General features: G+C 39.9%; 1 protein-coding gene and 1 non-coding gene across 2 annotated transcripts; one reads left to right on the forward strand and one right to left on the reverse strand.

Annotated features, from left to right (window-relative positions):
• Positions 1–13053: 13053 nt before the first annotated feature.
• On the forward strand, positions 13054–121321 carry MEGF9 (multiple EGF like domains 9). Its single transcript, XM_066367307.1, has 6 exons — positions 13054–13773; positions 66090–66291; positions 96764–96903; positions 113823–113966; positions 114500–114769; positions 116532–121321. The coding sequence occupies exons 1-6, from the start codon at positions 13215–13217 to the stop codon at positions 116981–116983; spliced, it is 1767 nt and encodes a 588-aa protein (XP_066223404.1). The 5' UTR covers positions 13054–13214; the 3' UTR covers positions 116984–121321.
• On the reverse strand, positions 77361–77436 carry TRNAA-CGC (transfer RNA alanine (anticodon CGC)). Its single transcript has one exon. It is a non-coding gene; the product is annotated as a tRNA-Ala (tRNA).
• Positions 121322–133637: the final 12316 nt, after the last annotated feature.

A 133637-nucleotide genomic window follows, 5' to 3' on the forward strand; every position in this document is an offset into this window, starting at 1 on the left:
ATCTCCCACAAAGTCTCAAGAGTTAAGTGCCTCTGGTGGGTGGGAGTAACCGTTTTACCTGAACCAGGTCAGACAGCCTGGTGGAGGGAGCCCTGCACCAACCCCGGATTTAGAAAACCTGGCCCCTAGGCAGAGCCCTGCCATCAACCTGACGACTCACCAGGCGCTCCCTGCCACCCTCACCTGGGTGGCCGTTACTGAATTTCACAATTCCAGATGCATGTCTTTGACTTGGGACTTTGACTTGCTACAATGTAGGACGCCTGGGAGACGACCCAGTGCCATTCACTCAGGGTGAATATGTTGTTGTTGCTGACTCTGGGACCAGGCCCGCTTGGGGAAGGAAGTGAAGAGCCCCCTCCCCCCTGAAGACTGAATACAGGGAAGGAGCCCCAAGAAAAGGGTGTGGCTCAGACTTAACACCTAGGCGTCCTTCTCCAGTCTCCTCTGACCCTTGGGGCTCTCGCAGAAGTGCAGATTGCCTGCGGTTAGGGGGCTGATAAGCCTTCCTGAGGTTGTTTGGCCTGGACAGAAACCTGGGATGGATGTTTTCTGTTAGCTTTGAGAACTGGGCCACAGATTCCAGGGGAGCAGCCCAGTGACCACACCCTAGCCACACTGTGTGAGCCACTGGCCTGCATAACTCACATCACACCATCAGGCTGTGACAAGTGGAATCATCGCCATGATTTAATCTTCCTCCAAGCCCAGTGTGGTGGGCTGTGGCTCAGACCACAACCTCCTCGCAGATTTAACCTCCTTCCCCTCTTCCCCTTCTTCACTATTTTCTACCCATTCTGGCTTTTCTCTTCCTCAGACACCCTAAGCTGGTTCCTGCCTAAGAGACTTGCCATGTGTGGGTCCCTCTCCTTGGACCGTGCATGCTGCCTCCTGGTCCTCATTCAGGCCTCAGCTCAATGGGCACCTTTTCCCAAGGGGGCATTCTGCCCCTCAGTCATTTTCTATCCCATTATTAACCTGTGTTTTCTTCTTAGCACTGTCATTTCCAAAAGTGATCTTGTCTACTTATTTACCCAGATATTGCCTGACTCCTTATCTAGAATGTAAGTTCCAGGAGGGCAGCAACAAAGGCTGTTCTGTTCTCTTAGAGCCCAGAACAACGCCAGCACCTGCAGGGGATCATCCAGGAATTCCAGGCAGAGCCGCCCTGCCCTTGCTTGTCTCATAGGGTTTCCCATTTTGCTCCTCGGTGGGAAATGCATATCAGCTTGGCAGCAGAGGGAGCCCTAGCTGGGCTGCATGCAGGTTGGGCTTCCCGCCCAACTTGTCACTTTCACGTGTGTTGTGACCTGGACCACCTCCTGTCCAAGTCTGCAGATGGAGCGACTGGACCTAGTGGGCAGAAGGTCATAGACACAGACTTTGATTTGAGAAGAACTTTTGAACAGAGCTGACAGGAGACAGAAGGGTAATACTGTTGCTTACCTGCGCCAGGTCCACACCTGTCCACCCCTCCATGGCCTGCTCACCACCACCCTCTGCCTCCAGGGGGCCTGCCCACTTGCCAGCTCAGGAGCTCGCTGGCCCCTGGGACTATTTTCCAGCGGGGAACTAGATCAGATGATTTTTGTGGGCCATTTCCTCTCCAATTTCAGACGTTTGGCCGAGAGCAGGTTATTTCTAATCCGCAGCCTGTGGACTGCAGGGCCTCTCGGGAGTCAAGGGTGACAGATTGGGTTAAGATGCTAAGGGCAGGCCAGAGTTTAAACTCGGTGACCCACAGCACCAGCGCACTGGTTAGTGACCACGTCTGGCCCCTTCACTGTTTGCTTTGAACTGAGAGCTGATGGCCTGTATCAGGAATGCAGCGCCTAGGGGAAGTACGCGCTCCACGCCTACCTCTGCTGCCCAGTTACTGTGTGAGCTTGACTAGTCCTTCCCTTCTCTGATAGTCCTTCCCTTCTCTGAGCCGTGCGTGCGTGCGTGTGTGCGTGCGTGCGTGCGTGCGTGTGTGTGTGTGCGTGCGTGCGTGCGTGTGTGTGTGTGTGTGTGTGTTTCTGGAAGAGCAGGGATGTTTGGATTAGACCTAGATGCTTTGTAAGGCCCTCTCTTCTAAACTTAACATTCTAGGATTCATTCTCATACCAGTGAGCCTCAGATGTGACAATCCTAGTGCTCATGCCCAAGCTCCAATTCTTCAGCAGATCATCACTCTTAGTTGACAGCCTGGCTAGGAACCAAGACCCTTGACCTCCCGCAGCAGCAGCCCAAGTCTTCTAGAGCGTCGGTGGTTACTCGCAGCTCTGGCGGGGCAGTTGACATCAGCGTGGGATCTGTCAATGGATGGAGCCTGAGACGTCCATCATGAGAGATACGAGCAGAATCTGGTCCAGAGGCACGTGGAGGCTGTCTTACCCGTGCTCTGACTGGTCTGCTTGTCCAGAGGGGACAGAAGGAACTTTGCACCCCTGCCTTTGACTATTGAAGGCACACCATGGGCAGCATCTTTGCCAAGACCTTCCTGGATATGGCAGCCCTTGGCAGGCCTTCTTGTGGTCCTGAGCCCGGAGCAGGAAGGAAGTACAATGAAAAGGAGCCTTTCCATGATGCCCTGTGATAATTTCACATTGTTCTATGGTTTCACGCTTCTTTCTGAAACTCACCTGAATCAATCTGAGGCAGGACGCATAGGAAAAACAGAGAAGCCTAACACTGAGTTTCTGGAGTCATTCTCTGTCCTGAGCTAGCTCCTCTCTCAGCTGTAGGGTTTCTGTAGGAATGAGAGACTCAGAAAACCTGATCACTGAATAAACGTTTCCCAAACATCATTGGGAATCAGGAATTAAAAATGAGTCATTAACTTTTTAATGCTCTGTGCATATATATAGACCTACACAAACACAGGGTATGGATTCTCAGGAGAATAGGCTTTTCATGGAACATAAATCCTTTAGCTCACCACTGAAAGGACTGGTACACTGCCTTTCAGGGAATTTACTTTTCGTTTAAAAATAAGTAAATACTAAAATAAAATAAAAAGTGAATCAGACATAGTCCCTGCTCTCAAGACAGTTTGGATAAATCTTTCACTTTCTGAGCCCTAGTTCTGTAAAATGGAATTAGTGTTTCCTGTCTAGTGTTGCCAGATGTAGCAAATAAAAGTACAGAATACTTAAATTTGAATCTCAGATACACAGTGTGTAATATTTTGAGTATAAGTACATCCTATGAAATATTTGGGATGTGCTTATCCCAGAAAATAGGTAAATTTATACATTTAAATAAGTGCAGTCAATGTTGAAGACATCTAACTCTGTTGAGGGAAAAGGATCAAAGAAGTCTTTTGAGGGGAGGGGAATTTGAGCTGAGTCTTGTGTGTGTGTGTGTGTCAGAGACAGAGAGAGTCAGAGAGAGGGACAGATAGACAGGAAAGGAGAGAGATGAGAAACATCAATTATTCGTTGCGGTTCCTTGGTTGTTCATTGATTGATTTCTCATATGTGCCTTGACTGGGTGGCTACAGCAGAGTGAGTGACCCCTTGCTTGAGCCAGCAACCTTGGGCTCAAGCTGGTGAGCCTTGCTCAAACCCGATGAGCCCGCGTTCAAGCTGGCGACCTCGGGGTCCTGAACCTGGGTCCTCCATGTCCCAGCCCAACGCTCTATCCACCGTGCCACCCCCTGGTCAGGCTGAGCTGAGTCTTGAAGGAGGAACAGGAGATAGGTCACAGATAAATACAGGAACTTTATCCTCACGTCTGTCTGCAAGATATGTGCTTAGTTGATGTTTGTTGAATGAGTGCACATTGATTCTCCAATCTAGGAATCATTCTTGATTACTTTCCTTCCCTCACATCCAATCCCTGCGTCCTCACTCCATGTTCAATCCAACAGCAAGTCTCGACAATTCTACATGAAAATAAATCCTCATTCTGCCTCTAGGCCAGCCTAGGCCACCATCTTCTCACACCTGAACAACTTCGCCTTCTCACTGGTTCCCATGCTCCTGCCCTTGCTGCCCTATGATCCACCTTCATCTTCTCCCTAAAACCCTCCCTTGACTTCTCATTGCTCCTAGAAGAAAACCCAGCCTACTTACATGGCTGCGGCTGTGGAGCTCTGCATAACTAGCTCCTAGGGCACTTCGCTCCGCTCTCTCCTTCGCCGATGAGCTTCCTCTGCTCTGGCCTCCCTTCCGGTTCCTTTCCCGCCTCATAGTCCTGCACTAGCTGTGCCTTCTGGTCTTTGCAGAGCCAGCTTCTTCTTCTGATTTCAAGTTTAATGTTACATCCCCAAGGAGGCTTCCCCGGATCACCTGAAAGGAATGTCCCCCAGTTATTCTGCATCACAACACCCTTTTTAGCTTGTTTGTCACATGTATCATAATCTGTCAATACCTTGCTTGTTTACCCACTTATTTCTAAATTGATTATCCCACTCATCACATTGTAAGCACAAGTTCAGGGTACACTTTATTTTTTGTCTTGTTCACCAAGGTATCTCTAGGTCAGTGCTTAATACGTTTCTGATGAATGAATGACTGACTCCTCCTAGCACAAAATGAGTAGACCAGATACGTATGTCCACTTTACAGATGACAAAACTGAAGTGTATAGAGGTTGATTGCTGCCCAAGGTCACATAGGCTGGAAGTAGGGCATCAGACCCACTAGATCATAGACTTTTCCCATGAGACCATTTCACCTTGAAGGGAGACTTTGGGTTGGGAGCCCCGCTTGGCTGATTCATAGACCAATTCTCCAGCACGTAACCGGATGGCAGACATCCCAAGGTTCCTGTTTCTAAGGAAGTAGTGCTGCCAGTATGTGGCTAAGGATTACATCCAATTCCTAATTCCGGGCTGCACTTGAGGCGTTGCACACACTCAGTAAACACCCAACGGTTGTAAGAAAAGTACGGTGATTGTGTAAGAAAGGAAATCAGACCAACAGGTGTGAGTGCAGGGCTGATCTCTCAGAGCCCCCGTCGGAGCTGCTCTAATTTAGGCCTGATGGAACGGGCAAGATGTTTCTAGTTCCCTTACACTCATATGGCCTATTTTGGAAGATTCCACTATTCCCAAGTTCCTGACTGATGCCCAAGAGCAGATCCTGATAATTGTCATCATTGAAAAATACTGCCTGAGCCATTGATGATAAGCTGGCAGCACCATTTCTGTGATTTCAGGAGGAAGGAAAGTTCTTGGAGACGGAGCTGGGTGACATAAAGAGAAGCCTGGACTAGAAGTCAGAGGGCAGTGCTGTGGGGGGGAAGGAAGGCCCTTGGGTTTCCAGCCAGCTGACTGTAGCACCTTGTGGACCCTCAGCTGCCTCCTCCGTAAGGATTTGGGTCTGACGGTGGCCCAGGAGTCAGAGGGTTTGGCTCTGACTCTAATGTGTGGTGATGGACCTTGTCTAGGCCCCTTTCTCTTTTGGGTCTTGGTTTATCATCTGCACACGGACAGGTTTGACTCTAGGTCTGACATTTTCTCTTTCTGTGGCCTTTCCAGGGAAACATTTTCTCCTCTAGGACTGGGTTTCCATATCCTTCAGCCCTCAGAGGCCAGCATGAACTCAACATGGCCCCCTGAAAAATAGTATAATAAAGAGCATCTTAGTCCTAATGACCTGGATTTCTTAGGGGCACTGTAGGAGTCAAGTGTCCACTCCTGTCACTCTCCCAGCCCTTGATGCTAGGTACACATTCCAGTGACAGGTACCTACTCCAGTGAAGGAGGCTCTTCAAGAGGGCAAGGCCATGGAAGTAAGTTGGGGAGTATGATTTATCTGAGAGCCTGGAAGTTCTGGGTATTGAACCCCAAGGACATAATACTTTTCTGGCCTTGACCCACTATGTGAGAAGATGAGGTTTAGGAAAATCAGATATGTTTCAATGTCTTTGGAGTATTTACTAGGGGGTAGCTTTGGCCTAACACTTTACATACATTGTTTTGTTTGACCTTGAGTCCTATGAGATAGATACTATGATCTTCATTCTGCAGAGGAGAAAGTCAAAACACAGAGCTGAAGTGACTTGTCCAAGGCTGTACAGTTAGAAAGACCAGGATTGAAGCCAGTGCTCTTTACTGCTAAACTACTGTCTCTCCTAATAACAACAGCAATAAAAATGATCAAGGTTAGAAGTTCAGGAAGCAGTTGTGGAAACTGCTCTGGACTTGAGGTCTAAATAAACGGCTCTGAATTCTAGTTCTCTCATTCATGAGCTTGGTGACCTTGGGCAAATCATTGGACTAATTTGAGTGACAGTGATAGTGTATTAACATATAAAATGGAGGCAATTCACTCCTTCTACGTCATGGTATGAATTTAAAAGGGGAAAAGGAACATAAATTGTTTAGCATTGATGCCTGGCGTATAATAAGTGCTCAGTAAATGTCACTCACAGTTATTGTTATTACTAGTACAACCTTCCCTCCGAGTGGTTGCAAAGCTTAGCTGGGATAATAATTGGGAAAGCGCCGTGTCTCCTGCACCTGTCAGTAAATCCCTTTATTACAATTTTAGCAACCTAAGGGAAAGAGTTATTTGTGAACTCTGGCTCCATTCCTCCCCCAAATGGTTCAAATTCTTTACTTTGCAGCCAACACTGATGACGAGCAAGGGTTTGACTTGGTGCCCACTCTGAATGACGTCCTGGAGCAGATCTCTAGCAACTGCAGCAAATGCTTTTTTGAACTTATTTTTAGCACCAGAAGTTCTCTGAAACGGGATTTCAGCATTTAGCTTCATTGTTTGGGGAAGGTGCTTTGCAGTTAATGTAAACTTATGACTTAAATACTTTCTTCTCTTCATCATCTTGAAAAGATACCATGGAGGCAGATCAAGGATGAGGTTGGCAGACAGATCTCCAGACCCAAATAAGTTTTATTGGTTATTCCTCATTATTGAAACAATATATATGCATTGTAAAAAAAAAAAAGAAAAATGCAAAAAAGTATGAATGAGAAACAAACTTAAATACCCATAAATGCAACCATTCAGAGAGAAAAATTATTGATATTTTGGTGTGTTTTCTTTCGGTCTTTTATCTTACATATATTCATACATTGTTTTACATAATTGGGGTGATAGTATAAGTAGTCATGTAACATATTTTTTTTTAATTTTTAATTTTATTTTTTTACAGAGATAGAGAGCCAGAGAGAGAGGGATAGATAGGGACAGACAGGAACAGAGACAGATGAGAAGCATCAATTATCAGTTTTTCGTTGCGACACCTTAGTTGTTCATTGATTGCTTTCTCATATGTGCCTTGACCATGGGCCTTCAGAAGACCGAGTAACCCCTTGCTTGAGCCAGCGACCTTGGGTCCAAGCTGGTGAGCTTTTGCTCAAACCACATGAGCCTGTGCTCAAGCTGGCGACCTCGGGGTCTCGAACCTGTGTCTTCCGCATCCCAGTCCGACGCTCCATCCACTGCGCCACTGCCTGGTCAGGCCATGTAACATATATATATATATATATATATATATATATATATATATATATATATATATATATTTTTTTTTTTTTTTTTTTTTTTTTTTTTGAGAGGAGAGAGAGAGACAGAGAGAGAGAAGGGGGAGGAGCTGGAAGCATCAACTCCATATATGCCTTGACCAGGCAAGCCCAGGGTTTCGAACCAGCGACCTCAGCATTTCCAGGTTGACGCTTTATCTACTGCGCCACCACAGGTCAGGCCATGTAACATATTTTTAAGTGAAAATTTATATTTAGAGCAGTTTTAGGTTCATAAAAATAATTTAGAGGAAGGTACAGAAATTTCCTGTATACCCTGCAGCCCCACACATGCATGGCCTCACTCATCATCAACATCCCCACCAGAGCAGTACATTTGTTACAATTGATGAACCTACATTGAAACATTGTATTCACCCAAAGTCGATAGTGTACATTATGGTTCACTCTTGATGTTGTATACTATGTGGGTTTGGACAAATGTATAATGACATGTGTCCATCGGTATAATATCATTCAGAGTATTTTTCACTGCCCTAGAATTTTTCTGTGTTCCACCTGTTCATACCTCCCTTCCCCTTCCCGCAAAACCTGGCAACCGCTGACTTTTTTTACTGTTTCCATAGCTTTACCTTTCTTGGAATGTCATATAATTGGAATTGTACAGTATGTAGCCTTTTCAAATTGACTTCTTTCACTCAGTAAAATACATTTAAGATTCCTTCATGTCTTTTCATGGCTTGGTAGCTAATTATTTTTAGTGTTGAATAATATTCTGTTATTTGGATGTACCACAGTTTATTTATCCCTTCACCTACTAATGGACATCTTGGCTACTTCCACATTTTGGCAATTATGAAAAAAGTTGCTATAAACCTCTGCAGGTTCTGTTGTGCACAGCACATAGGTTTTCAACTCCTTTGGACAAGTGCCAAGGGGCACAATTAATGGATCATATGTTAAGTATGTTTAATTTGATAAGAAACCACAGTCTTCCAAAGTATCTGTGACATTTTGCCTTTCCACTTGTTATAAGTGAAAGTTCGTGTTGCTCTACATCCTGGTTTGCATTTGGTGTTATGTGTCCATATTTTGGCTATTCTAAAAAGTTATATGTATCGTGGTAACCCATTTTTTCACGAAGAATTCCCTTCATGAGTATCAGTTTTAATAGATATATAGTATTCCAACACAGAGAAGTCATAGTGCACAAAGTATTTCACCTATCCCTTATTACTAAGTTCAGATTTTTTCTAATGTTTCTATTATCAATAGCACTTTGATGAACAGTTTTGTACATAAATCTTTACTTGTACCTGGTTATTTATTTCCCTTGGATATATTCTTAAAAGTGAAAACGAGTCAAAAAAGAGTACAAACACTTTTTCGGGCTTCCTGGAAAGGTTCTATCACTTTACATTCCTATCAACAGGGTGAGGCACTCCCTGGCCAGCAACAAGTATTACCAGTTGTTTTTACGTAAATCTTTGCCGAATCAATAGGTTAAATAATTATAACTCTTTGTCTCAATCTGCAGATCTTTGATTACTTAAGTTTAATGTACAGTACAGGTATTTCATGCTTCTTAGCCACTTGAATTTTCCAGTGAGTTGTCTGTTAGTGCCCTTTGCCTGGCAGACTTTGTTAACAGTGGCCCTAATAATCCTAACGTTGTCTGCAGAGGATGCCAAATCTTGCATTTAGCCACATCTGATATGATGCTAGTCTCTGGCAGGATTAGAAATAGTCCATGCCAGCACTGCTGTTTCAATGAAACCAGAAAGGGGCAAGTTTTCATGTTTTATTGGAACCTGGGAAATGAAGTTATTTTGCTGAGCAACATCTATTATATTATTATTATTATACTTCTTTTCTTACTCCCAAAGCTTCTCTTTCCTTCCATTCTGCTCTAGGAGGAGGGTCAAATTTGGTGTGTGTGTGTGTACTTTCAGTATGTGTTCATCAACCTCCTACTGTGTGCTGCAGTGGCCACACTAAAGGACTGTGGGGTCTAGAGAAGAGCCTGGGTTTTGAAGTTGGGCAGATCTTGGGCAAGTCCCTTAACCTCTCAGAGTCTCAATTTCCTCTTCTGTCAACTTTGGGTGATAGCCCTACTATTGGGGAATAAATGTGTTATGAATGCAAAACTAGAACATTGTCTGCCCCATAAGATTCCATTTAGCTCAATAAACAATTTTTATGCCACTTTTGTGTATTTGACACTGTGCTAGGTGATAAGTATACAAAGAGGAATCAGAGGGGGCCCTTTATAGTGGCTGCATTGCCTACAGGGGAAAGGTCAGGTTGCTGATGGACTACAACAAGGCCCTCTCTGACCCCTGCTGTTCTGCGGCCCCCTCATTAGATCCTGAGCCCCAGATGTCTTGGGTGGGTTGACAGCTCTCTTTAGAGCCCTGGGCCTTAGCTGCAATTCTGGAGCAACAGGAAAAGTGCCAGTCAACATTCTGTTACACAGAGAATCATGGCTATAATTTTTTTTTCTCTGTTCTTCTTAACGTTATATCATAAGCATTTTCCCTGTATAGTGCAATTGTTACGGGAAACACTAGAGCCAGCCATCCTTAGTAAGTGACCTTGGATGAGTGGCTTAACCTCTCTGTGCCCTAGTTTCCTTATTTGTGCAATAGCGATACTAATAATACCTGCTTCCTGGGGTCCTGAGGCTTAAACAAAATATTTCATGTGTAGCTCTTAGTATAATGTCTAGCACATAGTAAGAGGTCAATGATCTAGTATTACTACTTGTTATACTCTCTTCTTAGCCACCCTTACAATGACTTTATATGGTTAATTGGAATAAGTATAATACTTTCCTCTGATGTTGGGTATTTAAGATGTTTCTGATTTTTAAACACAAAGTAAAATATTATCCCTAAGATATTTTTAAAAAGTCATCTTGTGGTTCAGAGATAAAGGCAGAAAAGAAATCTAAGAATTAAATGTTGAATAAATAACATTAATACATTTAAGATGCCTTTCAAAAAAATTCAACATTTCCATACCTATTACAGGGTACTTAACCCACCTAAGAAGCGTGGGTGACCCCTGAGGCACAGAGCTGGCCTGGATCACTACTGCAAGGGCTTCTAGTCTTTCTCTAGGCAAAGAAGCTGCATCAGCTCTTCTCTCCTACTGCCAGGGAATCTCTGATATAGCACAGCTGAAGGTCAGCCCAGCATTTTCAGCGATCACATGGGGATAGCTGGTAGGGCAACTGTCAAGCCATGTCCCGTGATGGGGAAGTTATGGAACAGAGGTTTCTGCTGTGGTCCTTCAGCCGACAAAGCTCAAGTTAGCACTGGTATCAATGAAAGGTGAACCTACATGGATCTAGCACCTTCCACGTGCCAGGCTCTGTAAAAACACTCTCTACCACCCTTAGCTCAACTAAGAATTTATTGGCCCCCTTTTATAGATGAGAAAACTGAGAGGTAGAGAGGTGCAGAGTTTCTTCAAGGTTACACAGCTGGCAGAGACATGACCCAGATCTGTCTGGCTCTAAAGGTAGAAGCTATTCTCATGTCACAGTGGATTTCTTTTCAGTTTAATTCAACTTAACCAGCATAGATTAGCACTCACATGTATTACCCCAGCAGGCTGAGAATAGAGAGAACAGCCTAACGAGACAGACGTAAGTGCAGGCTCTGGTAGTTGAGGTAGATGCATGCCTATGAGAAGTAATAAAGCCACGTGGGCAGTTCAGTTTATCCTGTTGTGTGTATTTCTGAAAGCCATTCTTAATCCTTTTAGGAAGAGGCAGGGGGAGAGGTAGATTGAAAGACCGGGGTTGTAATCAATGAATAAACAAAGGGCAGTGGGAAAATGGGGATAGAGAGATTAATTCCAACTCAGAGACCTGGGAAATCCTTAGAGGATACGGTATTTTGGTTGGGGTTTGAAGGCCAGAAGAATCAGCAAGAGAATACTGGGATGGGGCATGACCTGTTTACCAGCCAAGAAAAGTAAAAAGAATCTTGATTTGTATTTCCTAATTATTGGTTGGAAACCCATGACACCCCTTCACACCTCTATTTTGCCCTCCTCCATCCATACATAGACCTACCAAGATACACCCACAGATATTCACAAATGCAAAAAACAAACAGAATAGAAAATACACATTAAACTCATAATACACATAAACAGAGTCTAGCTCCCATAGCACAAGCTCTCACAAATATTCATAATACTCATACATACAGACCCACAAAGATGTTTATGTTTCATACACAAGCACGTACACATCCTCTCCCCACCCACTACTCATGCAGGCAAATAAATGCATTTTTTTCAATACATATACACAGGTTCACACGCAAGTATCCTGCCCTGCTGGCTGGAGGCCAGTGACTAATGGGAAGGCATGCACAAAGGCAAGCATCGCGTCGCGGGGGCCAGGAATGGGTGGGCGTTGGGGCTGGGATTAAGCCCTGTCAGATGACAAGCCCGCCCGGCGTGGCGGCCTGGCTCCCGCGGAGGCTGGAGCGCCCGAGCAAGCTCGGGATCCCGGGCGGATGGCGTGAGGCTGCGTGCCAGAATTCCGACCTCGTACAGGGTTCCGTGTCACCTAGGGTCAAGCTCTGCTATCAGACCCACTCCAATAGCTGCAATAGGCCGGCGGCTCTCGGGACAACCGGGCTGTGGCGTGGGGCTCGTCTTAGCCTAGAACACTGAGAGTAGTCAGCGTTAATAAGGGTTTACAGGAGGCCAGGCGCTAGGGTAAGCCCTTTCCCAACCTAATTCTCACAACAGCTCCGTGTGCGGAGGGTGGGGTGAGGTGGGGGGTGGGTGGGCTGTGTAACATCCTCACTTTAGAGGTGTAAAAACTGCGCTCAGGCCACAGAAACTACTCGGCAGCAAAAAAGAAGCAGAGGTTCACCCGTTCGTTCTATTTTCCTCGGGGTTTCGTGCAAGGTGCATGGAGCCTGTCTCCCCAACGCAGAAAGCTCGCACCTTGCGCTTCCGACGGGTCCCTAGAGTCCTCGTCCTGCCTGGCCCAGAGCCTGGCCCACAGCAGGTGCCTGGGGAGGGCGTGGGTCTCAGTTCAATAAAGCCCTCAGCAAGGGTCTCAGTTTGCCCATCTTTGAAATGGGAATGGCAGCGCAGACCTCGGAGGGCAGCAGAGGCAATGCTTAATTCTACATCCTTGCTGCTGTCGCCCTCGCCCATCGCGGGGTTCCAGCCCAGTCCCCCCCCGGGTGCGGCGCCGGCGTCCCATTGTTCAAGAGGGCGGGGAAGCTCCCGAGAGCCGACTCCCCACCGCACAGGTCGAGCCCGACGCCCAATGAAGCAGATGACTTGGCCCGGCGTCTGCCACGCGGGGCGCGTCCTTTGTCTGCTCCGCGGCGCCCGGGGCCGGAGGCCCGCGCCCCGCTCCTTGAGCAGACAAAGCCGGGGCTGCCGCGAGCCGGATCCGCTGGAGCGGGGCTCGCACCACCCTCCTCCCGCATTAGCACCGCCCCCTCCTCTTGATGCCTTTTGATTGGCCCGCGAGGCTACAAAGAGGCCGGGAGATGCTGGGTCACGTGAGCTAGCGTGGAACCCAATTGGTCAGACGTGGCTGCCAATCGGGGAGGGCGGGTTGTCCGCGCTCGGCCGGGTCGCTCCCTCCGCGCTGGGGCCCGCCCGCGGGGCCGGCCGCCTGTCAGAGGGAGGTGGCGATGGTGCGCCCAGTGGCTGTGGCGGTGGCGGCTGCGGCGGCTTCCCTGGTCCGAGTGCAGGGAGGAGAAGATGACTGACCGGCCGACCGACTGAATGAATGAATGGCGGAGCCGAGCGCGCCATGAGGAGCCTGCCGAGCCTGGGCGGCCTCGCCCTGTTGTGCTGCGCCGCCGCCGCCGCCGCCGCCGCCTCAGCAACCTCGGCGGGGAATGTCACCGGTGGCAGCGGGGCCGCGGGGCAGGTGGACGCGTCGCCGAGCCCGGGGCTGGAGGGCGAGCTCACTCACCCTTTCTCTGAGGCGACGGCTCCCACGGCCCAGACATCGAGGACCGGACCATCGCGCGCGCCCGTCCACCGACCCCTGACTGCGTCCTCTTCATCCTGGTCCCCGGAGACCACCGCTCCGCGGGCGCCGCTCGGCCCCTCGCCGACCACCTCTCCGGCGGCGGACCGCACTCCGACCGCCCCCCGGGCGCCCACCAGCCCCGCGCCCACCGCCCTCGCCACGACCGCCGGCCGGGCGCCGACCACCCCCGCGGCCACCACCGGCCCGGCGCCCGCTACTCCGCCAACCCCGACCTCGCTCGTCCCCCGCAGCCGCGGCAGCGTCCCGCCCACCCCACCTGCCACCCAGGCCCCCTCGCCGCCTCCGCCAGGTGAGTCCCCGCGCTCCCTCGCCCCAGCCCCGGCCTCTGGGGTCAGGCTCCCGGCTGGAGAGGGTCACCTCCTGGGCCGGAGGTCCCCCAGATTTCGACTCCCCAGGGGGGGTCCCGGCTGCAGCTGGCCTGCTTCCCACCCCCAACCTGGAGGGTCTTTTGTCCCCCCCTGGGCTGCGCTGCCTCGGGAGGGGGCGGCCGGCGGCGGCGTCCTGGCCTTTGCCGGACACCGGGATGGGCGCAAACTTTTGGGTTTGGTTCGCGCAACCTGCCGGTCCGCCCGGGTCGTTTGGGGAAGTCGGGAAGCCGGCACAGTCCCTCCTTCAGCCAGTGGGTCCGGAGCTGAGCGGGAGGGATTCCTCCCCGAGCTCCAGTTTCCTGTCCGTCTCTCCCGGTGTAGAGAAATATCAGATGTGCGTGTGACAGGTGGAAGGGAGATGGGGAGGATTTTGTTTACAAACAGAAGTACAGACCGGGGGAGGCCCCGGGAGAACAAAAAGAGACATTGTAATCCATGTTTACCCTCCGGCCGTGAGTGGATTCCGGGGGTCATTTGGGACAGGTGTGTATCTAGGTTAAGTACATTTATAAATTAGGTTAAATTCCCGTCCTTACGCCATCTCCCCCCCTCCCTCAATTACAAGGTCAATATGTTTAGACAAATATACAATTTAAGCAGGGATTCCCCCCCCCCCCCCCCCCCCCGCCTTAAGCTAGAATGTTAAATTTTGCTGATGCTGATAAATGCCAATTTCCGTTTGAGTCCACATAGAAAATGAGGCTCTTCTTCTCGCTGGTTGGTCTTCAAGCAACTGTTTTCTCCCTTTTTTGATCAAAAAAGGGCTTGGAACCAAACAAATAAAACCTACCTTGTCCAAACCATTTGTCTAGATGTACTTAAGCATTAATGGGTCTCTGACCTAATTCTTAGGCTCAATGATTTACTGTGGAGTAAGATATGGACTTTGAACTGTAATTGAATTTGTAGAGGGTTTCCCCACATGATTGTTAGTCTTAATACAGCTTTGACTCTTGGGTTCAGGCTTGGCATTGACATTAGTAGGAATGCAGATTATTCACTTATAAAAAGCTAAGTTTGCATCTCTTCTAGCTTCAGAGAGTGTGTCAACTAGCTAGATTTTGACTGTAACCATTTTTGGCCTTCTTATGGAGAGACTGACATATTATTGAGAGACAAGAAGCATAGTGTTTGAGAGTATGACCTCTGGAGCCTGTTCTTAGGTTTGAATCCTAGCTCTGCCCCTTATTAACTGTATAATCTTAGGCAGGTCATTTAACCTTTCTTCATCTGGTAAATGAAAATAATAATAGTACTTACCTCTTAGGACTGCTGTGAAGAGTAAATAAGTTAGTACCTTTATAGTGCTTAGAATAGTTCCTGGTGCAGAGCTAAGTACCATGTGTATTACTTACTCTTATGACTAGGCTGTGTGTGTGTGTGTGTGTGTGTGTGTGTGTGTGTGTGTGTATAACAGACTAATAGACAGCATTTAAGGAACCTAGTAGGGACTTGTGATTTTTATTTGTTTTAGTAAAGTATAATAGAAAAAGGATGAATTAGGTTATCTGGAATTTGAAGCATATAGTAGCATTTAAATAAGTAAGATCACTTATTTCGAATGGTTAGTATATGATAAATGTTTGTATTTGATACTATTTTGCTTTTATTATTTTTGTGTTATTTTAAAATTACAAAGTAACTATTACTTGCAAAAAAAAAATTACAAACAGAAGTCTTCAAAGGAACAAGTGGAAGTCTCTCCTTTACTGACTCCCGGTTCCAGTCAGTCTGTAGAGGTTAATGCTGTTAACAGTGCAATCTCTTTTTAGACATTTTTCTGGGCATATAAGAACATACAGGGTTTTTAAAAATAGTTTTTAAGAACTCTAAATAAAATAACTATATATATATATACATGCATATATACATATACTGTTTTGCCACTTGCTATATTCATTTTAAACTATGTGTCATTTTTTTTTTTTATGTTTACCTAAGGTTTACTTTTTTTTTTTTTTTTAACAGCTGTGTTTTTTGTTGTAGCAATTCATCACATTTAAAAAAAAATCAATCTTTTATTATGAATTGCTTAGATTGCTTCTGGGTTTCACTTTAAAAAATACAGAGAAGAATGTGTTCTTGTTGAGTCCCTTATGTATATATTATATTCTCTAATACTTTGGCTAGAGTTTCATAGACTCCAAGTCATCTTAGATGCAGTAAAGCTGGACTGATTATATTTGCCATCTGAACTGTTCAAGGTTTTTTTCATGGACTAACCTATACCAATGTCTGTGGTGGTTTTGGGGTCACAAAAGTTTTAAGGAGGATGCCCAATTTTGGTAACTCTGTGTTTTAAATTTTCCATAGTTTGTACTTCTCTGTGAATTCCCTGTGGATTGCTTGCGCCTGAATTTACTGGGCATATTAATAAACAGTTTTAGCTTTACAGTGATATAATCAGGTGCAGCCTTTCTTCCTGAGCGTGGAGTCTAGTTGACTTCAAATAGTAAACACATCTCTCTGACACAAGAAAAGCTTCTACCTGAATTTGAGATACTTAGTTTGGCTTGCAAAATTGGATTCTCTGGCATTTGGGAATATGGTTGTACAGGGTGTTTTATTTTAATGTTTCTCTAAGGACCAAGTGCCTTTGATAATGTATTATGTGATAGGATGGGTCTTCTAGCTGCTCTTTGAATTAATAAAAATTTCTTTCATGGAGGTCTAACTGAGAACTCTTCCCTACCCGTCAATTAGGGCCCTCTTTTATTTACAGGGACACTGATTGCAAACTGAAACTAATTGCCCAGCAAGCAGGCACTTTCCTCCCACAGACCTGGGAAAACATTTGGCTGATTGGTTGGCTGGGTAGGACATTTTAAGAAGGATGAAGGGAGAGGCTATGATACTAAATAATAATAGTTATATCAGCAGTAAGAGACTGAAGTGATGAGAAATGTTTGATTTGTAAAGTAATGGGCCTTTAATACATCTATTTAGGAGACCTGGAGCGGTTACTTTCTCCTGCTGAGGTTCTAGTGCAGATGCAAGAAAAAAGGGTCCATGTGTTTTCTCTCTGATTGTGGCAGCCAGGATTGAATGGGAGACCACAGAAGAAAAAAATATGGACCTTTAGGGCCAGATAGAGCATTACCACTATCTCCTGTAGTGGCTCTACATTTTAGGAACTACTTCTGAAGACTTACTTGAAATACTTCTCCCTGTTGTTAATGCGGACTGGTTCTGGTTCTGCCCTTTGGGACCACACAGAATAAGTCTGCTCTCTCTTTGCCATGACAGTTCTTGAGGGATTTGGGGACAGTGATCATGTTCCCTCTGAGTCTGGGCTTAATACCTTCCAACTCCTCAACTGTACTTTATGTGATATGGTTTCAGATTCCCTCACTATCTTGGGCACCCCTCTTCTGTACTTTTTCAATCTTTCTGTGTCTCTCCCAAAGTGTGGAACACAGAACTGAATGTGATACTCCAGATGTGCTCTAACTCAGTGGTCCCCAACCTTTTTTGGACCATGGACCGGTTTAATGTCAGAAAATATTTTCATGGACCGGCCTTTAGGGTGGGATGGATAAATGTATCATGTGACCGAGACAAGCGTCAAGAGTGAGTCTTAGATGGATGTAACAGAGGGAATCTGGTCATTTTTTAAAAATAAAACATCATTCAGACTTAAATATAAGTAAAACGGCCCAGGGGTTGGGGACCACTGCTCTAACTAGCTGTCATGGAGGGGGAGTTACCTCGCTCTTTCTGGATTCTGTGTTACTGTTGATGGAGTTATTTCTAATCAGAGTTGCTTTTTGGCAGCCACACTATGTGTTGACTCATTGAGTCCATTAAGATAGTTAAGTCTTTATATTTTATTTTATTTTTGAACATGTGCTAGATGAGTCTTCCTTCATTCTGGTCTTGGAAATTCTTGTTATTTTTTAAAGTATAAGCTGAGACATTTGCCAAACATGTAAGATTTATTATGCTAGGTTAAAGTCATCCTTTTAGATCCGAGGTCTGTCGGTGTACCCCACCCAGTTTATTCATATTCACCTACAGGGTGTTCCTATAGACAGAGTCTAAGGACAAGTTAGAGCAGGCTATTCTTACCTCATAGGGGAGAATAAATTTATGGATGTTAAACAGTTTGGAAGGAAAGGAGTAATAGTTTAGATTAGTTCTCAAGGGTCTTTTCCAGCTCTAAGGTTCTGTAATGATTTGGTGTGCATAATTCAGGACACATTAATGCCCCCTCCCCCCCAAAAAAGCCTTAATCATTTATTTCTGATCTAAGTTAAGAGAACAGGCTTTGTTTAAGCAAGCCCTAGAATTTAGAGTTTGAAAAATCCGATTACTGTGACATGTCCATAAAATATTATGAATGGTTTTTTTTTGAAAGGAACACCCTGGGAATGCAGGACCCACTTAAAGATACTGAGAAATGTCTTCTTAATTCTAAAATTCTCTTCTGCTAGGTTTGGGGTCTTACTTGCTTATAGTTATTTTAAAAGATGCCATTCATTTTAAGGAAATAGAAATTATTCAGGCTCCAAAGGTAATGTAGGTTCATAATCTTATCCAAAACCCGTGGGCTGTATGTGTTTCACAATTTAGAATTTTTTAGGTTTTAGGAAGGTAATAAAATATGCCCCAGTGAAGTCTGGGGCAGCATCTTATAATCAAACATATGAAAATATTTGCAGCAGAATGCATGTATATTCACACTGAGTGAAATAAATAAAGACTATAAATAGCCTTGCATTTGTTCAGCTCAGGTTTTGCTGCCAAATGAGTTACAGAAAAAATTCTGGTTTTTGTAGCTTCTGGTATTAAGCATCAGGTCTGAGGGATTGTGGACCACTGTAATAGTAATAACAAATACATATAGTACTTACTGTGTTCCAGGCAACATTCTAAGTGCTTTACATACATGGGTTTTTAATCTTTACAAAAATTAGATATAATCAAGTTATTATTATCCTTATTTTGTAGATAAGGGAATTAAAACTCAGAGAAGCCCAGTTGTGGGAGAGCCTGGATTCAAACCCAGTTATTCTGGTTCCAGAATTTGTATTATTGACATTCAGAGAAGTAGCTACATAGTAGCGAAGAGAAGGAAACTGTTTTGCTAAAAAATATGGTTCTTGGATGGTAATTTGAAAAAATTTCTACTGTCTTTGGCATTTATTCCCTTCATTCCTTTGTGCATTATTCATTCACCTTCTCAAATTTTGTTCTACAGTATTTTACAACTGTAATTTTATTTTTTTTATTTAAAAAAATTTTTTTTTAAAGATTTTATTTATTCATTATAGAGAGGGGGGAGAGAGAGAGAGAGAGAGAAGGGGGAAGGAGCAGGAAGCATCAACTCCCATATGTGCCTTGACCAGGCAAGCCCAGGGTTTTGAACCGGCAATCTCAGTGTTTCCAGGTTGACGCTTTATCCACTGCGCCACCACAGGTCAGGCAACAACTGTAATTTTAAGTTACAGGTCTAATTCTTCTTTTGATTTGGTTCTAATACGGTCTGTGACAGAGAAAAGTTGCACTGTATTCTTTTTAGGGCCAGGCCCATGGACTTCTCAAACTCACTATATCTTATTCCTGGGCTTAGTGTTTAGCTTTCTATAGAAATTCCTTAGTCTGATTAGTTTCTGGAACAGAATAGTTAAGCTCCAGAATATTAGTTTCAATTCTTCTGAATTATGTCCTCAGGAAGCCTAAGCCTTCTGGCTAGTTGAAAATATACACATTGATATAATCTGACTAGGTCTTTTATCTTGATTTTTTAAAGACCCATAAAATTAAAGTGTGCATTACTTTCATCTCAGCATTTCTAAACATGTATATATTAACTTCCAGACGTCCTGGCACCCTTATAAAAAGATTGGAAAAAAAGTATCATGGTACTGTTTTTACTGATGGGTAAATTATGGGTAGAGAGATAACTGCTCCAGGGCACTTAATAGATCAGAAGAGAATAGAAATGTAAGATTGTGTTTGGCTGAAAGACAGTGTTAGATGATATTTTTAATTATAAATAGCTTTAATTTATGTGATTTTTGCCTTGATCTTTGTTTTGTTTTGTTTTCTTTAGATATGATATAAAAAGTTTTATTACTAATGTTGAGATTATGTTACAGACACCTCTTCTGTGTTCACTTAGTCTTTTTTTAAGAACACATTTTTTTGGTTTATCTATTTTTCAATAGAAACAACTACCCTAATTGTATTGGTAAATTTGAAGGGACATTTTACAAAATTGTGATGAAAAAGATAAAGATTATATTTGGATACACATGTGTTTGGATCACAGTAAAGGTACACATGATAAATTTGTGTCAAAATAATTCTTCTAGTAATGCCGCTATTCCATAGATCATTATTATTGTCAGGAGAAATCTTTCCCTATTACTTTTTCTTCATTAAAAATATCTTTCTTTTGTTCCCCTTGCTCATTTTTTTCATTTTAAACTCCTATATGTTTTTCTCACTCTTGTCTCTTATTCTTAGCCTCATCCATTCTTTCATGTCTTTAAGGAACCAAACTATCCTCTCTATTTAACAATTTACCACTTTGTCCTCCTTCAGTGCCTCAAAGCCCAATTCTTCCAAGAAGTCTTTCTAGAGGAACAAAAGGTCCTTGAAGATGTCCTGGTAACAGGGTACACAGGGTTGAACACTTTGCTCTCAGAACAAAACCTTGTCTTTCTTTCTCTGTGACTTTGACTTTTTTCCTTTGAATTTGCTTTTAGTCTATTTAACTTAGATTATTAAGCCCAATTGATAAGAAAATGTCATCATTTATACAATATGCTGGACATGGTATTAATTCTTTTTGAAAAATTGAGAGAAAAACAATAGAAAATATTTTATTTTTGCTCTGGGGTCTTCTTTTTTGCCCAGCTCACCCCTCTATCCCCATTCTCCTGAGGAACAAATAACAAAAAAGAACTGTCATAATCGAAGTTATTTGTCTCAATAACAAATAGTTATTTGTGTCAAAAAAAAATCAAGTCCTTTTAATAAGGAGCGAATTTCTTTCTCTATGAATAATATGAGCTGGATTTTTTTTTGGGGGGGTAGGTAGGTTGAGGCTGCAAAACGGGTTTAATTTGATTGAGAAACAAATGTTGGTTCTTTTGAATGACAGAATTTCCCCTGTAGAAATCTTACTAAAGTTAATAGTGAACAGAGTGCTTCTAATAATGAACAAGTGTGGAGTGTTTTACAGTTTACAGGGTGCTCTTAGAATCTCTAACACTTTGACATTAATATTTTGTTAATTTCTGGGTATTATATGAATGAATCAAGGCTTAACTTCTTTCCTTTGTTGGTACTTTTATTGGTGAATACTGACAAAATCTTTACAGGTTTTTGGTGGCTTTCACATTTGATACTTTATATTTCAAACAGTTATATTTTAAGTTTATTTAATTGAATGTAAATTTTTTTTTTTTCTTTTCTGAAGCTGGAAATGGGGAGAGAGAGTCAGACAGACTCCCGCATGCGCCCGACCGGGATCCACCCGGCATGCCCACCAGGGGGCGATGCTCTGCCCACCAGGGGGCGATGCTCTGCCCCTCTGGGGCATCGCTCTGCTGACCAGAGCCACTCTAGCGCCTGGGGCAGAGGCCAAGGAGCCATCCCCAGCACCCGGGCCATCTTTTGCTCCAATGGAGCCTTGGCTGCGGGAGGGGAAGAGAGAGACAGAGAGGAAGGAGGGGGGGTTGGAGAAGCAAATGGGCGCTTCTCCTATGTGCCCTGGCCGGGAATCGAACCCGGGTCCCCCACACGCCAGGCTGACGCTCTACTGCTGAGCCAACCGGCCAGGGCCTGAATATACATTTTTGACTGGTTTAGCTACCCATATTTACAGGATGGAAAATGGTATTTGGAAAAAAAGGATTCCTTACTTTATATTTTCTTGCCTAGGCGCTATATGGGGCTGAATGTTATGGAAAGAGCCCAGTATTCATTGAAAGTAAATAGTGAGGGTGATAACAGAGGTGAACTACAGAACTTGATTGGGAGGGCTCATGTAAATCTTACGTCTTCAGATTGAAATATGATTTACTCCTTTCTTATTGTAGGAAACTCTCAACATTATTTTAGTTGTATTTCCTCAAATCAGTCTGTCAGTAACAGAGATGTGGTACTCTCTCACCTCCCATTTCTTTTTTTCTTTTTTTATGCTTATTTTTATTTATTCATTTTAGAGAAGAGAGAGAGAGAGAGAGAGAGAGAGAGAAGGGGGGAGGAGCAGGAAGCATCAACTCCCATATGTGCCTTGATCAGGCAAGCCCAGGGTTTTGGTTTTTGTTGTTGTTGTTGTTGTTGTTGTTTTTGGTTCTTTTTTTCAGGGACAGAGAGAGAGTCAGAGAGAGGGATAGACAGGGACAGACAGACAGGAACGGAGAGAGATGAGAAGCATCAATCATCAGTTTTTCTTTGCGAGACCTCAGTTGTTCATTGATTGCTTTCTCATATGTGCCTTGACCGCGGGCCTTCAGCAGACTTAGTAACCCCTTGCTCGAGCCAGCGAGCTTGGTTCCAAGCTAGTGAGCTTTTTGCTCAAACCAGATGAGCCCACGCTCAAGCTGGTGACCTCGGGGTCTCGAACCTGGGTCTTCTGCATCCCAGTCCGACGCTCTATCCACTGCACCACCGCCTGGTCAGGCAAGCCCAGAGTTTTGAACCGGCGACCTCAGCGTTCCAGGTCGTTGCTTGATCCATTGCGCCACCACAGGTCAGGCTCGCCTCTCATTTCTAATCTAATTAACACTTTGGCAGGAAAGGTAATTAATATTAATTGAGCACATAGTATACGCCTAGTTACTTACCAGGATTAATTTTACATACATTATGTTATTTAATTCTTAAACAATGTAGTAGTTAAATATTATTATCCTGGCCTGACCTGTGATGGCGCAGTGGACAAAGTGTCAATGTAGAACACTGAGGTTGCTGGTTCAAAACCCCAGGCTTGCCTGGTCAAGGCACATATGAGAGTTGATGCTTCCGGCTCCTCCCCCCTTCCTCTCTCTTCCTCTCTAAAATGAATAAATAAAATCTTTAAAAAAAAAGAAAAGAAAAATTTTTTTAAATAAATAATAAATAAATATTATTATCTTTACTTTCTGGATGACAAATGCTCAGATTTAGAAATGTAGAGTATCTTACTTCAACCTATCAGGTTTATAAAGTCTACCAGAGCAGGGACTTCTGTTTGTTTTGTTCATAATTATATCTCCAGTGTTCAGTCTACAATAGATTCTCAATAAATATTTATAATTGAATAAGTGAAAAAGAAGGAATGGTTTATAGATACACTACAGTTGCAGTATATTTTTAAGGAAGATAATGTAATCTCATGGCTTTTCCCCTTAGTTTAGAAATGAATGTTTCTCCTTTTCCCCTTTACTACTTACAGCAAATGGAGTTCCTGGAAATCTAGCAAATTATATTATTTATTTTTTTGTTACATAATTTTGTCCTTCTATTTTTTTTTTAGTTAAAGGAAGAACGGAATAGACAAACACCTGATGACTTTTGTAGGAAACGTCACGAGGTTGGAAAAGCTGAGCTCTTGTCTTTAAGACATAAGACCCTAAGTTATTTCTCAGTTCTTTCACCAGTTCTGTGATCTTGGGCAGATAATTTCATCTGTAGAATGAGAGAGTTAGACTAGATTTGCAGTTTTTAAACTGTATTATTTTGGGACATAGGGTTTCTTAGATGTGTTTCGGAAGCAATCTAGGGTTATGGAACCAAGTGGGTTTACTTCTGGGCCCTCCACCCCTACGCCCTCACCCCTACATCACCACCTATACTTTAATCAGCTCTCTTCTCATCTGGTTTATATGCTGGGTTTCATTCAGTAAAGCTTTTTGAAATAGGAATTTTTCTACTCTACATTTCTATGATTGAGAAATAATAGTAATCTATGAACTATTATGTAGGCATTAAAATACTTACATTATGTTTAGTAGCAATATACATAGGAAGAAAGAAATATACCAAAATGTTAAATGATTAAAACTAAATAATGAGATTATGGGTCATTTTAATTACCTTCTTTGTGTTTTTCTGAAAGTTCCAATGAATATATTCAATTTTAATTTTATAATCATAAAAGTAAATAAAATGTAAAGTTGTGGTTAGCTTGATAAACCTTTTCTTACATGAGATCAAGTTGGACGATATTACTCAGAGCCACTTAACTATTATATAATTGTTGTCAGTGACTTAGCAGTTTTTATTTGTATCAGAGATATTTGCTTGGTCTCAGTGAGTTGTGGTTCTGAAAAAAGGAGATTGCTGAAGACAATACCCAAGAAAGTAATCTTTCCCGAGGCCTGACAAATCTTAACTATATGGTACTTATGACACATCTAAGATTTGATACATTAGTGGAAGTTTAAATTTTTAATTGACTTTTTATTTTTTAGAGAGAGAGAAAGAGAGAGAGAGAGAGAGAAAAACATTGATCTGTTGTTTCACTTATTTGTGTATTCCTTGGTTGATTCTTGTGTGTGCCTTGACCGAGATTGAACCTGCAACCTTGGTGTATTGGGACAATGCTCTAACCAACTGAGCTACCTGGCCAGGGTTGGGGAGGGTTAACAAAGATTTTAGAAGAAAGTGAAAACAGAGCTGGTTCTTTATCTACTTCATTCTGTCTGGGGAATTTATTCTTTTTTTTAAATTTTTATTTTTTACTGATTTTAGTGAGAGAGGAAGGAAGAGAGAGAGAGAGAAAGACAGGAACATCGATCTGTTCCTGTTTGTACCTTGACTGGGGATTGAACTGATAACTTCTGTGCTTCAGGCGATGTTCTAACCAACCTAGCCATCTGGCCAGGACATGTCTAGGGAATTTAAAGCATGCACTTAAATATGAATTAAAATAGTTTATAGAAATAGTTTTTGATTAAATTGTGCAAAATTTGTATTTATGGCATTGTTCACAGCCTTTACTAATAGATCTTTGATTAGATCTTCCTTTAAAGATATAGAACTCTCAGAAGTTTGGTTTCAGTTTGTCCATATGTTTTGCAATTAGATCAGATGGGATTGCTTTTATTCTGGTAATACACCAGCTGTTCTATATGATATCCTTGCCAGGGAGACAGCTAAGCTCTGAAGGGGAAAGGAAATTTATTCAGTTGGAAAAGGAATGTATTCTGCTTAGTCACAAGGAAAATGATAAGGAGTAGGAATGTTTTCAACCTGGCTAGAGAATGTTAAGTAACCTTTAGTAAGTTTTAGACTGATTTTGGAAACTTTTGTTTCAGTCTTGCATGCTTCCTAGAAACTTGCATATTACCAGGGATCTTATGCAATTTTTGTTATTTATTTTTTGAAATCTAGTGCTTTTTCTTGATGTATGTGAGCAAAAAGGAGAAGGTAGGAGTAGCATTATTAACTGTAAAGAGAGCATCATATTCTCTATGACCATTTTTAATTTTGGAAATGATCTTTAAAGGTGAAATCCCTTAAAAATATTCTAGGGAAAGTTTATATTTTGGCCTCTCTGAAGGAAATTGTATAAACTGAATAGCTTTTAGATTCTCTGTAGCCCTATTTATCACTTATAGGATGTAATGGTAGTTTGGGAAGGGCTAATGGAAATAATGGGAATGAAAGGGGATGCTTGGTATTCCAATATATTTACTGTGTTTTATTGTTTATTGAGGCTTGATTAGAGGAAGGCATTGGGCTTTTTCTGCTATAGATTTCTCATTTGACTTCATATACATTATAATTCTGCAGTGTGTTTTGATTTATCCATTTTATATGAACAGCCTTAACAATATGGCCCCAACATCCATTGATGTTGTGTGGGTTAATGAATAATTATAAAGTGTACCAAAAACACAAAGCAATCTAGCTGTTGGGTATTATTATATTGAATTGTTGGTATATTGCCTGCAAACCTATCCTGTTCAACTGGTTTTAGTTTTTAAGTTAGTTTTGCTTCAACTTGTCTGTGAAGGCAGGGTTGAATAGTCCAGCTAATCAGTGGAATAGCAGTCAGAAGAACTAAATTCCAGTTTTTATTTCCATTCAGTTTGTGAGTTCTTGAGCACATTTTTTAATGGCTATGTGACTTAGTTTCTCTGACTATAAAATGAAGCCTATTACTTCCAGTCTCCCAAGGTTTTAGAAAAGTTACACATATAAATTATGGTGGGCTTTTCTCAAACACAAAGGCTTTATAGACTACAAACTGTTTTCTGGCATGGTTTATATAGCTTACAATGTCATGTGAACAAGATAGGTTTGGATTAAACACAACAAAGAAGTAAACATATGCATTTATAGGTGGATTCTTTATGCAAAAATATTTTAATGCTATTTGGTAGTTCATATATTTTTATAGTTTATAGACAATTATATTATGGCATTTTCCAAAGATTTGGGATCCTTCAGTATTATTTTTCTTCCTGTGTCTACCTTGGGAAAATAAATAATTCTTATCTCATATTAAATTTACAAATAAGTTGTGCTTTTATAGGTCTTTTATTAAATTTAATTTTATATTTATTTATTTATTTATTTTAAGAGAGAAGAGGGGAGATAGACTCCTGCATGTGTCCTGACCGGGATCCACCTGGCAACTCCATCAGGGGCCAGTGTTCCAGTATTGAGCTATGTTTAGCACCTGGGGCTGATGCACTCCAGTGGAGCTATTCTCAGCACCTAGGGCTATGCTCAAACCAAGCCAAGTGGCTGTAGAAGGGGAAGAGGGAGAGAAAGGGCGGGAAAAGCAGATGGTCGCTTCTCCTGTGTGCCCTGACTAGAAATTAAACCTGGGATGTCCATACACTGGGCCAACACTGTGTCCACTGAGCCATTGGCCAGGGCCTATTTTTATAGGTCTTTAATATTATTTTTAGTTGATCTCTTTAGAATAGGTTCTACTTAATCTTTTCTAATGATTCAAATATATATATATATTCATTTTAAAAAATACAAGGAAATATAAAGACAAAAATGAACCCAGATATAACTAAAGTTAACATTTTAGTGCTAACTACAGAATTTTTTAACTCAATACTTATTTTATTCCTCTCCCTACCATTGAGGTAATTTTGTATGGGTACTGCTTTGAAATTGCTATGTAATGTAATATATTTCAAATATTTTAACACTGTAAAATGGGACACTTTTCAAATAAAATTGAAAGTAGTAATATTGGTGCTATTACTATAATTTAAATGATCAAACTTGAGTGCTTACTGTGTTCAAGTTACTATATTAGGTGCCTCCTAATAGTTACAGAAAAAAAACTATACCATAAAACTTTTTAATCATTGAGTTTAATATTTTTTATTACTGCATACATTGCTTCATTTCTCACAGCAATAAATGAGATCACTTATTTGTTATGAAAACAGAGGTGTAGGTTGGATTTAGCACTCTTTTGAGATCAAGTACTTGGTAGATCAAAATGGGAAAAATTCACCACATGTAAATTGTCATATCACCAAAAAGAACATAAATCAATTTTGAATAGAGATCTCAGACTCCATATGATGCTTTACTTGAGACTTGGTACTCCTTGACAGAACCAAACTATTTTTCTTGTGTCTGTTCCAGCACAAGTATGATTTTTCTTGGGTTCACGTGGGGCCTGAAAGCCCAAAGCAGTCTGGAACCAAGCCAGGCATTTAGCATTTTCAATTCTGTGATGAGAGAAGTCAAGGTGCCCATCTGCCTAGCTCATACATTGCCAAAAATGGCCTAGGTGCTAGGATAAAGAATATGCTAAAGTATGGCTCTGGCCTTTAGGAAACTGATAGCTGTTTTACACAATGATGTCTATTCTCTGAAATTTTTGAAGAAAAGACTATTACTTTCAAGTCAAAGCAATAATGAACTATAGTGTTATTGAGAGAGGCTTAAAGTATTAATGCATGTGAAATAACTCAGAAGTCCTTAATAATCAGCACATTGATTAGTAACCAGTACATAGTAAACACTCATAGAGTTAGCTATTAATAGTTTTTATTACCTTTTCACAGTGTTTAAAAAACAGCATTGAAGACTTTGTCAATTCAAGGTTAATATATTTACCAGCTTTCTTGACACAGTTTATATACAACACATTGGTAATCAGGAATACTTGCACACTGTCACAGGTCAACCATTCTAACAGGCAGTTAGTTCTAAGATGTAGAGTAGGACCAATACACTTGACCACATCCTATCCTGTCAGAGTGGCCCAGGTCAAGCCAGAATTATCCTGTGACATGTTACAGATACAACAGTAATGGTACTGCTCAGAAAAGGACTAAATGGAAGCTGTTTTTAAAAAGCAAATGCAAAGCTACGACTCCCTGAAACAGCCATTGTTCAGTTCTGGCAGATGTATATTCCTCTGGGATCTTTTATAGGTATCAAGACCCTAGCCACAAATGACCCAGTAAAGTGAAAATAAGACTGGCCTATAGAAAGACATGACCACTCAATTTTATATTGGTTTCACATTGATATTTTTGAAAACCTGCCAAATACAACATGCACATACACAGTGCAAGTCACATAATCTCCCTGGGCTTCTATACCATTATCTGTAACTTGAGTATAACAGTACCAACCTAATAGGGTTCTTGAGTGTTGACCTAGAATTGAAACCCAGCTCTGTCTGACTTAAAAGTCTGTGCTCTTTTTTTCTTTTGACTAAACTGTGCTGCATTGCCAAAGCAGATGGGAGTAGCTGAAAATGAAATAAAGCAGTCAGGGGTACAGAGCACATTTAGAGTTTTGTTTTTATTGCCTTCCCTAGCCGCCCCCAGCAAGCCCATACATTGTCCTTCTCAGCTCTCATTCTGAATTACACAGTGGCTCAGGTTTGATTTCAGTAGCTACTGTGAAAATCAAAATTAGATCAAAGAGTGTGTTTCTCAGAGGTAGATGTGGGTGTGGAGTAGAGATGGGGAGAAGAGATAATAGTGGAAATTAGTTGAGTGTAAATAGGTAAATAACCATGATAAATGTAAAGCAGAACTGAACAGTAACTATGATGTCTACTTAGCGCCAAAAGGATTGGTGCTAATAGAGACTGTAATGCTTATTAGCATTTGGCAAGAAATACCACTCACTGCGAAATAGTAGTATTGATTGTTCTTGACTTGACAGTAAAACCTTTTATATTTAACTTAATAGGGACTGTATATCAAGATGCTGATGTAAGACAATATGTAAAAGACAAAAAGCAGGTGATATTTGATTTTTATAAAAGTCAGAAGAGGCACTGGTTGGGTAGCTCAGCTGGTTAGAGCATTGTCCTGACATGCCGAAGTTGTGGATCGATCCCTGGTCAGGGCACATGTGTGAAACAACCAATGATGGCATGAATAAATGGAACAAGTCAAGATTTTTCTTTCTTTCCCTCCCTCCCTTCCTTCCTTCTCTCTTTCTTTCTTTCTTTTTTTTTTTCCCCTGAAGCTGGAAACGGGGAGAGACAGTCAGACAGACTCCCGCATGCGCCCAACCAGGATCCACCCGGCACGCCCACCAGGGGGTGATGCTCTACCACTCCGGGGCGTCGCCCTGTTGCGACCAGAGCCACTCTAGCACCTGAGGCAGAGGCCAAGGAGCCATCCCCAGCGCCCGGGCCATCTTTGCTCCAATGGAGCCTCGGCTGCGGGAGGGGAAGAGAGAGACAGAGAGGAAGGAGAGGGGGAGGGGTGGAGAAGCAGATGGGCGCTTCTCCTGTGTGCCCTGGCCGGGAATCGAACCCGGGACCTCTGCACGCCAGGCCGACGCTCTGCCACCGAGCCAACCAGCCAGGGACCTTCCTTCTCTCTTTCTAAAACACACACTCAAGTCATAGAAGCAACTCAGACTTGCAAGTGTAATTTATAGTTCTGTTAGTTACCTTAGGATACATTCCCCTCCCCATTTTATGAACTTCTCTCATTACTCAAAGATCAGACAAAGGAGAAAATATTAATTATAGACCCTGCTACTTTTGATCCAGTTGCAAAATATACTGACTGATGATATACACAATTTTGGAGGATTTGTGTTTATTAGAATTAAATAGCTTCGGTTTGTATGGCATCAGGACTCAGTAATAACCTCCTGCAAGTGTATAAGGGCAGTGGTCAGGTAAAACTATACAACTGTAGCTGTGGAAAAAATATATACAGTGTAAAACCTGGTCATATCATTCCCCTTTGTAATACTTTAATATGATAATTATACTTCAATATAATTATCTTATTTAATCACATAAGTGGTAGGACGTCAGTAAATATTTATTGAATAAATGAATACTACTAGAGAGTAAATTATTTATCTCCAAGAATGACATGGTCAGGAATATTTGTGATTGTGAATGGCAGATTTAACAAACCATATGATGATTTCCAACTAGACCGCATACTACAATATTAGGCCAGAAACTGCCTTGTTTATATCTCTGGTTACCTCTCCCTCCTATCCAGAAGCATAACCAGAAAAGGGCAATTTGAAAATTTGGAATCCTTTCCAAGACCTTTCACGGTAATCTCTAACCACAAAAATGGCCTAAAATACCATACCTGCTTGACATAAAACCTGTTTTGCTTTTTTTTTTTTTGGGGGGGGTCTCCTTTTGTATAGCCAGCTATTTGAGATTGCATCTATTCCTGGAAGAAAAGGCTGTTGGGCAAAACTGTCTTGTATCTTGTTTTAAAAAGTATAATAACCTAGGGCAGTAGCATTTTACTTTGAAGAAATGAGGAAATGAAGGCCCATATTGTGTAATTATTTGTACAAAGGCAGTAGAGTAGCAGAGATGTACTGTAGATATGAGTTCTGTAGCTTTTAGAGGTTAGTTTTTTGGAGGGAATACAAGCAAATTATGTCAATCTGAAAGAGTACTATTTTTTGTTCAAGCTAATTAAAGAATTATTATTATTATTATTATTATTATTATTTTAAGTGAAAGGAGGGAAATAGTGAGACAGACTCTTGCACATGCCCTGACCCAGATCCACCCAGCAACCCCATCTGGGTCCGATGCTCAAATCAACCAAGCTATTTTTATTGCCTGAGGCTGATGCTCAGACCAGTGGAGCCACTGGCTGTGAGATGGGGAGAGAGAGAGAGAGAGAAAGAGAGAAGGGTGAGAGGGAGGAGAAGAGAAGCAGAGGGTTGCTTCTCTTGTGTGCCCTGACTGGAATTAAACCCAGGACATCCATATGCCAGGCCAACGATCTATCCACTAAGCCAGCTGGCCAGGGTCAAGAATTATAATTATCAATGATAATTACCATCTCTGGAAGCCATATTGCCTAGATTTGAATCATTTCCTCTACCATTTACTAGCTGAGTGACCTTGGGCTGTGCTTCAATTTTTTCACCTGTAAAATGGCATTAATAATAACATCTATGCTACAGGGTAAAGAATAAAATGAAAACATACAAAGTACTTAGAATGCCTGGGATAAGTAGGCCTTCTAAATGTTAGCTGTTCTTTGTAGTATTATATTTTGAATATCTGTTTACTTTGACTACCTCCAATCTTTCTGATTCTTCGTTACTTCTAATCTTTTTTCAATTCTGAATTAGTAGCGTTACCCTATTTTACAGAGAACCTGCGTCTGAGATGAAGTAAGTTGTTTGCCAATAGTCACATAGTTGGAAAGTTCTAGTTAGTTGGATTCAAACCCAAATCTGTCTTATTTTTGAAGCTCTTTCTATCATGGTAAATTAATGTGCTAAAAATAGATTGAGTTTAATGTGTTCTATTATATCCTTCTAACCACTGTTGTTAATTTTAATGCATCTTCTTCCTTCTGCCACCTTCTCTCTCTTTTCTGATTTGTAGTCATTTTTTTTCTGTCATCATAGATTTGTTTACCACCCTTGTTGGTTTTCCTTTAATTCTTTGGATTTGTAGTAGAAAGTATGCAATTTACCTGAAAGATCAAAGCATATCTTCACATAGTACTTTCATTTTTTGGTATGCCTAATTGATTTTACTTTTACTTTCATTTTTTGGTATGCCTAATTGATCTATATAGTGGATTGGTTATGAGTCAGGTAAGTAATTTTATACTTAGATAGGATTTCATTTAAGGGTAAATTGTATAATTCAAAAAACTTAGAACCATTTCAGTCAGTGTAAAGGATGATACACAAGTTTGTCAAAAATACTGTAGAGACAATATCAAATAATGATATTTAGTTACTACAAAAATTTAGCAATTTAGTAAAGTACTTTTGTATGTATTAATTATTGTTTAACTCATACATAAAATTTTTTTTTTAATAATTTTATTTTATTTATTTATTTATTTTTTCTGTATTTTTCTGAAGCTGGAAACGGGGAGAGACAGTCAGACAGACTCCCACATGTGCCCGACCGGGATCCACCCGGCACGCCCACCAGGGGGTGATGCTCTGCCCCTCCGGGGCGTCACTCTGTTGCGACCAGAGCCACTCTAGTGTTTGGGGCAGAGGCCGAGGAGCCATCCCCAGCGCCCGGGCCATCTTTGCTCCAATGGAGCCTCGCTGTGGGAGGGGAAGAGAGAGACAGAGAGGAAGGAGAGGGGGAGGGGTGGAGAAGCAGATGGGCGCTTCTCCTGTGTGCCCTGGCCGGGAATCGAACCCAGGACTTCTGCACGCCAGGCCGACGCTCTACCACTGAGCCTACGTGCCAGGGCCTAATTTTATTTTATTTTATTTATTTATTTATTTTTGTTGTTGTTTTTTAAATTTTATTCACTTTTAGAGAGGAGAGAGAGAGGGAGAGAGAGAGAGAGAGACAGAGAGAGAAGGGGGAGGAGCTGGAAGCATCAACTCCCATATGTGCCTTGACCAGGCAAGCTCAGGGTTTCAAACCGGCGACCTCAGCATTTCCAGGTCGACGCTTTACCCACTGCGCCACCACAGGTCAGGCCTAATTTTATTTTTTTAATGGGGCGACATCAATAAATCAGGATACATATATTGAAAGATAACAAGTCCAGGTTATCTTGTCGTTCAATTATGTTGCATACCCATCACCCAAAGTCAGATTGCCCTCTGTCACCTTCTATCTAGTTTTCTTTGTGCTCCTCCCCCTCCCCCTTTCCCTCTTCCTCTCCCCCCTCCCCCCGTAACCACCACACTCTTATCAATGTCTCTTAGTTTCACTTTATGTCCCACCTACGTATGGAATAATGCAGTTCCTGTTTTTTTCTGATTTACTTATTTCACTTCGTATAATGTTATCAAGATCCCACCATTTTGCTGTAAATGATCCGATGTCATCATTTCTTATGGCTGAGTAGTATTCCATAGTGTATATGTGCCACATCTTCTTTATCCAGTCATCTATTGACGGGCTTTTTGGTTGTTTCCATGTCCTGGCCATTGTGAACAATGCTGCAGTGAACATGGGGCTGCATGTGTTTTTACCTATCAATGTTTCTGAGTTTTTGGGGTATATACCCAGTAGAGGGATTGCTGGGTCATAAGGTAGTGCAATTTTCAGTTTTTTGAGGAACCACCATACTTTCTTCCATAATGGTTGTACTACTTTACATTCCCACCAACAGTGTATGAGGGTTCCTTTTTCTCCACAGCCTCTCCAACATTTGCTATTACCTGTCTTGTTAATAATAGCTAATCTAACAGGTGTGAGGTGGTATCTCATGCAGTTTTGATTTGCATTTCTCTAATAACTAATGAAGATGAGCATCTTTTCATATATCTGTTGGCCATTTGTATTTCTTCCTGGGAGAAGTGTCTGTTCATGTCCTCTTCCCATTTTTTATTGGATTGTTTGTTTGTTGTTGAGTTTTATGAGTTCTTTGTATATTTTGCATTTTAGGCCCTTATCTGAGCTGTTGTTTGAAAATATCATTTCCCCTTTAGTTGGCTGTCTGTTTATTTTGTTGTCAGTTTCTCTTGCTGAGCAAAAACTTCTTAGTCTGATGTAGTCCCATTCATTAATTTTTGCCTTCACTTCTCTTGCCTTTGGAGTCAAATTCATAAAGTGCTCTTTAAAACTCAGGTCCATGAGTTTAGTACCTATGTCTTCTTCTATGTACTTTATTGTTTCAGGTCTTATGTTTAGATCTTTGATCCATTTTGAGTGAATTTTAGTACAGGGGGACAAACTGTAGTCCAGTTTCATTCTTTTGCATGTGGCTTTCCAGTTTTCCCAGCACCATTTATTGAAGAGGCTTTCTTTTCTCCATTGTGTGTTGTTGGCCCCTTTATCAAAAATTATTTGACTATATATATGTGGTTTTATTTCTGGGTTTTCTATTCTGTTCCCTTGGTCTGAGTGTCTATTTTTCTGCCAATACCATGCTGTTTTGATTGTCATGGCCCTATAATATAGTTTGAAGTCAGGTATTGTAATGCCCCCAGCTTCATTCCTTTTCTTTAGGATTGCTTTGGCTAATTGGGGTTTTTTATAGTTCCATATAAATCTGATGATTTTTTGCTCCATTTCTTTAAAAAATGTCATTGGAATTTTGTTGGGAATTGCATTAAATTTGTATATTGCTTTGGGTAATATGGCCATCTTGATTATATTTATTCTTCCTAACCAAGAACAAGGAATATTCTTCCATCTCATTATATCTTTTTCGATTTCCCTTAACAATGGTTTATTGATTTCATTATATAAGTCCTTTACATTCTTTATTAAGTATTTTATTTTTTTTGTTGCAATCGTGAAGGGGATTATTCTTTTGAGTTCGTTCTCAAATGTTTCATTGTTGGCATATAGAAAGGCTATTGACTTCTGTATGTTAATTTTGTATCCTGCGACCTTACTGTATTGGCTTATTGTTTCTAGTAGACTTTTTGTGGATTCTTTGGGGTTTTCGATGTATAGGATCATATCATCTGCAAAAAGTGATACCTTTACTTCTTCTTTTCCAATATGGATGCCTTTTATTTCTTTGTCTTGTCTGATTGCTCTGGCTAGAACCTCTAGTACCACATTAAATAAGAGTGGAGAGAGTGGACAACCCTGTCTTGTTCCTGATTTAAGGGGGAAAGCCTTCAGTTTTGTGCCATTTAATATGATGTTGGTTGATGGTTTATCATATATGGCCTTTATCATGTTGAGATATTTTCCTTCTATAGTCATTTTGTTGAGAGTCTTAAACATAAAATTGTGTTGTATTTTATTGAAAGCCTTTTCTGCATCTATTGATAAGATCATGTGGTTTTTGTTCTTTGTTTTGTTGATATGGTGTATCACGTTAACCATTTTATGTATGTTGAACCACCCTTGAGATTATGGGATGAATCCCACTTGATCATGATGTATTATTTTTTCAATATGTTGTTTTATTCAATTTGCTAGTATTTTGTTTAGTATTTTAGCATCTGTATTCATTAGAGATATTGGTCTGTAGTTTTCTTTTTTTGTGCCATCCTTGCCTGGTTTTGGTATGAGGGTTATGTTGGCCTCATAAAATGTGTTTGGAAGTATTGCTTCTTCTTCAATTTTTTGGAAGACTTTCAGTAGAATAGGAACCAAGTCTTCTTTGAATGTTTGATAAAATTCGCTGGTATAGCCGTCAGGGCCTGGACTTCATACATAAAATTTCTGTTGAGAAATTTCAGATGGATTAGATATTTGTTGCAAATATATGTTTACTTAAGCATTGTTTTGATAATTATTTCTTTTAGCATAAATAATCTTGTTGACAACAGGACTATTAACAGTTTATTAGAAAGTGAGGATTTAACTTTGCTATATTTCTTTTAATTGACAATCTCATATAATGGATCACTCAATTGGAAGTACACACACTAAAAATCAGTGATTAAGTAGTCTTTAAGGACTAAAGCCACAAGTATAAGGAAGTTATTACTTTCTATTTCCTTATTGTTTAACCAATCTTTTTCTTCTTCTTTTTTTCAACCAGACAAGATTTCAGATCCTCTTTTCACTTGATATTTTTTTTTATCTTGCCATGTTCAAACTGGCCTTAAGCTGTGTTTCAGTAAGATGGTTCAGCTTAAGATTTTCCATGCATTTTTACTTAAGTAATAAAGAAAAGGGTATGTCAGGAAGTTTACAGTGGGCTTTCCATGCAAAGTAAGGTTCCTTTACTTGCTTATCAAATCTTTGTTAATCTCTTACTGTGTACTTAGTGTTGGGGTAGGGAGATGTTGCAGAGACAAATAAGATGGTTTCTGTCCTTGAGAACATTGTGGAAGACACAGAAAATCAGACTACAGCATAAGTTCTATCACAGTGGTATGCACATATTACAAGAACAAATGGACTCCTCACCAAGACTTTTTAGGGGGGAGGAGAATGTACAAGATAATGTCAGAGAAGTCTTTTTGAAGGAAGTTTTCTCCTAGCTGAGTCTTGAGATGGACGAGGGGGAGGTATTCTAGGAAAGGGAGCAGCAGCATGTGAAACAGTATGGAGGTAAGAAAGAACATGCACAAGCTTGTTCAGGAAACTGAAGACCCGAGTGGCTCAGTAGGGGGAGGAGAGGATATGTGAGGGTAAAACAGAGAAGGGTGAAATTTGAAGCTGGAATTTTCAGCAGTTGTGAAATAATGAGGTAGTATATGTTATGCTCAGAAATTTATTCTAAAAGCAATGAACAAGCATAAGCCCCAAAGTGGCAGAGCAAGGTTTGTGTTTTAGATGAGTCTGGAAACTACATTGTACTCCTGAAAGATTAAATGATCCCTGGCAAAGATAATTAGAGGCCACTGACTCTCTGTCTAAATTTTTTCCTGCATTAATTTTGAATTAAAGGGTTTACATGCTAAGATAATATAATAATAGGAGGGGGACATGAATTAATTTTCTGTCCTCTCTTATTAAGCAAACATTTGAAACCTGTTTTGTTAGTATAATACAAAGAGTTGACAAATAAAGCTAACAGTTAATGCTGGACCTCTTTTTTTTTTTTTTTTTTCCTGAAGCTGGAAACGGGGAGAAACAGTCAGACAGACTCCCGCATGCGCGCGACCGGGATCCACCCGGCACGCCCACCAGGGGCGAAGCTCTGCCCACCAGGGGCGAAGCTCTGCCCACCAGGGGGCGATGCTCTGCCCCTCCGGGGGGTTGCTCTGTCGCCACCAGAGCCACTCTAGCGCCTGGGGCAGAGGCCAAGGAGCCATCCCCAGCGCCCGGGCCATCTTTGCTCCAATGGAGCCTCGGCTGCAGGAGGGGAAGAGAGAGACAGAGAGGAAGGAGAGGGGGAGGAGTGGAGAAGCAGATGGGCGCCTCTCCTGTGTGCCCTGGCCGGGAATCGAACCCGGGACTTCTGCACGCCAGGCCGACACTCTACCACTGAGCCAACCGGCCAGGGCCAATGCTGGACCTCTTAATGGATCTGCCATTAGACTGAACAAACCTAAGTGCCTCCTGTGTGCCAGGTACTGTACTAGGAGCTGAGGATAGAATGATGAATGACTTAGGCATTTATAGTCTGATGGAAGAATAGACTTGTATGTAAATGCTTTAGGATACTTATGTATTAGATTACATTTTCACTTTCCACCCTTACCTCAAACCTTCAAAGTGTGGGTGAGGAAACCAAGAATAAGACATTTTTTCTTTCTTTCTTTCTTTCTTTCTTTCTTTCTTTCTTTCTTTTTTTTTGTATTTTTCTGAAGCTAGAAACGGGGAGAGACAGTCAGACAGACTCCCGCATGTGCCTGACCGGGATCCACCTGGCACGCCAACCAGGGGGCGACGCTGTGCCCACCAGGGGGTGATCCTCTACCCCTCCCGGGCGTTGCTCTGTTGCGACCAGAGCCACTCTAGTGCCTGGGGCAGAGGTCAAGGAGCCATCCCCAGCGCCCGGGCCATCTTTGCTCCAGTGGATCCTCGGCTGCAGGAGGGGAAGAGAGAGACAGAGAGGAAGGAGAGGGGGAGGGGTGGAGAAGCAGATGGGCACTTCTCCTGTGTGCCCTGGCCGGGAATCGAACCCGGGACTTCTGCACGCCAGGCCGACGCTCTACCACTGAGCCAACCGGCCAGGGCTAAGACATTTTTTCATCCAGCTTTATTGTCATATAATTGACCTGTAACATTGTATAAGTTTAAGATGTACAGTGTGATGATATGATACACATGTATATTGTGAAATATTTACCTGAATTTAGGTTAGTTAACATATTCTTCACCTCACATAATAACCATTTTGTTATTCTTGTTGCTGTGGTGAGAATATTAAAGCTGTACTAAGAAAGGTGTTTAATTTAGTCAAGGTCGTGTAGTAATGAATGGTAACTAGCTATAATTCAATATTTGATCTGCCTAATTTAAAATATTTTCTATTCCCTCCCCACCATATATGTATATGTATATGTATATGTATATGTATATGTATATGTATATGTATATGTATATGTATATATGTATGTGTGTGTATATATATGTCTTCCCGTGACAAGGCAATGCATATACATTTTCAAGCCTAAAGTAATTTTGTTCCTTTCTTCTCTTAATTGTTTCCAACACTACCCAAACCAGTATTGTTGAGCCTTGAAGCATCCAGCCATTGGTGAGTAAAAGTGTAGGCTCTAGGCCCTGATCAGGTAGCTCAGCTGGTTAGAGCATTATTTCGACATGCCAAGTTTGCCAGTTTAATCCCCCAGTCAGGGCACATACACATCAACCAATGACAGCATGAATGAGTGGAGCAACAAAATCAATATTTCTCTGTTTGTCTCTCTCCCTTCCTTTCTCTCTCTCTAAAAAAAGTGTAGGCTGGACAGTCATATTGTCTGGATTCAAATCCCAGCTCCATCTCTTACCTTTCTGTCAGTCCATTTCATAGTGTCATGAGTACTGTTAGGAGATAATATTGCTAAACCACTTAAAATAGTGAAAACATAGGGAAAGAATTTAATAAATATTAGTTGTTAAAATCGTCTTTGAAATAGCAATTCAACTGTTTTCCAAACATTCAGGAAATTTTGTTAAAATGCATGTTTTTAAATTGAATCTTATTGGAGTGACACTGGCTAACTTAATCATACAGGTTTTAGGTGCTTTTAAATGGATTTAAACCAACCGACTGTATTCAAAATAATGTTGGTGAAGAGCTTTTGCCAGCATACATATTTAAAATCTTACCTCTTGTTCAGGGGATTAATGAATGACCTTGCTATCATGAAGAAAAACGTGAGAAAATATACCTGTGAAAGTAGCATAAAGGCATGTTGAAAACTTTTTTATTATGGAAAAAATTGAAAATATACAAACGTTAACAGAATAGTGTAATGACCTCTCTCATATCACCAATCTCGACAACCAATCCTGTCTCATCCATAACCTTATCCATTTATCTGATCCTATATTATTTTGAAATAAATTCCAGAGATCTTATTGTTTTGTCTATGAATATTTCAGAATATATTTCTAAAATACAAGGCTTCTCTTTTTCATTCTTATTTATTTATTTTTTTGTTTTTAGATTTTTATTTATTCATTTTAGAGAGAGGGGAGAGAGAGAGAGGGAGGGGCAGAGAGAGAGAGAAGGGGGGGGAGGAGCAGAAAGCCTCAACTCCCATATATGCCTTGACCAAGCAAGCCCAGGGTTTCGAACTGGCAACCTCAGTGTTCTAGGTCAATGCTTTACCCACTGAGCCACCGCAGGTTTAGGCTACTCTTTTTCTTAAATAGCCACAATGCTGTTATCATACCTAAACAACAACCAAAAAATCGAACAATTTCTTATTATCATCAAACAGAGTTAGCAAAATGCTTTCATTATTATTGGAAAAAATAGTTTTTTAAACTAAATCTAGGAGTTGATTGAGTACATTTTGGGAGAGTTAGTGAAAATTGGTAGCTTTCTTGTTTCTGACTTTGCTAAATACTTTGTATAGCCTAAATGAGGATGAAAATTAGCAATATAAGGACTCCTTGAATTGTTTGGGTAGGATTTGTTATAGATTATTATCCAATTTTTACATGTGAGTAAACTGACTCGGAGAAATAATCTAGCAATGATCATATACACTGCAAATAACTTGTGCTGAAAATTTTCATTTGAAACATGCTCATTCCATAAATATTTATTGAGTTCAAGAAACTTACTATTTATATTTCTTTTTAAATGTCTGTGGCCCACATTATTTTTATAACAAGGACATTCTTCTCTTTGATCACCTAATTTCTTCCATCTTTTGTTGTCTTAGAATTTTAAAGTACTTTCCCTTTCTCTGTCCTACCATAATTTTAAGCTAGTGTACTGACTGTAAGGCTAATACAGAGGAAATTTTGGTCTCCGGCAGAAGGTCATTTTCAACTATGAAAACAAGTCAGGCAAATGGTCTATTGATAGTGGAACTTTTCATTATAAAATGTTCTTTTCAAATTCCAGGATATTGGTTGCTTGGTCACTGAAGAGTCTGTGCTGCCATTCCTTAGCACCCTGGCTGTCTGAGCAGACCTGGTTAGGAATGTACTGTTCATACTGAATGAGAAAAAAGGATATAGAAGCTGCTTCTATCATTGCATCACACAAGTCAAACATTGTACATCTGTTATAGAGTTAATACAAAACATTAGTCTTTTAGAATATACCCTAAAAACAAATAATTTTCATTTTGAGTGGTTCTGTCTTTGACTACAATCACATATTTATTTATTTATTTATTTATTTATTTTTTGTATTTTTCTGAAGCTGGAAACGGGGAGAGACAGACAGACTCCCGCATGTGCCCGACCCGGATCCACCCGGCACGCCCACCAGGGGGCGATGCTCTGCCCACCAGGGGGCGATGCTCTGCCCATCAGGGGGCGATGCTCTGCCCCTCCGGGCGTTGCTCTGCTGCGACCAGAGCCACTCTAGTGCCTGGGGCTGAGGCCAAGGAGCCATCCCCAGCGCCCGGGCCATCTTTGCTCCAATGGAGCCTCGCGCGGGAGGGGAAGAGAGAGACTGAGAGGAAGGAGAGGGGGAGAGGTGGAGAAGCAGATGGGCGCTTCTCCTGTGTGCCCTGGCCGGGAATCAAACCCGGGACTCCTGCACGCCAGGCCGACGCTCTACCACTGAGCCAACCGGCCAGGGCCTACAATCACATATTTATTAATATATACTTGATATATACAATATTAGTTATAGAGGGCATTGATGAAAGTTCATTGCTTTTCTGGTCTCTTTCAGTGAGTGAAATTGTTTTAATATGTTAGGTCTGGTGTTGTCAACAAAATGCCCCAGTAGTATACCTACCATTTTCATTATCATTAAAAAAATTTTAAGCCCTTGCACTTCATAATTTCGCCAAAGTTTTGTATACTCTACTGAACAATAGCAGAAATGATAGTGCTGATAAAATATGTCTTTGATATTAGTTTAGTTATATAGCTGGAGTGTTTATTCCCTTGGGCTTTCCAACTGAGGGAGCTGGGCATGAACTCCTACTTTGGAAAATATCTGAGTGGGCAGACTCATTTTACTACATTGCCCTCATTGTCTGTCTGTGTTTATTCAGCTGAAAAGCTGTACTTGTCTCTTACCCATGGATCTCAAGGTCTCAGAAGCTGTTAAAATGAGTAGAAAAATTGGGGAAGGGAAAGAATGAAAATTGTTATCAGATATTGACATAATGTATAATGAAGGCGTTCTCTTAGGGAACAACATAATGACTTTAGATGGTTATAAAGCTCTAATAACATTTTTTATGGGCTGGTTTTATTAGGGTCTTTGATTTTACACAATTTTCCTACCTTCCAGATAAGAGGCATTAATATTTCATTGGCATATATGATTTGTTTTTGCTACAATAGAAAAACAAGTTTTAAGGACATCAGCATACCGCCTTGCTTAGGTAACAATAAATCTCCTGTTATCTTAGTAACATAAACATGCTCTTGGCAGGGTCCTCAAAGGTCTCCTTGCCTTTATTTCCCAGTCCATTCTTTACACTGCAGTCAGTTATCTTTCTAAAATGTAGGTGTGATCATGTCACTTTCTCTTGTGTGAAATTCCTCCATAGCTACCCAGTTGCCTTCAAGAAAGTCCTTCACGGCCCTGGCCGGTTGGCTCAGTGGTAGAGCGTCAGCCTGGCATGCAGGAGTCCTGGGTTCGATTCCCGGCAGGGCACACAGGAGAAGCGCCCATCTGCTTCTCCACCCTCCCCCTCTCCTTCCTCTCTGTCTCTCTCTTCCCCTCCCGCAGCCAAGGCTCCATTGGAGCAAAGTTGGCCCGGGCACTGAGGATGGCTCTATGGCCTCTGCCTCAGGCGCTAGAATGGCTCTGGTTGCAACAGAGCGACACCCCGGATGGGCAAAGCATCGCCCCGTGGTGGGTGTGCCGAGTGGATCCCGGTCAGGCGCATGCGGGAGTCTGTCTGACTGCCTCCCGGTTTCCAGCTTCGGAAAAATACAAAAAAAAAAAAAAAGAAAGTCCTTCACCTGTCACCACCCCTGCCTTCTATTCTAGGCCGGAGCAAAAATGAACTTGACTCCGTTTTCTGTGGTACTATGCTCTGTCTTATCTCCATGTCATTCCACATACTATCCCCTGCATTTGAGATATTCTTTTCCTCTACTCTTAGCTTGGCTAAACTTCATCATTCTTTGTGTCCCAGTTTAAATTTCTTCCTCTGGAAAGTCTTACTTGTTTCTCCCTGTGCAAACACATGCACCATGTTTCCCCAAAACATTGTGTGCATATTTCCGTTTTAGTACTTATCACTTTACAGGGTGGGGCAAAAGTAGGTTTACAGTTGTTTGTATGGAAAATAACACAATAATTAATAAATAGTAATACAAAAATAAACTTTTGTGTACTCACAACTGTAAACCTACTTTTGTCCCACCCTGTATATTGCTTCTTTGTTTTTCTCTCTGCTATCATACTAATTTGTTGAACGGCTCAATTAATAATCATGTGTTACACCAATAATTTTTTTCTCCAATAACTTAAGAAAAAGTAGGATTCTCTGTTTTCATGTTCCTGATATTTTCCTCTCCATCTTCTAGTCATATTCATTCACTTATTTATTTTATTCAGTTATTAAACAGAATGTTGCTTTAAGTCTTTTAAACCTCTATACCTTGTCCAGAAGCTTGTGTTCAGAACATGTAAAAGGAAAATTCTTATATATACTTACCATAGGCTTCTGTTGTCCATCCTATCTAAAATTATACTCCCAACACACACACATTTTCTCCTTCTCCCCACCCCATGTTTTTCTTCCCTGCATTGCTTTTGTCTACCATTTAACTTTAACTTAAGTCACTTATTCTATGTCTCCCCCATGCTGAGGTTTAAAGGGGCATGAGAGCATGAATTTTGGTGTATGATATTTACTGCTGTATCGTTAGCATGTAGTAAGCCAATATGTATTTGCTGAGTGGATGAATAAATTCATGCATGCCCTTAGATGTGCATTTTTTTAAAAATTAAGTGAGAGGTGCGGTGGTATAGAGACAGACTCCTGAATGTGCCCCAACCAGGATCCATTTGGCAAGCCCCTTATGGGGCAATGCTCAGCCCATTTTGGGCATTGCTCTGTTGTTGGCAACCAAGCGATTTTTTTAGCACCTGAGTCAGAGGCCACAGAACCATCCTCAACACCGGGGACTAACTCACTCCAGCCAAGCTAATCAAGCCATGGCTGTGAGAGGGGGAAGAGAGAGAAAGAGGGGAAGGGGATGGGTGGAGAAGCAGATGGTTACTTCTCCTATGTGTCCTGGATGGACATGGAACCCGGGACATACATATGCAGGGCCAACACTCTACCATTGAGCAAACCAGCCAGGACATCTTTTTGTTTTTAAACCTTTCAGTACTCCTGATTCAGTTCCACTTCCAATACTGTGCTGCTTCTCTTTTCTGTCTTTCTTTCATTTTTCAGACTTTACTTGTAGTCCTGTTTTGAGGCCATAATCTTGGATACTCCAGACAAAGATTCTATTTATCCATTTTATTGTTTAAGGTACTATCACTCAAGTCTGACCTCTATATTGTCTACCCTCCCAAAGAGCCATGTATGTGTATTTTGGGCAGGGGTAAGGATGCATTCAGAAATAAGTCAGATAGATGTAAAACCTGTTCTTCTAGAACCCAGGTAATACAGGTAGATAAATAACACTAGTACAAGGTTGAGTAAGATAAAATTTACTAATGAGAAATGTTAATTGGGAGAAACTTTTATGTCTTGTAAAAAAATTATGAAATATATCAAGCTTCCAAAAGAGCATTGAAAGTAATACAGTGGACATTCATTGTATAACTACCTCTCAGCTTTGTAATATCTGAATTTCTCCCACATTCGTTTTGGATTTTTTTTTCATTTTGAAATAAAATGCTAGATATGATTAAAGCCTCAAATGCTCCTCCTTTATCCATTTTTCTTCCTTCCCTATTCAGTTGTAAACACTATTCTGAAGTTGATCTTTGGTCCTATGCCTTTAAAAATGTTCCAATTTAACAAAACTCCTTTTTACCTCCCCACCTCAGTCCCGGGTAATTACTGTTCTACTCTCTGTTTTTCTGAATTTGACTAATTTTTATACTTCATAGAAGTAGAATCATGTAGTATTTGTCTTTTGGTCATTGGCTTATTTGGTTTAACATGACTTCAAGGTTCATCCATGTTGTATATATGGCAGAATTTCCTTGCTTTTTAAGGCTGAATAATGTTCCATTGTATGTATATCCCACATTTTGTGTATTCATTTATCTGTTGACGGGTATTTGGGTTGCTTCTACATCTTGACTGTTATGAATAATGCTACCCTGAACAGGGGTGTACAAATTTCTCTTCAGGAATCTGCTTTCAATCCAGAAGTTGCATCATATGGTAGTTGTATTGTTAACTTTTTGAGGAACCTCTAAACTGTTTTCCACACCAGTTGCGCCATTTTACAGTCCCACCAACAGTGTAGTGATAGCTTTTAATGGAACAGAAAGTGGTGACTGGGATACATGAAATCAGAAGTGAAACAGGGCCTGAACTGTGGTGAGTGGATAAAGCATCGACCTGGAACGCTGAGGTTGCTGGTTTGAAACTGTAAGCTTGCTGGGTCAAGTCACATATGGGAGTTGATGCTTCCTGTTCCTACCCTCCTTCTCTAAAAATGAGTAAATAAAATTTAAAAAAAATGAAGTGAAGTAAGAAGAACAGGTAAATTCCACTAGTGTGGAGATAAATGGCAGTTAGCCAGAGTGTGTTTCTGGTAGGTATTTTATTTTATTTTTTTTCTGTTAGATATTTTTAGCTAACATTGCTTGCTTCTCTAATACTGACAAGAAAAAAAATTCTGTGATGCCCTATATTAAATTACAGCAGGAAGGGGGGTGAAAGGAAGAGACCAGAAGGTTAATCAGTTAACAACTGCAGGGCAAAACCAACAAAAGACTGCTTACATTCCTGAATATATGTTGAAATTTCAAATTAACTTCCAGGTGGCTATTTTCCATCATTATCTAAATAAAAGAGAATAGCCAGGCAACTCTGCCTCTTGCTTATACATGAACTTTCTGGACTGCTGCCCACAACCCATCCTGAAGAACAAACACTTCTTCCTTACAGACTTTGTACCTATCGCACTTCACCTTCTCCCACCCCCTTTAACTACAGCCAGTGTAAATCCTTCATAACAACTTACATCTTTCTTCCTCACGCTGTTTGCATGAAAGAGCCTCGTCAACTCCATGACAGTGGCCATGTTTGTCTTTTCCACCTACCCCTGTTGCCTATGGTTCAGTCTGCATGCTCCAGTGCCTGGTCCTTTTCTGGCTAGCATTGAGCTCAGTAAATCCTTTCTTTCGGAAAAGCTTTTGGTCATGAAATTATTTTAACAGACTATTACTTCAAGAGTGTAGGAAGGAGTCAAATTATTTATTTGTTTGTTTGCTTATTTATTTATTTATTTATTTTTTGCATTTTTCTGAAGCTAGAAACAGGGAGAGACAGTCAGACAGACTCCCGCATGCGCCCGACCGGGATCCACCCGGCACGCCCACCAGGGGCGATGCTCTGTCCACCAGGGGGCGATGCTCTGCCCATCCTGGGCGTCGCCATGTTGCGACCCTCCTGGGCGTCGCCATGTTGCGACCAGAGCCACTCTAGCGCCTGGGGCAGAGGCCACAGAGCCATCCCCAGCGCCCGGGCAATCTTTGCTCCAATGGAGCCTCGGCTGCGGGAGGGGAAGAGAGAGACAGAGAGGAAGGCGCGGCGGAGGGGTGGAGAAGCAAATGGGCGCTTCTCCTATGTGCCCTGGCCGGGAATCGAACCCGGGTCCTCCGCACGCTAGGCCGACGCTCTACCGCTGAGCCAACCGGCCAGGGCTGTTTGCTTATTTATTTATGACAGAGGAACACAGGGACAGACAGGAAGGGAAAGAGGTAAGAGGCATCAATTCTTCATTATGGCAACTTAGTTGTTCATTGATTGCTTTCCCATATGTGACTTGACCGGGGGGCTACAGCAGACCAAGTGATCCCTTGCTCAAGCCAGCAACCTTGGGTTCAAGTTGGTGAGCTGTGCTCAAACCAGATGAGCCCATGCTCAAAGTGGCAACCTCGGGGTTTTTTTTTTTTTCTGAAGCTGGAAACGGGGAGAGACAGTCAGACAGACTCCCACATGCGCCAGACCAGGATCCACCCGGCACGCCCACCAGGGGCAACGCTCTGCTCACCAGGGGGCGATGCTCTGCCCCTCCGGGGCGTCGCTATGCTGCGACCAGAGCCACTCTAGCGCCTGGGGCAGAGGCCAAGGAGCCATCCCCATGCCCGGGCCTCTTTGCTCCAATGGAGCCTTGGCTGCGGGAGGGGAAGAGAGAGACAGAGAAGAAGGAGGGGGTGGGGGTGGAGAAGCAGATGGGCGCTTCTCCTGTGTGCCCTGGCCGGGAATCGAACCCGGGTCCCCTGCACGCCAGGCCGACGCTCTACCACTGAGCCAACCGGCCAGGGCCAACCTCGGGGTTTTTAACCTGGGTCCTCTGGGTCCCAGTCTGACGCTCTATCCACTGTGCCACCACCCGGTCAGGCCAAATTATTTATTTTTTGATTTATTAAAATGTAAAAAAAAATTTTGTGGGTACTTAATGTAATATATGTATTAAATTGAGGTAATATTGATTTGTTATATTATGTAAGCTTCAAGTATACAACATTATAATTTAATATCTCTATCCACTATAGTGTGCTCATCACCAAAGTTCTAGTGTCTGTCCATCACCATACCTTTGACCCCTTTTACCTGTTTGGCCCTTCCCTCACCCATCTTTCCCTCTGGTAACTACTGATCTGTTATCTGTATCTATAACTTTGTTTTTGTTTTGTTTGCTCTTCTGTTTCTTTTTGTCTATTTTGCTTTGTTTTATATTCCACAGTTGAGTGAAATCATATAATTTTTATCCTTCTCTGATTTACCTCACTTAATAATAATACACTCCAGGTCCATCCATGTTGTCGCAGATGGCAGTATTTTATCTTTTTTATGGCTGAGTAATATTCCATTGTATATATACCACATCTTCTTTATCCATCTATCTGCAGACAGACACTTAGATTGTTTCCATATCTTGGCTATTGTGAATAATGCTGCAGTGAACATAGGGATGCATATGTCTTTTTGAATTAGTGTTTTTATATTCTTCAGATAAATACCCAGTGGAATAGCTGGATCATATTTTGGTTCTAAATTTGTTCAGAAACTTCTATACTGTTTTGCATAATGGTTGCACCATTTCACAATCCCACTGACACTGTGGTGATAGCTTTTAATGATACAGAAAGTGATGAGTGGGATATGTGAAATCAGAAGTGAAGTAGGAAGAACAAGTAAATTCCACTAGTGTGGAGATAAATTTCACTTAGCCAGAGTGTGTTTCTCATAGGTATTTTAGCTGACATTGCTTGCTTCTTCAAGACTATTACTTCAGGAGTAGAGGAGGGAGACAAATTATTTCTTTTGTTATTGACCACTGGTCCTTGAGAATTTCTGAGATTGTTAACTTCTAGTAGTGCCCTAGTAATTATTAGGGGAAGTTTAAAGATAGTATCTTGTGTTGTTTGCAAACTTGAACAAGGTCTTTAACATCTTGGTGCTTCCAAGTTATTATTTAAAAAATGCAGCCTCCCAATTATGTTTAGACCACTTATAACCATTTCAGTTTTCTTTTAAGGATTGTGTGAGCATAAGGAGGGGTAATTAAGTTCCTTAAATAGTGTGTACAAGAGCAGGAGTGAACAGTGGAGTTGGAAGAGGGGTTTCTTCTTCTTATGCCCTTATTTTTGAATTTGAGGTATTACCCAAATGCTTAGTCATGATGATAAAGCAAAGAACTTCACAGCTTGCTGTGTAGAACAATGTTTATATTGTATAAGTGTTTTGATAATAGTGAAAAATGGCAGGAGAGTGGGAAGAATTTGTCAACATGTTTTGAGGAATAAGAGGATTAGATAGGGAACACAAAGTAAGATAGCCCACTTCTAGTTTCATAAGAAGAAAGTACTTGTAAGTGTCCTTTAGAATAAAGGAAGGCTCAACTATTTTACTTGGCTCTAACTCTAAATCTGTTAAACTTTTAGCACTGCAGACAATTGCAGACAGGTATATTTTCCACCATACCATGTTTATTTATTCAAAAAACAAACAGACTTAAATTCACTGTATAACATACAGACAAGTATCTGTATGTTTGCAGAAGCAATTTTTACTAATGACACTGCCCACATACAGATTTTCCTGTTAGACTGCTACAATAGTTTAACAACAGATCTATCACCTCCAGTTTCCCCTTGAGTCCTCCTTCATGATGCTGCTAAAGGGAAATCTAATCCCAAATGGATGCTTTGTGGCCATATGACTTCAGGGAAATTACTTATTTCTCTTTGCCTTCATTTTCTTATTTTTTCTCCTTTATCACTTGTACCTACCTTATTGGTTCCTTGAAAGTTTTTAATGTTGTTGCATGTAAGTTTGTCAAATAGTGCCTGCATGAAATAAGTAAATAAATAAGTAAACAAATAATAAATAGTAGTAGAGATAAATACTGTTGGCATTACTATTGTTGCTATTTTTGTTTTTACTTCTGAAGCCCAGCTCTAGCCACATCATTACTCTGCTCAAGAATCTTTCATGCCTGACCTGTGGTGGCACAGTGGATAAAACGTCGACCTGGAAATACTGAGGTCGCTGGTTCGAAACCCTGGGCTTGCCTGGTCAAGGCACATATGGGAGTTGATGCTTCCAGCTCCTCCCCCCTGTCTCTCTCTCCTCTCTGTCTCTCTCTGTCTCTCTGTCTCTCCTCTCTAAAATGAATAAATAAAAATTTAAAAAAATAATAAAAATTGATTTAAAATAAAAATTAAAGAAGAATCTTTCATATTGACCTTTTGATACAGCAAACTATTTGGGTACATCAGTATCACATTTGAAGCTTGTAAAAAAATGTACATTCCTGAGTAACCCCACTAGAAATTTCTATTCTATAGGTGTAGGGTATGACCCAGGAATCAGTGTTTTGCTATAATCCCTAGGTGATTGTTTTTAAGGTGAGAGGAAGCGGAGACAGTGAGGCAAACTCCTGCTTGTACCCTGACTGGGATCCACCTGGCAACCCTATCTTGGGCCAGTGCTTGAGTACTGAACTATTCTTAGCACCTGAGGCTGTCGAGCTCCAGTAGAGCTATTCTCAATGCCTAGGGCCATGCTTGAACCAATTGAGCCACTGGCTGCGGGTGGGGAAGAGGGAGAGAGAAGGGTGATTGAGGGGAGAAGCAGATGGTCACTTCTCCTGTGTACCTTGACTGGGAATCAGAGCTGGGATGTCCATATGCTGGACTGATGCACTATCCACTGAGCCACAAGCCAGGGCCTCCCTAGGTTATTTTGAAGCAGATGGTACTTATTTGGAAAATTATTCCATGTAGGATGAAATGTGAACACCTTACATGAATTCAGAGCCCCAGTATAACTTTCTAATATGTATTTTCTTCTCTTACTCTCTGCCAGTCTTTGTTGCAACTGTAGTAAGTAGATTTCTTTTTTTGTATTTTTCTGAAGTGAGAAGCGGGGAGACAGTTAGACTCCCACATGTGCCCAACCAGGATCCAGCTGACATGCCCACCAGGGGGTGATGCTCTGCCCATCTTGGGCGTCGCTTTGTTGTGGCCGGAGCCATTCTAGTGCCTGTGGTGGAGGCCATGGAGCTGTCCTCAGCACCCGGGGCAACTTTGCTCCAGCGGAGCCTTGGCTGTGGGAGGGGAAGAGAGAGATAGAGAGAAAGGAGAGGGGGAAGGGTAGAGAAGCAGATGGGCACTTCTCCTGTGTGCCCTGGCTGGGAATCGAACCTGGAACTTACACACGCAGGGCCAATGCTCTACCGCTGAGCCAACCGGCCAGGGCCAGTAGATTTTTTTCTCTACTCATTCTTCCCTATATACCCCATGTATTTCCCCAGGATGTTATAGCATAATTTTGTGATCAAATACATATTTATTCATAATAATCCACAAACCACCCACTTAATAACTTGTTTAAGAATTGGCTAGGATGAATGTAAAATGATAATATGTGGGACCAACTTTACCTTTTTTAAAAATTTGGAAACAATTTCTAGGTTATAACACTGGGCACCTGAGTATAATATTTTTAAATTGACCTTTCCTCTTGTTCTCTATGCACTCCTTTTCTCTGAATTAATATTCTAGGTATTACAATGAACAAATACATAGTTCTAGCCTTTAAGTTGCTCCCCTGTGCTCTGTAAGCAGACACTAAAACAAATCTAGTGCCAATCTCAAAAGCAACTGGTCTTCTCTTTTTCTTACATTTTCTCTTCAATTACTACAAAATTAAGGCATTGATCAATTTATTTAAGGTAAATTTTTTTAGTGCATTCAGAAATCTCTGATAATCAAATTTTGTAATCTGTAGTAACATTTAAGGATGCTACTTTCTAAAATGATTGCTTATAAGAAAAAGTTAGGGTGAAGTAAAGGTCCTGTCCTAGGTATTTTCTGCTTTGTCTCCTCTAATTCTTAGAGCACCCTCTTAAGTTAGGTTTCATTATCCCAGTTATATGAAGCTAGACATTCTATATTTTAGGATATTATAATGGCTAAAATTCATTGAACACATGTGATTTTTAGAGAGAGAGAGAAGATTGACTTGTTGTTCTACTTATTTATGCATTCACTGGTTGATACTTGTATGTTCCATGACTGGGGATTGAACCTGCAACCTTCACATATCAGGATGATGCTCCAACCAGCTGCTCTGCCCAGCAAGGGCCTAGCTTGCCTTTTGATAAATACTCTCTATATAGGTTAAATCTTGTAGGCTTGTCCTTCTCAGTCTGCTCTTATGAGAATGCATTTAAATAAAATAAACATCCTAAATATTAAATCAGGAGCATGTGTCTTTGGCTATGAGCATGTGTCACCAGCCAAAAGCAAATGCCAGGTGTTCGAAGTCTACAGTTGAGAAATTTTTTGTATCTTAAGCAACTCTTTCCCTCCTACTCTACTATTTGTTAATCATTTGACTCGCTATTACTTGCTTACAAAGAAAGTAGGAAAGAAACCCAAAAAACCCCAAAACAAAAAAAAATTCTATTTAACATTACTAGGTGGAATTTTTTTTGTTTGTTTTACCCCTTCTCTCCTTCCCTTCTTTTAAAGGAAGAAAGTTCTGTGGTGAAGTGGAATGAGGAAGAGCATTGGAGTTAAATAAAGCTGGGGTTTGAATGATGTCTCAACCACTTACTATAACTCTGTGGTATTGGGCCAGTACCTAGCTTCTTTAAGTTTTAGTTTTCCTATTTATAAACAACCATTGCAAGGTTGTTGTGAAGCTAAGTGCTTATGCAACTAAAATGTCTGACAAGGGCTGAGACATCGTAGGTAACAGTAGGTGGTAATTACTTTTATTATAACTAATAATAAGGCTGACCCCAGAGATTAAGATTAGCAAGTATGTGAAACGGTTTACTCTATTTTACCAACAAACTGTTGTGGTTGAGGAAAATCAGAATTATATCCATTGTTAGCTAGGTAAAATATGACCTTCAGTGGAAGACCTCCTTCAATTAACTTAAAAAGACTTACTCAGAAGAATCAAGGGAAAAACCATTAGACATAATAAGAGAGTTAATCAAAATGACTACCTATACCAAGAGATCTAAGTTAATATGTATTACTAATGTTAACTAGAGAGATAATGGAAAAAGATCACAGTTTTAACCATTACCACTAATGATAAAAAATTTAGAGATAATCTCACCAAGATACATATTAAACTCATATACCTGCATTTTTTTAGGTATGAAACTTCAATGAGAGATATAAAAGAAGAGTGACTAGATGGAGAAGCAGCCCAGTGCTCATAGATGGGAAAATTGAATATATATATATATATATATATTTTTTTTTTTTTGTTTGTTTGTTTGTTTGTTTGTATTTTTCTGAAGTGAGAAGCTGGGAGGCAGAGAGACAGAGTCCTACATGTGCCTGACCGGGATCCACCGGACATGCCGACTAGGGCACGATGCTCTGCCCATCTGGGGCATCGCTCTGTTGCAACCGGAGCCATTGTAGCACCTGAGGTGGAGGCCATGGAGCCATCCTCAGCACCAGGGCCAACTTTGCTCCAATGGAGCCTTGGCTGCGGGAGGGGAAGAGAGAGACAGAGAGAAAGGAGAGGGGGAAGGGTGGAGAAGCAGATGGGTGCTTCTCCTGCGTGCCCTGGTCAGGAATTGAACCCAGGACTTCCACACACTGGGCCAACGCTCTACTGCTGAGCCAACCAGCCAGGGCTGCTACCAGTTCTTTCTTTCTTTTTTTTTTTTTTCAGGGACAGAGAGAGAGTCAGAGAGAGGGATAGATAGGGACAGACAGACAGGAATGGAGAGAGATGACAAGCATCAATCATCAGTTTTTCATTGCGACACCTTAGTTGTTCATTGATTGCTTTCTCATATGTGCCTTGACCGGGGGCCTTCAGCAGACCGAGTAACTCCTTGCTGGAGCCAGCGACCTTGGGTCCAAGCTGGTGAGCTTTTTGCTCAAGCCAGATGAGCCTGTGCTCAAGCTGGCGACCTTGGGGTCTCGAACCTGGGTCCTTCCGCATCCCAGTCCGATGCTCTATCTACTGTGCCACCGCCTGGTCAGGCACCAGTTCTTAATACATTAACTTTTAGAATAAGTGGAATTATTGGGGAAATTACTATAGGATCTCTTCTGGAGGAAATATGGCAACGGAATTCTGATGGAAACATAAATAACTATAAACAACTAAGAAAAAATGTAAAGAATAATACATTGGTGAAACATGATAAAGCTACAGTTATTAAAACATTCTTTGTATAGGTACAAGTATAGACAGATCACATTATAAGGAGTGAAATAAGTAAATCAGAAAAAACTAAGAACTATATGAATCCATACATAGATGGGACATAAAGATGAGACTCGGAGACACGGACAAGAATGTGATAGTAACGGGGGTGGGGGGTGGGGGGGATGGGGCGAGGAAGAAGAGAGGGGGTGGGGATAGGGTAGGGGCACAAAGAAAACCAGATAGAAGGTGGCAGAAGACAATTTGACTTTGGGTGAGGGGTATGCAGCATAATCAAATGTCAAAATAATCTGGAGATGTTTTCTCTCAACATATATACCCTGATTTATCAATGTCACTGCATTAAATTTAATAATAAAAAAGACAGATCAATTTAATAAATCAGAAACAGATTTCTGATGTGAAAAATATATTAATATATGGTATCAAAAGAATAAACTGCAGTTTATTTAACAATTCATCAATTGAAAGAGGTTATTTCCGAGTTTTAGAGATTATGAATAACACTGCTGTAAACAGTTACTAACACTTATGTGTTATGAACATAAGTTTTCATTTCTCTTGGGTAGATACCCAGGAGTGGAATCACTAGGTCATATGGTAGGTGTGAATTTAATGTTATTAGAAACTGCTGCCTGACCTGTGGTGGCGCAGTGGATAAAGTGTCGACCTGGAACCCTGAGCTTGCCAGTTCAAAACCCTGGGCTTGCTTGGTCAAGGCACATATGGGAGTTGGGCTTCCAGCTCCTCCCCCCTTCTCTCTTCTCTCTTTCTCTCTGGCCTCTCTAAAATGAATAAAGTCTTAAAAAAAAAAAGAAACTGTGAGATTGTTTTCCAGGCATTACTATAAGCAACATGTAAGAGTTCTAGTTGCTCAGCATCCCTTTTAGCACTTGGTGTAGCCAGTTTTTTAAAAATTTAGACATTCTATTAGGTGTGTAATATATAGTATGTAATTATGATTTAATTTTCATTTTCCTAATAAAAGATTTGAACATCTTTTCAAGTGTTAATTTTTCATACATGCATTTTATTTGGCAAAATGTGTGTTCAGACCTTCCCCAAGTTTTGAATTGCATTGTGTTCTTCTTTCTTTTTTCTTTATTTAGAAATTAAATTTAATGGGGTAACATTGGTTAATAAGAATATATAGGTTTCAGGCAAATATCTTATAGGATTTAAACTTTTGATTGCATTGTGCCCTTCACCCAAAGTCAAATAAAAAAAAATATATTGTTTTCTATTCTTGAGTTTTGAGAGACTTTTTTTGTATATTCTTTATACAAATATTTGGCAAAAATGTGATTTGCAAATAGTCTCCCAGTCAATGGCTATGTTTATGTTCTCTTAGTAGTCTTTTTTATTTTCCTTCTTTTCCAAGTGAGAGGAGAGGAGATAGACTCTCACATGCACCCTGACCGGGATCCACCCAGCAACCCCCATCTAGAGCCAATGCTCTGCCCATCTGGGGTCATGCTCACAACTGAGCATTTTTTTTTTTTGTATTTTTCTGAAGTTGGAAATAGGGAGGCAGTCAGACAGACTCCCGAATGTGCCCAACCGGGATCCACCCAGCATGCCCACCAGGGGGCAATGCTCCGCCCATCTGGGCCGTTGCTCTGTTGCATCCAGAGCCATTCTAGCACCTGAGGCAGAGGCCATAGAGCCATCCTCAGCGCCTGGGCCATCTTTGCTCCAGTGGAGCCTTGGCTGCGGGAGGGGAAGAAAGAGACAGAGAGGAAGGAGAGGGGGACGGGTGGAGAAGCAGATGGGTGCTTCTTCTGTGTGCCCTGGCTAGAAATCGAACCTGGGACTCCTGCACGCCAGGCCGACGCTCTACCACTGAGCCAACCGGCCAGGGCCACAACTGAGCAATTTTTAACACCTGAGTTTTTTTTGTTTTTTTTTTAAGTAAGAGGAGGGTAGCTAGACAGACTCCCACATGCACCCCACCGGGATCCACCTGGCAACCCCCCATCTGGGGGTAGCAGAGCAATCAAACGTCTCTGCAGTTGGCCCACCATGAAAGCTGGAACACCTACTAGTGGGTGGGAGGGACCAGGTTGACCAGCCCTGCAAAAGTGGGCAGTTTTTATAAAAAGGTTCGCCATCACGGCACTAGGGGGTGATGCTCTGCCCATCTGGGGCCCTTGCTCTGTTGCAACCTAGCACCTGAGGCAGAGGCCATGGAGTCATCCTCAGCGCCCAAGACCAACTCACTCAAGCCAATTGAGCCATGGCTGTGGGAGGGGAGTAGAGAGAAAGAGAGAGAGAGAGAGAAGGGGGAAGAGTGGAGAAGCAGATGGTCACTTTTCCTGTGTGCCGTGAATGGGAATTGAACCTGAAACATCCACATGCCAGGCGAATGCTCTACCACTGAGCCAACCACCCAGGGGCAAAAATTTTTATTTTAATAAAGTTCAATTTATAACATTTTTTAAATGAAATATATCTAAAAGTTGTTTCCCTAGCCTAGTGGTCGGCAAACTCATTAGTCAAGAGAGCCAAATATCAACAGTACAACGATTGAAATTTATTTTGAGAGAGAAATTTTTTAAACTTAAACTATATAGGTAGGTACATTGTTATTATAATCTGCGCGCCTGCATGTGGTATTTTGTTGAAGAGCCACACTCAGGGGGCCAAAGAGCCACGGTTTGCCTACCACTGGCCCAGCCCAAGGTCAATCAGATTTTCTCCTGTGTGTTCTTCTAGAAGTGTTTTAGTATTGCATTTTACAGTTGAGGCTATTATCTATTTTGAGTTAATTTTTATACAAGGTGTGAGGTTAGGCTGAGGTTCGATTTTTTGGTGTATGGATGTTTAACTGTTTCAACAACATTTATTGAAAAACAGTATTATTTTCCCATTGAATTACCTTTGCACTTTGTCAAAATTTAGTTGATGATATTTGTGAGGGTTTCTCCTTGAGCTCTTTGTTCTGTTCCATTAACCACTGTGTCTATTCTTTTACCAATAACACACTATCTTGATTACTGTGGCTTTATCGTAAGTCTTGAAATCAGATATGTCGAGTTCTCCAACTTTGTTAGTCTTCAGCTATTCAACTTTTGGAGTCAACTTATCAATATCTACCAAAAAGTCTTGCTGGGATTTTGATTGGGTGTCACTGAATCTATAGACCTAATTGTTACAGTATGCCTCTCCATTAATTTATTGTCTTTTTGGTTTCTTTCACCAGAATTTTGGAATTTTCAGCATAAAGTTATGCACGTTATGTTGCTTTATACCTAAGTATTTCATATAGACAGTTGGCAAGGATCACCCACATTTTATAGAATGACACTGAAACTCAGAGTAGTTAAACTTATTAGAGGCCGCAGAGATGGTTAATTAGCAGCAAATTCTGGTTTTAAGGTGTCCTGGGTCTGTCTAGTACTTTTTCTATTTGTTTTCATAGGTAGAAACTTCTCATGGTGAAAAGATGTGAAGTTTGGAGTTATTCAGTTTGGGTTCCAGTCTGTTTTCTAGTACTGGTTAGTTGTGTGATTAGTTTGATTTCTCTAAGACTCATTTTCTTCATTCAAGGTATCTACCGCACAGGATTGTGGTGAAGACAAAAGTAAACCATATGTTTAAAGTTTGTAGTGTGATGTTTGATACACATGTAGTACATTCTCAATAACTTTGTTACTACAATATTAGTGCTAAAAATTAGTTGTTATAACCTTTCCCAGAACTTGTCATCTTGTCTCATTAATTAGATGAATTGTCTTTGAATTGTGAAATGCTGGCAGTGAGCCAGGGGCAAGCACTAACAACATAGTCCTGAAGTTTGAGACAGAAAAATTTCTTCAAAATCTGTGTCATGTTATCCCCCTCGTTTTCATGTCTGCCATATAGTAAAAGAAATGTTTTGCAGTAGTGAATTGTGATTGCAAATTTTAGTGGCTGTATTTTTATTTTAAAAGGTAAAACTTAAAGCTTTTCTTTAAAAGTAAGGACCTTAAAACATTCCAGATTTCTACAAAGTCTGGTTTAACTCAAGAAACTCATCAGCTTTAATATTAAGTTTCCCAGCTTTGTAAAGATTTGTGACCCTGCCCTGGCATAAAATAAATGTGAAATGTAATTTGAGTATCAGCGTTATGCTAGAGTAAGACCTTTTACAAAAATAAAAACTCTTGTATTGATAATTCCTTTTCCCTAGAATGAGGCCTTTCCAAGATTCCTTTACTCTTAACCTACAAAGAGAAATATGGACCTAATAAAAAGTACAGTTTTGAAATAAAGATACCATACACTTAGGGAAACAGGCCTATAGTCAACACAATATAATTTGTTATTTTCTGTTCTGATGTACAGGCAGAGGTTTGAATTAAGTATTGCTACTCTTGATTCTGACAATTATTTTTCCTTTTCTTTTTAATTTGAAAATCAAGAGAGATGCTATTTTTGTAGATGCTATCCTAGGTTTGTTAAAAAGTTTGAGGTTCTGCCTGATCAGGTGGTAGTGCAGTGGATAGGGTGTTGACCTGGGATGCTGAGGACTCAGGTCCTAAACCTCAAGGTTGACTTGAGTGTGGGCTCACTAGCTTGAGGGCAGGATAGCCAGCTTGAGCGTGGGATCATAGATATGACTCATGGTCGCTGGCTTAGCCCAAAGGTCGCTGGCTTGAGCAAGGGGTGACTGGCTTACCTGAAGTGCCCCAGTCAGGGCACATATGAGAAAGCAATCAATGAACAACTAAGATGCTGCAACAATGACTTAATGCTACTCATCTCTCTCCCTTCCTCTCTTTCTTGCTAAAATAAAAAAAAAAGGGTGAAGTTTTCTATTGCAGTGGTCCCCAACCTTTTTTGGGCCACGGACCGGTTTAATGTCAGAAAATATTTTCACTGGCCGGCCTTTAGGGTGGGATGGATAAATGTATCACGTGACCAAGACAGCGTCAAGAGTGAGTCTTAAATGGATGTAACAGAGGGAATCTGGTCATTTTTAAAAAATAAAACATCGTTCAGACTTAAATATAAATAAAATGGAAATAATGTAAGTTAGTTATTCTTTCTCTGCGGACCAGTACCAAATGGCCCATGGACCAGTACTGGTCCACGGCCTGGGGGTTGGGGACCACTGCTCTATTGGATAGACTGGATAGATTTATAATTTTTATTATAAAATTTTATAAAAATTTATTGTTTTTATAATTATATGTATTTTCCTGGCCTTTGTTTAAATAGAGTAGGATTTTTAATGATGAATCTCAAAAGGAAATAAACAATTACATATATACATATATACACACACACACATATATATATATGGATGTGTGTGTAAATATACATATATGGACAGAAATCCTATATATCTTTAACTTTCATTTTTACCTATTCTCCCTCATTCTACATTGGAGCAATTACAACTCAAGTTAGAGCTAAAGGGAAAAGAAAAGAGTCTATTTCTTTCAGTTCAATAGCATTTTAAATTCTTAAAAGTTGCATAACTCCTTATGCAATAATCAGCTAAAGCATTAATCAATTTTTGCTATCTTAATTGTAACATTAGCTTTGAAAAAGACTGAGTTGTTAGTTAGGTCCCATGTTGAGTTTAGTGCTCTAGTCCAGCTAAAGTACTTGATTATGGCATATCATGACTTCCTTCTAGCAAAAATTAAGAATTTAGTTAAATGTTATTGCTTTTTTTTTTTTTTTGACAGAAACAGAGAGAGTCAGAGAGAGGGACAGATAGGGACACACAGAAAGGGAGAGAGATGAGTAGCATCAACTCTTTGTTGCGGTACCTTAGTTGTTCATTGATTGCTTTCTCATATGTGCCTTGACTGGGGGCTACAGCAGAGGGAGTAACCCATTGCTCAAGCCAGTGACCTTGGGCTTCAAGCCAGCGACCTTTGGGCTCACTCCAGAGACCATGGAGTCATGTCTATGATCCCATGCTCAAGTCAGAGACCCCATGCTCAAGCCCGATGAGCCTGCTCTCAAGCCTGTGACCTTGAGGTTTTGAACCTGGGTCCTCTGCATCTCAGTCGGACACCACCTGATCAGGCAAACATCATTGCTTTTTTAAAAAGGTTTTTGTTTGTTATTAAATTTACACTTAGTAAAATTTACTCATTTGGTGTTCAGTTCTATTAGTTTTGACAAATGTACATTCATGATTAAAAACAGCTTTATTACCCCTTAAAGTCCCTGTGCTGCTCCTTTGTAGTTAGTCCTTCCCCCAATTCCTGGAAGACCCCTGATCTAGTCTCTGATCTTGTAGTTTTGTCATTTCCAGAATACCATGTAAATGGGATCATAATATGTAGCTTTTTGAGTTTGGCTTCTTTCATTTAACGTAATGCATTTGAGATCCATCTATGTTCTTGCATATCAGTATTTCATTACTTTTTGTTGCTCAGTAGTATTACATTGTAAGGATATGCCATGATCTATCCAGTTCACCAGTTAAAGGACATTTAGGTGTTTCCAGATTGAGTGATTGTGAACATAGCTACTATAAACATTTGTATATAAGTTTCTGTGTAAACATAGGCTTTCTTTTCTTTTCTTTTTATTTTTTTTATAAATATCTAGGAGTAGAATTTCTGGGTCATATGGTAAAGTATATTTAACTTTATAAGAAATTGTCAAACTATTTTCCAAAGTGTCTATACTATTTTGCATTCACACCAGTAAATTTTGAAAGTTTCAGTTGCTCTGTATTCTTATCAGCACTTGATATTTTCAGGTTTTTTGTTTATTTAATTTTAGCCATTCTAATATGTTCATTGTCTCATACCATGCAATTTATTCTTTGATTTCGATTCAGTGGATGTTGTTATAATGTTTCAATTGTGTGTATAGAGAATAGAACTACTTCTGTCTCCTTTTGCAAGCCAGACTGTAGTTCTAACATTCTTAATAACTGATATCTATTTCGCACTTAGAATTTGAATAAATTAAAAATAATATTTATCAGAGCCCTAGATTAATGCTCATTAAGTGGTCATGCTCTTTTGATAAGGATACTAAAGTATAATGTGTGTCCAAATATTAAAAATTATATTTATTATATTACATATCTACTTTTCATTTTATTCTTTGTCTCATTTAATTTTCAAACAAAAATTAATAGAGAAAAAGGAAAAGGGAAAGGAAGATGGTATAGAAATAGGAGGTTATTCCCTAGGATGTTGGGAAGATGTTTTTCCTCAGCTTTAGGGTACAATACAGAAAATGGTAACAATTGTTCCAGTATGATGGGTGATGACACGAACCTTCGTCATATGACTTCAATTCATAAAGCTCCCAAAATATTTTATATTCTGAAATCAGTTTTTTCCTGAATAATAGTAGGCCCAAGACACTCAATTTCTCCATAATTATAGATTACTTTCTGGTATTGACTAACAAATTGTATTCTCTGTAGTGTAGTGTGCAAATAGGAATGTAAAGTTTGTAGACATTTTGAAGTCCTGGGCATAAATACTTCCCCTATTTTAAGGACTATTTGGAGCAATTTGAAAACTGATGGTACTTTAGAAAAATACCTTTTATGGATATTAAGTAACTTAATAAAAATATACTTTAGAATATTTTGCTTATAATATTTTGATAATAATTTAAAAATATTTTTGGATAAACTTAAACTTACTAATAACTCAACATTTTGAATTTGGTTGTAAGATTAAGTACTGAGCCTTAATACATTTCAAATACATATCTTATAGTTTTTGCTACTCTGGATTGAATAGAAGATGCCATCAATATTACAGTACATTTTGTATGTCTTTGAATATGGGGAAGAATGAAGTTTTGGAATAGCATTGGAGCAGTTATTTTATTCTTTCAATATCTGAAGATACTGAAAAGAGTGAAATCATTGTTGAAGGAATTAAAAAGAGTCAGAAATTGGATTTTGCGAAGATATTTCCAAAATTTTGCAAGAGGCTATAGATAGGATTTCAGACCATATTCCTAAACTAAATTTTTGTGAGTGGTCTGTATTAGTTATATTTCCAAGTATTTTTACAGTATCTATGCAATACTTGTTTTGTAATCATTTTAGTTTGGCAACAATGCTGTTACGAATTTGCATTACTTTATTCTATAAGAATTGTATCATAAATTGACTAAGGATACAATTTTTTTCATTTTCTTATTCAAATATTTCATTTACTGCTTTTATAATTCTTTCTTATCTGCAAAAGACTAACATACCATTGTACCAAACTGCTTGAGTCTCTAGACATCATAGTTAATTACAGCATCCAGAAAGGACTCCAGAGAGAAGTACAGAAAGACCAAGGACACATTAATTAGGACACACTATCACAGTTACTAGTTTTTTTACAATCAGCTTACTCTCATCAAGGTAGCTGCATATACTAAAGCACAAATTTGGCTAGAAGATACAATGGACGTGTTACTGAGCAGGAACATGAGGTAGCTTAAAAGTTGGATACAGAGAGAAGCCTACCAGGTGTATAAAAGTTACAGAAAAAGTCCTTAGTATGTTCAAAGAGGTAATATTTTATCAGGACAGATACTTGTACACAGGGTGGGGTAGGAACTTACGGGACTTCTAAACAAAATTACTCTATTTTTTTTAAGTGCTGAAAATTTTCATCTCGTCTTTTCTTTGAGCTTTTATATGTCTATTTTCAAACAGTTTGGCACCAGATTTTAGTTTTTTATTCTTCTTCAGGGTTCAAATTACTGTTTCATTGCTCTTCAGAAGCCAAACATTGCCGAAAAGAATAAACATTGCTAAAGGTTTCAGCCTCTCTGCTAACATTTACTTTCTAACACTAACATTCTTCTCTGTTTCTCTATAGAGTTTTCCTAAGAATTATAGGGCATTGAAAGGAAACCTGCTACTGAAATGACAGAGAGTTTGTTTCATATTTACTCCTGGGCAACCAAATGAGCTTTTGGCATTTTATTCAGACTTGTCTATGATTACCTTTCTATGTTGTCTTTGTATTGTTTCATTCTCATTCCCATCTATTAGTCATGTTGCAGATTCCTTTCTGCTGCTCTGGTGTCTGTGATTCCATCCAATTAAAAAATCAGTGCTTTATCTCTTTTCTTTGGCTATAGGTCCTTCCCACTGCTTCTATCATTTGAAATTTTCATTCTTTTCAGTTTGCAGCCTCCTACTAAATTGCCTTATTTCTGCATTAACTCCTATCTGGTTCCATATGAATGTCAAGAACTGTAAAGGCTCTTATCTTAGTTTTACTCTACTTACATGCTAGCATGTTTTCCTGACACAACTAAATGGATGTTCATGGTGCTTTACAGTTATTACTGTTACTCATACTATTATTTAACTTGAGTCATTTCATTTGAGATCGATTATGGGGATAGGGCCTTGTATTCTGAGCTCCAAACAGGAGAGATGCACATATTCCCAGGCTTTGCTTCAACTTCCTTTCCTTTGGTTAATTTGGAGAGGAATGTTAACATGATAGTGTATTTTTGTCTTGATACCTCAGCCCCCTTCCTGTTACTAGGGTAGTCTGTCTTGAAATATTTGCCATTCACCCCGCTACTGTTAGGATGGTTAGTACCAATAAATGCTCTTTTTCATCCTTTCTGAAACCACATCCTAAACCTTTCTGTTTTTGTCATTATATTTGTAGAATCCCATATTGGTAATGTATAGAGCAAGGCATATGTGGAATACCATTTTATTATTATTATTATTATTTTGCATTTTTTGCTGAAATAAGAAGCAGGGAGGCAGAGAGACAGATTCCTGCATGCACCTGACCAGGATCCACCTGGCAAGCCCACAGGGGGCGATGCTCCATTGCAACCAGAGCCATTCTAGCACCTGAGGCGGAGGCCATGGAGCCATCCTCAGCACCCGGGCCAACTTTGCTCCAATGGAGCCCTGGCTGCAGGAGGGGAAGAGAGAGACAGAGAGGAAGGAGATGGGGAGGGGTGGAGAAGCAGATGGGTGCTTCTCCTGTATGCCCTGGCCGGGAATCGAACTCGAGACTTCCACACACTGGGCCGACACTCTACCACTGAGCCAAACAGCCAGGGCCTGAAACGCCATTTTATTAATCTACTTAGATGGCTCACAACTTTAAATTTAAATGCAATGATTACTTTGAATACTTTTACATAAAAATTATCTCACAAGTTACAGTTCTCAGAGAAAAAAATGAATTTATTGTCCTTTTTTTTGGGCCTTTATATTTCTATTTTCAAACAGTTTCAAAACTGCCATGGTAGTAAATCTAATCCCAGGCTTCCAGATCTTGCCCACAGGGTATAACAAAGCTGTGGCCTATGAATCTGACATCTGAATTGTGTTAGTTATTTTATTAGGTATCCCTTTCTACCAGCGATTGTATTAATTACTGCAGCACTCCAAACCACTTCCAGTTTATATGTTGCGGCTAAGGATTATTATGCCATTTTTACATATGAGAAAAGAAAGGCACAAGGTTAGCTAACTTGCCTAAGGTCATAAAGTTAGTGAGAGAGTTGGATTTAAACCTGAAGTTGTCTTCCTCTACAGTCTGTGCTCATAACTGCTTCACTTTACTGCCTTTTCAAATTATTGTCATATGGGAGTTATAATTAGTAGGTATCAAGCAAAAGGCAGTAGAGTTTATGAAAGAGTTAATTTTAAGTGATTCTTGAAATAAGGGATAGGTTTGAATATGTGGAGAGGAGAGAGCATCTCCAGAGGAACAGAGTGAGCGAAGGTTCAGAGATGGGATGAGAAAGAATATGCTCAGGGACAAAGAAGACTTTGAATTAGCTCTATAGAAATAACTGATGAACTTGGTTAGTATGGAAGGTTATCCATTATAACTTCATTGAATAAAAAAGTTTTGTCTAAGAGTCCATATATTGTGTTCTTTTAAAAAATATTACTCTTACTTCATTCATTGGGAATACTGATTCAGGTTTCAGGTGAAAGTACATTAATAAGAAAATAATAGGGTAAGATTCTCAGCCTTTATGATAGAGATTTTAAATTTGTTCTCTCTGCCCTCCCCTTTCCTCCCCTGCCCTCCCCTTTTCAATAGTTCTGCCCCCACCAGTGTAATTTGGTTAGGTAACTTGTGATGAAATTGGTCCAGCAGGAGAAATTTGGATGTATGTTGAAATTCTGCCAGATTTTGGAAGAAAAATGTTATTTTAAGTTTTCTGGTCATTTTTAGTGTAGTCAAGGTGTTGCTGTGAAGTTGACATTGGCACGTTTACAGAGCACTAAAAATAGCTTCCTTATTTACAAAAACCCCCCCCCACACACACACACATACACACACATGCAGTAGAAATAATGTGAAAACATGTAACTCTGTCAAAGAAATGTCATGCTTATATAGCCTAATAAAAACAAGAATATTGATTGAGATAGGAGGCTGATTCCTTTCTGAAGTTTGGTGCTGAAGAAATCTGAACTCTCCCTAGGTTTTGTAACTAACTTACCACTCAACCTTGACATATGCATAAAATAATCACTCACCTATATAAATTTATTCATTGGGTAAATTTACAAATTAGAAGAGGTGGGAAGAACAGAGAGAAGCTAACACTAAAGGTTAGGAACTGAAGAAATGTTAGAGGTATAGAGTTGGCTAAGAATATCTTTATGGAATCCTTTGTTTTGACTTGTGATGACAAAAAATTTTAAAGGCTAATTTCCTTTTCTAGAATAGGGAAACAAATTCCCTTATAACTTTCTATTTAGGACTGTGGATTTGCAGTTATCTAGTAACTTTTAAGAAATTATTGAAAATTACATCAAAGATTATTTTTTCCAAGCTATACTTTTATCAGAATGATGCCATTTTATATAGTTCTTTATCTATTCGGAGGTATAATTTGTATCATAGATTTCTCTGGGCTTTTTAAACCCAGGTTATAGCTATTTTGGAATGGGGGCTATTCCTAAAATATGTACAAGGTTTTGTATTATCTGCAGTTAATTTTAACTACAAGGTTTTGTACACGTTTGCAAAGTCCTATGTTAGTACTGTGTCAAACTATGCTGAAAATGCTTTTTTTCTGATAAAATGAATATAAATAATAGCATAAACTAAATCCTAACTGACCTTCAAATGTATCTGCATTAAAAGGCTAAAGCCAAGGATTTCTAAATATTTTCATCTAAAGAACTGTTTGAAATGTATCTAAAGAAAATGTTTTTCTAAATCCTTGAAATTGGGAAAGACATTAAAATTATGATTGGTTTTAACTCACTGATACGATGACCCTATAAACTGCTCATCTGGGATTTACCTTATTTTCTCACATAAGTTTCAATTCTCCATTAATTTCTTCCTGGGAAGAACATATTAATTTATGATTCCAGGTATAGTACAATTTTGTTTGACCTATGTAAGTTGCCACAGTTAACCATCTGAGCCTTAGGCTTTTGCCTAAGGGATTATTTATTATTTAAGATGTCATTTCTACCATGTGCTCTTGGTGTTATGTAGATAAGCATAGGCCTTACCTTTGGAGATTTACAATCCAGAAAAGTTACTGATATACAGACCCACACACGTTGGATTGTAGAGTCAAAGAGCTAGAAGATGAAGAGTACTGAGAAGGTAATTGAGACTTGTTTGTAGGTTCTAGCAGGAGAGCGCAGCTACTTGTATACCCTTGACTGAAGAACGGTCCTCTCCTCTATCCGGGGAAGGTCGTCCTCTTTGTCCAAATGTGCAGCTTCAGGAGGGACGCACATGGAGTGGTGAGGGAGGAAGGGGACACCCACCTAGCCAGCCGGATCAGCCAAATCAACCCTGGCGATCAATGGGGTGACAAATGTCACAGCCAGATCACCCTCACATCCGAAAAGGTAATTGAGAATGTAAATTTTATAATTTGAATGATACATGGCTTCATGTACTTTATATATTTCTCAATTTAAATAAAGTAGGGTAGAAAGTAAATTTGAACTAGGATTAATTTTATCTATCCTTACAAAGTTGTCACAAACATTTATTAAGAAAAATAGAGTTCATTTTATTAAGAAAGCATTAAATCTTAGTTAATAATGTCTCTTTCTTTCTTTCCTTTGCAGAATACGTGTGTAACTGCTCTGTGGTCGGAAGCCTGGATGTGAATCGCTGTAACCAGACCACAGGGCAGTGTGAGTGTCGGCCAGGTTATCAGGGGCTTCACTGTGCAACCTGCAAGGAGGGCTTTTACCTGAATCACACTTCCGGGCTCTGTCTGTCATGTCAATGCAGTCTACGTGGAGCCCTCAGCATACTCTGCAACAGGTAAGCAGCAGATGAGAGAAGAAAGGTAATTTTATTTGATTAAGAAAACTAAGGCTCCTGTTTTCAAGGACCAGACTGATTTAAATGAAGAGGGAGATGGGCCATAGACTTACAAAATATTTCATATACTTTTATTTCCTCTTTTTATATATTATATTTAATGTCAAGATTACAAAACTTCTAATTTATAGATTTAGTTCCTTAGAAGTACATGGGTCACCAATTTTGCTTTGTGATAGTTTTTCTAAATTTCATGGAAAAATATTATTGGAAAAGCAAACTGCTTTGTGGAAGCAATAAGTTCCAGGCATTCCAGTGGAAATAATCCTGTTTGTTACCAGTGGAGTTTCAGGAAATGTGTTCTTTGACTTATTTTTTTCTCTTATCTAAATTCTAGAACCATTTCTTTGCACAAGGTTTAAACTTGATAATACATTAATTTCTTTAGTGGAAAAAAGACTGATTTCACTCTGTGTACCAGCACAGTTTTGGGGATCAAAACTAGATTAAGTGGGAATGGTCTGAAAATTACCTTTAAAGTAAGATGTTGTTTGGAGGTGGCTTACTCTAGTAGAACAAAACCCCAAGCCTGAGGATTTGCCTTCTCCTACACTGAAACCTTGTATGAGACCCTGTAGTTTTTTGTGGACCCCACCCACTCAGAAAGCTGAAGAGACAGTGTTACATAAAGAAAAGAACACAAGCTTTCGAATCAGCCTAACCTGGGTATGGATCCAAGACCTGTTGCTATTTAGGGGCTGTGTATTTTTGGCAAGTTATTTCATGTCTCTGAGCCTCAGTTTGTTCTTAGGTTGTGAAGGTTAAACGAGTAGAATGTATATAAAATTCCTAACACACATCACTTGATAAATTCTGGTTTGTTTCAATTTCAAAGGAATATTATTGGCTTAATGAGGGAATATTTTTAAGGAACTTTTAGCACCATGGCAGAAAAGGTTCTATACTAAGCAGTAGATATTTTGTATGCTTTATAAATCATAGTGTATTACTGTACAATATTGTATCTTATTGTATGTACTTCAAAATATAGAAGTGAACTTAATTAAAAAGTTTATAATTTTAAGTACAACAAGTAATAAATTTGTGATGCTTGTTATGTTTCATAGTCATTTGCCTCAGTACTCACAACTCCCTTTTTTGGTTTGTTTGTTTGTTTTTTGTTTTTTGTTTTTTTTAACAGGGACAGAGAGAGAGGGATAGATAGGGACAGACAGGCAGAAATGGAGAGAGATGAGAAGCATCAATCATCAGTTTTTCGTTGCGACACCTTAGTTGTTCATTGATTGCTTTCTCATATGTACCTTGACCGTGGGCCTTCAGCAGACCAAGTAACCCCTTGTTCGAGCCAGCGACATTGGGTCCAAGCTGGTGAGCTTTTTGCTTAAGTCAGACTCAAGCTGGTGACCTCAGGCCTCGAACCTAGGTCCTCGGCATCCCAGTCTGACGCTCTATCCTCTGCGCCACCGCCTGGTCAGGCACAACTCCTTTTATATAGGATATTATGTCACAAAGATAATAAGTGGCAGAGAAAGAATTCCAAATTAGGTCTCTTAATTCCAAGTCCAGTGTCCTTATGACCATGCCATATGGCTTTTATAATGAGATAACTGTTAATCACTCTGTTGTTTGAGGTTGAGAACATAGTAGTGGCTCGCCATTGCTTCCTTTATTTCCCCAAAACATGGCTGCACAAGTTTATATTCAGAAGGTTCACATTTCTTACCACTGTAAAAGATGAGATTTGTTCATTCTGGTATTTAATAGCATGTTCAGTACTACTATTAGAATAAGACTCAGGCCTGACCAGGAGGTGGCGCAGTGGATAGAGCGTTGGACTGGGATGCGGAAGGACCCAGGTTTGAGACCCCGAGGTCGCCAGCTTGAGTGCAGACTCATCTGGTTTGAGCAAAGCTCACCAGCTTGGACCCAAGGTCGCTGGCTTAAGCAAGGGGTTACTCGGTCTGCTGAAGGCCCACGGTCAAGGCACATATGAGAAAGCAATCAATGAACAACTAAGGTGTTGCAACGCACAATGGAAAAACTAATGATTGATGCTTCTCATCTCTCTCCATTCCTGTCTGTCTGTCCCTGTCTATCCTTCTCTCTGACTCACTCTCTGTCTCTGTAAAAAATAAAAAATAAATAGAATAAGACTCTGCATATCCATTTACCTTGAGTACTTTTGGAGAGATAGAAAAGTGTTTACTTCTAAGCCTTTACTTAAAAGAAGTCTTTAGAAGGAAGACATGGGAACTCTAAATCTAGCCCTAAGCACTACATTTCTTACTACCAGAAAGGAAGTTAAATTGACCTGAGACTCAAGGAACAGAAAGGGGAAGTTGCAAGACTATGTGCTTTGGCAAGAACATATGGGGAACTATGAGGAAATACCTTTGTATGTTGTGCTCTGCTATAAATTAGATGTAGGTGAGTTAAGGGGGAAAGAAAATTGTAGGCAAGCAATGTGAAGTGTAGTAGAAAGGAAGTAGAATCTGAAATTTATAGACTTTAATCCCATTCTTGGTTTAGCCACTTATGAATTGTACAACCTTGATTAAGATGTTTGACTTCTCTGGAGCCTCAGTGCTTTCATCTGTAAAATTGGATTAATGTATATAACATAAAGGATTTTTATGTGAAGTGTGTGTATATATATGTATACTCATTTAGTTGCTTACATTATAACTGGCACATAGATTTAGCTCTATAATTTCCTAGGAGTTCAATCTGTTTTAAAAAAAAGCAAAACAAAACTGAGGAACAGAATTGGTGATTTACAAATGAGGATAATTAAGTCAACCGGACTTGGCTGTGAGTAGGGATTGAGGTATTTGTTTTTGTTGGTAGGTTAAAGAAGAAATTGTTCATTCTAACAGTAAAAAAATTAGGGTTTTTTTTAATTTTCATAAATAAACCTATTAAATGTTTTAAAATTGGACAGACTATTTTAAAATAATAATAATCATAGCTAAATTGAACACATGCTAGGCACAATCCCAAGGCCTTTGCATGTAGTATTTCATTTAATTCTCACAGCACCCATGTCAGGTAGACACTATTATTATTCTCATTTGCACAGGGAAAAAAATTACAAATTAGGTAATTTGCCTCATTTACAAGGTAATAGCCAGTAAGTAAGAATTGGGATGGAAACATGTGCAATCTAGATTTAGAATATGTATTTCTATTTATTATACTAGTATCAATATATAGCCTTTTTCAAAATTTCAGATACTGAGCAAATTGAATACTATGCGGAAACTTTGATGCTGTGATGCAGACCATTTGATATTTTATAGGAATTTATTTTTCTTTTCTTCTTCTTTTTGAACAGAGAGAGACAGAAAGAGGGACAGATAGGGACAGACAGACAGGAAGGGAGAGAGATGAGAAGCATCAATTCTTCCTTGTGGCACCTTAGTTGTTCATTGACTGCTTTCTCATATGTGTCTTGACTGGGGGGCTACAGTGGAGCGAGTGGCCCCTTGCTCAAGCCAGCGACCTTAGGCTCAAGCCAACAACTTTGGGCTTCAAGCCAGCGACCTTTGGGCTCAAGCCAGTGACCCTGCACTCAAGCTGGTGAGCCCATGTTCAAGCTGGATGAGCCTGTGCTCAAGCCGACAACCTCAGGGTTTTGAACCTGGGTTCTCCGTGTTTCAGTCTGGCTCTCTATCCACTGCACCACTGCCTAATCAGGCTATAGGAATTTCTCATGATTGTGCTCTGGTAATTAGACCCTGACTCCAGAGTGATGTAGCTCATGTTATATAAATAACTTCTTGGTAAGGACCAACCCATTCCAGCTTAGTAGAAATTGAGAACATCAGAGGATGAGTCCTTCAGTGAATAATTATCAGTTACAGTATTTATTATATTGCCATCTCTTTGCGCTGAGTCTGTTTTAATTTTAAAAGGTGAGGAATAGAATTGATGACTCACAAAAGTCTAAAAAATTTGGAGTGAAAACAATATTACTTTTGCTCTTGTGAAGAAACGTATAATTTATGCAAGACTAAAGGGCGCAAAACTACTAGAAGACTGTACAAATAGTGCTAAATTTCTAAGTACAGTAGTTTAGTGTGGGATAAGAACAGGAGCAAGCTGAAGTAATAAGGAGAGGCTTTTAAGAGAAGGTGGGAACTAAGATGTACCTTCCAAGTTATGATTTAGAAAGTTAGAGAGAGGAGAAGACCTTATCAGGAGGAGAAAACCATGTGAATTCAAGTGAATTTTATAATATTATTACGATGAGGTGAGAAATATGATCTCCTAACACCTACTCAAATTCTTTTGTTTTGAACTCCCTGTTCTCTTTTAAAAAATAAATACAAGTAGAAAAGTGCACTCAGTTCTATCCTAATTCTCTCATACATTTAATGCCCATGGAATGAACAGCTGGCTTTTTAAAAATTCATTTTCATGTTCTTTATGCCTATATATTTCAGTAGGAGTTGTCTCAGTGAGGGTAGAGTTTGGCTACAGGATCCAGATGTGGGTTGAGCAATGTCTTTGTGTTGAAACACAAAGTCCTTTATGTACTGACAGATGGTCACCCCCTCACATTACCATTGATGTTCCAACCTGTTTAACTGGGAAGGAGTTGGTTTACAGTATCTTAACTTTTCATTTTTGCTTTTGGAATTCATTTCTAATGTTTTCCTGATTTACATTTGGACATAGGTTTAATAAATGAATGAATAAATCACAGCATTTTGTCTATTGAAAGCCTGGCATTTAAAAACAAAATTTATTTATTTATTTGGGTCCTTTGAGGCATTTTATTTGCATATATGTATTACATCCCTAGAAAAAGAATCCCAGGATTTCCCCTCCTGTGTGTTTTCATCTTGCTTCTTCATGGTCCATGATACCCGCTGAGGTTGTCAGTACAATGAAACCAAACTGACGGGACGGGAGCAGGTTGTTCTGCCATTTTTCTAGATCTTTGACTTGCACATCAAATCCGGGGCTGATTACTCCACACTTGTTTAACCTGCCTGTGAGGTTCACAACAATTTTCCCAGCTCTGTGGTCATCAATAATTTCAAATTCACCAATATAACCATGCTTCATCATCACAGTTAGAAACCGGACGATGCGGTCCCCAAACTTTTTACACAAGGGGCCAGTTCATTGTCCCTCAGACGGTTGGAGGGCCGCCACACACAGTGCTCCTCTCACTGACCACCAATGAAAGAGGTGCCCCTTCTGGAAGTGCGGCGGGGGCCGGATAAATGGCCTCAGGGGGCCACATGTGGCCCGCGGGCCATAGTTTGGGGATGCCTGGATGAGAACCTGGCATTTGCCTCTCTTCTCGGCATTGTTGATACTCTTGAGAGCATCGTCCAGGACATTCATGCACACCATTATTGGCGGCACAGAAAGATCAAGCCTGGAATTTCTTAATATAATTATTAAAATATTTCAGGGCTGACTTTATATCTAGGCAATTATACATATATATTTTTGTTTATTTTTAAAAATGTATTTATTTTAGGTTAGTATGCAAGATGCATTGTTTTAGAACATCTCTACAAGATAGCAAAGAAGTTCTATAGTGGTGTAATACCCTTTTCATAAAATCTGTGGTTGCTGCAATACAACATATTTTGAAATACTTATGTTTTTACACTTTTAATTATGGGCCTTTGCCCCAGGATATAGAGTAAAATTTTACTCATGAAATAAACGTATGCTGAAATAAGGGTCAAATAGAAAGGTGGCAAAACCTCTAAGGTTCACATTCATATGGGCTTGGAAAATTGTCTTGTGTAATAATTGGAAGGAACAGCTGTTTGTGTAAACTCTCATTTATGACTTTGCCTGTAATTCTGAGAGATCAAGAAAAAGTCATTTGATCACTAGGTACAATTAATAATTAAGGAAAGCTTTTGTCATTTTATTCACTCGTTTCTTTTAAAAAAATTTTTAAAAAATTTTTCTGAAATGAGAAGCAAGGAGGCAGAGAGACAGATTCCTGCATGCGCCTGACCAGATCCACCTGGCATGCCCACTATGGGGCGATGCTCTGCCCATCTGGGGCATTGCTCCACTGCAACTAGAACCATTCTAGTGCCTGAGGCAGAGGCCATGGAGCCATCCTCAGCGTCTGGGCCAACTTTGCTCCAATGGAGCCTTGGCTGTGGGAGGGGAAGAGAGAGATAGGGAGAAAGGAGAGGGGGAAGGGTGGAGAAGCAGATGAGTGCTTCTCCTGTGTGCCCTGGCTGGGAATCAAACCCGGGACTTCCACTCGCCAGGCCGACGCTCTACCACTGAGCCAACCTGCCAGGCCCTCACTTGTTTCATTTAATAAAGACATTGCATTTGCTAATTATGTGTCCAAAGACATTAATTACCCTGTGCTCAACAAACTTATTGTCAGAGGAAAGAGAAATGCAAACAAAATATGAATATTCATAAAGTACACAGGCAATTCAGGGAGGTCCTGAAAGAGGAAGTTGCATCTAAATAGAAACTTGAAGGATTAGTAGAAGTTTGTATAAAAGAATAAAATATCTTTAGTAGATTGCAGGTGGCTCACTATTTCTTGAAGGCAAGGAACACTGGTAATGTGGAAAGAAGGGGTTGAAGGAGAGTGAGGAATGCTAAGAGATGAGACTTTTGTCTATTTTTTTTACTGTTTTATCTCTAACACCTAGAACAGTGCCTGGTACAAAGTAGACTCAGTAAAGACTTGATGAATGAACAGAAGTAACGAATGAAGAATAAATAGGGTCTAGCCCTGAAGGACCAACTTTGCCATGTAAATTATTTTATCCAGTGAAGAATATTGAGGAAGGAGTGACATCAGATTTGCTTTTTAGAAAAATTATGTATCTGAAGTTGGGTGAATAGAGTGAGCTCATGCAAGGAGACCAGTGAGAAGGCTATTATAACAATCTGAGTAAGAGAGGTTAAAGGATTGATCTAAGGGGTTGACGTTGGCATTGGCAATGGTGCTGGAGAGGGGAGAACCAATGTAAGAAATATTTGGAAAATAAAATCTATGAGATTAGATAGTTGATGTATGTGTAGAATAAGGGAGAGGCAGAAAAATAACTCCAATGTTTCTTTCTGACTCCATTAACTGGATAAAGAATACAGATAGATAAGCAAGTTGGAGGGACATGATGAGAATGTTAGACTTCAAACATGCTCATTTTGAAGTGACTAAGGGACATTCATATAGAGATGTCCAGCAGACAGTTGCATATACATGGTGTACCAAAGTCAAGAAATCTTAACTAGCATTTTTTCATGCTATTCTAGAGGAAAACAGAACAAAGTCTCATTGTTTTAATTTTATTAAAAATAACTTTATACTATACCCCTATTATTCTTGCAATTATATCAATCTCTAATTTAAATTACCTTTTTTTGGTACACTTTATTATTTTTTTCCTTGAAGGTAGATTTTTATTTTATTTTTTAAATTTTATTTATTTGTTTATTTATTTATTTTTTTACAGAGACAGAGAGTGAGTCAGAGAGAGGGATAGACAGGGACAGACAGACAGGAATGGAGAGAGATGACAAGCATCAGTCATTAGTTTTTCGTTCCACATTGCAACACCTTAGTTGTTCATTGATTGCTTTCTCATATGTGCCTTGACTGCGGGCCTTCAGCAGACCAAGTAACCCTTTGATGGAGCCAGCAACCTTGGGTTCAAGCTGGTGGGCTTTTTGCTCAAACCAGATGAGCCTGCGCTCAAGCTGGCGACCTCGGGGTCTCGAACCTGGGTCCTCTGCATCCTAGTCCAATGCTCTATCCACTGCGTCACCGCCTGGTCAGGCTTGAAGGTAGATTTTTAAAAGGTAGCCATCTTGTTCAAAAGCAGATAACTGACCTCTGTCTTATCATGATCCATTTGTTTCAATAAATATTTGAACAGTGCCAAATTGTTTTTATTTATTGATTTGTGAGAGAGAGAGAAACACTGACTTGCTGTTCCACTTATTTATGCATTCATTGGTTGACTTTTCCGAGATCAGATGAGATGGGCTTGCTCTGGGTGGTATGGCCGTAGACAATTGGTTGACTCTTGTATGTGCCTTGACCAGGGACCAAACCCACACCTTGGTGCATTGAGACAGCACTCCAACCAGCTGAGTTGCCCAGCCAGGGCCATATTTCTATCTTAAATCCTCCATTCACCCTGGCCGGTTAGCTCAGCGGTAGAGCATTGGCCCAGCATGTGGATGTCCTGGGTTTGATTCCCAGTATGGCACACAGGAGGAGTTACCATCTGCTTCTCTACCCTCCCCCTACCCTTCTCACCACTCTCTCTCTTTTCTACTCCTACAGGCGTGGCTGTGGCTTGATTGGTTTGAGCACATCGCCCCTGGGCACTGAGGATGGCTCCATGGAGCCTCTGCCTCATGTGATAAAAATAGCTTGGTTATGAGCATGGCCCCAGATGGGCAGAGCATAGCCTCAGATGGGGGTTGCTGGATGGATTCTGGTTGGGGCACATGCAGGAGGTCTGTCTCTCTATCTCCCCCCCTCCAACTTGGAAAAGAAGAAGAAAAATAAACCCTCCATTCAATATAGGACATGATCTGCCTTCCTAGTCTTCTAATTATTAACTAGATAATCAACTTTAGTCAAATGAATGGAGAAAAAAACCCATAGTTTTTCCCCCTCTAGCTCTTGGTGACCTTTGTGAACATTAACATGTCTCAATGAATTGACATAGTGCTGTAGATTAAACACCTTACTTCCCCTAAACCATGTTGCAGATTTTTCTATTTTTGTATTGTTTCATTTTTATTAAGCTACTCCTAGGTCAGTTAGAAATTTTTAAAAGAAATAAATTTATATTTTGTATTTTTTCTGAAGTTAGAAGCAGGGAGACAGTCAGACTCTTGCATGCACCCCACCAGGATCCACCTGGCAAGCCCACCAGGGGGTGATGCTTTGCCCATCTGGGGCGAAGCTCTATTTTGGCTGGAGCCATTCTAGCGCCTGAGGTGGAGGCCATGGAGAAGTCCTCAGTGCCTGGGGCCAACGTTGCTCCAGTGGAGTCCTGGCTGCAGGAAGGGAAGAGAGAGACAGAGAGGAAGGTGAGGGGAAAGAGTGGAGAGGGAGAAGCAGATGGGTGCTTCTTCTGTGTGCCCTGACTGGAAATCGAACCCGGGGCTTCCACATGCCGGGCTGACACTCTACCGCTGAGCCAACAGCCAGGGCCTAAAAGAAATAATTTAAAGTTTTGTTATTGATATATTAAAACATCAAGCTTCTTCTGAGAAGCTCCCCCAAATCTGTAGTTATACATATGCTAGTAGCACAGATAACCAAATTCATACAAATGCAGTATTTGGTACCAAAGTATTTATTTGTTTAACAAAGTTTGTGTAGGATTCTTTAATAGACCTTGTGGGGGAAATAAAAGATAAATAAAACAGTGGGAAGACCAAAGGCACTTCTGGTCTAGTAATGTCACTAAGAAACATATATATATATACATATATATATGTGTGTGTGTGTATATATATATATATATATATATATATATATATATATATATATATTTACAATAAGAAGTAAAAATTGACCTTACATCATAAAACATAAAGATAAATGTTAAGGGAATTTAGAAACTGGGAGATATCAGTTATAGCTGGAAATATCAGGGATGATTTAATTGAAGATACCTTTTTTTTTTTTTTTGAACAGATAACTTTTGACTTCAGTTTTGAAGAAAGGAAAGGATTTCGACAGAAGTGGGAAAGGTCGTTACAGAACAGGAAGCAGCAAGATTAATGTCTCAGAGATGTGCTTACACACAGGATGTAATATAGAAGAGGACGGAGGGCAGAGGAGATAAATTTGGCAAATCCTACTGGGGTCAGGTCACAAAGAGTCTTAAGGACTAGACAAATGATTTGGATTTTACTCACAAAGCAATTTTTTTTTTTTTGTATTTTTCTGAAGCTAGAAACGGGGAGAGATAGACTCCCGCAAGCGCCCGACCAGGATCCACCCGGCACGCCCACCAGGGGGCAACGCTCTTCCCACCAGGGGGCGATGCTCTGCCCCTCCGGGGCGTCGCTCTGCCGCTACCAGAGCCACTTTAGCGCCTGGGGCAGAGGCCAAGGAGCCATCCCCAGTGCCCGGGCCATCTTTGCTCCAGTGGAGCCTTGGCTGCGGGAGGGGAAGAGGGAGACAGAGGGGAAGGAGAGGGGGAGGGGTGGAGAAGCAGATGGGCGCCTCTCCTGTGTGCCCTGGCCGGGAATCGAACCCGGGACTTCTGCATGCCAGGCCGACGCTCTACCACTGAGCAAACTGGCCAGGGCTACACAAAGCAATTTTTAATCAGAAGAAAGGTTAGCACTGTATTGTAGCAGTAGTAGAATGGATAGTTGTAAATATGGGGAGATCAGAGACAATGAAAACCAGTGAGGACCAAAATTAGAGTGATACTAGTGAGAATGGGTGGAATATTGAGACAATGGAGAATAGGAACAATGGTGATATGCCCCATGTTAGCAGTGTTTCTGTGCATAATTCTCTAGAAAGTTTGTGATTTTTCCATTAATACGTACTCACAAATCTAAAGGTAGTTTGTATTTCTAAGTTGAATTTAGGGATCTGTTCAGTCCTAGGGCTCCTTCTCAGGCTCATACCCTCTTCCTGGGCTTCCTGTCCTCTCTTTGTTGCAGGTTGCAGGAATTGGATCCCCTCTCCTGTGCTTCAGTAGTTGCTCCCAACCACTGTATCCCATGTTTTTGTTTTTTTTTTGGTACTTTTCTGAAGCTGGAAACGGGGAGAGGCAGTCAGACAGACTCCCGCATGCGCCCGACCGGGATCCACCCGGCACGCCCACCAGGGGCAACGCTCTGCCCACCAGGGGGGGATGCTCTGCCCCTCCGGGGCGTAGCTCTGCCGCGACCAGAGCCACTCTAGCGCCTGGGGCAGAGGCCAAGGAGCCATCCCCAGCGCCCGGGCCATCTTTGCTCCAATGGAGCCTTGGCTGCGGGAGGGGAAGAGAGAGACAGAGAGGAAGGAGGGGGTGGGGGTGGAGAAGCAAATGGGCGCTTCTCCTATGTGCCCTGGCCGGGAATCGAACCCGGGTCCCCCGCACGCGAGGCCGACGCTCTACCGCTGAGCCAACCGGCCAGGGCTCCCATGGGGTTTTTATTTCCCCCCACTCCCCCAGCCTTGCTGCTGAATGTCAAGGAGTGTCCCCATACCCATGTTTTGTGTTGCTAAAAAAATAAATCCAAAGGCCCTTCATTTTTTAAGAGTTTCAGAAATTATTCTTCTGTTGGATAAAGAAGATGTGATACACTCACACACACAGACACACACACATACACTACTACACAATGGAATACTACTCAGCCATGAGAAATGATGACATATTGCCATTTATGACAGCATGGATGGACCTTAACATTATATTAAATGAAGTAAGTAAATTAGAAAAAGCTGCCTGACTGGCCGGTGGCGCAATGGATAGAGCGTCGGACTGGGATGCGGAAGACCCAGGTTTGAAACCCTGAGGTCGCCAGCTTGAGCACGGGCTCATCTGGTTTGAGAAAAAAGCTCACCAGCTTGAGCCCAAGGTCACTGGCTCCAGCAAGGGGTTACTCAGTCTGCTGAAGGCCCGCAGTCAAGACACATAAGAGAAAGCAATCAATGAACAACTAAGGTGTCGCAACGAAAAACTAATGATTGATGCTTCTCATCTCTCCGTTCCTGTCTGTCTGTCCCTGTCTATCCCTCTCTCTGACTCTCTCTCTGTCTCTGTAAAAAAATAAAAAAAAAGAAAGAAAAAGAAAAAGCTGAGAATTATATGATTTCACATAAGGTGGAATCTAAAAATGAGACTTATGGACATAGATAAAAGTGAAGTGGTTACTGGGGTGGGGGTTGTGGGAGAGATGGTGAGGGGAGTAAAGAGGGACAAATATATAGTGATGGAAAATGATTTGACTTTGAGTGATGGGCACACAACACAACAGTTCATATGCTATAGAAATATTTACCTGAAACCTATGTACTTTTTTAATTTAATTTTTAAATTTTTTTTTACAGAGACAGAGAGAGAGTCAGAGAGAAGGATAGACAGGGACAGACAGACAGGAATGGAGAGATGAGAAGCATCAATCATTAGTTTTTTGTTGTGTATTGTGACACCTTAGTTGTTCATTGATTGCTTTCTCATCTGTGCCTTAACCGTGGGCCTTCAGCAGACCGAGTAACCCCTTGCTCGAGCCAGCAACCTTGGGTCCAAGCTGGTGAGCTTTTGCTCAAACCAGATGAGCCTGCGCTCCAGTTGGCAACCTCAGGGTCTCGAACCTGAGTCCTTGGCATCCCAGTCCGACGCTCTATTCACTGCGCCACTACCTGGTTAGGCTATGTACTTTTTATTGATCAATGTCACCCCATTAAATTTAATTTTCCAAATATAATTTAAAAATATACTATTCATCTTTATACAGAAGCCTGTTGGGATAGAAAATATAATAGATATGAGGAAGTTGAAAGTTTATATAACTGACAAACTTTTCTACAAACATGGTTCAAATATCGGCATACCTATTTTTTCCCAATTACTCTGACATTCATATACCTCAGTAGCATGAATCCAGTGCCCGCCTTTTGAGACAACTCATTCTCTAACAATTAATTACTAATGTTTCAGTGACTCTAGGACTCAGTCCTCCTCTTATAGTGAAAATTGTCATTTGTCACTTCTGCATAGAATTGCTGGATTGAGGCCTGTCCCTGAATAACCTGACAGATGATACTCACTCACTATTCTGATGAAACTTTTATTGGTCCAGAAATGTTGGCAGCAACAATTCTTTGAGGGAAGATGAACTACTACTCCCTTACTGCCAGTTCTTTCAAAAATGCTCTAGGCCCTGGCCGGTTGGCTCAGTGGTAGAGCGTCGGCCTGGCGTGCAGAAGTCCCGGGTTCGATTCCTGGCTAGGGCACACAGGAGAAGCGCCCATCTGCTTCTCCACCCCTCCCCCTCTCCTTCCTCTCTGACTCTCTCTTCCCCTCCCACAGCGAGGCTCCATTGGAGCAAAGATGGCCCGGGCGCTGGCGATGGCTCCTTGGCCTCTGCCCCAGGCGCTGGAGTGGCTCTGGTTGCAACAGAGTGACGCCCCAGAGGGGCAGAGCATCACCCCCTGGTGGGCAGAGCGTCGCCCCCTGGTGGGTATGCCGGGTGGATCCCGGTGGGGCGCATGCGGGAGTCTGTCTGACTGTCTCTCCCCGTTTCCAGCTTCAGAAAAATACAAGACAAACAAGCAAACAAACAAACAAAAAATGCTCTAAATTGGAGCTCCAAAGTTATAGGTGTTAACCATCATTTCCTTCAGTTTATACGTACAAATACATCCCAGTGTGCAAGCCAGCTCCAAGAGTACTGGTTGAGGACATTTTATAGAATCTTCTACCTAATAAACCCCCAACCCCCTTCCTTCCCATTCAAAAGGTCTTGGTAAACCCTCTCTAAGGACAGGGGGGCCTGTTCACCATATACTGACATGATAAAGGGAAACCTAACTTAAATGATTTTTTTTACCCAATCAGGAGGATCTACTTCAAGGTTATTTTCTATCTGAAATGGCAAAGCAATTACAAACTTCTCTTGCTAAAAAAGAAACTACAATTTAATTTCTAAATAATTAAGTATCTCTCTGATAAAACATTTTGCTACACTTAAGTTTAAAGACCTTAAAAACATATAGTGTTCTTTTGATCTGTAGTTTGACTTTCTTCTTAAATGAAAGTGCCACACAACGTGGTCAGTATTACTAGATTATTACTACCACTACCCCCAGAATGAATAGCATTAACATTTACTGAATGTTTGTTATGTGCCAAGCCAAGTGCTTTATATGTGCTATCTTGTAAGGATAAAATAATAACTGATTAAAGTGGTATTATTTTACAAATGAAGAAACTGAGATTTGAGTAATTTGCCCCCAAACAGACAACTATAAGAGGCAGAAACAGGCTTAAACCAACACCTGTCTGACTATACTGCTTTCAGTCGATCCCAGGGTTTATTGATTGAATGGCTGTACCTCTACTAATTTTCCAAATAAGTATGATAACCATACTAAGTTTAGCTATCTTACAGACAGATTCCTAGCATGAAAAATTATCATTTGCATGATCAAGATAATATCTCAGTAATAAGTTATATATGGCTATCATGTAGTCCCTAATAAGATGCATTGAGAAGGGCATGTTACTTCAGTGATATTCTTCCCTAAAATTTATTACCTCAGTCTAATTGTGACAAGACATCAGAGAAACTAAAACTGAGGTACATTTTTCAAAATACCTGGCCAATACTCTTCAAAAGCTTCATGATCATAAAAGACAAGGAAAACCTGAGAAACTCAGATTGAAGGAGGCTAAGGAGACAAGGCAAGCAAATATAAGGTGATGTCCTGGATTAGATCCTGGAGCAGAAAAGAGACATTAGTATAAAAATTAGAAAAATCTGATAGTTAATAGTATTATGGCACTGTTAATTTTAGTTTTGATGAATATACCATGGTTATATGAGAAATTAACATTAGGGAATGTTGGGTGAATGATATGCAACAGCTATCTGTATACTATCTTTATAACTTTTCTTTAAATCTAGTATTATTTCAAAATAAAAAGTTAATAGAATTGTTATTTGCAGCAGTTAGTGAAGGGAATATGGATAATATTACTGTCTTATTATGAGGACGAAGTTGTTTCTGGTGACAATTCTTAGCCGGAGGCCCAGAACAGTAATCAGGATAAGGAAATGAACTTACTCTGCTGGCATAAATATCTGCAATTTTAGGTGTACGGCATTGTGGTTAGAATATTCACTCAAATTCATAGCCTATTTTAATGTTTTAAATAGCTTTTTTTCTCTAAAGTTTTAAAATAGCTTCTGAGACTTATATTAGACTTAGGCTGAAACAGAAGGATGCTGTTGCCACAAAGAAGGCTTTGTCTTCTCCTGTGTCCCTTGAAAGTAAATGAAATCAGCATGACTTTTCCCATCTCAGATAGTTCTTTTCATAACAAGAAATGTTTCCTAGAGGGTAGAGAGAGAAACATGGGACTATTCCTCTTTTTTCTCCTCGAATTTGATTTCCACTCAAAATATCTAAATTTTTCAATCCCATAGAGAGATTTGGAGTTGAAGCTTCTCTAGATTTCCTATGAAAAGGTACGTAAGTGCTTCAGCCATGATTGTTTTGACATTCAAAGTATATAGGACTAGATTAAAAACTATGAATTTTATTATTTTTGTTCTTTATATATTAAGGGAATTCTCTGGTATGATTTATCCCATGTGTTTCAATAATTTGAATTTTTCAAGCTTGTTCCTGTGTTTATAAATTCAGTAGGTTTCCAGGGAATGTTAATAACTAATTACATAGTCATTCACAATTAACAATATGCTTTTATCCTGTACATTTTCTCATTTGATTCTAACAACAACCCCGAGAGATAGATAAGGGTAATTACCCATCAAATTACAGATGAGATGTAATAATCGAAAGGTTACATGATGAGCCCAAGGTTGAATATCTATCTATTAAATACCAGAGTGAGAAGAGTCAATTCAGAGTCTTCTGAAACCATATCCTATGTTCTTTCTGTTACATTAAACTCCCATGGTTTTCAGTTCTGGGTTAGTATATGCTCCTATGCTGAGGTCAGGATTTCTTAACCTAAGAGGAAGGAAGCATGTGAAATATAATGGTGAATATGTACATATTTCTGTGGAGGAGGTCTGTAACATATAATAACATTCAATAGATTCTCATAGGGTCTGAGATACCATCAATTTTAGAAGTTTTATTTTAAATACTATACAGGAAAGATATAGACAGCCTTCTCACACTGCCAAAAGCAGTAATCTTGGCTAATATTATCAATAATAGAATCTCTTCTATCTCTTCTGCCAGTTTCTAACACATACACTGTGATTATTTCTTTGAGTTTTATTCTTGTTGGTTTTTAATTGATTTTTTAAAAGAGTTCTACAATTGAATAGAATGTCCAGTTAAACAAGTATGTCTTATAGGTACTTGAAAGAAAAGTTTCTGCAGATCAATACATTAGCTTTCTTGATCAAACTGTTTACCTACAACATCCAGGAGATGCAGCAGGAGGAAGAGCAGGAAATTAAAATTTTTTTTAAGTGAGAGGAAGGGAGAAGAGAGACTGACTCCTGCGTGCACCCTGACCAGGATCCATCCAGCAACCCCTGTCTGGGACTGATACTTGAATCAGCCCAGCTATTCTCAGTACCCTGGGTGATGCTCAAACCAGTTGAGACACTGGCTGCGAGAGGGGAAGAGAGAGAGTGAAAAGGGGGAGAGGGAGGAGGAGAAAAGCAGATGGATGCTTCTCATGTGTGCCCTGACCAGGAATCGAACTCTGGACGTCTGCATGCTGGGCTGACGCTCTATCCACTGAGCCAACTGGCCAGAGCCTACATTAGCTTTCTTGATCAAACTGTTTACCTAAGGAAGGTACACTATCCAGGAGATGCAGCAAGAAGAAGAGAAGGAAATTAACATTTGATGAACACTGTCAAAACTCTTTGCTTGGCCTAACCAGGTGGTGGCACAGTGGATAGAGCATTGGCCTGGAACACTGAGGTCTCAGGTTTGAAACCTCAAGGCCTCCAGCTTGAGTGCCCAGGCTTACCGGCTTGAGTGCAGGCTCACCATCTTGAACGTGGGGTTGCCGGCTTGAGCATGGGATCATAGACATGACCCGATGGTCACTGGCTTGAGCTCAAAGATCATTGGCTTGAGCCCAAAATGGCTGGCTTGAGCAAGGGGTCACTGGCTCCACTGGAGCCCCCCGGTCAAGGCACATATGAGAAAGCGATCAATGAGCAACTAAAGTGCCGCAGTGATGAATTGATTCTTCTCATCTTTCTCTCTTCCTATCTGTCTGTCTCTCTCTTGCTAAAACAAACAAACCCCCCAAAACTCTTTGCTTGATGTTTTATACATATAACCTTTCTGACTTTTCAGAACAACTTAGCTGTCTTGTTCTTAAATGTTGCGTTACTTAGCAATATGGCGTAACTAATAAATGGCAGAGCTTTCTGACTCCAAGGCTTTCTCTACTGTACTCTGAAATAGAATGGTCAAGCTTAGATATGGTAGTGTGAGTCTCAAATAAGTGCAGGTCTGGGTGTGTGTGATCATGATTCATCCTCCTGGGAACTGGCCCATGGAGATATAAATCTAGAAGTCAGATATAAGTTACAAAGAAAATGAATATTGCATAGAAGATGGCAATACAAAATAATGAGTGTATCCATAGAGAATCATTTGAAAAGCAGGAATTAGAACATTGTGAATATCATGACTGAGTCTACCTGACTTGCTGGGGCTTAAGTGGCAGGCATTTGACATGTGAGAGATTTGAAAGCAAATGTCATGGACCTAGTCATTGGGTGGGAAGTGGGGAGGCAGACCAGCTGGGTCCAGGAGAAAAACATCAAGAAACTAGTGACAATAGCTGCAGTTCAGCCATTGAGAATATAGGGGACTAAGACTCCACATATGAGTGAAATCATATGATACTTGTCTTTCTATTACTGGCTTATTTCAATTAGTATAATGTTTTCCAGGTTCTTGCATGCTTTTGTAAAGGGTAAGATTTCCTTCTTCTTCTTCTTTTTTTTTTTTTACGGCTGAGTAGTATTTCATTGTGTAAATGTACCATAGCTTTTTTACCACTCATCTACTAATAGACACCTAGGCTGCATCCACATCTTGGCTATTGTAAATAATGCTGCAATAAATATAGGAGTGAATATATTCTTTTTAATTAGTGTTTCAGATTTCTTCGGACATTTTCCCAGAAGTAGAATCGCTGTCATAAGGCAGTTCCATTTTTAATTCTTTAAGGTAATTCCATACTGCTTTTTACAGTGGCTGCGCCAACTTATATGGTTTTTATTATGTGTCAGGCACTGTTCTACCTGCTTAGCATTAACACATACTAACTAAGTTAATCTTCCCAACAAACCTCTGAGAGCAATACTATTTATTATACTCTCCATTTTACAAGTGAGGAAACTGAAGCATAAAGGGTTTAAATAATTGACTTACAGTCATATGGCTTGTAAGTCATAAATCCAGGATTTGAATCTAGATAACAGAGTTCCAGAATTCATATCTTAACACTTTGTTACTCTGTAAAACTTATAAAAGAGTAGACAGAAAAGCCAAAACTGGGATAATTATAGCACATCAAACTGACAAAGGATCACTTTTTCAGGAATATATAATGAATGTATACAAATCAATGTCAAAAATATTTAGGTAGACCCTTCATAAAAGAGGAAGTTCGAATAGCCAATAAAACATTTTCCATCTCATTAACTATCGGGAAAATGGAATTTAAAACCACAATTTGATACCACTTCAAGATGCCAGATTTGCAAAAATTTTAAAAGCTTACAATATCAAATGTTGATGAGCATATAGAGCAATGAGACCATTATTCCATTGGTAATGGGAGCGTAAATTGTTACTACCACGTTGTAATCTATTGCATAGTAAAGTTGATCATGCACAAACTCTGTTTTCTAGCAGTTCCATTCCTTGGTATATACACTAGAGAAAAGCATGGTCATGTGTACCAGAAGAAATGCACAAGAAAGTTCACAGCAGCATTATTAGCCATAATACCCAATGAAAACAGGCCAAATGTCTAGAAGAATGAGTAAGTAAATAGGGTGATTTTCATGCAATGAAATATAGCAGTGAAAAATTAATAAGATCAAAGAAAACAATTTTTATTAATATAAAGTTTAAGAACAGGCAAAACTGTATCATATGTTATTTAATAATACATACAGAAATGGTAAAACTCTTATAATTAAAATTTAGTTGCTTCTGGGGCAAGAGAAGGGGATGCAGTTGAGGACCACCACTCAAAGGGCTCTTTTTGTTTGTTTGTTTGTTTGTTTGTTTGTTTGTTTGTTTTTACAGAGACAGAGAGAATGATAGATAGGGACAGACAGGAACGGAGAGAGATGAGAAGCATCAATCATCAGTTTTCGTTAGGATATCTTAGTTGTTCATTGATTGCTTTCTCATATGTGTGCCTTGACCGCGGGCTTTCAGCAGACTGAGTAACCCCTTGCTCCAGCCAGTGACCTTGGGTCAAGCTGGTGAGCTTTTTGGTCAAGCCAGATGAGCCCGCGCTCAAGCTGGTGACCTTGGGGTCTCGAACCTGGGTCTTCCGCATCCCAGTCCGACGCTCTATCCACTGAGTCACCGCCTGGTCAGGCTCACAGGGCTTTAAATGTCTTGCTAGTGGCTATCAAAGTACTGAGTTTATTTTTCTTTAAATTGTATTGTCTTTCAATTTAGCTACTTCTGAATAAATGATATAGTTCATAATTTAAAAATGAAGATGAAAAAAAGCTTTGCAAGGTTATATCAGTAAAACTGTTGACGGGGAAGCTTTGCAAGGAAACTGATTGGATTATGGGGTATTTGCAAGCAGTGCTAGATTCATGTAGGAAACTAGAGCTCTTAGATCTTAGATTTGTATTCAGACAGATCAGAAGCAGTGGCAATTATTTTAAAATCCCGTTCATCAGAGGAGATATTTAAATGATTCACTGTTGAGCCAGAAGATTAACATAAAAAGATTCTTCTACAAGTGTTGTAAGTCTATTATGATGAGCACATCAAATCCTTCTGACTTGCTTTCATTAAGGACATAGAGGTGATCTATAATATATGAGAGAGGAAAAAACATTGTATTGGTAGATAGAAGATCTAGCTTCTAGTTCTGAATACCCACTGGCTGTGTGACCTTAAAAATTGAGTCTGTTTACTCTGCTGAAGCTCTCCAATTACAGATATTGAGAGTATCAATATTTTACCACATATGGAACTACTTATATTTGCAAGACACTGACATATGTAATTTTAGATAATTTTCACGGTCTTTTGAAACAGGGATTATTATTCTTATTTTTCAGAGGTGAAAACTGTTTTTTGTTTTTTAATTAAGTGATAGGTGGGAGGCAGAGACAGACTTCCACATGTGCCCCAATCGGGATCCAGCTGACAAGACCCTACTAGGCCATGCTCTGCCCATTTGGGCTGCTGCTCTGTTGCTCAGCAACTAAACTATTTTAGTGCCTGAGGCAAGGCCATGGAGCTTTCCTCAGCATCTGGGGCCAACTTTGCTTGAATCATTGAAGCCATGGTTGTGGGAGAGGAAGAAGAGAGAGAGAGAAAGAGAGAGAGAGATGGGGTGAAGGCGGAAGGATGGAGAAGCAGGTGGTCGCTTCTCCTGTGTGCCCTGACCAGGGATCGAAACCAGGACTTCCACATACTGGGCTGATGCTCTACCACTGAGCCAACTGGCCAGGGCTCAAATGTGAAAACTTAACTTGCACAATATATAGCTAGAAAGTAGAAAGGCTGAGAATAATGAATGTCATAGACTGATTGTAAGGACTAAATTAAGTAGTGCATGTATAAATATTGTGCTATGTATTTTATTTATAACTCTATAGTAGGGATTTAATAAATGTTAATATTGCCTTCTTACCATTCTACCCCCGAAAAGTTCCGAATTCAAAGGCTTAGGACTGTGGTTAAAGGACTTGATCCTTAGCACTGTCAATATTAACATTTTGAATTAATAGATTTTTGTTTGTATTTTGGAAACTAAGTCATCACACATGCTGCCATTTCTGTGAGAAAATGAGTTCTAAATTCTAGGGACTGCAAGTTAATTTTTGTAACACAGCGTGTACACAAATAAATTATTAATAATTACCCTTTTACATAGTAAACCTTTTACAATGGTTGCAAAAGAAGAAAAATGTTAATATATTTGAGAAGCATCTTCTTTTCAAGAAGATGGTACTGGGATCTGATGCTTCTTTTCTTTTCAAAACGGACTTTTTAAATGCAGAACTCTCTAATCAAATAATGGAGTAATTGTGTGGATTTTAGAATTCTTATGGCTGTATTTCTTCCATTTAAAATAAGTTAAGGAAGTAAGAAATAAATTTCCAGGTTGAATTAACTTAGTCTTCCTAAGTTGTGGCTTGGGAAATATGACACTTTTTATTTTTCTGCCAGTAAGTTATATTTCTGACTTTTTAAGTAAATGTTTAAATTTAATTTTGGTAAGATCAGCTATCAAAAAGTATTTCTGTACTTAGGCAGTACCCTTGTTGAGTATTAATAACTTCTGTCTGAATATGGATTTCCTCTAAACATATTTTAGACTATTTGCCCTCAAAAATACAAGGAATGTTTAGCATAATAGCCCAATGTTTTCAACAAGAAAGCTATCTTTTTTTTCCATCCAGAAAAGGGACTTTGCTCATTGCATAATGGTCTTTTCCATGACTGTAGAAAGACAGAGGAACACTAAATGTAGATGGTCTTTTGCCAAAATGTTTAATTACTGAGTTATTTCATAACAAAAGAAGAGATAATTTCATTATCTTTATAATACCATGACACGAACATGAAATTAAGATTGTTAATAACTTTTCATTTTGTTTGTTTTTCCATGTAAAAGCTTATTCTGGTTAGAAAAACCTTTTCTAGCTGTCTTTTCATATTATTTTTAAATTACTGAGAAAGTTTATAATCTGCAGTTTACTGGTAATTTCAGACTTTGTTTTACCTAGTACTTTCAGTCTCTTCCTAAATGATAAATTATTTTTGTTTTTAAAAAACAGGGAGAAGGGAAAAAAATCAATATATTTATCTCCTTTTTTTCTGTTCCTTGTTCATTCCATGTCAGACTGCCAACATCTATACTGTCTGAGGAAGGAAGAAGGAGAAAAAGTAAGGCTTCTCAAAAAATTAATTTCCCCTGATTAGAACTGTATCTTTGGTTATTCTGTGACCGCTTGAGTTAAAATTGTTAATGTGATATCTAAAGTATACCTACACACAATTCATAGTTTGTAAATCTTAGGAAGAAAATAGACAATGTTTTTGATAACATAAAACATGCCAAGACATTTGACAATTTAGAAAAAAAAGTTAAATAAATTAGCTAGTTGGTACAAAAGCACATCAGGTCTTGCTGGTTTTGGTCCCACCTAATGTAGGATTTTGCTGATCCTTTCCCGTCTCAATTTTAAATTGTTTCCAAAAACCTTTTCTACCATGTGTTCATTATGTGCTTTCTTTTTCTAGCCACATTTTTGCTTCAAACTAGTTATTACCCCATAAATTCTTGCCATGTTTTTAGGTTTGTTAACAGAATTTGAAAAAGTAAATAACAGTCTTGACTGTTTTTGCCTACTAGAGATTCAAATTCATTTTCCTTAAAATTCTCAGAAAAAAATTCAAGCTCTAGGATCATTGTCATTATCTTCACATTTCTTTCATTCCTGAGTACTGATTGTGTCAGACACTGCTAAGTACCCTGTGTAGGCAATCTTTAATTCTCACAATAACCCTATAGAGTTTGGTATAATTGTCTTCATTTAACAAATGAGAGTGCTGAGTCCAAGATAGAATAAAGACTTGGACCCAGCTAGTTACTAGCAGAGCTGGAATTTGAACCAGGTTCTTTCTGTCTCCTCAGGTTATGAATTTTCCATAGACCTTATACCTCCCTTCCTGTGTTCCACCCTCCCCACCCTAGTCAGTGTGATTATAAAATAATGGAAAAATTTAAGATTCTCTACCCAATCATCTTAAAACAGAACCTTTAAAAGGACATTTTGGTTAGTACTTACACGACATAAATATGTATCCTGTCTTGAGATGATACACCATTGAATTTCCTTTTGAAATATTAATAGCTTCATTTCAGAAACTACAATATATTACTTGTTTACTTTTTCTTTTTTTTGTTTACTTTTTATTTTTGTATTTTTCTGAAGTAAGAAGCAGGTAGGCAGAGAGACAGACTCCCGTGCCCAACTAGGATCGACCGGGCATGCCCACCAGGGGGTGGGGCTCTGCTGCAACAGGAGCTATTCTAGTGCCTGAGGCGGAGGCCATGGAGTCATCTTTAGCGGCTGGGCCAACTCTGCTCCAGTGGAGCCTTGGCTGTGGGAGGGAAAGAGAGAGATAGAAAGGAGAGGAAAAGGGTGGAGAAGCAGATGGGTGCTTCTCCTGTGTCCCCAGGCCGGGAATCAGACCTGGGACTTCCACACACCAGGCCGATGCTCCACCACTGAGCCAACTGGCCAGGCCTTACTTGTTTACATTTTAAGGAATAATTTTTAAGTTTTCAAACCTTGTAATAGTTGCTCACACTTATGAGTGATAAATTCTTTAAGCACTGACACCATAAGAAAATCTGAGAATTCCATTTGAGATAGTTTATGTGTAGTATATCCAGTTATACTTAGTGCAGCTTAGTTGCACAATGCTTGTGCTTCCCTTATAATTAATTCTATATTATTTTTTTCTGATATACTCCTCCAACTACATTAGTACTTTTCTGGCAGCTAACTCATATCTATAAAGAGTGACACCAGATGAGCAATTCTATCTTAAGTTCTTTGTTAGTTTATCTCAGTAGTATAGATTTCTGACTTCTATTCAAAATCTAGTTCTTTGCCCTTATTCTCTAGATAGGAAGATGTATGTCTTTGGACCTTTCATTTTAAACCTGTGGATAAGCAGAAGTGGTTTGTTAATAGGCCTATTTTTTTCTTCCCTGCATTTATATCATTGACCTTTGCTTCAGAAAGCATCCGACAGTCTTTAACAGAGGGAGATTATGAAAGGGGGTGTTGTAAAGGCTTTATTCGACAAAAGTCACACAGGGAAAGCTTTATACTTGTTGAGTGATTTAATTCTTATACATGCAGAGAATGGCCATGGGCCATGAGTAGCATGGGGAAAAAGACTACTAGTGCAGCCTCACAATTAAACTTTCCCAGTTCACTCTGTATATTTTGTAAAAAGAGAGAAGAAAGCATCTACTTTCCTGTTGTTCTAAAAATCTACCCAAGAAAAGTGAAGCATGGTGTCTAGACTAGTTTTTATCAAGTCTTTGTCAAGATTCATAAAGCCATTCATTGGCACATACTCCAGGAAGAAAGTTGCCTGTTTAGCTTAGTCTTCTGAGTGCCCTGAGCAGAATTATGAAGGGAAAGTCCACTAACAAGAATAGTAGTGCCCTGGCTGGTTGGCTCAGCGGTAGAGCGTCGGCCTGGTGTGCAGGAGTCCCGGGTTCGATTCCTGGCCAGGGCACACAGGAGAGGCACCCATCTGCTTCTCCGCCCCTCCCCCTCTCCTTCCTCTCTGTCTCTCTCTTCCCCTCCCGCAGCCAAGGCTCCATTGGAACAGAGATGGCCCGTGCGCTGAGGATGGCTCTGTGGCCTCTGCCTCAGGTGCTAGAATGGCTCTGGATGCAACAGAGCGACACCCCAGAGGGGCAGAGCGTCGCCCCCTGGTGGGCGTGCCAGGTGGATCCCGGTCGGGTGCATGCGGGAGTCTGACTGCCTCCCTGTTTCCAGCTTCGGAAAAATGGAAAAGAAAAAAAAAAAAAAAAAGAATACCAGGTAGGGCCTGGTTGGCTCAGTGGTTGAGCGTTGGACTGGCGTGTGGAAGTTCTGGGTTCGATTTCCGGCTAGGGCACACAGGAGAAGTGCCCATCTGCTTCTCCACCCTTTCCCCTCTCCTTTCTCTTTATCTCTCTCTTCTCCTCCCACAGCCAAGGCTCCATTGGAGCAAAAAGTTGGCCCCGGGCACTGAGGATGTCTCCATGGCCTCTGCCTCTGGAGCTAGAATGGCTCCGGGGTTGCAGCAGAGCAATGCCCAGATGGGCTGAGCATCACCCCCTGGTAGGCATGCCAGGTGGATCCCAGTTGGGTGCATGCAGTAGTCTGTCTGTCTGCCTCGCCCTGCTTCTTACTTCTGAAAAAAAAAATAGCAGCTACTTTGAGAACACTGGATATATATTATGTTAGTAATAAATATTATTAATAATAATATTAATTAATATAATTCTTATATTATTAGGTATTCCAAGATAATGCCTTTTTTATAGGTAGTGAGTTAGACAAGAACTGTCATTAAAATCAGTTTATTCTTTTTTATACTGTATAAGCTAATGTCTGTAGAAAAATGAGAAGCAAGCATATTTTGGTTAGTATTTTAAAAGCTTTGGAAATTGACTAATGAAGTGTTCTTAGTCATTCTCTGAAAGGTACATTGTATATTTTTAATAATTTTCTGATGGTATAGCAAGACTTAAATTGACTGGTTACTTCTTGTTGAGTCATAAAACATTCCTGAACTTTATATTTGATGAACACAGATTTAGTTTACTCAATCTTTAAGTACCTTGGTATATTTTTGTGTGAGACTGTATGTATGTATGTGGGTAGATTTTTTTTCTTTTCTAATTTTTTGCAAAGTTGCTTAAGAGACATTGTTGCTAATGTAAATTTCTGTTGCATTCTAAAAAACAGTGCTCATCATCAGTGCTGGGATTCAAATAATTTAACAACTGATTCTTTGCTCTAATGACTGTTTTAAGTATAAAAAACGATATACTGAAAGGTAGTTTATTATTTCATGCATTTAAACTTAATAATAAAAGAGGTGCACAAAACTAGATTATATTATAAGAAAGTTTTAAAATGTTAATGAAAATATTTATATATTAACTAATACTTATCTCGGGGAAATTTTGGGTATAACACAAAGCTGAAACAAATGATAGCTTGTCACCCACTGGTTGTTTGGCACTTTTTCTCTTTACATTATATGTTTGTTTACTGAAGTAACAAATGCGAGGGAATTAAAATGTATTTTTTCAAAGATATAATGTTTGATGAAATTAATAAATAAATATTACAAGCATAGTTTTGTCAAATTTTTTTCACCTATGGATGGAATGAACATTTCTATTGGCACTTAGGATAGCCTGTTATGCAGATGAACGTTAAAAAAGAGTAAGGAGGGCCCTGGCCGGTTGGCTCAGCGGTAGAGCGTCGGCCTAGCGTGCGGAGGACCCGGGTTCGATTCCCGGCCAGGGCACACAGGAGAAGCGCCCATTTGCTTCTCCACCCCTCCGCCGCGCTTTCCTCTCTGTCTTTCTCTTCCCCTCCCGCAGCCAAGGCTCCATTGGAGCAAGGATGGCCCGGGCGCTGGGGATGGCTCCTTGGCCTCTGCCCCAGGCGCTAGAGTGGCTCTGGTCGCAGCATGGCGACGCCCAGGATGGGCAGAGCATCGCCCCCTGGTGGGCAGAGCGTCGCCCCTGGTGGGCGTGCCGGGTGGATCCCGGTCGGGCGCATGCGGGAGTCTGTCTGACTGTCTCTCCCTGTTTCCAGCTTCAGAAAAATGAAAAGAAAAAAAAAAAAAAAAAAAAAAAAGAGTAAGGAACCTGACCTGCGGTGGTCAAGTGTTGACCTAGAACACTGAGGTCACTGGTTCAAAACCCCAGGCTTGCCTGGTCAAGGCATAAATGGGAGTTGATGCTTCCTGCTCCCCCCTCTAAAATGAATAAATAAAATCTAAAAAACAGCCTGACCTGTGGTGGCGCAGTGGATAAAGCGTTGACCTGGAAATGCTGAGGTCGCCGGTTCGAAACCCTGGGCTTGCCTGGTCAAGGCACATATGGGAGTTGATGCTTCCTGCTCCTCCCCCCTTCTCTTTCTCTGTCTCTCTCTCCTCTTTCTCCCTCTCTGTCTCTCTCTCTCCCTCTCTCTTTCCTGTCTAAAAATGAATAAAATTAAAAAAAAATCTAAAAAACAAAGTAAGGGATGTAAATTTGTGATTTTCACATTGGGGGGGGTGCCCAGGTACCCACCTTAGAGAGAACCCTGATTACAAGTGCTATTTTAACAACCGGTTCACTGAACTCAACAAAAAATTAGATATTGGTTCTACCAAACCGATGCAAACTGAACTTCACCATTGCTCATTTTCTATACTATGATCAGTACAAATTTTAATTAAGCTTTAAGCATCAAAATATTTAGGCTTATATCTTCTGAGAATCTTGGACTTTGCTAGACTTCAGTGTTTCTGCAAGTAGTAAGACCTCTTTGCTTTTGTCAAGGAAGATCAGAAATTTACTGGCAGTGAGAAAAGAGATGAGGATTTATTCTGGGCAAGGTAGAGAAAGCTCTCTGGGATTAGAACCTAAATAAATTGTGAACTGTGGTGCTTGGAATCTAAATAATGAAGCTTAATACCCAAGCGAGTATCAAGTTGTTTGGCAAATTTCTTATACAAATTTAGAGTCAAAATTAGGGAGGAGTAGGTAGCATGCTATAGTGGGAAAGTCTGTATAAATAATTACTAGGTGTGGACAATAAATTTAACCTTTCTGAATTTCCTGAATAATAAGATGAAGATTACGACCTTCACCTAGTAGAGTTATTTTGAAGATTAGAGAGTATACTTACCGACATACTCCTTCAATAAATGATGGCCCATTTTTTTCATCATTACACTTGCTTTCAAATGCTTCCATTTTACATTTTCTGTAAAATTATATGTTAGTCAAGAAATTGAACAACCCAATACACTAGGCAACTTTAAGCTAGACCTACAGATTTTGATAGATTATTTCTCAGGATACAAGATTTTTATATTTACTATTTACATAAGCCTGGCTTTCTTTCCTTTCTGGACTGGTTTTATTGAGGGAAACCCTAAAAAATACTCCATGTAGAACTGTTTTTCTACTTTTCTACTCCTTTTTGGCATATCCTGAAACATTGCAGAGAACCATGATAAGTGGGAGAGAGAATAAACTTCAACTCTAGCTGCTCAAAATACTTTTATAGGGTTAGAAGACAAAAGCTGTATTATTTTGCCCACGGAATGCTGATGAAGAGAGAGGCATATTTCACATAATCAAAATAATAATAATAATCCTTAGGTTTGTACACTACAAGTAGAACACAGTATTGAAGTTCACTTTATTTTCATTCTGCAAAGGTCAACCCAAAGTTCCAATAACTTTCAAAGTTAGAATTTCTATTTTTACTACAGACATAGAAACATATGAAGTAGTAGGATATTACTTTAACTGATTATATGTATAGAGCTGTGTATTAATAATCTGTGCTTGGGCTCCTGAACTAAAATTAATAATACCATAACGGCTCATTATTAGGAGCTAAATCTCTAAAAAAATTACATTGAAAAGCAGTTCTCCCTTGGAATGTCTCTTATCCAATATAACTGGTGCCAGAATCTACTCAGATGTAGCCTAAAAATTTAAGGTACAGAATGAGCATATAAAGAAGAGTTACACTGTTGGAAAAAAGGGAAGAACTTTAGCTGTTCTGAGAACCCTGCAACTTAGTGTAGCCCTTCACCTTTCTTTCTTCCTTCTTTCCAGTACTTAACTCTAAAACTCAGTTTGTGTATTTATTGATTTTATTTGTCAAGTATGTATTAAGTGCCTACAACGAATCAGGTAATATATTAGACTCTGAGGATATAAAGATGGCTACGATATCATTCTGGACTCATCAAACGTACTAAGATGTATTAAATGAAAATAGGGCCTAACCGGGTGGTGGCGCAGTGGATAGAGCATCAGACTGGGATGCGGAGGACCCAAGTTCGAGACCCTGAGGTCGCCAGCTTGAGCGCAGGCTCATCTGGTTTGAGCAAAAGCTCACCAGCTTGGACCCAAGGTCGCTGGCTCGAGCAAAGGGTTACTCAGTCTGCTGAAGGCCCACGGTCAAGGCACATATGAGAAAGCAATCAATGAACAACTAAGGTGTCACACAAAAAAACTAATGATTGATGCTTCTCATCTCTCTCCATTTCTGTCTGTCCCTATCTCTGACTATCTCTGTCACTGTTAAAAAAAAAAAAGAAAAAGAAAATAGGTATAGTACATTATCTGTAGGCTTGTGCTGTGTCTTGAGAATAATAATAAAAACTGCTTGATACAGTCTTTGCCACAAGTCTTTAACAATTTGACTAGAGAAACAAAAGTTACGTATGTTAAAGAATATAGAACAGACCATAATTTGTGGGGCAGAGAATGTGAAGTCAGGAAACCAAAGGATCTCTTTAGACCAATGGGAGATAAGTTTCAGGGGAAAAGATGAGCCTGAAAGCAGGAAAATTTTTGAAAGGTGTAGGAGGAAAGACATTCTAAAGAGATGTTTGTGGAGGAAATAACAATACCAAAAGATATTTTTAAAGAAACTTTGACAGAAATCGGCGAAATATCGGATTTGAGAGTGATGGGAAGAGCATGAGGTAGAGAGGACTTGAAAATGACAACAGAGGTTTAAGTTTCACTGATTGGAAAGAGGTGACATTAATATAATGGACATCTAAGAAAAGAAAATAAATTAATAAAAAGAGATGAGATAGTAAATAAACTATTTTTCTTCAGATTTTTAGTCCTTTCAGGTTGACAATCTAGAATTTTTTATATGGATTTAATCCAAAAAGCGATATAGGTCCCCATTATAGTCATTTTACATACCTGTGAATTCCAGTTATGTAAGTACCAGATATATATATATGTGTGTGTGTGTGTGTGTGTGTGTGTGTGTGTGTGTGTATAAATATATATATATAGTGTGTGTGTATATATATATATTTTAATTTCAGGAGGTATTTTTCTGAAGTGAGAAGCAGGGAGGTAGAGACAGACTTCTGCACGTGCCCGACTGGGGTCCACCCGGCATGCCCACCAGGGAGCGATGCTCAGCCCCTCTGGGGTGTTGCTTCGCTGCATTCAGAGCCATTCTAGTGCCTGAGGCAGAGGCCATGGAACCATCCTCAACGCCCAGGTGAACTTTGCTCCAATGGAGCCTCGACTGTGGGAGGAGCAGAGAGAGAGAGAAAGAAAGGAGAGGGGAAAGGGTGGAGAAGCAGATGGGTGCTTCTCCTGTGTGCCCTGGTCAGGAATCGAACCCCGGACTTCCACAGGCTGGGCCGATGCTCTACCACTGAGCCAGCTGGCCAGGGCCAGTACTAGATATATTTTAATATAGCCTGTACCTAACATAGATTCCAGCATCTGAATGGGTATTAGTTGACACATTCATTAAGGTCCTGGTCTTCATATTCATCCAGAAGCTAGGTTGGGTGTAGGCTAGGTAGCTTTTCTTTTCCCCTTTGCGTTAGGCAGTGTGGATGCTGATGGAACTGTGGAATGATTCAGAATGAGATGCAGCAGTAGTATTAGTTCCATTTCCCGTGCTTAACAAACATTTCTACGCACTAGGACTTATATTCTCCATGGTTCCTTTTATCATTTATTTTAAATTTCATGAGTGCAGAGGATTAAATTTTCATAAATTATTAGTGTTAATACTATGTTAATTGAATTTATATGGTCATGAAGCTGTTACAGTTTTATTTTATTCAAAATAAAAATCACTCAATACTTCTAGAATCTATATAGTTGAAATAATTTCTACATTAAGATCATTGTATGATGGCATATTAGGCAACAAAATTTTCAAACTAATTTACTTTTGTTTATTGTCTTTGCTTTTATTGCAGTTCTGGGAAATGTCAGTGTAAAGTGGGTGTCATCGGCTCTACATGTGATCGATGCCAAGATGGATATTATGACTTTAGTGAGAGTGGCTGCTTGCCCTGCCAATGCAGTAATCGGTCTGCCAGTTGTGATGCCCTCACAGGTACACACCTTCCTTACTTTTTTTATGTAATTAGTCCATTGTTCTTTTTTATTTTAAGGTCTTTCATAAATAGGTTGATTCTAAGTAGTTTACAAGGGTCTTTCTCCTCCAAGTGGGATGTAATAGGTGATAGCAAGCCAAAGTGCTGCAGCAACAATTTGAAAAAAATACATACATTTCAAAAATCACATTGGTTGGAGAGCTATGAAATCAAGAAAGATGTTATGAACTAAAATTCTAGAAAGGGTAGAACCTTCCTAAATGAGACGATGATCACAGCCACTTTCAGGGGGCATTTGCTGATTCTGGGCACAGGCTAAGGAGCAGGGCTGGCCCAAACAAAGGAATTCTTGAGGAAAGATAAAAGAAGAGCTTTGGCAGTCATTTGGGGCTTGTCTGATGGACTGGAGAGTGGAGGAGCCCCAAGCACAGGCCAGTTTTCTCTTGGAAACGTAGCTGACTGTATAGGAGATGGAAAGCTGGCTCAAGAGGGAGGACGAAATCTCTCAGCCTGACCTGGGGTGGCACAGTGGATAGAGTGTTGACACAGAGTGCTGAGGTTGCCAGTCCAAAACACCTGACGTTGCCAGCTTGAGTACGGGCTCAGTGACCTGAGTGTGGGATTGTCCACCTGATCCCAAGGTTGCTGGCTTGAGCCCAAAGGTCACTGGCTCCCCTTGATCCTGGGGTCTGATCATCAGTCAAGGCAAGTACAAGAAGCAATCAATGCACAACTAAAGTAAAGCAACTATGAGCTGATGCTTCACTCTCTTTCTCTCTCTTCAAAAAAAAAAGAAAGAAAGAAAGAAAAGATAAAACTCCCTCAGTTTTTTACTACTTAGGAGACAAAAATTTCTTTAGCGAGGGCCTGCTACAACATACAGCCATCTCTCACTCAAGACACTGTCAGATTTTGAAGGTGAATGGAGTGGTACATAGGCTGAAATCCCCAAAGCGAAGTACTGATTCTGTTGCAATCTTTCGGTACTGAAGAGACTCAGGCCTGTTAGTTCTCAATCAAAAGCTTTGCAGGCGCCCTGGCCGGTTGGCTCAGTGGTAGAGTGTCGGCCTGGCGTGCAGAAGTCCCGGGTTCAATTCCCGGCCAGGGCACACAGGAGAAGCGCCCATCTGCTTCTCCACCCCTCCCCTTCTCCTTCCTCTCTGTCTCTCTCTTCCCCTCCCGCAGCGGAGGCTCCATTGGAGCAAAGATGGCCTGGGCGCTGGGGATGGCTCCTTGGCCTCTGCCCCAGGCGCTAGAGTGGCTCTGCCAGTCGGGCGCATGCGGGAGTCTGTCTGACTGTCTCTCCCCGTTTCCAGCTTCAGAAAAATACAAAAAAAAAAAAAGCTTTGCAGGCCATGACTAAGAATTGTGATGAACCCTTGGTGAACTGACTCATTGAAATTGCAGTTCATCCTCAACACATCTCAATTTCTGATTGAATTGAGGTGATCCTCCTATTGTATTTGCCTAACACAGGAAAGGGAAGTCAGCTGTAGTTCTTTCAAAACCGTATCCGGAATACAATAACAAATACTAGCCGATGCTGAGGTAGGAAAATATGACCAATGATAGAGGAAAACAATGAAAGCAGACCCACAGGTGATTGAGATACTGGAATTAGCATACCATGACTTTAAAATAACTAAAATTAATATTTTAAGCTATATTTGTACCCACTAACCTTATCTCTACTGTGTACAATCTGCTGTTAAACCCATGAAATGAATTACAAATTGCATATGTTGTATTTTTTGAATGTTGTTTTATTGAATAAATTCTAAAAAAGAAAATAAAATTAATATTTTAAGAAAATGGAGGAAAAACCAAACAAAATAGATGAAATGAGGCAAAATTTCAAGAGAATTGGAATCTATAAAACATGAAAAGGACAATCTAGAGTAAAAAGACACAACATAAAAATTAATAACTAATTGCATGGGTTTAGCAGCAGATTGTGCATGGTGGAGACAAAGTTAGTGGACTGAAATACAGCTCAATTAAAGATATCCAAACTAAAAAATAGAGGGGGAAATTCAATGGAAAGAACAGAGCGGGAAAAACATGTGGGGTGGCACAGCCAGAAGGCTAACATTAATGTAATTAGAGGCTCAGAAAGGAAAGAGAGAGAGATTGGAGCGGAAGAAATATCTGAAGACATAATGGCCAAGAATTTTCCAAATTAATGAAATACATCAACCCACAGATTCAAAAATCTTCATAAACCCTAGGCAGTATAAAACCAAGAAAACCACAGTTAGGCAAACTTAGTCAAACTATTAAAAAAACTAAAGACAATTAACTTTTCTGATCTTTAGTTGTCCTAAATGTATAAATTAGAGATACTTCCATGGAAATATTCCCCCCCCCCAAAAAAAAAAATCTATTTTGAAAGCTTCTTCTTCATTCTAATCCTTTATTCTATGAGAGAAACACAAATTCGTTTAGAAGAAATTGTATTTTTTTTTTTCCTATTATGTGGTCTGGTCCCTGCCTACTTGCCAGTTCTATCTTGTGCTATTCTTTTTCTTTACTGTCTATGATCCAATCATACTGGCTTCTATTCCTAAAACAAACTATGTTCTGCATCCCAAGGTTCTTATTCATGATCTTTCCTTTGCCTAGAATGGCCTTTCTAATACACCTCTATCCCTAACTCTGGATCCTTTACCTTTAATAAATCTTATGCTTCCCTCAGGCCTTCATTAAAAAGTAGTTCCTGATGCTCCAGGATAAATGACAATTTCCAATTATACACTTGTAATTTTTTCATAGCACTAGTCACAGTTTGTAATTATATATTTATTTGTGATTATGAGTCACATGTGGCTTATTTACTGCAATATAAGTTCATCAGTTTGGTTCACCATTGTACACAGTCTTTAGCATGGAACTTGGCATATAGTAAGTATTCACTAAATTTTTGTTGATTAAATGAAGAAGTGAATGGCAGTACATACAGAGGAAATAACATCCTGGGTAACTTCAGAAATGCTTCATCATACTGAGTTGATTTAAATTGCTCCCTAGCCTGACCAGGTGGTGGCACAGTGGATAGAGCGTTGGACCGGATGCAGAAGGACCCAGGTTTGAGACCCCGAGGTCGCCAGTTTGAGCACGGGCTCATCTGGTTTGAGCAAAGCTCACCAGCTTGGATCCAAGGTTGCTGGTTTGAGCAAGGGGTCACTCGGTCTGCTGAAGGCCCACAGTCAAGGCACATATGAGAAAGCAATCAATGAACAACTAAGGTGTCGCAATGAAAAACTGATGATTGATGCTTCTCATCTCTCTCCGTTCCTGTCTGTCTGTCCCTATCTATCCTTCTCTCTGACTCTCTCTCTGTCTCTGTAAAAAAATAAATAAATAAAAATAAAATAAATTGCTCCCTAAATCTTTTTTGGTACCAGGAAGCAGTTTATACATTGCTGGTTGTCACTTTTCATTTTCTGTGCAGCAATGAGCTAGCTCTCTTTAATGTTAAGTAAATTTCAACCTGTCCTTGCTTTGGAGATAACTTAAGGCAAAAGAAATCCTTTTTATGGTTATGATTTCTAAAAGCAGCTAGTAGTAAAAGAAATAAATAGTTTCTCTGTTCTGAAATATAATAAAAGTGGAATACAACATTAAAGACTGCCAATACTTGATTTAAAACTGTAATCTTAATATAAAATCAGTCTTATTTTAGGTAAAAAAAACTTTTTTTAATTAAAATACATAAAATTAGTCTTGTCTCAAATGAGATTTTTTTTCAACAGTTCTGTGATATTGTTGCCCTCTGCTGGTGGCCACCTACAATGTTTTCTTAGTCCCTATTTATTTGTTTTTATTTTTTATTGATTTTAGAGAGAGAGGAAGAGAGAGAGAGAGAACCAGACAGAAACACTGATTTGTTGTTTCACTTATTTATGCAGTCATTGCATAAATGACTTGTATGTGCCCTGCTTGGTGACTGAATCCGCAACCCTGCCTAGTATTGGGATGATGCTCCAACCAACTGAGCTTCCTAGGCAGTGCCTCCTAGTCCTTCCTTTCCCCCTCTAGTCTTTTCCTATACTTTGTATTTTAGATTGAAGTAGTTTTTTAAGTTTTTATTTAATAACTGAATTTTGGAGAGAGAAAATAGGAGGGAGGGAGAGAGCAAGAGAGAAACATTGATCTGTTTTCCATGTCTTGGGATGATGCTCTCTGAGCTACCTGGCCAGAGCCAGACTGAAGTAGAATTTTAAGGTAACCTTTTTGTGATTAGATATACTGGGAGAACATTCTGGAAAGCAATTTGATAATGTGTATCGGAAGTCTTAAAAGTACTTCCCTGGCCTGACCTGTGGTGGCGCAATGGATAAAGCATCGACCTGGAAATGCTGAGGTCGCCGGTTCGAAACCCTGGGCTTGCCTGGTCAAGGCACATATGGAGTTGATGCTTCCAGCTCCTCCCCCCTTCTCTCTCTCTGTCTCTCCTCTCTCTCTCTCTCTGTCTCTCTGTCTCCTCTCTAAAATGAATAAATAAAAAATTAAAAAAAAAAAAAGTACTTCCCTGATTCAGTAATTCTGTTCTAGGAATCTATTCTGAGGAAATAATTCTTAATTCATAAAAAGCTTTATGTTCAGGCCCTGGCTGGTTTGCTCAGTGGTAGAGCATCGACCTGGCGTGCAGGGTCCCGGGTTTGATTCCCGGCCAGGGCACAAAGGAGAAGCGCTCATCTGCTTCTCGACCCCTCCCCCTCTCCTTCCTCTCTGTCTCTCTCTTCCCCTCCCGCAGCCAAGGCTCCATTGGAGCAAAGTTGGCCTGGGGCGTTGAGGATGGCTCTATGGCCTCTGCCTCAGGCGCTGGAATGGCTCTGGTTACAACAGAGCAACACCCCAGATGGGCAGAGCATCGACCCCTGGTGGGCATGCCAGGTGGATCCCTGCTGGGTGCACGTGGGAGTCTGACTGCCTCCCCATTTCCACCTTCAGAAAAATACAAAAAAATAAAAATAAAAGCTTTATGTTCAAAGATGCTCATCAAAATGGTAGTTATAATTCTAAAAAATTAGACCACCCTGTTTATAACTGGGAAGGAAGCAAATTATGCTATCTAGGCAATACATGGTTTAGAGCACAGAAAGTGAAAATCTTTACCTATAGAAGTTACTTATGCTGGTTTTTTTTGTGGTTTTTTTTTTGTATTTTTCTGAAGCTGGAAACGGGGAGAGACAGTCAGACAGACTCCCGCATGCGCCTGACTGGGATCCATCCGGCACGCCCACCAGGGGTGACGCTCTGCCCACCAGGGGGCGATGCTCTGCCGAGACCAGAGCCACTTTAGCACCTGAGGCAGAGGCCAAGGAGCCATCCCCAGCGCCCGGGCCATCTTTGCTCCAATGGAGCCTTGGCTGCGGGAGGGGAAGAGAGAGACAGAGAGGAAGGGGGTGGGGTGGAGAAGCAAATGGGCGCTTCTCCTATGTGCCCTGGCCGGGAATCGAACCCGGGTCCCCCGCACGCCAGTCCGACGCTCTACCGTTGAGCCAACCGGCCAGGGCCTATGCTGTTTTTTAATTAACAAATTTAGTATAATAACAGTAACTGCCTATTGGGTTGTTGTGAAGATTCAGTGCAATGTGTTTATAAAGTCCTTAATATGGCGCAACTATACTGCTTACAAAAATAAGGGGATATTTCAAAATGAATATGAAGTGATACAAAAAAGAAGCATTTGATTTTTTTATTAAACAAGACATCAGAAAAGCAAACAAGTCAAAGAAAGTTGTTTGGTTATGCTACTGAGATGCAAAACCAACTTTTATTTCATGGGTGAAAATGCACTACACAAAAGGCTGAAAGTACTGGCGTATCTGCATGTTCCCTGATCCCCTAATTTTTGTGAGCAGTGTATTATTATGCTGTCATTAAAATGTTTTAGAGAATGCTACATGAGAGAGTGAAAGAAGCAAGGTATGAAATGCCATGTGGGTTACATTTAGACTATTTTAAAAGCAAAACTCAAACCTCAATATATGGAAGATTTCAAGGAAAAGTATTCAAAATCTTAATGACAAATTTCTTAGGATAATTATTTTTTCTACTTACCTGTATTTTTCATGATTTTCTTTATTGTACACATATTTCACTTAAAATGGAGGTGGGTGGACAGCTTTTTTTTTAAACTAGAACTTTATGTTCATATAGTGTACTTCCTTTTAAGAATTCAGTTCCTTTATGTATTCATCCTAGTGGTATTCCATGGAGAGTAAGTTGACTGTCATGGCTTGACTGAGTTGACCACACCTTTACTCTTAACTCAATGACTTCTAAACTTTAGGATATCACACTTTCCTGGGTTTTTTCCCCTCCTCAGTCAGTCAGCTCGGCTACATCTTTCTCCATTCTATATAGGCACTGAAGTGCCTCAAAGCTCAGTCCTTGACCTGCTTGTCTTCTTTATATGCTCTCTAAATGATCATATTCAGTTTCCTGGGTTTAATTTAAATGCCATCTATACATGTGCTGATTGCCAGATTTAAATTTCTTCCTTTGTCTTCACACTCAAAAACCTAACAGTGCATTAGACATCTTCATTTGACTGCTTTCTTTGGCATCATAATCCTAACACAGCCAAAACAACTTTTCACCCTATAAGCCAAGCTTGCTTTACTCCTAGTGTTCTTACTATTTGATTCCTTTCTTTTCCTCCTGCAAATACCCAGTCCATCAGCAACTTCTATCTGCTGGACATTCAATAAACACCCTGAATCTGACCACTGTTCATGATTTTCATTGCTATCATCCTACCTAAGCCACTGTCTTCTCTCTGATCTACTTTGACACGCTCTCATCTATCTGCTTCCTCATTTGTCCTCTGATCCCCTGACCCCGTCTACCACAGTCCAGTCTCCATGTAACAACCGAAGTGATCCTTTTAAAATGTAAAATCAGATCATGTAATTCCCATGTGTATGGCCAGTAGTCGCTGCCGTTGTGGCCATGTACATGCAGGTTCTCATTAGATTCGGGCAGACGGTAAAGAAAGAGTGGAGCCAAAAAATGGTGGGCTATTTCTTTATTCAAGTCTCGCACCAGCCAGTAAGCAAACACACAGGGAAAAACACTTCCCGATCACTCAGGGCTCCCAAAGCTACTGATACATTCTCTGGTTCCACAACCAGCAGAATCTTCTCTGGTTTCTCCTAGAATCAAAGACCCTACCAGTCTCAGCAAAGCTCGCAAAAGCCCCTTACCTTTGGTTCACCATCTGCACACCTTCATTCTCTGTTCTCATTCTGCAAACATGGTTTCTCTCTCTTTCTCCTCTTTTTGAAAACTTTCTGGCACAGAAACCTCTCCTCCAGCAAACATTAGTAAGACAATAGCCCTTCCCAAGCAAGAAGGTAATTTGCAGTTTCACAGATCATATACCTGGTGCTGCCCAGCGCCATTTTTTAACACTAAAGGTGAGCAAACTCAGAAAATACAAGTTTTACAAATTAATTGCCCAACACCATGTTTAATGCTCCAGTGGCTTCCCATCCCTCTTAGAATAAAACTTAAACTTCTATCTATAGCCATTTGACTTGACACTTTTTGGCTCCTGCTTTTCTCCTTGACATTATCATCTGTTACGTTTTCCCTCATTCACATAGGCTTGGCCTTCTTTCTGTTTGATGGGTTAAAGTTTGCTTTCTGTCCTGTTGGCAGGATCACGCATTTCACTACAACACGGTGCTGTATTTCTGACAGGTTTATATATAAACTATGAAATGGCAAAAAAAAAAAAGTAAGGAAAAGTCTTTTTACAGTTGGTGATTTATGTTTTCAAAGCTTTGTTACTGGATTTAGTTAGAAGGAAACCCCACATTCTTTTGACCCGTTATTTTCTTGGTTACCACTATCAGATTTTTAAAAACATTTTCCCATTGATTTGAGAGAGAGAGAGAGAGAGAGGGTGGAAGGGAGATGGGGAGGTGGGGAAGAGAGAGAGAGAAGGAAGGAAAGAAGGAAAAAAGGGAGGGAGGAAGGGAAAAAAGGAGGGAGGGAGAGAGAGAGAGAGAGAGAGAAAGAAAGAGAGAGAAGTATCAACTCATTGTTCCACTTAGTTGTTGTATTTAGTTGTACACTCATTGGTTGCTTCTCCTACTGCCTTGACTAGGATTGAACCTGTGACCTCGGCGTGCTGGGATGAGGCTCTAGCTACTGAGCAACCCAGCCATGGCCCACTACTAGATTTTTTTGATACTAGGCCAGTGAACATGAGATGAGCTTCAGGAAACAATCGTTGCTTCCTTTGATCTATTCCCTCAGCTATATTTCAACAAAGAGAAGGTGAATTTTAGGACAGTCTTGTTATTTATGGGAGGTTCCAGGCAAAGCATAATGAACAAAGTTCTTTAACTAACTTTTATATATCATTTATCATAAAAGAAATATCCTTTTTTAAAATTTATTCATTTTAGGGGAGAGAGAGAGAGAGAAAGAAGGAGCAGGAAGCATCAACTCCCATATGTGCAATTGACCAGGCAAGCCCAAGGTTTCGAACTGGCAACCTTAGCGTTCCAGGTCGATGCTTTATCCACTGAGCCACCACAGGTCAGGCCATAAAAGAAATATCCTAAAATATTTTATTTCAAAGGAAAGTTAGATCTGATCTAGTTTAGCTGTCTCTGTTTACAGATGAGGAAATTGAATCATAAAGAGAAAATACTATATCCTGTGGAATAGTTTTTTACTCTTTGAAATATTTACATTACATTAAATTATTAGCCAAAGAATTATTATCCGATTTAACAGATCAGAAAAGTAAAACATAGAGAAGCTATTTGCTGAAAGGTCACATATCTGGTAAAAGGTTCAGCTGGGCCTGACCAGGTGGTGGCGCAGTGGATAGAGCATCGGACTGGGATGCGAAAGACCTAGGTTCAAGACCCTGAGGTCGCCAGCTTGAGCATGAGCTCATCTGGTTTGAGCAAAAATTCACCAGCTTGGACCCACGGTCGCTGGCTCAAGCAAGGAAGGGGTTGCTCGGTCTGCTGAAGGCCCATGGTCAAGGCACATATGAGAAAGCAATCAATGAACAACTAAGGTGTTGCAATGCGCAACGAAAAACTAATGATTGATGCTTCTCATCTCTCCATTCCTGTCTGTCTGTCCCTGTCTATCCCTCACTGTGACTCTCTCTCTGTCTCTGTAAAAATAAATAAATAAAAATTTAAAAAAAGGTTCAACTGGAAATGGAACTCAGATCTGACAATAAATACTATACTATTTTTCTTTTGTTGTGTTGCCTCCCAGAGAGGAACTGTAAGCTGTTACAAAAGCAAATTTACATGATTAATTCCTGCTGTATATGGATTTTAAAGGTTGTGATCTTTCTTTATTTTTATTATAAAAATCAATCTTCAAATTTCTACATGAAATGTTTGAAAATTACTGGAGTTCTTGAAGTATTTTACAATATGCATTTCATATATTTTACACTGTATTAGTTTTTTTAATCAAAAAAATCGAGATAATAAAAGTAAAACTGATACTTGTTTACCAGAGACAATTTGAAAATTAGATGGGAAAAAAACACTGAAGGGACTGTTGACCCTCATAACTATTGTTAGCATTCTGGTATATTTATGTCCCGTCTGTCTTTGATTTATTAGTTTTCTTTCTCTATAGCTGTGTTCCAGGTGCATGCTATTTTTAAAGCAGTGGAGAGTGATGAATTTTTAAGAACCGATGAGTTTTATTGTTCTATTTGTTTTCATCTTGGCTTTTGTGATAACATATTTACCATGTAGGGTTATTATTTTTTTAATTGACTTCTTATTGCAGGGTATGTCTTAAAACAAAAATAAATAAGAAATCCTTCTAGAAAAAAAATTAAAAATTCTAACAAATAGTTTAAAAGAGTGAAATAATATTGTGACAGGAACAAAGACAAAGGCTTGGGGGGTCGTATCTAGAATAATAAAAAGTCCCCAGAAAATAAGCATGTAGGCCCAGTAGCATTGTAGGAGCAAACTTTTAAAAGTATATGTTTTTACCATTTTTTAAATAAGAGTACCAACATGACCTTTTCTTGCTACATGGCAAATTGCATGTTATGTGAATGCATCTTGCCCCAAATGTCCATATTCTGTAACAGAACTGTTAACTTCTTTGAGGTTTTTTTTAATACTGAAGTTTAATACTTAATCAGAACTGTTTTCCTGAAAAATTATTTCCATTTGACTTTTTTTTTTTTTTACACAGAGACAGAGAGTCAGAGAGAGGGATAGACTGGGACAGACAGACATGAACGGAGGGATGAGAAGCATCAGTCGTTAGTTTTTCATTGCATATTGCGACACCTTAGTTGTTCATTGATTGTTTTCCCATATGTGCCTTGACCGTGGGCCTTCAGCAGACCGAGCAACCCCCTGTTTGAGCCAGCAACCTTGGGTGCAAGCTAGCGAGCCTTTGGGTCAAACCAGATGAGCCACGCTCAAGCTGGCGACCTCAGGGTCTCGAACCTGGGTCTTTGGCATCCCAGTCCGACGCTCTATCCACTATGCCACCACCTGGTCAGGCCCAGTTGACATTTTTAATAGGAGCAGAGCAAGCAGACAAATTTTATATATAATGCAGGTTTTGACTTTTCCAACCTGCAGAACACTTTGACATTTAAGATTATTTTCTTTTTTAGAGCCAAAATGTGTAGTGTCATAGTATGTCTTTTTCAGCAATTTTTATTGTCACAAAGCTACATATCTAAAGAGGGATCAGAATACAGGAAGATCTGGAAAGAAATCTATACCTTAAGTATTTATCATTGTATGAGGACATACTACTTTGTTACATATGTGAAAAATATTAACATTATAAAGCCTTAAAAATTATATGATTAAAAGTGATGATATGTACATGCAAGTTTGATTTAATTCAAATTTAAATGTTCAGATAATAGTCTTTTGAAGATGTCTTTCCCAGTAAGTTCATGAAGTTTTGGGGCATTCTGCTTTAATCACTTAAAAGTTGATATTTTATTGGAAAACCTAGAAGAAATGGATAAATTTCTAGAAACACGCAACCCTCCCAGATTGAATCATGAAGAAATAGAAATCTTGAATAGACAGACAGATTACAAGCAATCAAATTGAATCAATAATTTGAAAATTCCATGAAGTCAAAGGTCCAGGACCAGACAGCTTCACAGGTGAATTCTAGCAAACATTTAAAGAGTTAATACCTACCTAATTTTTATTCCAAAAAATTGAAGAGAAAGGAATGCTTCCAAACTCATTTTATGAGGCTAGCATTACCTTGATACCAAACCAGACAAACCACACACACACACACACACACACACACACACACACACACACACACACACACACTTACAGATCGATATCCTTGATAAACATAGGGACAAAAATTCTCAACAAAACATTAGCAAACCAAATTCAACAATACATTTAGTCAATACACCATGATCAAGTAGGATTTATTCCTGGAACACAAGGATGGTTGACGATCTGCAAATCAATCACATTAACAAACTTCATATAATCCTCTCAATAGTTGCAGAAAAAAATATTTGACAAAATTTAACAAAGGCCATATATGACAAACCCACAGCTAACATCTTACTCATGAAAAGCTGAAAGCTTTTTCCTCTGAAATCAGGAACAAGACAAGAATTCCTACTCTTGCCACTTTTATTTAACATAGTATTGGAAGTCCTAGTTGCAGCATTTGCAAGAAAAAGAAATAAAAGGCATCCAGATTGGAAAGGAAGAAGTAAAATGTCACTGTTTGCAGATGATGTGGTATTATATATAGAAAACCCTAAAGACTCCACACAAAAAAAACTATTAGAACTAATTAATTCAGTAAAGTCACAGTATACAAAATTTTGATTTTATATCAGAAGTTGGTTACTAAATAATATACCAGTATACAGAAGTTGGTTACTAAATAATAAGCATTCAGAAAGAGAAATTAAGAAAATATCCCATTTAAAATTGCATCAAAAAGGCCTGACCTGTGGTGGTGCAATGGGATAAAGCGTCGACCTGGAATGCTGAGGTGTTTGCCGGTTTGAAACCTGAGTCAAGGCACATATGGGAGTTGATGCTTCCTGCTCCCCCCCCCTCTAAAAATAGAATAAATAAAGTCTTAAAAAAATTGCATCAAAAAGAATAAAATACCTAGTAATAAATTTATGCAAAGAGGTGAAAGACCTGTACTGTGAAAATTGTAAAACATTGAAGAAAGAAATTGAATAAGACACAAAATAATGGCAAGAAATATGTGCTCATGGATGGGAAGAATTAAGACCATTAAAATGGTCATACTACCAAAAGTAATCTACAGATTTTTTAATGCAACCTCTATCAAAATACTAATGGCATTTTCACAGAACTAGAACAAAGAAGCCTAAAATTTGTATGGAACCTCAAAAGACCTCAAAGAGCCAAAGCAATCTTAAGAAAGAAGAACAAAGCTAGCAGTAGTATCATGTGCCTGATTTCAACCTATGCTATAAAACCACAGTAATCAAAACAGCATGATAGTGCCATGAAAACAGACACATAGATCAATGGAATAGAATGGAGAGCCCAGAAATAAATTCATGCATAAAAGTTCAATTAATCTATGGTAAACGAGGCAATGGGGATAAAGATAGTCTCTTCAGCAAATGGTTTTGCAAAAACCGGAGCATGTGAAAGGATGGAACTGGACCACTATCTTATATCATATACAAAAATAAATTCAAAATATATTAAAGACCTGAATGTAAGATATGAAACTATAAAACACAGGCAAAAGGCTCTTTGATGTCAGTCTTAGCAATATTTTTTCGGACTAGTCTCTTCAAGGAAGCACAACAAAAGCAAAAATAAACTAATAGTACTACATCAAACTAAAAGCTTTTGCACAGTGAAAGAAACCATCAACAAAACAAAAAGACAACCTTCTGAATGGGAGAGGATATAGCCAGATCATATATTTGGTAAGGGATTAATATCCAAAATACACAAAGAACTTAATATAAAAAAAACACAATTAAAAAAAATGGGCAGAGGATTTCTTTTTTTTTTTTTTTTGTATTTTTCTGAAGCTGGAAACAGGGAGGCAGTCAAACAGACTCCCGCATGCGCCCGACCGGGATCCACCCGGCACGCCCACCAGGGGGCGATGCTCTGCCCATCCCGGGCATTGCTCTGTTGTGACCAGAGCCACTCCAGCGCCTGGGGCAGAGGCCAAGGAGCCATCCCCAGCACCCGGGCCATCTGTTGCTCCAATGGAGCCTCGGCTGCATGAGGGGAAGAGAGAGATAGAGAGGAAGGAGAGGGGGAGGGGTGGAGAAGCAGATGGGCGCTTCTCCTATGTGCCCTGGCCGGGAATCGAACCCGGGACTCCCGCACACCAGGCTGACACTCTACCACTGAGCCAACTGGCCAGGGCCGGCAGAGGATTTCAATAGACATTTTTCCAAAGAAGACTTACAGATGTTCAACAGGCACATGAAAAAGATGCTCAATATCAGAAAAATTAAAGTCAAAACCACAATGAGATATTATTTCATACCTGTCAGAATGATTATCAAAAAGACAAAAATAACAAATGCTGTCAAGGGTGTGGAATAAAGGGAACACTTGTACACTGTTGGTGAGGTTGTAAAATGGAGGTTCTTCAAACATTTAAAAATAGACCTGTCATATGATCCAGCAGTTTCACTTCTGTATCCTGAAGAATACAAAAACACTAATTTAAAAAGATATGCAACCCCTATGTTCACTTTAGCATTCTTTACAATAGTCAAATATGGAAGGGACCTCAATATTTTATTAGATATTGACAATGGAAGGAACCTAAGTGTCCATTGATAAATGGTAGAAAGAAGATGTGGTGTATATGTACAATGGAATATTACTTAGCCATAAAAGGAATGAAATCTTGTCATTTGCAACAACATGGATGGACCTACATGGCATTATGCTAAAATAAAATAAGTCAGATAGAGAAGGACAAATACCATATGATTTCATTTATCTGTGGAATCTAAAAAACAAAACACATGAACAAACCAAACCAACAGCTTAATAGGAACAGGAAAGAAACTGGTGGTTACTAGAAAGGTGGGGCTTAGGGAGCAGGTGAAATAGGTGAAGATTACTAGGTACAGACTTCCAGTTATAAAATAAGTAAGTCTTGGTGATTAATGTACAGCATAAGGAATATAGTTAATAATACTGTAATAACTTTGTATAGTGATAGATGGTCACTAGCTGTATGGGGATCATAAATATCAAATAACTATGATGTATACCTGAAATTAATAGGATATTGTATGTGAATTATATGTCAATAAAAAAAGATTTGTGATTTGATACGTATGTTAATAACATTTTTCTTTTGGTTTTTATAATCTTGCTCTAGTTGTTAGACCATTATATTTCACAACCTGATTCTCTCTCCTCTTTTTTTGTAAATATTTTACTAGTATGGAACATAAATCAAATGAAATTGTTTAGGAATAGTTTTATGTTGAACTGTATTTAGCTTATCATGTAAAATGTCATTATATTCCTAGATTTCTATGTAGAATTTGCTCACTTATTTCTGTAATAATAGTTCTGAGTGTTTCTTTGTATCTCTGTGGCCCCCTAAAGAAGGGATGTAAATTACATTGCACTTTTTCATTTCCTATTTCAGACATTATGCTGCTTCGGTGCCTGTAGAATAGCCTTATTAATAGGGTTAACCAAAAGAGTGTTATTCCAAAATACATAACTGCTTGCTTCCTTTCTTTTTATTTTTTAATTGTATTCATTTTTATTTTGAATTTTTAAATATAAAAATGAGGAATAATATAACAAATACTTATGTATCCACTCCTATAATTAACAAATATTAACATTTTCATATTTTGCATAATAGTTATACACATATATCATATATACAGTGTGTCCATAAAGTCATGGTGTACTTTTTTTTGACCGGTCACAGGAAAGCAACAAAAGACAATAGAAATGTGAAACCTGCACCAAATAAAAGGAAAACTCTCCCAGTTTCATACCTATTCAGTGCAGTTCGATATGGGCTCATGCACAGATTTTCTAGGGCTCCTTAGGTAGCTATCCCATATAGCCTCTACAGCAGGGGTCCCCAAACTTTTTTCACAGGGGGCTAGTTCACTGTGCCTCAGACCGTTGGAGGGCCGGACTATAAAAAAAACTATGAACAAATCCCTATGCACACTGCACATATCTTATTTTAAAGTAAAAAGACAAAACTGAAATAAATACAATATTTAAAATAAAGAACAAGTAAATTTAAATCAACAAACTGACCAGTATTTCAATGGGAACTATGCTCCTCTCACTGACCACCAATGAAAGAGGTGCCCCTTCCAGAAATGCGGCGGGGCCCGGATAAATGGCCTCAAGGGGCCACATACGGCCCGCGGGCCGTAGTTTGGGGACCCCTGCTCTACAGACTCGTCACTGAGTCACTGACTGATGGCCTACCAGAATGGGGTTTCTCCACCAAACTGCCAGTTTTTTCAACTGCTTATCCCACTGAGTAGTGTTATTCCTATGTGGTGGCGCTTTGTTATAAACGCGCCGATATTCACATTGCACTTTGGTCACGGATTCGAATTTAGCGAGCCACAGGACACACTGAACTTTCCTCTGTGCCGTCCACATCTCGACTGGCATGGCTGTGGGCTGCTCCGCCGTATACACAGGGTTACGTCATCATCTGCGCATACGTACATGCTGCCACATCATCCTACAGAAACTGGGAGGGTTTTCCTTTTATTTGGTGCAGATTTCACATTTCTATCATCTTTTGTTGCCTGACCAGGCGGTGGCGCAGTGGATAGAGTGTTGGACTGGGATGCGGAAGCACCCAGGTACAAGACCCGAGGTCGCCAGCTTGAGCGCGGGCTCATCTGGTTTGAGCAAAAGCTCACCAGCTTGAACCCAAAGTTGCTGGCTCCGGCAATGGGTTCCTCGGTCTGCTGAAGGCCCAAGGTCAAGGCACATATGAGAAAGCAACCAATGATCAAATAAGGTGTTGCAACGTGCAATGAAAAAACTAATGATTGATGCTTCTCATCTCTCTCCATTCCTGTCTGTCTGTCCCTATCTATTCCTCTCTCTGACTCACTCTCTGTCTCTGTTAAAAAAAAAAAAAAAGGGCTCTTCATCTTTTGTTGCTTTCCTGTGACCGGTCAAAAGTGCACCATGACTTTACAGACACACTGTAGTGTATATAGTTAGATACTGAAATAGAGAATTTCAGATAAAGTTGGAGTTCTGTTTTTTTCCCTGGTCTCATTTTTCTCCTCCCTCCACAGAGACAAGCAGAGCATAAAATTCTCCTGTACCCTTTAAGTCTACATTTAATTTTGACTACATATGTATGTAACCATCTGCTCAGTGTATTCTGTTTCTATTTGCTTAGTATTGTTTAATGTGGGTCTTAAAATTTTATAAAGTAAGTACTCTTCTTCTGTATCATTCTGCAATTTTCTTTTTTCAACCAACATTGTTCTTAATATTTGTGCATGTTTGTAACATACAGGTCTAGCTCACTTATCACTATACCAATGATTAAAATAGTACAGTTTATCTATTTTCTTTTAAGGATTTTTAGATTGTTTTTATGTTTTCTTTGCAAGTACTTGGCCTGCTTTCAGTCTGTAGTTAGTTAATCAACAAGGGCTTATTGCAGCTCTAGTCACCTTTCTGTAAAGGGTTTCCAGTCTAGTAGGAGACACCAAACTTACAGACCTGACCAGTGGAGAAAGATGTGGTGGAAACTGAACTCTGTTCAGTCTCTATTGGATAACTTTTCTGGTTGACTCTTAAAGTCTTTTGGTTGCAGGTATGATTTATATAAATAAAGTTACTGTGTTTTCAGAATAAATCTTTAACTTCTTAAAACAATGTGCTTCTTTTAGGTGCTTGTTTAAACTGCCAGGGAAATAGCAAAGGGGATCACTGTGAAGAATGTGAAGAAGGGTTTTATCAGAGTCCTGATGCCACTAAAGAATGTCTTCGCTGCCCTTGTTCAGCAGTGACATCTACAGGCAGTTGTATCATAAGTAAGACCTTTCTCTAAATCTTTATTTTTAGAGGAAAAATGAGTGAAAGTTATCAATAGGTATAAACTGTGTTGATAAATAAAGTTATGGGTGCTGTGGGTGAAAGGGAATTATACAAACAGCAAAGGCTTTCCTTTGGAATTTGCCGTCAAATCCAAATAAATACGTAAAATGAGACTTGAGAGAGGGATGAGGAAACTTTTGTTAAAACCATATTTTGTTTCATCTGTCATGACTGAAGAGGAAGGTATGAAAAAAATTGAGTGCATATCCATTGTAATTATTCAGGATTTTTTAGGTAAACATATTTTTTTTTGTTTCTACCTGAATAGGTTCTCTGATGGCCCCACCATTATCACAATAAATTGGACAATTAATAAATAAGGTGTCGATTTTTAGTTTGATTCCATGTGTCTCAAGTCTGAGAGGAGATAGTAGGAAGGGCTTATAACCCTTTTGAGAACTAGTAATTGCTTTGCACTTCCAATTTTCACTTGAGACTGAACTAAATTATTTTGGTGTTTCTGTTTTAGAATTGGGTGAATTGGAACCTAAATGTGTCCAGTGTAAAGATGGTTACACAGGCCAGAACTGCAATAAATGTGAAAATGGCTATTACAATTATGACAGCATCTGTGTGAAGTGCCAATGTCATGGCCACGTGGACCCAATTAAAACTCCAAAGATTTGCAAGCCCGAGAGTGGTGAATGCATCAACTGCCTCCATAACACCACTGGGTTTTGGTGTGAGAACTGCCTAGAAGGTTATGTTCGAGACTTAGAAGAAAATTGCATCAAGAAAGGTAAACTTCACCTAAGGTTGTAAATTTAATATCTAAGCCTAGCATTGAAAATTTCAGGACAGCTACCTTTAACTTTGTAAAACCTTCCAATCCCAGAAGAGGAGTTTTCTGGAAATAGATTTTGATAGATATTTGCCTTAAGAGATTTCCTTCCATTCCTGCTGCTCTCCTGATACTCCAAAGTCAGCTCCAGAAATTTGAGGACCAAATCAAGTCATTGCAGTGGTTTTACATTTTCTCTTCATCTACTTTTTTATCTTTTATGTTAATAATTTATAAGTCCTATCATTTTTTTTAATCCTTTGCTTCCTGTATTCTCATCACCTCCAGTGATCACCTAAAGTCTTTTTAAATAGGGACCTATAATCTGGTTAGAAGTTACAGCTGAGAAACAAGACTTCATTCTGGCATCTGCCCTAACTTTGAACTAAGTTTTCCCAGGTGTGATGGAGGAAAGAGTTAGAATATTTCTTTTGATTTTTAAAACAAAAGGTTATTCATATAGCAAAATGTTTGTTACAGGGAGGTTCAGTAAGGGTTTAGATACAAATTAATGATTAGAAATTCAGGATGAGTTAACAATATTCAGGCTTTATTAGAACCATGTTCTTCTACACACCACCCTTTGATATTCTGACAGATGCTAAATACTGGGCTGATGTATACTTGGCCTGTGACAGAGGTTGTCCTTCATTTTCTCAATATCCTTATTCTGTTGTAAATAAGGCTAAAAGACTCAGGTTGAATCTTATCATTAGACTGGAGATCCTGTCCCTCAGTTCTCTTTCCCATTCGGAGGCATACCTTGTCTATACCTAGCTATCAGGACTTGATGATTTTTCTTACTAGTTATTAAATAATGTAAAACATGCCTCTTTTTAGGATAAATTGATGTGGCTGATTGTGGTGATGAATTATAATGATAAAAGTAATCATTCTGTTGAATGACTATGTGCCAAGCACTGTAAACATTAAATATAACATTGTTATAAGTAACTTATCTCATTTAATCCTTCCCAAGAATTTTGCAGATATTATTATTCCTATTTATAGAGGAGGAACCTCAGTTTTAAAAAGATTAACTGACTTATCTATAACCACACATTCTACTTAATTCCAGAGCCTTTGGTATTTTCACTGCATTAGAAGCAGAAAGTATAGTACATTAATTGTAAAATAGCTATAATATACACAAAGGAAAAATTACTAAACGTGACATTAAAGGAAGTCTCATTTCTCTTGACTGACATCAACTTTGGACATTTAAATTGTGTTATCCATATATAACTAGAAATAAAATTTTTTCTATTTTGTTTTTGCCTCCTTTGAAGAGAAGTTTGCCCTTAGGAAATGCCATCAGACATGCTGAACTTATTTTAGTTCAAGTGATTGTCATCTATCCCTGTCACTTTTAACCAAGTGATTTAGAACTCAGTAATGACATATTTACTGCCTTTGTAGGATCTGTATAATCTATCCAAGAACACAGAAGGATGGAAAATTCTAACATTCAGTTTTTCCAAAGACTTTAATATAGATATTATACATTTTTAATAACAGCCATGGATATAATAATCAAGCTTTCTAGGCCCCGATTCTTTTCACTATATTTCTCTAAAAGTTATTTTTAACTTGCATGACCTTAAAACAGAATACCATGTCAACATGCCATATCAACTTCCACTCCCATATATTTTTTTTATTGTTTCTTAAAACTAGATAATTTTGTCTTTTACATTTCATTCTCTGTTTTTATTTTCAGAAGTTATTGTTCCAACACCTGAAGGTTCTACCATTTTGGTTTCCAATGCCTCTTTGACCACATCAGTGCCCACCCCTGTTATAAATAGTACATTTACCCCCACAACCCTGCAAACTATCTTTTCTGTAAGCTCTGCTGAAAACAGCACATCAGCTCTAGCTGATGTATCATGGACCCAGTTTAATATCATCATTTTGACTGTTATCATCACTGTGGTGGTGCTGCTGCTGGGATTTGTGGGGGCTGTGTACATGTACCGGGAGTACCAAAACCGGAAACTCAATGCCCCCTTTTGGACCATTGAGCTGAAAGAAGATAATATCAGTTTCAGCAGCTACCATGACAGCATTCCCAATGCAGACGTGTCAGGATTGTTGGAAGATGATGGCAATGAAGTGGCTCCCAATGGGCAACTGACCCTGACGACACCCATACATAACTACAAAGCCTAAGGAGCTAGAGCTGTTCTCCCGGATTCTTAGACCACAGTGCTTACTAAGGCAGCATCAGCCCCTGGACCACACCGAGTCTGGGTGGAGTTTGCTGAGAAAGCAAAGGCATATAGTACATCGAAGTTTTCAGCTACAAATTCATAAAGCACTTAGCCTATTACTTTTAGTTTTCCCATGAAGATCTGAAGCAGTCTGTCAATAAGGACTTGAAGTAAAGTATATTTTTGTACCAAATGACATGGGAGTATAGAAAGGCTGAACCCCATAACGCAGTCCTAACCCACTTTGACCTCCAAATAGACTCCTGGGGAGTGTTCACTCAACCAGCGGAAACAGGATGATGGATGTGGAGGAGGAGAGGACTGCCGGAAGACTTCATCTCCATTCCTGAATTGCTTTTTTTAAAAAAGGAGGGTGAGGGACGATATTCATTTTACTGTGCTAAAAGACATCGAGGAAAAGCTGATGTCTGGGCTGTATCACAGTAAACAATCTTGACTATATCTAGAATAGGAGCAGAAAAGTCCCAAGAAGGTCTTTAGAAGGGCTTGATTTTTCCTTCCAGAATTCCTGCTCAATGATAGGGTTAAAGCACAGGATAAGCTTCTAATGGTACAGAGAAGAAGGCAACACCTGGGAGCAGGAAGCTGATAGTCCTCCATAGGGTCTCAGTGTAAATGATAAATTGTCTAAAAACAAGGAATATTCCTGCCTCTAGAGAAATAAGGTGTATATAGTTAATGTAGCATATCTGGTCAACATTGTATTTGTATCTATTTGTAAAAAAACCATGTCATATTTTATATCATCTAGAATGTATTTGTACAGCAGTTAATGGCACTGTAAAAAGAAAATATGAGGATGGTTAAAATAATGTAAAATAGATGGCAATATTGCTAGAGCTGGGACTCTGGTGAACATCAGTCCTTTCTAGTCCCTCTTTGGACATTGTTGAAATTTATAAGAGATTGAATGTTTCTCATCTTTCTTTTCCTTTCTCACTCCAAACATAGAGTTATGTGTTCTTTGACTCATTATAGATTCAAGCAATAGATTTTTAAGTCAGTGATTGTTAAGCTGGGACACAGGTTGTACTCTCCAAGCTACTCGCCTAATTAGACACTAGCCACTGTCTATATTTTATATAAAATAATGTAGAACATATTCTCATTAAAAATGTTTTTTTTTAATGTAAAAGATAGTCTTCCAAATGAATTAGAAATATTTTAGTTCCAAAAGAAAAGCCATCATATTACTTGGCTTCCCATTTTCATGCCTGTGAAATGCTTATATTTCTTCTGCCCCCTCAAAAACAAAACAAAAAATACAAAAAAACCCCTGCATTTGAACATAGCCTGTCACTCATATGCCATGAGGTATGGACCTCTCTCTGCAGTGCTACAGCTCTCCTGTTTTTTTGTCCAGTTAAGGGCAGCACTGGAGCTGAGTGCTTATGGTTAGTTCTCATTCATAGATGCAGTTTTCTACTAGAGGTCATCCACTGTTGTTCTTTTCCATTATGATATTGACAGACTGGATTAAACAAGTCAGGAACTGCAGCCAGAAGACAACTATAGATATCTATTATGAAGAATAGCAAACTGTTAAGCAGTTAAAAAAAAAAGAGTAAAAACTTATTAGACCTAGGAAATCTCAGTTTGCAACCTTGCCACGTTCCCCAGAGAAAAACCTGGGATTTGGCCATCCCTCTGTAGAAGACCACCACTAAGTTGTTCTCAGGTTTGGAGATGATGCTCTGGATGGCGTACAGGCAGGTAATCTACTTCTGGTAACCCTGAGATGCTTCAGGTATTTTTATCATTGCTCATGAGAGTGGAGATCACATTATGTTACATTATATTAAAATAAGTTAATATTGCTGCAGCCCTTTTGCAGGTTGCAAAGCATCTTTACATATGAGTTTCTTTTGTTCCTCATCGTAGCCCCGGAGGAAGTAACTGCTGTCCCCATTTCATAGGTAAAGTTAAATGTCTTGTTTGAGGCTATACAATATGTCACTATTAGGCTTGGATTAGGACTCCTAACTCTGAAGCACATATTCTTTCAACTATATGCTAATACAGAGATTGCCTAACCACAGACACTAGAAGGCTGGGAAGAAGGGTCCTGTCTTTGAACATTTCTAATTTTTTAAGTACGAGGTACCATCCAGGGTCATAAGGCGATGAAGGACTTTCTGGAAAGAACATAGGAAGATTACTATCTGAGGCCAGTATTGCTGATGAGACAATAAAAATACCAGTTTGTGCTTCATTAAAGTGGACAAAGCCTTCCAAGCAGAGAGACAAAACCTGCTTTCTCTAGCACCTGCCATATATGTGTGTATAGGCTGTGCACTGCATAATTTTAAGAAATTGTGCAAAGTGGTATACTTGCCTTTCTCCAGATTACCACCCCCTCAAAGCCAGGGATTAAAGATAGTGAGAAATAAACATTTGATAAACAGAAGTTAACCCAACAGAGAAAAGACTGTTTATTGGGGTCTAAGAGTTACAGCCAAATAGTCCAAATTCTGGCCATTTAGAGATTCCTTAAAACAGACCTCAGAAGGTATTGCAAAAAATTGAATCACAAAGAATGTTTACATTTAAATATTTATGAACAGTCCTAGATCATGTATTTAAATTTTTCCTAATGAAAAAAAATTAAGGACTTAAAATTTTTTTAAATAATATTTCATCACCCTTGCTTTTTATTGGTGGAAGTAATTCTGCTCTAAAATTTAAGTCAATCATGAAGTGATCTACCACCAAAATCAGAGTAGAAGACTAGTATGGAATGCAGTATACAATATTCACTTCTCTAAAGGCATGATTCCCATGAACTAGGGCATTCAGCACAAGGATCCCATCAATCCTTTGGGAGACTAATATTGGAAGAATTTTGCCTAAGATTAGAATGTGTTTATTTTCAAATAAAACTAGTGTGAATCTTATTGATAAATGAAAGATACTACTAGCAAGTGATACTTTTATCTTCATTAATTCATCTTAGCGAGCTTTTAAGCATTTCTGACAGTTAGATACCCTAGGCTAGGTAGTCTTGTTAAGTATGTCTGTCCTTCCTTATTTTTTGCTCCCTCCCTCTACCCTGTAGATCCCAGAGTTCTTTTATTAATAGAATTTCTCCACTTATAGAGAAAAATGATAATAAAAACTAAATCTTATTTATATCTAAGGTCCTATGGACTTAAAGTGTTACTCTTAGGGATACCTGAATTGTAAGAGAGGAGTAGAGCACACATGGGATGGGAGGAGAGAAACTTCGGGGGGGGAGAGAATTTTTAGAAGTGTCAAATTATATGGCTACTTTCTAGCCCAATATTCCCAGGAAAATTGACCGTTAAAGCAACACTCACTGACACCCCCCACTCCCAAGTTCATTTTGGTTAGCTGAGTGCCTTCAGGATATTTAGCCCTTGTACTGTTTTGGAAGCAGAAAGCTAAACAACACTACTTCCTCCTGACAGCCTCAATTGGGATTAGGTTATTAGATAATTTACCTTAATCGTATATATTTTTTGTAGGATACATGGTGAACATAATGCCACTTGTAGTGAACATTCCCTGGTTCATACATTTTGAAGTATATGGATAGGAGCTGAATTTATACATCTCAATGAAAGCTCTCTGACAAAAGTTCAGAGTGGAAAGCAACCCAATATAACCTGTTGGAGTAAGGGAAAGCATTGCTGGCTTCATCTACGAAGAACATTTGGTTTGTTATGATCTTGATAGTAAGGAGTTTGGGAGCTATAATGAATTTGGTATGAACAAGGGAGTAATAATGGAAGGTTAATGCAAGTTTTCTTTTTAACCCTGAGTGAGTGACTGTACCAAGGTTGGAAAAGCAGGAAGAACATGCTGATTCATCAGAGGAAGTCAAATAATATCAAATGGACTAAAGAGTATGGATCATTAAAATGTCAGCGGCTGAGTGATGCTTTTTCAAAGGCAGTTGGGAATCTGTCTTACACACAGTAACTGCGACAGCAGCCCTAGAATGTGAGCCCAGGGCTTCAGATTTAAGTTAATGCAAAAGCTAAATGATTTAAAGTTAAATTTTAATGCTAGGCATAAGCACTCTGTAATACATTACATTTCAGCCCAAGCAATTAGGAAATGTTTCTGAAACATTAAACTTGTATTTATGTCACTAAAATTCTAACACAAATTTTAAAAACATGTTCTCATACATATGCTGTACTAGGCTTCATGATGCATTTCTAAATTTGTGTATGATTTGAATATATAAAAGAATTTATACAAGAGTGTTATTTAAAATTATTAAAAATAAATGTATATAATTTGTATCTATTGTAGATTTGTTGTTTTACTTTTTTACATAGAGTGGAAGTCTTTTGATATATGTCACTGATTATTTATTTTCAAACCACGTCATGAAAATCTTGAAACCTTCATTTGTTGACTGTGCTTTTTGTTTTAAGAATTTCCTTTAAAGAACGTTTCCCACTTGGGGAAAAAAAATGCCACATGAAGAAGATTCCCCTTCTTAGAGCAACACAAAACAGCACACCCTAAAGGAAAAAACCCACATATTAACATATATTTTGTTTGTGTGTTTGCTTGTCCTCTCAGATCCATTGGGATGTCCATGCAAATGTTATAGAAAAAAACTAGCTCCTTTTAGATTCCTTCTTCATACATGTAAAAAATGTTACATTTTTTTTAGTATAAACTTGAAGGGCCACAACCATGTTCTATGTATTTATTAGATAACTGGTAATGAGTGGTCATCCTTTTATTATTTTGAGGTACCTTTGAAGATCCTCTATTTTGACAAAATTCAGTGGTGTTTAATGGGATGCCATTTGAAAATCCAAGGGGCATTTTGAAAAAGAAGAAAAATTAAGGCCTTTCTTTGTGCTGACATCTTTATAAACTTCATCTGGTTTATTCAGTGCCAACTGTTTACTTAAAAGTTTAAAACCCTGTTTTTCTTTTCTAGTCACACAAGAAAACAAGTTTTCTTAATTTACAATCCCACCTTATAATTTATACATAGGGTTCTATACATGTAGATCTATGATGTACATAAATTGGGTATTATTTTAAGGAAACAATGAGCTTGGCCGATATTGAAGCAAATTAAAATTTCAAGAGAAAGTAAATAATTCTAAAAATATACCACAGCAAGAGGAAAAAACACTGCTTTTATAGTATTGCAGTCATACTTTTGATGAAAGTCCAAGTAAAGATATAATGGATTGTATTATCAGAATTGGTTGTATTCATTTTCCATAGGAGTATGAGTATGCTTTAAAAAATTACATTCACTATAATTCACTATAATTAAGTCAGTGACTTCAAAGTAACAATTATGCTTAGTTACACTTAAAAAGTTATACTAATTCCAAAACAGCAAAATGTTTTTCATGAGATGATAGTATTAGGAGTGTTAACAGATTGAAAAGCAACTTTCTCAGTGAGTGTTGAAAAAAATCATAATTTTACTTATGTTAGTTTTTGAAGGCAAATTTATGAAGAAATTGTCATAATTATTGTATAGGCTTCCTAATATTCTGCTTACAAAATGAAAGCCATTAGACAATACTGAATTTAAAATGTATTGCCAATTTGTATTAATAGGTAGTTTTTAAACTTTGTATGTTGAACACAACTCCAGATAGCTGCAGAAAAAATGGGCAAAATGTTTTCTCTGTATGTAGTAAGAGTAGGTTTGGGTAATAAAGGAAGTACTTGGGAGGAAATCTTCTTTTGTGGTTTCCTTTGTGTTGTCAGACCAACTGCTAAAGTCATACATATCAATGTTGTTTTTCTCAGTCTCTGGCCCAGATAAGAGCCTTAGCCCCTCCTTATGTTCACTCCCATTCTAACACAACCGTGTTAAACTCACGCATATTTTCCTATATACGCCAGGTTATGTGATGTCTGTCTCCCTTTGCTGGTGCTGTTTCTTCCAAGTATAACATCCTGGAGAATGTTTCTTCATTCTTTGCAACCCCTTGATAAAAGAAAGTTGATTAATCCATAATTTGTACCTCCACTTTGTTTAATGAATACCTCTCTTGTTGTACATATTCTATTGTAAATACTTGTTCTTTTATGTCTTCCCCAGTAGACTGTATTCCTTGAAGCCAGGGGCATTTATTCTTCTATCTCTGGTATCTGGCATAATGCTGGCACATGGAGGTGCTCAGTAAATGATGGTTTAAAACAAAAAGTACATGACAGATACAAATATGTGAACATATTTGGTGAAGTATTTTAAAAAATCATATTTAGTGGTAAGTCAATATATTTAATTTAATGAAGATGTCAGCATATATATGGGCTTCAGTGGATCTGAGAAACTGTTGAAATTGCATGCTGTTTGGTTTGTGAATACAATCTGTGTGTGTGTTTCTAGAGGAAAAGCCTTAATTATAGTCTCCAAAGGGTCTATAATCCCAAAAGATTAACAGCTACCTCGATGGGGATTACTTTGTATATTTCAGCAATAAAAACCCACTGAACAAAAATTGATTAAGCCTTGATTCAAGAAATCCACTTCTGGCCCTGGCTGGTTGGCTCAGCGGTAGAGCGTCGGCCTGGCATGCAGGGGACCGGGGTTCGATTCCTGGCCAGGGCACATAGGAGAAGCGCCCATTTGCTTCTCCACTCCCCCCCCCCTTCCTCTCTGTCTCTCTCTTCCCCTCCCGCAGCCAAGGCTCCATTGGAGCAAAGATGGCCCGGGCGCTGGGGATGGCTCCTTGGCCTCTGCCCCAGGCGCTGGAGTGGCTCTGGTCGCAACAAAGCGATGGCCCGGAGGGGCAGAGCATCACCCCCTGGTGGGCAGAGCTTCGCCCCCTGGTGGGCGTGCCGGGTGGATCCCGGTCGGGCACATGCGGGAGTCTGTCTGACTGTCTCTCCCTGTTTCCAGCTTCAGAAAAATACAAAAAAAAAAAAAAAGAAATCCACTTCTGGGAATCTCTCATAATGAAATGACCTAAAAAGCAGAGACTTCTGCACACAAAAAAAATGTCTTTTTCTCACCAAAGTTGTATATAAAGTTCAAAAAAGTGGGGCAAACTCTTTAAGTGTTTAACAAAAGATATAGTTTAGTGCATACACTAATTGAGATAACCTGCAGTCATTAAAAAGAATAAGGAAGGATAATGAAAAACAAAGTTAAGTGAAGAAAAACAGGATATTTTGAATACGTGCATACAATTCTACCTCTGGTATATGGTTTAGAGAAACTGTTATGAACGTGCACCAGGACCCATGCTTCAAATTCTTCATTGAGGCATCATTTGTTATAGCAAAATAATTGGAAACACCCCAATGGTCTGCCAGTGGAAGAATAACTTATGGTCTATCCATCGACATGTACTGCAAGTTTGTAGGCTTTGAATTAGAGTAAACTTAAACCATAGAACAAATATACCGTTATTCTGGACAGCACCAAAGTCACCTGTAAGGAGGGATAGATATTTATGAGTGATCGTAGGAACAAAGAGCACAAAATCTCCTTCAGTGGAATGGTGCTGATGAAGCTCATTCCTTCAGTGCAGGGAGCTCTCCCACAGACTGGAGTGCATGTTCTCAAACGCTGTGGCATGTGCTGACTGGGTAGGAAGCAGACTTAGTTGGCTATATGGATGCTGTCCATGCCCTCTCCTCGCTGCCTTTATTTTCAGTAGCTTCAGAACCAACAGGCTATAGCTCAGCTTTTTAATTTCCCCCAAACATCTTCTAAATGAGCCATTGTTATTGTCTATCATCAAAGCCAGGGGATTATCCAGCTTCATTTTAAGAAGTTATTTTTACCAAGAGATGAAATGCTCCCAGACAGGGATAAAGACATTAGTGGTTGTCTATTAAGATTCTGTTTAGTTGAGATAATAATTTTGGGGTAATTAAGCAAATTGTTTAGACTTCAATGAGCCATTAATCCCCAAAGGAATCTTTTGAAATGGAGAGGCTTTACATTTTCTGTAGCAAGGATCAGAGTTTGGCAACAGTGACATTTTGATTTTCCTTCAGTAAAATGAAAAGGTAGCAATGTTAACCAGGTACTGGTCCCATGTAAGAAATTAACTTCATTTGCTTATAATCTGTTTCTCGCCTTGTTGTATTAAAAGAGATCATTAAACCATAAATTAAGGGTTAAAGCATTAGTTAAGTATACCAAACTGGAGGTAGAAATACACCAGCGACCCTGGGCTAAAGGTTACACTGGCAGTTGACACTCAGTTTAGCAGAGTTTCCCAGCAACCAACAACATGGATTACTGTACTTAGCTGCTGCTAATTAAAGGGTGCATCCTGGAACATCCGAAAACCTCTTGAACTGAGTTCTAAAAAGCAGTAGCTTGCAGTACAGACACAGTACCTTGCTTCACAAACACAGGACCTTGCTCAAGTTAACAGATGGTTCTTTTTTTTTTTTTTTCTTTTGTATTTTTCTGAAACTGGAAATGGGGAGAGACAGTCAGACAGACTCCCGCATGCGCCTGACCGGATCCACCCGGCACGCCCACCAGGGGGTGACGCTCTGCCCACCAGGGGGCGATGCTCTACCCCTCCGGGGCTGTCGCTTCGTTGCTACCAGAGCCACTCCAGCGCCTGGGGCAGAGGCCAAGGAGCCATCCCCAGCGCCCAGGCCATCTTTGCTCCAGTGGAGCCTCGGCTGTGGGAGGGGAAGAGAGAGACAGAGAGGAAGGAGAGGGGGAGGGGTGGAGAAGCAGATGGGTGCTTCTCCTGTGTGCCCTGGCCTGGAATCGAACCTGGGACTTCTGCACGCCAGGCCGACGCTCTACCACTGAGCCAAACGGCCAGGGCCAACAGATGGTTCTTAACCCAACTGTCCTTACCTGTAAAAGGAATACTGGTACTAACCTCTTAGGGTTGCACTGAGGTTAAATAAATACTTACAATGTGAAGCACCCCAGTATATGCCATGCCTACAATGAATGACAGTAAAAAGAATGCAGTGAGTGGAGAATCAGATCAGGTATCAGGTGACTTCTTTTCTGACCAGGGTTGGGGTAAGGCTGCTCCTAGGTTTTAGGTATATTTGGAATGAAATGAGATACTTTTCTAAGTTGAATTGCTGCTGTTTTTGTGTTTTAAGAGGGTGGTCTGGGGCCAGTATAGCATACACAGGAGGCTGGTTATTGTTATTTATCTCTGACTGTACCTAATTTCGTAGGTAAGTATGTATAGGAAAGAACATAGTACATGTAGGGTTTGGTACTATCTGTGGTTTCAAGGCATTCACTGGGGGTCTTGGAACGAACTGCCCGAGGACAAGGGAGCACCACTGTCTTGTGAGGTGAGTACAGGCTTGGGAGTCTGCACATTTCGGTTTTAATCCATGCTGTTACAAATTTACAGAGTGAACCGGGGCTGGCCACTGAGCCCACTGAGTCTGTTTCTCCATGGACACATCTAAGACATGGAGTTAAATGTTCTCCGTGAGGGCCTTTTTCTTTCTTGTATTCTATTGGTGGGGGGTAAGAGTGTTTGGGATAAGGTCATAATTCTGATTAACATTTATTAGTACATTCTTTCACCAACATTTATTAAACACCTATTATCTGTCAGGCACTATAATAGATTACAGAATACAGAATTAAAAATCCCTGCTCTCTAAAGAAGCCAGACACAAAAAGAGTACCAACTGTACGATTCCAGGTACATGAAACTCGAGAGGAAAGATCAGACTTGAATGACAGAAAGTAGATCAGTGGTTTCCTGAGGTAGAAGGGAGACTGGGACCGGATGGATCACAGCGAACTTTCGGGGTTATGTACCTGTTTTATATCTACGCTAATGCGGTAACACTAGCCGCATGTGGCTACTTCAGTTTAAGGAAGATACAATTTTAAGAAATTCAGTTTCACGTTCACATCTGCAGGGTTTGATAGCCACCTGTGGCTAATGGCTACTCCACTGGACAGTGCAGATTTAGGACCTTTCTACCATCCTGGGAAGGCCCTTTGGACAGCACTGTTCTATGTCTTGACTGCGGTGGTGGCTGCATGCGTGTATAAGCTTACCCAAACTCACTGGAAGGTATAATTAAAATGGATGTGTAGAATTGCATGTAAATTATATCTCAGTAAAGCTGACTTAAAATAAAGTCCTGCTCTCAAGAGGCTCACGGTTCAATACAGTCAAGTTAACAAAGAATTATAGAGCTGTGTAAGTGCCGTAAGAGATACGCCCAGGATGTTCTGGGAGTCCAGAGGTGGGGCAGCTACCCAGACAGGATCCCAGAACTTTCTCTTAAACTACGGTTGGGGGAACTCTGGGAATTAGGCAGAAAGGGGGTTAGGAAAGGTACTCTTATAGTCTATAAGAACCAGTAGCACAGAGTTCCTTTGGGTGAGTTAGAAAAACATACCCCTTCTTTGGAATGTAGCTTTGGAATTCAGTTTGGGAAACAAGCATGAACTGGATTTCAGCCTCCACCCATCCTCTGGCTGGGTGTCCTCATGCAGGGCACACCTTGTGTAGTGCACTGGTGGCCTGCCAGACAGAGGGGAAGGCGTAGGCAAAGGCAGAGGAGCCCGTCATCCATCCCTTTGACTCAAAGGGAAGTAGGTGCTGTGGCCACTTACCTGTGGTCCTTTCCTAGGAACTGACTGACCTGCTCTCAACAGAAACCCACTGCGTTTAAGGAAAAGGCAGTTTATCAGCCTCCCCTGCCAAATCACAATCCAGACATCAGTGCTTCTTTTAATCTACAAAAACATCCAGACAGTTGATTAATTCAATTACCCTTCTTTGCCTACAGCTACTTCTGGTTTACATATGCAAATATGCAGCTGGGAAAGGTGCTGAAAAGCTCTTCCTGGCACCTTTAGAGTTTTCCCAGTAGTCTCTGAGTCTCTCATATTCAGCCTCAGGGTTTAGATGCAGGGGGGTCTGGCTGTGGGACTGAGGATGATCAGTTTAGGCAGTGAGATCTTGATTTGAGATGTATCTAGGCCGTCTGCAAGTTTCAAAAAGTTCAGAAGCTCTGGCCGGCTAGCTCAGTGGTAGAGCGTCGGGCTGGCATGTGGAAGTCCCAGGTTCGATTCTCGGCCAGGGCACACAGGAGAAGCACTCATCTGCTTCTCCACCCTTCGCCCTCTTCTTTCTCTGTGTTTCTCTCTTCCCCTCCTGCAGCCAAGGGTCCATTGGAGCAAAGTTAGCCCGGGCGCTGAGGATGGCTCCATGGCCTCTGCCTCAGGCGCTAGAGTGGCTCCGGTTGCAACAGAGCAATGCCCCAGATGGGCAGAGCATTGCCCCCTTGTGGGCTTGCTGGGTAGACCCTGGTTGAGCATATGCAGGCGGAGTCTGTCTCTTTGTCTTCCAGCTTCTCATTTTAGAAAAATACAAAAAAAAAAAAAAAGTTCAGAAATGCCAGATTTGGGGGGATTAGGAAATTGAGGTTCAAATTATTTTCTCTGTCATGAGATTGCTGTATGATTTGGGGAAAAGCAGTTCATTCCTTCATTCCTCTTGAACTTCAATTTCCTTCTCCGTGAAGGCTAACAACTTGTCTGTGAATTGAGAGAGAGCATCAAGGGATGAAGACTGTGCATGGGCTTTGTAAATGGTGTTGCATTAAATGGTGACTTTATTTTCGTTCTGCTTGCCTTAAAAAGTGAGGCGCTAGTGCCCATATGGTGTGCACAGGGTACTGTCCTGCTTTTGCAGGGCCTTGATTTTCCCTGTGAAATACCTTTCCCCAACTCCTCAATGAGAGGATTCAATCCCTTCTCTTTGTGCCTTTAGAATCTTACTGTCATTTTTGTTATACCAAGACAGTATTTTAAGATGTTTTACTTTGATTTATAATTACTTATGTACATTTTAAGCAGCTTACTGAAGGCAGGCTAGCAGTAACTTAATGAAAGGCACTATGGCATAGTGATTAAGAACACGGGCATTAGATTGAAATCTGGGTTCACCTCTCAGCTCCACCACTTAGCTGCCACGTGGCCAGGCAAATCCCTCCCCTCTCTGAGCCTCAGTTTTTGGCAACCATAAAACTGGAGCAAAATTGGTCCCTGCTTTATATGGTTTTTGTGAGAATTGAATGTAGAACACAGTGCCTGACACACAGAAAGAGCTCAGTACAGTACATGGTAACTAATACCAGTTATTCACGGAACGTCAGTGTCACGGGGGTGTCAGTGTTGTAGTCTAATGACCTGAGTTTACAGAAAAGAAAGTTGAACTGGTGATATCATGGTAATGTGTTACCCTGTCTAGCCCTCCCCTCCCTTCCTCTCCCCTCCTCTTCCCTCTCGTCCCTTCCCCTCCCTTCTCCTCTCCTCCCCTTCCTTCTTTCCTCTCTTTCCTCCCTCCCTTCCTTCCTGTGAGAGCAGGGGAGATAGTGAAGCAGACTTCTGCATGCACCCCCAATGGAAATCTACCCAGCAATCCTACCTTGGGCTGATGCTTCAGTACCAAGCTATTTTTAGCACCCGAGGCTGATGTGCACCAACAGAGCTATCCTCAGCATCAGGGGCCACACTCAAACCAATTGAGCCACTATCTGCAAGAGGGGAAGAGGGCGAGAAGGGGGAGAGGAAGGAAGGGAAAAGCAAATGGTCACTTCTCTTTTGTGCCCTGACTGGGAAATAAACCTGGGATATCCACACACTAGGCTGATGGGCCCATGTTGTTCTCTTAATAGGGGCCATTTCTCATTCTTCTTCCCATCTTGAGAAAAGTCAGGATTTTGAGGTAATCTGACAAACTGGCCTTGAGCACCTATTATGAGCACAGCCTGGGGTTAGAGGCTGGGCCTAGAAGGCATTCCTGGCTTGTTAACGCAGCATGCTATGGAGAAGACAGTGGGTACTAACTGAGACTGCTGGCGGTGAGGGCTGGCTGGGAAGCGTTCTTCCGAGCACGGAGGCATGCTGGTATGCTAGAATAACGACTGACCTTGGGACCACACAGGCCTGGTTTTGAAACTTGTATTCAAAGGGTGACTTAGCCAAATCTAGGACAAATTAACACAAGAAATACTGATAGAATTAGGTTATAACCCATAAAAATAAAGCAAATATCCACAAGTCCTTATGGAGAAAACTCTTCCTTTCATTAGAATTCTGACTAATAAATATAGAAAGCATGAAGGTAAATGGCGCTATAATCATTGTTTTGGTTAAGAATTATCAACAGATGATAAAATTAGTGGGTGAAAGTTTGATTAAAAACAGGATATCTACATAGTCTCACATATCACTCCCAAGATTCTTATTAATGATAAGAAAACAGTAATCTTACCAGGAAGAATTTTGTCAGATACCATCTTAGCCAAGAGATTGGAGCTAACTTCACCAATTATGAGACATATTAACATCACCTGCCTCCTGCAACCCTGAGGAAGGCGCAGCCTCACTTCTGTGGTATTCTGGCCCAAAATGCCTAGTCTCAGTTCAATCACGAGGAAACACCACATGAACCCGAATTAGGAAACATTCTATCAAATAATTGGCAAGAACTTTTATAAAATGTCAATGTCATGAAAGAAATAAACAGAAGAACTGTCACAAATTAGAGTACAGTAAGGAGACATGACAGCTAAATGTAGTGTAAAACCTTGGATTGGATTCTGGGCCAAAAATGGGCACCAACTGGAAAATTGATTAAATTTAAATAAGGTCTGTAGTAAGTCATATGGTATCCATTTAATTTCTCATTTTTGACAATTGTCCTACGGTTATATAAGGGGTCACTATTTTAGGAAGCTGTGTGAAAGCAATACAGGGAATTTTTTGCAACCTTTTTCTAAGTCTGATGTCATTTCTAAATGAAAAGCTAAAAAAGAAAGAAAGGGAAAAGGTGGCCTTTGGCAAATCTCTGCTCTCTCTGAGCCTTAGTTTCCTCGTCTGTAGAGCAGTGCAGTAATTCTAATCTACTTTATCACGAGGAAAGAATGAAATGATGCAAAGTAGCAATGTGTATGTATTTATCCTCTAAGAATGTATTCTTGTTGTTAGTAATGACAGCTTTTGTGTCTTTCGATGAGATGCTTGAGCTGCTAAAACTTCAGGAGGGTTGTACCCTAATGAGAAACATCTGGCTGCAAACTACTTCCTCGCAGCCATTCGATATGACCTTGCCCAAGGAAATAATAATGCCAGCTTTGTGGTTGGGTGGCTGTTGTCAAGGAGATGGCGCCAGAGAGCCCAGACAGCTGGTGGTAGTGACGTCACCTCTTGATTTGGCAGAAAGAAAGGCCATGGTGAGACAGAGACAGGGCAAAGGGCTTCGTCCCTGACCATGAAAACCGGAAAAACAACTTCCCAAATAGCCTAGCCTTTGTACAATTGTTTCTATTTTCAGTTTCCAGGTTCACTAAAAGGCTTTAGCACACAATCCAGAAACATGGTCACTTTTTGAATGGGGCAATGGATTAATCATAAGGAGAACTGAGACTCTTATTTCTTTTTTTTTAAAATTATTTATTTATTCATTTTAGAGAGGAGAGGGAGAGACAGAGAGGAGAGACAGAGGGGGGGGGGGAGCTGGAAGCATCAACTCCCATATGTGCCTTGACCAGGCAAGCCCAGGGTTTTGAACCAGCAACCTCAGCATTTCCAGGTCGACGCTTTATCCACTGCGCCACCATAGGTCAGGCTCTTATTTCTTTATAGTTTCTGAAGTATCTAATTAGATAATGCAACTATGTGAGCTCAGCATTGTCTGCCTGTTTCACACATGCAATAACCAAGAAGAAGCAAGGGGGAGGGATCACAGGTCACAGGATGTCAGAGGACTGACCAGAGTCAGACTCTAGGTGCCCAGATTTTCAGTCCTGCAAACAGACTGTCCCCACAAAGCTTTACCTTGTGGTCACCTTGAAGTAGTTGCTGAAGGTGTTTGCTGAACACACCCTGAAATACTGTTGTCTGGATGTAGAGCTACTTTTTAATCCTAAATTCTAAAATGAAGAAAAAAAAATGGGGAAGACAGGCTGTCTGAAACAATTAGTGCATTGACATTTAGAGAAACCTGAGTTCAAATCTTAGCTCTGCCACTTACGCGCTGTGAGGCCTTGAGAAAGTTTTTTTTTTTTTTTTACCTCTTTCAGCCTCATTTTTGTCATCTGTAAGTGAAGTGGGGATAATAGTAGACATACTCCAGAGGGTTGTCGTGAGGGTTAAATGAGGTGGTGCATGTGATAGGCCTGTCACAAGTAGCACGTAAGAGACGCCTAGAATATACAAGTCCTTTTCCTTGTGTCCTTTCTCAAGAGCTTTCATCTGCTGGTTGGAAAGTTAGTTTCTTCATTTGAGAAGGGATGATTTGTAACTCTAGAGTTGGTTGTGCATTAGAAGCTTTGGAAAAAACCCCAAAGAAATTGCCTCCAGAACTGTAAGATCCCGAGACATTCCTCCAGTCCTACCCTCTTATTTTATAGATGTAGAAACTGAGGCCAAGAGAAGAGGAGCGGTCAGCCAAGGATCACAGAGACGCAGTGGCAGAAGCAGCTTCCCTGCTTTTGGACACACTCATCTCAATGGTTGAATTTAGCACTGTCAAGAACTGTTGAGTCTAGGGCTGCAACCACTGCCCCTTCCCTGGAGCCAGCTGGTTCCTGCCCACCCTGTCTTGCAGGGTGTTATTTTATTGCTGACTGTGGTGGTGGTTTAAGATCTGGAATTGAAGAGGGACAGGCACCGGACTATGTGCTCTATAGGCTTCACAAAGACAGAGAAAGAGAGAAAGAAAAAGAGAACAAGAGGGGATGTGGGGTATACGGGATTACCATTGACTGAGCTATTATTGTTAAGCCTAGTCCGGAGGGACCCGAAACATTGAAGACACGAATAAAGACGTCGATTACACATCAAAGCTTTATTGTCTAGCTTGGCCAAGCGGCGGCAACTCCGACAGAGGTCTGAGGGAGCGCGCGCCGGCCCTTTGTTCTACTTAGTTTTTATAGTTTTTTAAGTGGGAAGTACAGAAGAAAAAATTGTAATTAGGAGCCCCTTACCACTATTGGTTATAGTCATATGTCCTTTAACATGATAGGACCACGTTCAATTTGCAAGCCATACATTATTTTGGAGAAAACAAAATTTACAAGTCAACACAATGGCAGAAAGATATCTTTTTACATATTAAAAGGCATTCCCATAATATCTAGTGTTCATCTGCTATCTCTCTGTCCAGAGTCACACATGTTAACACACATTTACATAGGAGAGGTAGTTTCCGTGGGGACAAATACCCGCAAATGGCTCATTGCTATAAGAAAAGGTTTATTTTGGCTTTTCTCTCCCTGCACCTGGCTAGCCATTCACCCCTTTCCCCACAGGTGTGGTGGAATGTCTGGGGATCCATGTTTTCCTTCCCTTTGCATTTACAATACAATGCCAAGGGCCATCCTGGTTATGCCAATCACACAGTACAGAGACTATTCTCACAATTTCTCTGCACACCTTAACCCAAATTAATAAAATGTTCTCCAAGCCTCTTAAAATATTAATATCAATTCTGTAGATTTTGGTACCTTACAACACCTGCGGGTGAAGTGGCTCAGTGGCTCCTTAATTATAAGTATCTCAGGTCATCTTCACATGTAAACCTTGCCTAGTAGGTTTTAGTCTTACTTTCCAGATTGATTGAATCATTCAACATATAGTTTTGACC

Source organism: Saccopteryx leptura, chromosome 2 (genome assembly GCF_036850995.1).
Source record: "Saccopteryx leptura isolate mSacLep1 chromosome 2, mSacLep1_pri_phased_curated, whole genome shotgun sequence".
NCBI classification, from domain to species: Eukaryota; Metazoa; Chordata; class Mammalia; order Chiroptera; family Emballonuridae; genus Saccopteryx; species Saccopteryx leptura.

Excerpts from the sequence above, each read along its gene's own strand:
- MEGF9 (XM_066367307.1), top strand. The coding sequence starts at position 13,215 with ATGAATGGCGGAGCCGAGCGCGCCATGAGGAGCCTGCCGAGCCTGGGC. Across the intron at positions 13,774-66,089 it reads CCCCTCGCCGCCTCCGCCAG|AATACGTGTGTAACTGCTCT; the intron begins GTGAGTCCCCGC and ends TTTCCTTTGCAG. Across the intron at positions 113,967-114,499 it reads TACAGGCAGTTGTATCATAA|AATTGGGTGAATTGGAACCT; the intron begins GTAAGACCTTTC and ends TTTCTGTTTTAG.